Source organism: Acanthopagrus latus, chromosome 6 (genome assembly GCF_904848185.1).
Source record: "Acanthopagrus latus isolate v.2019 chromosome 6, fAcaLat1.1, whole genome shotgun sequence".
In the NCBI taxonomy this organism is placed as follows: Eukaryota; Metazoa; Chordata; class Actinopteri; order Spariformes; family Sparidae; genus Acanthopagrus; species Acanthopagrus latus.
In genome coordinates this window covers 12,204,618-12,313,114 of record NC_051044.1, presented here as the reverse complement: position 1 = coordinate 12,313,114, position 108,497 = coordinate 12,204,618, and the positions used below count along the sequence as shown (strand labels likewise).

Below are 108,497 nucleotides of genomic sequence, written 5' to 3'. Positions count from 1 at the left end.
CATGTGTACAGTGGAAGAACTACTGACTACTGAAAGAAACTACAAAGCACATGTTTTGTTTTTTTTTTTTAGTGTTCTTGTGTTCTGGGTGTCTGCGGTCCAACTTCATGTTTGAAGCCATTATTCAGATCATTCAGATGGATGTTCAGGTTCTGAGCTGGGCAATGTTTATACAATGAATTATCAAAATGTGTTTTAATTAGTAACTTAATGACATTGCAGAATTAAAAGAATAGTCTTTTTAAAATTATTATTAATGGGCTATATGTGAATATTTACACCCCTCTCCTGCCTCTCTGCTCACTGTAAGTCTTCAGCCAGCTTAGCTTAGCTTAGCATTAAGAGAGCAAAACAACAAGAATCTAAAGTCTAAACAGACATTCTGGTTTTCAGTTTCTGAACAGATTGAACAAATTCAATATTTTGTACTGAGTGGTCAGCATTAATGGGGTGTTGATAGATGGATTGTGTTGCCTTTGGACCTTTCTTGTTGTTTCTAGCCTTCAAGCTGGACTAACCTCTACTTTGTGGTATACTTGTACAATCTCTTGTAATTCAATTAAACAGATCTGCCAAAAATTCTACCTTTACAGAGTTTATCATGCTCAGTTTTTGCTGACGTGTAAAATCCAATTACATGTACAACATGTCACTAACTATGACCCTTGATACTGAAACATACAGCTGAGTGACACTGTCGATGCATGATGAGACATTAAAGGCGCCATAAGAGTCGACTTTAAGGCAGGGCTCTTACATTAAATCATGTTAGACTGCACAGATGCACCCTTATAGAGCACAAACTGAGTGTACGTTCCTGTTTTTAAAATAACTTCAGCTTCATCTTAAGCAGTGCAGGCTAAACATAAATGTTGTTTTTTATGTTCACGTCAGAGTGAGCCAATTAGATTTTTTCTGTAATCCAAAAGCATATGATCTTATTATAGTCATGAAAACTAATTCCCCTCTGACTCCTTCAGATGTCATCCGGGTTGCCATGGCAGTTAAGTTTGTGTGTGTGTGTGCGTGCGTGTGTGTGTGTGTGTTGCAGTTTAAGCGGATTGCCACCCATTAGGCCCTTCATGAGCTAAATCTGTTGACGCCCAATGCAGTATTGAGGGGAAAGTGACTAATTATTACACACTCACATACAAGCAGTTAGACACACACTAAACATGCACACACACACTAAGTCACAGACAAAGACAAAGTGAACACATGTTGGTTCTAATAAAACCAGCGTCACTCTCATAAATCAAACCCAAAGTTGCCTTCGTTTGAAATGAACTAAATGAGAGAAGCTGACATTTTAACAGATGAAGCGGTTTTCTGTCCCTTGGGAGAAGTTTCTTCCCGTAGATCTCTTCTTCAGCATGTTAAGAAGAACGCTAAGATGCTGGCATGGCACGGCACATCCAATAAACGTTACGCAATAACCCTTCTGTTTTCTCGTGATAATGAGTCAATTTATCCTGTTATCTCAGGATAACAACGTTTGTTTTCTAGTGGTCTCAAAAAAATGATCTCATTATCTTGGAAAAACATTTGTTATTCTGTGATAATGACATAGATAAGCTCTCAAGAAAGAGAAAAATTTAACTTTACTTTATATTGTAGGAAAATGGAAGCGGTTTGACCCGTGACATTAAGGGCGTCCATAGCAAACCAAGGATCTAACTTTACATCTCTTCATGTTGCAACTTGACGTGTAAACGTGATATGACACACATTGTACAAATGTCAATACACTACGTATGACACGTAGGGTCTGAAGGTATCCGTGGTTTGCAGAAACACAAGCTGCCAACATTTTATTCTGATGGCTGCACTGGAAATAAAAAAATTGTACGCTGTGGCTGGAATACGATCTTGAACAATTCGGTCCAGATTTGCAAATGGTTCCTTAAAATGAAAGAATATCCACAATAACATTAATATGAGACACCATTAAGAAACAAACTCTGAGGTTAATCCTTCCCTGATGAATGAACCAGCATTATCATAAACCCAGAAGTATTCTCTAGTTACCAAACATCAGCTCTGCGGCAGAAGATTAAAAAACTAATAAGCAGTAAACGTGTCATACTCCTCTTTCATTTCCATTGTGTTTGCTTTGTTTTACTGCTTAAAAACACCTTTTTTAGGTTCATTACTTTGTTTCCAAGGATCACCAGGGCTGTCAGGGCTAATCTGTTTAATATTGGCACATGATTAAGTGGGTGATGAGTGTTCTCACATATTGTTCGTCTCTACATGCGTTGCAGACAACTGGACAACTGGGACTGTTGGATCAGAGTCCATTTGCAGGGATTTATCTGTTTAATAACTGGGAGGGTTGTGTTGCACTACCCTCAGGGCCGCGTAATAATGCACTCCGGTTGCTCAGTCATCACTAATGCCCTGATTTTGCTAAATGGACCTGGTTAAGTCTCATATTAGTGGACGTCCCTTCCTCTGGCCTGTCCCCTGTTCCCCTTTGTAACAGTAGCATCTTTCTCCAGCTCTCCTGGGGGTTGCCAGCCAGTGACCGCGAGGTGTATAAAAGACCCAGCGAGGATGTTAGCACCACTGAAGTTAGCCAGGACGCCACACGAAGAGGACACTTAACCCCCGAGCAGGACGAGCCCTCCCTCTGTTCTCCAGGAGCTGGGGCTTAAAACTCAACAGGTGATATCGCACATCCGAGGTCTCCCTCTGCCTCTGTCATCTGATTCCACCTGACCTCCTCACAGCTTTGAGACCATGGACACAGCTGCGGTGGTGACTCTTCTGGCTCTGGTCATGGCGACGGCTGGCGTGAGCGGGGCTCTTCGTATCCAAGGCAGTCTGGACAAAAATGACATCCTGCCAGGCTCAGAAGAGAACATGGTCGACCACTTGCTGGGGCTGGTGAGACAACAAACCACTGAAACAAACCTGAATTGCAGATTTTTCATCTCCAGGCATCACACCATAGTTTCATGTATCTACAGCTGGAGATAGCAGATAAAGAAGAAGGAAAACAGATAAATGATTAGGATAACAGGATTTATGTGAGTTTTCTACTCTACAACTTCAATTTTGCCTACACAATTTTAGCTTTTAAAAAACAAAAAATCTAAATTTGCTCCATATCTCAGTCACTCACTTATCTGGTAAACATACTGTCTGTCTCTCGGCAGGATTTAAATATGGAGTGTCTGTGCCACATCACACTGAATGTGCACAACCAGAAGTCATGCCAACATTTTTCAGCAAAGTCTGTCGCTAAGAATGCTAATTGGATTGGAGCCCTCACCCTTGAGTGAGATGAGCTGAATCACACAATCCATTTAGATTTCAGATAGTGCTCCCCTTCATGCAAGAGTGTGAAATACACTGTAATATATTCTGGGGTCAACAGACAGTCACAGAAACAGCGGGAGGATTCAGATCACGAGGAAAAATGTAGCGTTTTCCCGACAGATTTGGGTTTTTAGTCTGCATAAAGATAAGCTTGGATGGATATTCGGCTGGGCACGAGGTACATGTCTTTGCCTTTGTTGCGCTGATAGCAACATCTCAAGGTCTCCTGCCACAGCGGGGGCGACTGTCTGGAGTTTCAACCCCCGGGGTTTGTGTTGCAACCCGAAATCGAATGCAGTTATGGCGCTTGTTAGTCCCGAGATATTTCCGTGTGGGGAGGATTTCATCCAAAAACAGAGTACAAGCCTTTTGATGCCTGGCTTTGCATTTGTTGGTGTGTGTACTGTTCTGCTCCAGGAGAGTGAAAACGTAGATAACAGCATTGACGATCGCCTGCTGACCGCGGTGCTGAGAGCTCTGCTGCTCGGGTCCCAGAGAGAAACCAGGAACTCTGTCCTCCATCAACCACAGAGGTCAGTGCTATTAAAGAGCCCATAACTCCACTACAACTGTTACCATTTCAACCTCCGATGTAGTTTTTTTTTTCCCCATCAGCAATCATGTAAACATGAATATTCAACAATTCTACTGCAGAACATGTGGCATTATGCAAATACTCACTCAGATTTGGGTAGAAGCAAGCACTTGCTGCATGGCTCAGTGCCATGTTTGCACAGCAACTAAATTAATAAATTATCAGTGGACTGCAAGAGTCATGCAGATAAAGCTGCAATGAAACATATTCTTTATTAATTATTTGGTCTCCAAAACATAAAAATGCCCTTTGTATTGTCATACAGCTCAAGGTCAAGACATCAAATGCCTCGCTTTGTCCGACCATTAGTCCAAAAGACAAAGTTTTACTTTTTCAATGTTGAAATCCAATATTTAGGGGGCATTTTGGCTTGAAAACTAACCAGTTTAACTAATTTTTTTCTGTCAACCAAATGCTCCAAATGCATGTATAATGAAAATGCATCTATCATACTGCAGGTATTTCCACACATCTGAATCTTAGAATGACACAGATTTTGTGTTTTCATTGGTGCCTCCATCCTGTTTCTCCTACCGCGCAGGTTTGGCCGCAACTCCAGAGCGCAGGTGCTGTCGGAGGATCAGATACAGTCCCGTGATTGGGAGGCCGCCCCAGGTCAGCTCTGGAGCATGGCTGTACCCCAGAGATTCGGCAAGAAATAATCTGGCTGGCAGATCCTTACATCAGTGTCGGGGCACGAGGCCGAGCAGCAGGCGACTGTGGAGAGCCAAAATTTGAATGAATAAATCTGAATTGTAAAAGCACATTTGTTATTTCGACACTGTCCCGGCCCATTAGGCCTTACTGACATCCAACGTTTAGTTAAAGATGACACGAGCTTACATTTTCTGTTGTTTTAGATTTCCAACACTATTAAAGCATGTCGACGAGTGCCTAACAAGGTTTTCTGAGCAGACCTCATTTGTCCTGACGGGAAAGTTATTCAGGACCAGAAGAGTTTGCTGTAAAATAATTGCTGCTTCTTTTTGTTATTCTTCTGTTCTCTGGTCAAATAAAAGAGCTTCGAAAAGATGACATTGTGTATGTATGTGTTGAATTACCAAATGTACAAAGATCAGGATTATAGTATCTACTTGAATTACAGTATTTCTTTCTACAAATAGTGTCACAGTCACATAAAACCTCTTGTCATCCAAATGTTACTTGAATAAATGTTAATTTTTAAATACCGATTAAGACTGTAACCAATAAGCATTTTAGTAATCAGTTCATATGTCGTGTTTTATTTGATCATCAATTGATCTATCTTAAAAACGTTTGGAAAAAATGAAAGTTTCTCAGAGCCAAACAGCAACTTACCTGGCTTTAAGATGATAGGAATGCGTAAGTGTCAAAAACTGCAATTCCTGAAATGACTACTTGAGGCTGGATCCAAACGCTAGCTTAAATAAAATTAAAAAAAGATTATCTGAAATATAACTAGACACTGAATGCAAAGATGGCGCCCATTCAGTCAAACCTCGGCTGTCGGTTATGTGGCCCACTGAATATGCCCATACACTTTACACTGTGATGACGGCTAGGATTTTTAAATTCCAATTCTTGGCTTGAGGGAAGTTTACAAATTAAAAACTTCCGCACCCTTCCATGCTGCCCTCTGGTGAAGCCTATGGGACCTTATTTAAAAATATATATATGTATGTATGGTAGTGAAATAATTTTTTGATCCTTTTTGAATTGTGCCATGAACTACAAAGACCACAACATAAGTTTTCAAGTCAAGAAAATCAGAAATCTATGAGTGACATTATGGAGACTACGTCCATGTTTTAGATAACTTTACATTTTAGAAGTTGTAACCTGGAAGTATTTACCCTTATCTTTCATATCATGAGCCACAGAGACAATACTGTACATTATTGTCAAAATAATTACTTTTCTGCAGTCGCTGTCTCGTCTTTTCTAGTTTATTTGTTTTTGCTTTGTGGACATCTTCTGTGGTTTGCAGCAGCTGTTCAGTTGTGATTGTATGTAATACTTGTCCCGAGCTATTTATTTAGAGGGCGTTTGAGGCACAGAGCTATTTTGATGGCTATGCATAAAACATGGAGATATAGCCACGAGAAATCGTATCGCCATTTAAACACTAATTGCCGTCAAATTCTACAGCATGAACATCTGCTAAACCACATACAAGCACATAATTAGACTGGCAATGCTTCCACTACATTTAGCGCGCCTTTAATGGCTCGATTTGAGGACTGTAAAGTGAAGGATGCACAAAAAAAAGATACGTACAGCAACACATATATCAAAAATAATACCAAAATGTATCACTGAACATCACGTCTCTATAACCCATAGTCATCTGTGGTACATGGATTATCTGGTTTTATCAATCTTGAGTTTAATGTAAAGCGATGCACAGCTCTGCCCTACAGACCAGTGGCGGATGGTGAGTTGAATGTGTGGTGAATTTACAGGCCACCTAGGGAAGCAGTGTGCAATAAGCCTCAGCACTAATTAAAACACAGCAACATGCAATTACTCTACGCTTTCACGGTAACCGCAGCCAATTACTGGGAGGGGAAGCACGTCAATCCCTCTTAGGAAGAGTCTTTTATTAGCCTGACCTCCAGTCCTCATTTATGAGCCCAGAAGACAAAATTAAGAATAAATATGCAACGTTTTGACAGGTGGCCCCTCGATTTTTATTTTCACTCAACTGCTAACGTATCAGCGCAGTCTGTTTTTCTGACTGTTAATGAAGTTGGAGTTGAAGTTGAAGTTGGTAGGCAGTTTAGAGTGAGCAAGATTTAAGCAATTAAGTTAACAATGATGATGATTTGGTCATTCAGTACTTGTGTATTGTGTGTTTTGGGATTCAATCTTCTCATTTTATGTTGCTTAACAACATTTGAAATATATGTTAGATATGTCGACCATTTTCTATCTATTTGTGTTTTCAGTTTTCAAATGTGTGTTTTCAAATTTCAGTTTAGTCGACAAGCTAACAATTTAGCTAATTTTGGATTTAGAGACAACTGCTCACCACCGGCTTCAGAGGTCTACTCGGCAATACTACCTGAAAACACCTGTGTGACAACGTAAATCTTGAATAAAATTCTGTTCAGTGCAACAGCTACCATAACTATAGACTAGAGTTGATGTAACACTGAACACAATTACCACCTTTAGCTGATAATCCTTGTTAGCCTGTTAGGAAGGCTAATGCTAATCACTGTAGGTAGCCAGGGTCAACTACACAAACACAGAAGCAAACATTTACGGGGGGGGGTCCAGTATAACATTCAAGCATTCAATAGATATAGCCTATTACCATAATGTTTTTATTATTGTTGTTATGGGTTGTTGTTGCATTAATGTTGCTAGACTAGAGCATTTCTGCGTGTGTAGCTACATCCTAGCTAACCAGTTCTTATTTATGCTAACAGTCACAGAAAATGCTGGCCGTGCTCCAACATGTGCGTGTAGACTCAGGTAAGATTTATGATTCATTCTTAATAGTTGTAAACAATATGATCAATATCTAGGGACTGAAAGTGAGTTGGCAAAGATTAAATAGTTCTTAGTCAGAGCTTGTCGACTAGCTAGTGGATTAAACCAGAGAGTGTTGCTAACATAACCCTTGCTAGTCAGTCTTTTATTAAATAAGCTACACATTTAAATGACCCTACATGCGCTGAGATCTTCCTGCTCAAATGCTGCTTTATGAAAAGCCATCGTCAGTTACTCATATTAACAGTGCCACGTAACTATTTCAGCTGTGCTTAAAACACAGTTTTGTTATTTTAAGAACATGGTTAATGGTTTAAAATGGGCCATATACTATAAGCAAATAACTTTTGGGACAGTCTTTCCCCATAAGTAAACTGCTGAATTTTGACTGTTTGCTGAGAATCGTTGATTAGGTGAACTTATGTTTAAATGTCAGGGAATAACTCACCAGGAAAATCCCTAGCTATTACCTATTCAAAAAGAGAGAGCCACCATCAGGATGTGAAACAATGTGATAAATTGTGATGCAACGAGTCCAATGACTAAGAAATATTAGAAAGAAATTGGGTTAAAAAACGAAACATATTTAGACAAAAAGATCAAACAAAGAGAGAGATCGGGCGTGGACGCTGCTGTCCACGCAGCTGTAGCCTCTGATCCGACAGCTGAGTTAAAGAAAGACTCATCTGAATTTCATGAGTCTGCAGGAGGGCTCAGGGAAAAAGTCTGTGTGTGCAGCAATTATAACAGTCACACAGACAGACAGAGAGATAAAGAGAGAGAGAGGGGGGTGAGACAGACTGATACAAATTTATAAATATTACTGTTATATTTGTTCTGCTGTATACAGTAACTTCACAGAAAAAAAAAGTGAACGGCAGTCATCAGATATCTTGTCCTTCTGTATCTATGGCTTGCTGACCTTTCCCTGACAGCCCTCACTGGTCATCATCTTGGAAGGCGGCCACCTTGAAAGGCGGAGCGGAAGGTCTCAGCCGTTACCGGCCGCGGACATGACACAGCACAATTTGTCACACACAACAAACCTTAATGGCTACCGGCTGGGTGAAGGATCTTGTTTAGAAAAAAACACTGTCAATGTCACGGGGGAAAGTGCAGCGGCGTGCTCTCCTGAAGTGTTACTTTACTCTACAGTTAACCAGTTGTGTACCATCCATTACAGTCTATTAAACTCCAGTCAGTGAACAAAACACAAATCTGGTGCTACCTTTTATTATTTGTATTGGTTTTTAAGGAAGAGACCTTTCTTGATACAGAGTGATTGGAATCATGTTTTTTCGTCACTTTGCAACCCTCAACATTGTTTTTCATCTCGTCTTATGTGCTGCCAAGAAGACTGCCACTGTTTGGGGAGGTGGTATTTTTCATATTCCTCAAAAGGACATTTTCTGAGCTGCTTTGTAACTAAAATGTCCACCTCTTGTGAGTGTGTGTGTGTGTGTGTGTGTGTGTGTGTGTGTGTGCACGAATGTGTGTTCCTACCTAGACTGCCAGACGCTGTTCAGCTCAGAATCAGCTGGCTTTTAAATGTGTAGTTCCAGGACAGCTTGCAGCGCATCAAACTGGGCCACCGAAATACACCTGGCAGCCATCGGAAGAATCCAACAGCTCCTTTATCAGCAGGTGAAACTCTCCTCTCTCGTGTCTGGTTTCAGGATTAGATAGATTTTGTGTTTTTGTTCAAAGTGTGAGAGGACCGTAAAATCATCTTCACTGCTTTAGGACTCTGTCTCTCATATTGTACATTTTTGCAACAAATCCGATGACAAATTTAAAAAATCTCAAATGAGAAAAAACAGATGTGGTGTGCAATGTGATAGATCTCAATTTTATGTTGTGACCACGTCAGACTTAAAGGTCCAGTTGTAAGAAAAGTTGATTTTAGAGTCTCATTCCAAACTCAAAATATACTGACCCTTAGGTTTCTGAACTCATCAAATACTGAAGCTTTTGGATTGTGTGATCGGGTTGGCTGCCCACACAAACTAACAAATAGGACCTTTGAGGTGTGGGTAGGTTCAGTTTTGTTAGGATAATGGCAAGATCATGATTTGGGGTAAAATACAAAGTTTTGTCACCAGAAAAATCACAATTTCCCAGCATCTCACTAAATATACTTGCTTATCAAAGACTTCTGTAGATGGTGACCTCGCCTGCCTCGCCACACCCCAACTCCTCTTCCTCCAAATACGAAGGTCAGCTCATTGAACTAATCACAACTACATCACTTTTTAACTTTTTGATATTATATTATGCATTAAAGGTAATCACTCATTGTAACCATTTCAGAAATGGCTGGACCAAGACTGTGATACATATTAGGGCTACCAACATTCAAGTTTCTGCACGTAGACGTTCCTACCGAACTGAAATAAATGGAAACCAATGACAGAAATTTCAATATTACATCATTAATTTGAAAAACAGCATAAAACATCATAAGCCTACACAATTGTAAACTCTGAATAAATACTGCCGTGGTCCTTCATTTGACCACAATGTCATACTATGCAGCACACTACCCTCTATTGTAAGCAATAATTGGCCTGATGAATTAAGGCAGTTGGTATTGAAGATGTCTGTGGGTGGTTCGGTTTGATGATTCCAAGTAGTATTCACGCCTGTTAGTGGCTTTTTCATTCAGTCTTCTTCACATGACTTGCAATGGATAATACTTTGTCATTTGATCACAAGGAATAACAGAAGACAGTGGAGTGGGTTCAAAATGAGCTTGAGTACCCTCGCTGCATGATATCTGATGAAAATCTTGTGGCAGGGACCATAAAAACACAAAATATTTTTTTAAAAAAATGCTGTATTTTATTGCTAATAAACAAAACCGTCACAAATCTGTGGGAGACTATACGCATGGCTGTGGGCTTTTTTTTTCTGTGAAGCTTTCTCAACCAGAGACACAAACACTTCGCTGGTATTAGGATATAAGACAGACTGTATAATTTGACTCTGGTTTTCACACTATAAACATCAGAGATTGTATAGCGGGAAAATATGCAGCCAGCTGTTCTCATCTCTTCTTCCTCACACACAGACACACACACTCACACAGAGCACATGGCCGTTATTAACACACATTCCTGCTTTGATGACAAAGACATTTGGGAAAAGCTCTTATTACAGCTGCAACATTTTATTATCACTCTCACTCTTTCTGTCAGCACCAAGAAAATGGTAATGTGTCTTTTATATGAGGACAGTTTGGGGTGTGTTTCTAGCAGAGCTACAGGCGTTAATGGCCGAGTTGAAAAGAGAAAAAAGGTTTCTGATGTTGTTTTATTAATTTATAAAATGGATATAGATGGAGCAGGTTCTTTAAGCCAGAGATTCACCTGGTGAGGGAAAATACTATCTTTATCCAGCTTACTGTAGGTCATTCCCATCCTACTGGGTTAGTTTTACAGAGTTATGGGCCACACATGGGCACTCTCCTGTAGTCTGGGGCTTGCGCCATATGGCAACAGTGAGCCTGGTTCAATTCCAGCTGGTGAGCTTTTATGATAGGACACCCCCAGCCCCCCTATCTCTTGGTCTGTCCTCATATTTCCTCTCTGTCTCAAATGGGCGCTAGCATGTAGAGCTGGGGTTGGTAAAATAGTAGAAACTAGCAAGAGCAAGCTTAAATCTGAATGTATATGCCCTGTTACAGCTGCATACTTGTTCTTTGGTTCAGGGCTGTGTGCTTTGTGCTAATGGGTTAGCTACTGTGTCACAGTCTGTTACAGCAGCACATCTGTTACTTGGTTCAGGGGCAGTGTGCTTTGTCCTGTTGTGTTATAGTAGCTGTTAAATGGCATGCTCAGGGGCTATGTACTGTAAGAGCAGTGCATTGTTGTCATTACTTACTGTATCGAACCATCTCAAAAAATGCTTCTAAAATAACTTAGCAACCCTAGCTTATGGACAAAATGTCTAAGAAAATGTTACTAATACAGACATCTCTAAATCATCTCTAAAGCAACCGTCAGTGTCCGGAGGAAACTGTGACTGTGTCTGTACATTAATTTCCAAGATAAGCCTTCAGCTTTGGAATGAAATGTTATGGATTCACAGTGTAATTTTCATGTGATTACCGGTGTCAATGTGAATGGGAAAGCTGGCACACAGTTAAAACGTAACTTAGACAATGAAAATTTTTCTAGGGGTTTAAATGCCTAGTTAACCCCCCCCAAAAAAAAAAAAATAAAAAAAAATACTGCAAATCTGTTACAACACAGCAGTCATATGCTGTCTGGCCAGTGTCGGGTATCAGGGCCCAGTAGACGTGTGATGTAGGGACACTCTGAGGCGATCAATAAAAACTGTGCTGGCCAGGCGACAGCGGGGACAGGCTTGGTCAGAACAAAGCTCAGATGACCATTTCACAGCTTATCTTCAATCCTGTTCATGTGGCCTTTTTTTATGAAACAAACTGCAGTGAGTAAAATAGAAGTAAAAATTTACAGTGCTAGTGGTATATATACCGCACATATATATAACATGTGTGAGATATGTGTGAGAGAGAGAGTCTCTATATGTGATTTAAGCATGTGTAGGAAGGGGATTTTCAAAAACACTTTTTCTCTTAAAGCAGAAGCGCCCAAAAGATAAAGAGAGAGAGGATGTGTTTGTCATCCTTGCTCTCCCGTCTGTGCAGGGGCTGCTGCAGAACAGCCCTGATCTCAGACATCCAATACAGATAGAAAGAAATGTGACAAGAGGGTGGGACTTTGGTGAAAGGGAGTCGGGCACAGCGAATGAGAGCGAAGGAGAGGTGTTCCTAGCCCAGAATGCCCTTGCCTCAGCGCTGAGAGCCGGGAGAGACGGAGAGGAAGGAGAGTGAGACACCAGCAGGTGCTGAGGATAGAAAGAAAAAGGGTGTAACTGAAATAAGGGTGTCAAGAACAGCTAGATAATTAGGGAAAAGTGTGTTAAATGATAAAAGAATATACTCAGACAGGAAGTGTAAAATAATCCTAATCTTTCCTAAGCTGGAGCCCACTTATTTTCTTTCTCAACCATCATCACTGAGCTCTTCATCCTCTTTTTCTCCAACGGATTCTCTTCGCTCGGATCATACCTCCTCTTCCTCCTCCTCCTCCTCCTCCTCCTCCTCCTGTTCGCCCTGTCCTCCTCTTTGACAGAAAGAGCCACCATGGAAACCGGGAGCCCCAGGAAGATACAGTTCACCGTCCCCCTACTGGACACCCACCTGGACCCAGAGGCAGCTGAACAGGTGAGGTGGAGGGGACAGTAGAAGGGGAGGATGTAGTTTAGGACTTCTAGGGTTTGAAGAGTTTTTTTTTTGTTCCATGCCTTGTGACATGACAGGACTTTTAGAGGAAATGTATGCTTCATAACTTGCAAAAGATGGAGCAAAAAAAAACAACAAAAAAGCTGAGAAACGTTTATTCCAGTCGTCAAAGCGAGCAGGTGCAGACGCAGCTGAGCAACTCGAGAGGAATAAAAAAGCTCGGTGAGCTGTGTACAAAAATGCCAGAGAACAGTCTGAGGAGAAACCGCTGCTTCACAGAAACCACATAATGAGTTTCTATTACTCCCCGGCACCTTATTAACAAGCTGTCTTTTCAATGCAGCGATCATGATGCATTTACGATTGATTTTTTTTTCCCCACCTCCACTCACAGCGTGGCTGGTTCTTAGAGACGCGGCGCCTCAGCAGTGTTAAGAAGGAGTGTTGCAGTGTATGGATCTGTCTCCGGGGGTTTGGTGTTGTTTTGGTTTTGAGTTACTGGCTGCGCAGTGAGATACTGACAGAAGTTAGCTGGTGTCACAAGATAAACTTGTTATAAATCAAATACAGTTTCTTCACATTAGTCTTAAACATGTTGTTAGATTGTCAGACTGGGGGAAGTATTTGAATCCCTTATCGTAGAATCATATAAACACAACATCACTTAAAAAAAAAAAAGACGCAAGAGCCAAGAGCTTCTGTTAGTGACAGAAAAAATCCCAGTGGGTGCAATTCCCGTGTCTTTAGAGAGTGTAGTGAAAAGACGTGTCCCATTTTCTCATTTTATAAATATAACATGAACAGGACAGGTCATTCATAATGAATGAGCCTCGAGTAAAAAAAACAGCAAAGATTCATGAGTCCATGCTCGTCACTCCCTCTCTCTGCTGTTCACTTCTCCAAACTGTAACTGTGAGGCTTTAGGTTTTCAGGAGGAGCGTCGTTCACGTGTGTGTTATGTGAGTTTGTCCTTGTGAGGACACTTAATTAGATGGTTTCGGGACACAGTGCAGTCTGGGTAAGTTCAAGGAGAGTTACAGCTACTGGCATGATTAAGTTTCATAACTTTGTGAGGCTCTGACATGAGAGACTGCTGATTTATTTGCATGATAGTGGGTTTGCACTTGCATTTGAGATAGAGCTTTGCGAGTGTGTGTTTCCAAGGTTTTTAAGGAATGAACGGCAGTGATATACGGCAAATGAGACTTTTCATAAAAGCTCCGCTCAGCTGGAGAAAATTACCTGTAAGTGAAGTCGCCTCCATCCACACAGGAAGGAAAACAGCTTTAATGCACTCGTCATTTCTACATTCTGTGTTGTTTGTGTTTGCAGTCCTTAAGTACAAAATGTCCTCCTGACGTGATTTCATTCTTATTTACTCTCGATACTTTTTAAAATGTTTTTTGGTAATGTCAGACTAGCTTTAATGCAGGTTTGTTGACACTGATGAATGACAACAAAAATTAAATGCCAAAGTGAAAACAGATCTGACTGATCAAAATTGATAACAGATATAAAAAAACAAAAACAAAAACGGGAACATCAGTATTTACTCCCTTTTCATAAACCTGAATTGTCATCGAAGATATTAGAGTACAGAAGCAACTCCGTCTCCCATTTACACCACTTTCAATCCCACAATTCATTTCTTTGCATCTAATTTACGTGAAAATTACTGTTTGTGAGTCTACAGCTGTCAGCGGTGACAGAAGATGATGATCGCCAGTGTCCAAAATCTCCTCCTGAGTCTAACATGTGCCGAAAATATATACGAACCAGAGAGAAACGATCAATGTGAAAAAGTATAGTCATTGATTATGGGGATGGTTCCGTGAAACCTAACAACACTCTAATTACCCGCCAGTCAAGCAGAAACACAGCAGCCTCTGCAACCGTCTTCAGCCCTTCAACAGATTATCAAAGGTTAACACCACTCCTGTCGATCTGATTGAAAATATATTCAGATCCGGCTGGATTGTATCTTCTGAGTGAGGTGGTTGCACATGGTTGTTTTTATTCTGAGTGGGCTGTTTTAGTGATCATTAGAGAACTATAAAGGTCCATGGAAATGCCTCTATGTTATGTATTTCTCAGAGACAGCTGACACGCTCACGGCATGATCGAAGAAACTATTTTTGGCCTGACTTCAAATCAATACAAAAAACAAATTCACATGCTGTTCTGATACATTTCTAACAAAGTGGCTCAAGAGAGTGTCTGCCTGTCTCCCTGCATTGCTGCTACCTGTAGCATCAAATCACACGTACTGTTACTAAGGTAACCACAAGTGTTGTCAAATCAGCTGAAGGGGCTGACATCTTCAGGTTTGTAGTGTTAATGGATCTCCTAGCAGAGAGCTCATTGTGTTGCTGTCTGAATGGAGAATCATTTCTATGTGCGTAATTGTCCTGAGTGATGTTGGAGACACAAATTGGTGCCTGTGGTACATCTGTTAAAACGAATTTTGTCAGTGCATCCTTTCACTACATTCGTCTCTTTTACATTTTCTTCCTTTCCGTTGCTCAGGACTCCCCGTCTGCCCTGTTTGCCCACTGTCTGTATTTATTTAGCCACATATCTGATCCCGGTCCACAACCATTCAATACAGAATCTTAAACACCTCCAGCCTGGTGTTTACCTACTTCTTCACCAGCGGACAGATCGCATCTAAGCTGTATACAAGTAAAATTCAGTTTACTTCTTCTGCAAAGACTCAAGAGAGTTCTTAGCTCACAGTCCTGATATGTATGGCTAAAGCTTGGCTGATTTCCATTGAGACTTCACCCTTCTAAGAGGCATTTTCTATTTACTCCGAGACCACTGTGAGTGGCCACTGATCCTGTATGGCCTGATGGGCCTTAAGTGTGTGGTTTTGTGTGTGTGTGTGTGTGAGATAGAGAGAGAGAGACAAAAGAGGGTTATGACCGATGACCGAGACAGACTGCCCGACAGCGAAACAGTCAGATGTAAAGTAAAAGAAAAAAAAAAACAACAACAAAAAGGAAATGTGTGTGTGTGTGTGTGTGTGTGCGCTTGTCTCTGTGTTTGCAAGCACACTTATGAATGTCACGCCAGGGGGGCTTCACCCATGGTTCAGTAATCCCTGCAACCTGACACCTCCCAGCGTGGTGAATCAGCCTCCGTGGAGAACCACACGTCAGTCAGAGCCGCCTCCCCGAGGTCTGACCCTCACAACAACAGCACACACTCATCCTCTTATCCACACACAGACACAGTGTGTGCCACCTTTATCTTAACCTTACACCAGAGCTCGCTGTGTGCTTACGAGCACATACTGACTGTACCTAACAGAGGCCAAGACCCAACGGAGTCAGTGGATGACGTAAAAGACAGTGACTTCTGAAAATATTTGGATATTCCTGTCACTTTTAGAAGTTGGTATTGCTTGTTTTTAAGTAGAAATACTGCAGTATTACAGTTTTACAGATTGATAGACTTGTTTGACATTTTTTGGAAATATGCTTATTGCAAAGGATTAGATGAGATGATCAATTCCACCCTCATATCCGGTCAATTAAATATGAAGATGGGGCCAGGGGGCATTTAGCTTAGCTTAGCATAACTGTAAACAGGGAAACAGGTAACCTGGCCTTTTCTTAAGGTAAGAAAAAGCCTGACAGAGACAACAAGACTGTGACACAACATAACATATCACAGTCTTGCTAGGAAGTGGTGAAATAGGCATATTATATATATATACACTAATGAATCCTTTATTAGGCTCTGAAACTGCTGCAGCAGATGATCTGTGAACCAATCATGTTAACACCAGGGTATTGTTTTTATACATAATTGACTCAGCTGGTTAATTAAACTCAATTTGCTCTTTCCTTGTTTAAAGCTTTCAGTGACAGTGTTGTTCTGAGAAAACGACGGTGGATATTGAGCTCATTCATTACCTGTGTCATTTAAATGAGGGGCACTTACTTGAAAAAACTACATTCAGAGATGAAAGCAGTATTGTGCCTGCTGAGATGATGAATCGTGACATTGTCGAGGTGATGGTCTTTTATTACGCGCGTTTCAGGGCCGACAATTTCCTCCCTAATATTCCCAACGCGACGCATCAGACCCTCTTTGTCCTTCACCGAGAACAAAACAATTACTCTGTATTGCCTCAGAAGGGCCATTTCCCTAAGAAGAGGTTTTGATAGTTGTGGATTAAATTTATTACCATCCTATGAATATCTCTTGCACATTGAGGCAATCAAGAACCACTGCACTGAAAATAAATGGCTTTAACCAGGAGATGTACTCATTACGGTCTCGTACAGTTAGAAATAGTACATTTTTTATTTGTACCTATTAGTGCTTTGTGGCCAAACCCCTCCCCAGAACAGTGATTGTATGTTTATAGATTTCATAGTAACTGTTACGAGTTACGGCAGGCCTGTCAGACTTTGGATTTCTTCACATGCTGAAGAAGCAGTGTGCCTGGGGCTACAGTGTTGAGATGTTTTTTTTATTTCTTTCTTGTGTTAGAAAAAAGGGTTAAAATGTCCAAAATAGACAATCTCAAATGTTTCCAACGATATTCAAACCAAGACAAATCCACGCGTTTACTCAGGGTAACAGTGCGTTTCATTTGGACACTTTGAATTTAATGCAAATAAAACTTTACCTCGTCAGTCAACATTTGAGTCATTTGAGTAACATCAGAATTTGTTCAGCAATGGTGACTGTCTAACGGTGTGTGTCTGTGTGTGTGAATTCTGGTCAGCCCTCACTAAACTCAGCACTCACCACTCACCAAAGACTCGGCTCCCCCTCAGAAAAAGCACATTTTCACATGTAAGCTGTTTTGCATCTGAGCTTTGTCAACTATATACAAACCTGCTTTTGTTAACTTCTGTGTGAGAAGACCCATGGATTAAAAAAATACCAAAAAAAATATAATAATTCCAGTGGAAAGTGACCTGAGTTGGAGGTGTTTTATGATAAAACTGCTACTATGGTAAGTACCTTTGTTATCCTTAGCAAAGATGAAAATGATTTTGGATCTGCTATAGCGATTAAATTACACCTTGTGCAGTGCATCTCCCCCCTGCTCCCCCCAGCGCAGTGCTTGGGATGATAATCATGAAGAGAGAGGATGATAAGAGGATAAGAGGACTGTTACAGGGAGACAAAAGACTGATAGAAAGTGAGAGGGAGCCAGTGAAGTAAAGAAAACTGAGATAAATGAAAGTAGAAGTCAATGATCTGGATTTTCAACATCCTTTTCTTCATTAATTCCCTTATTCAGAGCCAAATGGGAGAACAGTTGGAGAGAGTCTGTGAGGATTTATAATGGATGAGCACTGATTTTAGCCTGAACAATGCTAAGATCATATTTCAAATGATGAAGGATGTTGAGTCGCATGAATCTCTGGGCATTGTGCTGGATCTCTGACAGCTCAGCATTACGCAGGCCCACCCGATAACAAGGTGTTGGAAAAGGTTTTCTTCAACCTTTAGTTCTGCTGCAATTTGCAGGATGTGAGTGCCCTTTTTCTGAGCTGAGCCGAGCTGAGTGGGGGAAAAAACACATTGTGCTGGTGAAGGTCGCGGGGTAACTCTGATATGACAGGATTTCAAAAACTACCAGAGTTTCTCAAAGGCAGACCCAGGTTAGGAGGTAAAGGGCTTCATTTTGAACTGAAAACTTTTCTACCTTGTAGCCATCCCAGTGTGTGGCACTTGCTATCCATTGTATTTTGGCTGAATTTGAAAACCCCTCTGGATTGATTACAGTGGAGTCAGATCACCTGTGTGCTGGTTGAGGCGACTGGCTCCTAATTAAGGAGTGAAATCAGCTTGGGACATTCCCCCCCGAGCCAATCAGGGTGTGTCGGCGCACTTTTTTTGTGAGGGCTTAAGAGAGGTGCGGAGAGTATCGTTCCAGTCTGAGTCTGCCCCTGACATGCTGCAGACCTGATCCCCATAGACCCTCAGCCAGAAACTCTGGTCAGTTTGGGCCCCGCTGAGATTTCTTTGCTGCCCTGTTTTCTAGTTGAGAGAAATTGTGTGAAACCAGTTGAGTGACCAGCAATCTCCCTTCAACAAGGCTACCTGCACCCGAGCTGGGCTTATTTGTGCAAGTGTATTGCTTGCCTTTCAAATAACCCAGTGCCTGCAAGTTTTCTTTGGTTTGTTTATCATAACTGAACCTGTAATTTTCCCACTTTTCATATATATATCCAAGTATCCTGGATTCTGTGTAAATGTGTGCTTTTTGGTCATATTTTTAATTTGTGTTGGGGCTGATTTGTAAGATTTTTACTGGCAGTACCGCCACAACCTCTGTCACCTCAATTAGTCTTGAGATCCTAGGGTCTAATTTGTTTCCAAGCTATACAGTCTGTGCAATAGCTGGTACATAATTCACTTCCCTGGAAATTTAAATGCATTTGTGAGTTGGCATACTATACATTGACAAAATCTAAGAATATGTTAGATATCACCATAGAGACCACACAGTAACGCTAACCTCCAGTGTGTGCATTTTTTTTGTTTTGTTTTTTTCTTTTCTCAAATTGAAAAATAGATTTTTACATGTTGCCAATTGTCAAAAGTCCATGACAGAAGATGACACACTGACTCTGTTTGCTCTCTATCATTGATGTTGAGAATGGTACAATGAAACAACATTATCTCTCCTGAGCTCTAAGTGCATCCAGCTTTCTTTTGCTGGAGTTTTTTGTTCATATGAAGTCTGACATGGAGTCACACCAGACATAAGTTGAGTCACTTTAACGAACATGTCTTGGTTTATAAATTACTTTTCAGCAAACATAGGGAACACAGACCGAAACACTGTGAAGTCGTTACCGACATTTAGTTTGTGAGCACATCTGAGGTCTGTGAGACGTCATACATTAGAAAGTAAAACCAATATCAGCACAGCATCAGGGGTTAAATGATGAAATACTTTGACTCCACTGTCTCTCGGTGACCTAAATTTTCCAGCCAAGGGTATTTTGTCTGCTGCCCCCTCGCAGCAAGACTATCAGGCATGCACAGATTTTCCTGCCCACCCATCACTTTTTCTGAGGCTGTTTTTGTTCCTCGTTGCGAGAAGTGACAGAACTGCATTTTAAATGGACTGTGGGTTGAAAGGCAGGCGTGGCGGTTGGAGGGCTGAGCCTGTCCAGTAAGCGGTGGTATTTGTGCAAGCGAAGGATCAGGGAGTTCGCTCTGCCGCCGGGTGAGGAGAATAACAATGACTCTGGGCATAATCAGTTCTACACAGACATGGCTCGTTGTGTTTTCTAGGTGGGCTGGGCGTTGGAATTGCTTAATTGCTTACACAAGAATTCTGAAGAAAAAAATCAATACAACGCCTTTTAAAAAAAGCGGGACTTACAGTTTGATTTGACCTGACCCCTAGGTGGACACTCTTGGACTCAATTAGTACAATCATTTGTAATGTTAAGCTTTGACTGGCTGTTCGTTTGAACACCATCTCATATATTAAAATAACAGTCCACTATAATGTGTTTCTGAAACATTTTAGGTAAGAAATAAGCCCTGCTGCTGAATGTGTCTTCATTTTAACTCGACAAGGCTTAGTTTAGTTTAGTTTTCTGGAGTTTCCAGAGGCCTTGATTTGCATCAGTAGCCTAGACTTTAACACTACGTTAATGAGGAACAGGCAATGCAATGCCCCGTCTCTCAAAACTCTACCAAAATGCAAGGGTGCTTACATAGACAATAAATGGAAAGTGGGGGAGTGACTGATCCTGTTGACAGCCTTATGGAGTTGCATGAAGCCTTATCAATTTTAAGTTGACTTTGAACAAATGTTTCCTCTATCAAAGTGAGTGATGTATTTTCTGAACTTCCAGACCCTTTTTTTTTTCTTTAAAGCGTTAAGGAAACCAGGTTTGGGGAAAGATTTTGGATGGTTGTGGTCTTTACTTGAATCAAGTTTTTAATTATTGAGTCACTGATATGTTTATGCCAAAAAAACAAACAAACATGAAAGTATTATCAGTGCAACGGTAATTTTGTTCCATCCGTATATTGCATGGTTCAAATCAGTGTGTTCCAAGTCTAGATTAGTTGGCTGCAATCACACCTGGCATCGTGACTCGTATGCAACTGGAGTGATTGCTTGTTATTGGATTTAGCTTCCCCTGCGAGATTTATCACATTGTCTGTGCTCAGAGTGCGACTTGCTGGTGAGGCTGACCGCGGCTGCTCAGTGCCTCATCTTCGTTGGTTACTAAAGGCATGAGTCAGAAAGGCAGATGGGAATCATAGATATTTTTATGGATGGATCCGCGTCTTTAAATCACCAAATCTTGTTCCCGCCTGAATTTGTTTGTGGTTGATTACTGATGGATCGCTTTCCAATGATCCACCTGTACCTGTGTTTATGGCAGCCTAAGCATAGACGTGACTATCATGACAGTATCGTGATCAATGCAGAGAGGAAAAACGGCTAAATCGCAAGTGTATAAAGAAGGCAGCAGTGCTTCTGACAGGGAACACTGAATAGTAACACATACATCTCTGGATATGAGGTCAGTGATTTCCCTGAAAAAAGTGAAAAAAAAAAAGGAGGAAAAAAAAAACCAGCAAAACATTGTCAGCGTTGTAAAGAAAGGAAAAGCCGCTCAGGGCCTCGTGCTATTCACACTGCCTTCCTGTTCTCTGCGGCTGTGATTTTGAAAGGTAACAAAGATGATGAAGCCTCTTCAAGCTTGAATACCCAATTAAACTGTGATACTGAGCCACTCAGTTTTCATTACTGCCCATTATTTCTGCAGTTACATCTGTATTTCCACATCTTCTGTAAAGTAAAAGCTAATCAAACAAGGTCGAACAACATGCAGAGCTCAGGGAGATACTGTGTAAGGTCTAAGCGAAAAAGAAAAAAGAGCCACATTCTAGCTGAACTGAGTCTGAAGTGATGTTTTGTGCCTCGAAGTGCTTTTTTTATTTTTTTATTTAATACTTTACTCATGTGTTTTGTTCAGCACAGCAAAGCCTCAAAGCCAAAACTGTACCTTTTGGAATGGAAAACCAAGGGCACTGATTCAACTCCTCGCTTTAAATGTAACTTTGAGTGCACCTGTGAAAAAAAGATGCCCCGTCCTTTTCTTCCTCTCCATCCTAGACTCTCAGAGCAGCTACAACTTCAGCTTGTTGTTTTTGTTTTTTTTTTTGCACAATTTTGATCTTTAGTTTCCCGATAGAAAAGATTTCATTTGCCATAATACTTGACGCTGCCCTGTGTAGGCTGAGGTTAAGCTGCGTGGCTGACTGCACAGCCCTGTAAGTGCACAAGCAGCACTTAGAGAAGAAGATGCATGGAGGCCTGGAGCTCCAGTGACTTCCAGTATTAGTCAGCAACTGTGTCAGCAATGTGGTAGGTGTGTGCGTGTGTGTGTGTGTGTGTGTGAAAAGATGATTGTCTGTTTAAGTTCCTATATCACAGCCCTTTAGGTTTATGGAGCAGTAAAATGGTAATAACCTTATCCTGGAGGCGACTGAAAATTAATCACCCCAATCACTTCTGTAGGAGAGTTTTTTTGCAGACTTTATGTATTACTCCTCTGCCAAGGAGGTCATGTTTTCACCCACGTCTGCTGGTTGGTTCATCAGCAGGATTGCACAAAATCTACTCAACGGATTTCCATGAAAATTAGATGGAGGATGGATCTCAACCCAGGATAGAACCCATGAACTTTTGGTGCAGCTCAGGATAAAGGGACAGATCTATGGAGTTTATATACCATTATTCCTTGAAGATGCATTTTGTGAGAGTTGGGATTCCCCACAAAGGGGACTGGCGGAGCTCTCATGAGTGCCATTCTTTTATTTGATATCTGCAGAACCACGCAGTATATTTCACTTTTGAAGCTGTCCATCAGCCTGCGGTTAATTGTAAGCGTATTGATAAGACTGAAGTCCAGATAGGAGACGAGTGAAATGTGTGTTTGGTGTTGGTTGGTCACCAAAATCTGAAAACTTCTGGCATGGAACTGGATCAAAAGTGCTGATGAATGTATATTTTGCACAATTTGTACAAACTTGGTGGTTGCACATGTGAATTTACAGCACAGTCAAAGTGATGGAAAAGCAAGTTTCTGCAAAACCACATAAGCGGAAACTTTACGTTTCTTTTTGATTCAGGTTACAGTATTTATTTCCCTCTTCCATATGCCAAAGAACAGGCTTGAAATGCGGTCGCCTATGTGGCAGCCTTGTCACCTGTAACTACATCAACATCACCTCCACTTTCTGATTTGAAAGTCAGGTCATAAACATGTAGTGTGAAGCTGATATAACATGTTTTGTAAGAATGTAAATCTGGCATATAGCCTGTGACATGAATGTATTTATTTGTGGTTTAGCAGCTAACATTTTTGCCTGTTGCTACCAAGTATGTTATACTTATACCTGTCCAGTACCAGCATGTATCAGGCTCAATGGAAATCTCAAAGTGGTTTAAAAATAACAAAGGTTGCTCACATAAACGGCTATACTGTTGATGATTTGGAGTGAGATGTGCATTTACTTCCAGAAATTATCCCAGGCTCCACCATAGCTGCCTCACACTGCTAGTCATGAGCCTAGAGGCAAAGTATGTGGTTTGCAGGGTGTCCTGCTGACCTCACTGTCAGATTCAGCACCGCTCTCCATCAGCTCAGGCCTCGTCAAAGTGCACGACAACCAAGCCCAAAATATGCATCAGTCAGGCTGTGTCATTGGCTCTCAGACTGATGCTGAGTTGGCGTCTGATACTGAGACAGCAGACACTCCCTGACTGGCTGACTACACACACATGCAAATTTCAGTACACTGCTTAGCATTTCCATTGGTTGAGCCAATACAACCCATGAGAGATCCAAGCCTGTGTGAAATTAGAGCCTGAAGAAAGATCATTGAGTATCACACTTCAAACTTAAAGATCGAGATCAGCTGTTTAAGGTTTTGAGGTGGTTAATGTTGTGCCTTTTGAAACGCGACAAAGCATGTTTTTATTCTCACTTCTGAATGAAACTGTTCTTCTTTTTCAGATCAGAAGACGCAGACCAACACCTGCCACTTTAGTGGCATCCAGTGATCAATCTTCACCCGGTAAGACTTTTGCATCCTTTGTTGCTTTATTCATTTGAACGAGATGTTTTTCACTCAGGCAGGAGTCTGAGTGGGCCTTAGCCCAACATATGTCACGCTGAGAACATAAAAACATGGACCCAAATGCAAGAGCCGGAAAATCCGTTACGGATTATTCAAAATAAACCAGGAACAGGATAACTGAACAGCAGGATAAGGCAAACACAACAGATGACTCAACAAAGACTAAGTAACAAAGGAATGAGGTGCAGGTGGAGAGCGGTGGAGAAACACAGGTGAGGGGAGTGAGTGGAGGAAACAAGAGAGCAGGGAAGGAGCTGATAAGCTGGGAAGAACACTGGGAACATGGCTGGGCCATCGAAGGTGATGCAGCGCAGGTGTTTAGGGAAACTAGGGTGGGGTAGAGCACAGGAGGGAAACAACAAAAGACAGAACATAACACAAAACAGAACATTTTATTGTGGTGAGAGTTGCTCAGCTCATTGAAAATGCAACCCAAGTAAACCTCAACTTAAACCAAGGCTTTGGAAAAGTTACTTCCTGTCTGTCTTTTCTGAAACACTTTACCTTGATCTTAGTGGAAAACATCATGAAGTCAAGGAAAGATGTGAAGGAAACCAGAAAAGACAACTTTTTTAGGATGGTATTATCTACTTTTGTTCAGTGTATCTTCTGCTAAAGGACATAGGAAAGGGAGCAGTGGCACACCTCTCCGTCACATTTGTAGAAACTGACAAGCTGTTATCACAGCTGCCACTTAGATACTTCCAGGTCATTTCACTCAGTTATGAACAATTCTCAGCAAAAAAATAGTCTATGAAACTGCAGCCCAAATGTTAACCTTGTGGTGTTTTTGTCACCACATGGGTGATGAACCCCGACACTGTGATTAATGCAGGTACACAGGCCCACGCGCTAACGAGGCACCGGAGCCACAATATGCTTCATGATATTCCAGAGCATTTGTATTTCTTATTCTGATTGCTGTCATGTACAGCAGCGTCTCAACTCGATTATGCACCAAATGAATCTTCCTGCTGCAGCAGAGAGCTGCATAAACAGCCGTGTGTGTGTGTCCTCTCACGGGACCTTAATGATCAAACATAACGGAGCCCCTCGAGAGAGTTATCTCGTTCGATGACTCATCCACTCGCTCCCTGTTTCTCTCTCTGCCCCCACTGTGCTCCGGTGTGTGAGTGTGTAATGTGACCCAGTACAGAATTAAAAGAAGATCAGCTGGGAGTGTTGGGCGGCAAGAGTAATTCTCAAGGTGAGAAAACAGACGGCGGTATTCTCTGTCTTGGATGAATGAATAAATTAGAGGTGATGCCTCATTGAGGATACCAGCAGAGAACGATGTTGTGGTGTTTTTTAAATCACAGCATTTTATCACTGAGGGTTGAAGTTTAGTGTTTCGTTTTATCTTAAGAACAACTATCCTTCTAATTGGGTCTGATCAAAATCAGTGCCTGTGATCTTTTTGCTGGATGTGTGCGCAGGATTGCACGTGCATGTGCTTGTGTTTGATTCAGTAATTGGATGCCGAGCATGCAGAGGGTCTGAGTCAACCTTGATCTCTGAATAACAAGTGCAGCGAGAAACCCTCAACAATCCTCCTGCTCAGTACATCAGAGACAAGACGAGAGAAAAGAGAGAGGGAGAAACTTAAGAGGCCATCAAGTGGAGACATAATCTGTGAAGTGAAGGAATGTGGCACAAATTATTATAATAAAACCTTGATATACTGTATTGGACATACTGTGTTCTTTAACTCTCACATTCATTTTGCATGAATTTAAACTTATTGGGTTTGTGGTTCTGCCTCCATAAATTAAGTTCCAAGCATGAAAAGAAAGTTCTTTGAACTAAACTCTGATTTGAAAGGTTTGATTTTCGGTTAATGATCCACAGAAGAACAAAGACGAGAAGGTTGAAGATGCCTTCGGATAAAAGAGTCCCTGGATTATTTTCTGAGAAAACGTCAGATGGTTCTTAAACAAGTTACAGAACTTTTCTCAAATGTACTGTAATACTTTACAGCGGGTTTAAGTGTGGTTTTTAGCTGTGTTGCCTGGTCTTGTTTTTAGCTGCATCAGTTATAATTGGCCTCTTTTTTTATTATGTGGTTCTCTGTTTCTGTAATGCTGATTTTCCCAATTAAATTGTGATCTGAAATGTAATTTCCTGGATTATGTTCACAGACAACATTTTTAGCCATTCCAGGCTTCGTCGATGCCAGTATCAAGCAGTCCATCTGTTGTTCCACCACTTTGGTCCAGACTGAAATTTCTCAACTACAATTCGATGGATTTCCGGCCTTTTTCTTCCAGACAGTCATGGTTCCAAGGCAGTGAATCCTAATGACTCTGGTCGTTGACTTTACCGCTGGTGCAAGCAAATGGTTGACATGTTTGGTTTTGAAAGACATATCTCATCAACTATTCGATGGATTGCCAAAATCCAAAACAAAAGGCAGCCAGTAAGTCTGGCAACAAAACCAAAGTAGAGACCAAAAGCAAAGTACAAATCAGTAAAACATAGGCAGCAAACACAGGAACATAGAAACAGGATGAAAACAAATGAAATGTAACACAGATGAGCAGGAAGAAAGGGGGGGAAACAGACAAAGACAGGAAGTTGAGCGTAAAATATGACATATGCAAATAAAAACTGAGGACCATGATGTGTTGACTGCATGTGATGGCTTTGGATTAATGACACCTGATAGTTTCTTTATGAACTTCACTTTCACGTCGCTAACTTGACTGCCATCACACAGGAAACCTCCTGGGGAAATGAAGAACAACTTTATTATTTCATGACCATCTTTCTTTTCGTGGCCTTCATCTGGGTTATCTAAATGCGTCGGTGTCATAATGAAGTTGTTTTCTACACAATAAATGTCTAGACGAGATACTGAGACCATTTTCCTATTCTTCAGAATTACTTTTATGTCCGATCTAATCTAATCTGATCTATTTTCCATCATCAGGGGTGGTGACAGAGTTTGGCAAAAGAAGCGTCTCCAGTCGAGAGCTGTGTGACATGTTTAACATTGATTTGTATTTAATCTCACACTGGACTGCATCTTGCTGTGTGTGTCGTCCACAATGAAAAATTATTGACAGACAGCCGGGTCATGGAGAGACTACAGACAGGAAAAAAGAGAGGTTTGGACAGAGGGTTTGACAGCAGAGGCGAAGACAGACATTGAATCAGACACAGACACATTCAGAGACCAAGACATTTACTGTGAGTGTGTGTGTGTGTGTGTGAGTGTGTGTGTGTGTGTGTGTGTGTGTGTGTGTGTGTGTCACAAAGGAGGGGGGGGGGATGGGAAGGAACAGATATGATGATGGTGATGATGAGGGAGAGGAGCGGTGCTGGTGCAGTAATGGTGTGCCCCACATCAGACAGACAGAGCGTTGCATTATTTAATGCTCTGCAGATTTCCCCGCCCTGTGCACTGTGAACCCCGACAGCGCATCAGAGGAGCAGCCACAGATGTTGGGCCGACTGAGGTTCAGGCTGTAGGCTAAACGAAGAGGAAGCTGAAATTGGTATAAGAGCGTGCTCGGTTTGATTCCTCCCTGCAGAGGAGACTGACTCTTTTGAGGAGATTTGTGTCTTTATCTACCGATTCCTGGAGATAGACAAAGACAGAACTTGAGTGAGATAGAATAAAGCGTATCAAAAATGAAACAGTAAGATTCATCGTAGCATGTAAAACTTAGTCCACTATCTTTTATTTTGTGTTTCCCGATGAGCTGCTAGCATTTTAGCTGGAAATTTCAGCAGCAATGTATCGTTTTCAGTCTTCTGAAGGGAGAAAAAAAACTACATGACCACATAAAACATCAGGTTATGAAGCCCTTTAAGTGAGATTCTTCATCTCTACCAGCAGCAGCAGGTCCGTGGGTCAGTGGTGGAGTGTGATGTGCCACTCAAGACAGACATCAATGACTATTAAGCACATATTTCTTGCTATAAACATAAGCAGCTCAGTAGATTCAGTTACAATGATCAGTTTTTCCAAAGATACATTTATTTTTATTTTTTTAATTTCAATATTGTGCAGCCTGTATTCATCTGACTTTTTGTATTTTGGGGAACTTTTTTATTAGATACAATACAGTAAAACTGACAGCAAATGAAAGGAGAGAAAGAGATGGCATGCAACAAGGGTACAACAGTATGTCATAATGCTCAGTTCTGTGATACTTCCCATTGGGTTTCTGAGGCTGAAGAGAAGTGAGGCTGATAAAAGTGTCTGTGTTTTGGTGTTTTGTTCATTTCATGAAAAGAAATGGTTCAGCAATTTAGGAAATGAGCTAATATTTTGTCTTGCCTAGATTTCCATATAAAGACTGATGATGCTTGCTTAGTTTCGCAGAAACAGTGGAAACTTTACTTTTGTCATTTTAATGTCAGGCAAATTATACATATATTTAGATATGGCTAGAGGAGGATTCTACTTTGGATTACAGTAACTTGTGTAAGTAAGATAAGTGATGTAACTCATGTACCTGACACCACCCACGTATCATTATACATGTTACATCACTCGCGTAATGAACATGACATCAGTTATGTAATTCGTGTATGTTCACTTACTTACATAACAGGAATTATAACCAGAATACTCTTGACTCTAAATCTGAAACGGGATGCAAACCCTAGTCTCTGGACGAGAAGTCCTGTGAATGACCCACCCAGCCACCCTGGGCCACCGCCTGGATTGGACTCTCTTGCTCTTTATACACCACTAGACGGGTGCTTCAAGAACTGATGTGACAGGTGTATCTACAGCTTCACACTCTGGCCACTGATAGGCTACAGTATGTGAAGCGCTGGCAGTAAGAATGGGCTGGACATTTGGGTGCTTTTTTACAATGCTGCTGCTGGCATGACTGTCTTCACATTCCCTTTCCTCAACTGACAGATCTTTGCTTAATTCTAACACTCTGTACGCATGAAATAGATCCTTGTCCTCCTGCACTGGTACCACCGAGGTTAAAAAGAATCTTCAGGTTCATAGGTCTTTTTTGTAAGCAAACAAGCAAATTTGTGTTAGATTTGTGCGCAAGATATTGAGGAGATAATATCAGTTTGAGTGGAGTTAGTTGCCGGTTTGCTTAAACTGAAATATGTGGGTGGTTCAGAGGAGGAACAACGTTTTCCTTTGAAATTAAAATAAAGGAGCCACGTGTTTATTATTTGTACAGAAAGGGAGACAGGCAATCTCTTTTCCTCCCCCACTTTTCTCTCCCCTTTGTGTCGCAACAGTAAACAACTGCGAAAAGAACAAACATGAAACAGCCCGTTAAAATGCACGACAGGCCGCGTGCAGACTTCCATTTCTTTTCCATTTAAGCTCGCTACAGTTTTCTTGATTCGCTCGTTTTTCTTCACCGCGTGCAGCACAGAAACTATAAATCGACGTGAAGTTACAGTAGGCAGCTAAATGAGAGCGGCTGGGCTGATAAGGCGGAGTCAGAAGAGTCTTCTCTTTTTCTCATCTGGCTTCGTGTCAGACAGAGTCAGCAGGGAGTTGTGGTGATAGACTCATCACTGATGGAACGGCTTGTTCTCTTTTTCATTGCCCCTTTAGCTCATTCGGCGGCACAGATGGATTCAATGCACTGAGAAAACAATCTGAATATCAGCTAGGTGAAATCCATATTTATTTATTTTTTCTTAACAGGTTGATATTAAACCATGACGACTACTACTACTACTACTACTACTATTTTTACCATCACAACTTCTCACAATATAAAACCTTCTGTTCTGTGCAACATAAAATGAAATTACGGCTCCAATTTAATCCTATCTGTGCCGAATATATGTGTCTAATTATCATCTTGTTGTTACAGCCACTCTAAAACCACCTACATCTTCTGTAATTGCAGTGCCTTCTGATGTCACTGCAGGTGTTAAACTGTTTGCCATGTTTTATGTGGATGTCCAATCAGTGTCAAGGATAAAAGAAGTCAGCCGAAGCAAAAAAAGAAAAGAAATCCTCAGTATTTTCTATACAGACTGACAAAGCTGAGTTCTCTAGCTGCAAAATCTCAATCATCTTCTTCCAACACCAGTGGTGTAATTGTTTTTGCATGCAGTGCATTATGGTACTTGTCGGCTCTGCCAGCGTGGCTCCAGCAGCATAAGAAGTCAGCTTTCACAGTCGATATAGCACACACTGAGGAACTGCTGCTACAGTTGTCATTTACAATCATTCCTGATTGGACTCCCATGTAAAACACATGGGCAAATTATCAGTTTAAGAAGTATTAGTAATTCTGTAATTCTGCAGTTAAAACTACCAGTTATCATACATGTTTTAACTTCTACCTTAAATAGTTCTTTATCTTTCTTTCTGTCTTTAAAGCGGCAAGAGACGACTTTGTTCCCCTCACGTTTCCAAGTGGTGGTATTGTTGTTGAGAACTGAATAGCTCAGAGTCACAAATAACATCACAGGACAAAACGTGAGTTTGTTCGATTGCTCTTTAAAATATTCATGAAGAAAAGAAATTCCACTAAAATCCAATAAAACAAGTGTGTCTCATCCAACCAGTATAGGAAGTCATTTCTGCATTGATTTTGAGTCAATGGGTCAAATGTTCTGGAGGCTATTGAAAAACAAATGTGATAAATTCTTGAAAACTGATGATTTTTCTTTGAAGTAGGCATGAAATATCAAATATAAAGAGGTGAGTGTGATTCAACCAGAATATTAAGACATGACTGCATTGAATATATTAAATATAGGGAAGCAACTGAAACACTGATGGCTTGTTCAGTCAACTTTTAATTCATACTTTCATTCATTTGAGTAAAAAAAAAATATGTATAAACAAAATCAAATCTACAGTTTCACAGTCAATTTTCTGAAAATATCCCAGACATTAAAAAGAAAACAAACAACAGGTGAAGGGCAGTATTTTTCTCAGTGTGCTCCCTCCCTCCTTCTGTGATGCTAAGCAAAATCATATCATCTTTAGTGATCCTTATCAAAGGCAAAATGTAGAAAGACAGCGATAGTAGTGCTGCTGCAAATCAGCAACGCAGCCATCATGTGCTGCTAAGAGAGGCAATGTGTCTTTAACCTGAGCATTCAGGGTTAACATCTGCCTTCAGGTTCACATACAGATGAGAGAGAAGTAATTTGTTGTGTATATAATGTGACAGGATATCAAGTGAGTGTCTAGGTTCCCCCTTTTGACTGAAATCTATTTATCGTTTTTTATTAAATCCTCGCCCTAAATGTTTTTTGCAGACATGTTGACAACAGTTTTATTGCTGCAGAAATGTTTTTTTTTTTTTTTTTTAATATCAGGCTGATGCAGCTCACTGTCTGTCAGACATCAGTTCGTGAATACTAAGTTTTACCCTGTGACTTGAAGGATGGTACTGGCCCATTTCCTGGGTTTTTGATTTGAAACTAATCCATAATGGTTGTACGAACCATCGGAAATTCCCCGGAGATGCTAAAAATAAGATCAGTTTTCAAGCAGCTCTGTAAATGCGCGCAGCGTAAAGATGAATCCCCCCTGAAATGAAATGTAATGGCTTGTGTGCCAGGTTCTTACACACCTCTGAGTTCCTGTTTGGTGCAGAGAGAACGGGAGAGAGAGAGTGTGATGAATAAAGAAACAAGCACATCACTGGCATTTTGAGCAGCCTACTGCATACTTTTAAGTCGGAATAACATATGCACATGCTCACTGGCACGTGCACACACACACACACACACACGCACACACACACACATGCAGGAACACAAACACACAGTTCCTTCCAAGTGCCTAGGGAAGCTTAGGTTGCCAAGCAACAAGGTGGTGTCCTAGAAAAACTACGGGTGAATGCGGGAAACGCGGGTTCAACGGCCTCACTATTGATCACAGTTAATGGTTTTACTGTACTCCAGTAAACTGATTGTTTCTTTTCTATTTAATTCCTCTTGTGTAGTGACCGCAGAGTCCTGTTTCACTTATTGACAACTAATGATTAAGCTTTTTTTATCCAGCGGGAGTCACATGAGCTTCACGTGAGTGTAGTATCATGTTGGAATTTCCTTGTTCTCCTAAGTACACATACATTGTAGCTGCTTTTACTGTATACACTCATACATTCTTCCTTACAGCTGAACCCATTTGCCTGATTAAATGTTCGCACTGTATGTTTTGGCAAACTTTACGTTGCCTTTATGTTATCACTCTATATTGCTTTCGGTTAAAATCTTCAGTTTCATGTGGTGACCATCCTGTGCTTACTTTCTGGTTAGGTGAAAGCACAAAAAACACTTGGTTTCATGATCATGTCAAGATATACAATAGTACACAGAGTTGTGTTTTTTTTTCTTCCAAATATTAATACTCATTGAAAACTATTTCACAATGAGGCCAAGTGTTTTGAGATCATTGCCTTGAGTTATCCTAATAAATGGGTAAATGTCAGAATGTTTTGTGGATAATTCTATATGTTTGGTGCACAAAACCTAAAAGCAGATTCTCCATGTTCAGAACAGACCCACAGGGCTTGAAGCATAAGACAGCAGTTTCAAGCTAACAATAACTCATTCTCGTACTACGATCGCCTGCTCGGCAGCCTTTTGGCTTAAATTCAACATCGTCCACTCCAATTCCTGATATAGAACTCGGGGCATGTGATCTGAACGTGACATGGCATCCATCCATCCATCCATTATCCGTAGCCACTTACCCTTTACAGGGTCACTGGTGGCTGGAGCCGATGCCAGCTGACATTGGGTCGAGTGTACTGGAGATTTGTATGAGTATACGGGACACAGGGCTGATTCAAAGAGTCAAAGAACACACTCATTTTCACTCCTACCGGCAATTTAAAATTGACACATTACAGTGTTTTGCAGAAATTCCAACAATTTATTGTGGCGACTGGGCTCTTTAAACATAAACCACATTAGAACCTTTGTGCAGGGAGGATTTATTGCAGAGTTGTTGTATTAGATTACACCGTTTCAGCAAGGTGTACAACATTACAACTGTAAATTAACCCAGCTCCAGGCTACACCTCATTATTCTGCACCTTAGATCCCCCCCCAAGGGTTTTGGATAAACAGCGTTTTAATGTTAAATCTATCATCAGCGGTTGGCTGTGAATGCAGGGGTCTATTAGGAGGAGGAATGGATTACCATCACCTCTGTGGGCCGAAAATTCCTCCAGAGTCTGGTTTGAGAGTAACAACTAAAATAAATCCACCCACAATGCTTGATAGAAACACTTCATGCGTCGGCTTGTGATGTGTCAGATAACCATCTGGCTGGAGGTCACCTTCTATCCACTCCGCTCTGCTCTGTGGAAAACACAGCAGCGCTCCAGCTACAGTGCGCTGACTAACTGAACACGTCGGCTGTGCTGTTGTGAACAGAATCAGAGCTGCACAGTGTGGCGTATGTGTTTTATCTGTCATATTTAAACTTACGCTTGTTTGTTTTTCTTTGTTCACAGAAATAGATGAAGATCGTCTCCCAAACCAGCTGTACAAGGTAATCTTCTTCAAACAAAGTCAAATGCTACTGGATTAACGTCACAGAAAGGCAATTGTGAGATTTCTGTTTTTAAATGCCTGAAGACGATCTCCTCCATGTCTGTGCTCTCTGCTCCGGCTCACATGCCATGTTGATGTTTTACAGGCAGCCTTGTTGAACTCCCCTCGACAACGGCGAAAAGGGCAGAAAGGAACACCTACAATGAAAGGTAGCGCCGGAAATCTCTTCTTGTCATCAGCCGCTGTGTGATGTTGGCATTTTATGTGTCGGAGCCCACACGGCGGTCACTATGACAACAGTAAAAGTCATCAACGCCATTCTTTGCAAGTTTTTCTGCTTTCTGCAGTTTCTGTATGTACAATACGTGGTCATCACCGCCTACATATCCAATTTGCTCGCCTATTTAACTGATGTGTGGTTATCCATCATGATAAATTGACATAGACACAAACTCAGTCACACACATATTTCATATAGAGAGCTTCTGTCAGCACAACTACACATTTACAGTATCTTCTCATACAAGAACCCTCTTACAAGCCTAAATTGAGTCTCTTATGCCTCACCAGGGGCGGTTCTAGGGGGGGGCCTAACAGGGGCTAGTGCCCCTTTAACTCTGAGTCTGGACCCCCCTGTGGCCCCCCGACAGGGAGTCTGCATCAATAATACAATGACAAATTTCTTGCAATGATTTTGTATTGAAGGAAAAGGTGGAAATAAAATGTCTCAGCAGTTTACTACCCAATCAAAAAATTTTAAATTGTAAACACTCTTTTAAGTCCCATATCCCTTGTCTGAATGAAGGATTTGTCTTTTTTTCCCAGGTTGTGCCTGCCCCCTAACAAAAAAGCCTGTCCCAAACTGGCCCCCCTATTAAAACTGGTCTAGAACCGCCACTGTGCCCCAAAATGTTGTTTTGAGGTGTGAAGAAAGATGAAATATGAAAATTAGTTGGCAAAAGGCGCTGTTGTCATGATTCAGATCAATCAACTTTGAAGGAGCAGTGGGGCACCAGCGCTCATAGCTGGAGGGAGAACAAGGATATTGTGGTTGCAACAATTTGGGAGAAGTTATGGCACCAGTTTTCAGCCCAGGGAAGCTTTTTCCAACAATCCAACAAAAGCTCCAAAACAACATTGCTGCAGGAAAAAAAAAAAAAAAGGAAACCTGGCAGAGGCATTTCCAAAAATCCTGTGCGGCTCAAGACAGCAGATTTGAAAAAGGCACTTTCTAGGAATAAACAGAAAATTGCAGGCTTAATCCAAAACGATGTGATTTATCAAAAGTCAAATAACAATATATCAGACAAAATTAAAGTTTAGATTTATTACAGAACCTTGTGTCATGGTTTGGGTTGTTGGTTAGTTGTTCCCTGATTTTATTTTGCACATAACATCCTTGTGTGTCATGTTTTACTTTCCACATCATGTCTGTCTGTTTCCCCGGTCCCTTCTCTGTGCACACCTGTGTTCCGTTAGTTATTCCTGCGTATTTGAGCCGTCGTGTTCTCCCCTCACTGTTTGGTGGTGAATCTGTGTCCTCTGTGCTCATGCTTTTTTTTCTCTGATGTTTCTGGTTTGTCTGTTTTTTTTTTTTTGGTTTTTTTTTTATTTCTCTTGAGTTTTTTTCATTTTGTCGCTTGCTTTTTGTTCTCTTACCTTTCCGTACCTCTTTGTATCTTGCGTTTGCATCTCTCTTTGATAAACTCTGAATAACCTTTGCTTCAGCAGGTTCTAAGAATCCCATTTGTAACTCAGGCACCTTTTTTTAATCTCTCAATCTCAAATCAAATCTAATTGATGGCACCTGTCATGTGGTTTCTCCTTTGAATAATGCAGCACAAATGAGGGTTTAGTCAGGAATAGTCATGGACCAGAAGGGAAAAATCGAACTTTTTGGAAGCAGAGGTCAGAGTGACGGTAGAGGAAGATGAAACCAGGTAAAAACGTACAATTTTATTAACCAAATAGTGGGTCGACAACATTTTTTGACGCTCATACAAAGTTCCCCACAGGTTTGGATGCATTGGATGTGTCACCATCTGCAGCTCCCCTACATAACAAGCAGGAATGTCACTTACATCAAGTCTCAGCTTTGATTGGAGAGAAGATCATTTTCACATCAAAGTGAGGTTTCGTATAACTCTATCTTTGGAAAATACCCACTTGATTTGGCCGACTCAGACTGCTGACTATAAATATTAACTTCAGCTCTACTTGCATATTTGGATGCATCTTGTTCTGTCACTTCTGTCTCGTGTCTGAGGCTGTTTCAGTGTGCACAGGAGCATATGCTGTACAGTAAGGATAGTTTTCAGGGGGCAAAGTTAGGAGTGTTTTCAATATAGTCGAGGGTACTGACAGAAGTTTGTCCCGTCTTGAGTGTTGTTTTTCAACCTCGGAGCTAATCAGTCTGCACTTGCCTCGGAAAGGACTCATTATCCTCTGTATTCAGACCAGAATTTCCCCTGATTTCCATTTTTTTGTGCTGGAAAAAAGTGGGGCTATGTGAGATCAGGGCTCGCAGGTGGGATCCTGAGCCACTTAAAGAAAGAAAAATGCTCATGCAGAGAAGCCTTCCAGCACCTGGTGTTTGTGCAGGCTGTGTTTGTCTCTGCAATGCGACGCAAATCTTTTTCTAACTGTTGGGATTCGATTAAAGGCGAACACAGAATGTAAATGCTTTTTTATGCAGAGAAAACAGAGAATATGTTCCAATAAAGAAACCGGAGCGAGGGAACAAAAGCGGTAAGATAAATGAAACTGCTCCGGGATGTTTTCTCTTCATTTAGTTTCGCGGCTGAGCAGCTCTGAGTGTGATGAGTCACTTCTTAGAAGAAGCCCTGGTGATAATCAGTGTGCTGTAGTTTCCCTCTACAAGGAGATTAAGAGTAATAAAACCAGGGATGAAGGAGGTTGATGAAGGCGATTAACCGCATAATCTCCCAACAGTGATGTCCCTGTACCTGTCTCCCTCACACCACACACAGCTGAGTGTTAATTAAATCATCCTAGTTTATTAAAAATGCATAACCCACACATTTGCTTTTGAAGTGCCGGGTTTCTTGTTGTATCTCCACCTTCGCTGACTCTCTTTCCTGTGTACCTTTCTTCCCATTGGTTCCCTTCATCTCACACCACTCTCCTCTCCTGCTTGGCCTCCTTCTCCCAACATTTCCCCGGTGACTCTCGGCTTTTTACTTTTCAAAATTTGTTCCGATCCACTCGTTTTCCCTCTCATCTCCCCTCTCCTTCCTCTTAACCAACATTTCCTCTAACCCCTTCCTTTTCATCTTCTCTCTCCCCTGCTTCTCGTTCACCTCCCAGAGCTGCAGTTCCTGGTAGAGCACCACCTGTACAGGCAGCAGCAGGGAGGTGGGGACGAGTGCTCCTCGGAGAGCTGCCTGTCGGACCGCCCCAGCCCCGACTCTGTTCCCACCGGGGAGGAGCTCCCACACGATGATGAGGCCACTGCGGAGGCCTTTGAGAAACTGCGCTGCCAAATGGAGGGTATGTCTGAAGACTGTTGAAAGGAGGATTTTTACTGAGATGCTTGCAGCATTGCAGCTGCCTGTTCAGCAGCAAAAACCTGGATATTAATTTTTAGGATGCTGCGTGTGGTTAGAGCTTTGCGGGCCAATGAACTGTTGTTACAAGAGAAGGGGAGAACACAATGAAAAGGGAATTCTGCTGAGGTCAATAAAGCCCCCCACAAGAGTGTGCGACAAACGGTTAATGAGTCATGAAAAGGGACGTGGCAAAAGGCTGCGTGTGTATGTGTGTTTCTAGGTTAGGAAATCACACCAGTCCAGTCTCCCGCCAAAGCATGTAATAGACCTGCCGATCCACTTGAAGATAGCGTGTGCTTAGCTGTGAAATGACACGTTTGTATGATGGTGCAGTACCAGCAGGGGGCGAAAATGATGGAACCGACGACTGAACACAATTCAAAGAGCTTGAGAGTCCCCACTGGGAGGAGGCTGATTATGGATGAGTGGATTATTTATAGGACAGTGAGGTTTGAGTTTCCTGTGTGAGGCCAGTGGCGACTGTTAGGAAGTATTTATTGTAAACAAAACTATGATCTTTTCCTAAACCTAACCAAGTAATCTTGGTGCTTTTATTTTGAGAATGTCGTAGCATGTTTGTTATTGCTAACTTAAACCACAGAAGAGACTGTATTGTTTTCACAGAAAGACAAGGCCACACAGGACACTGACACATTGGCCGGTCAATTCAGTGATTTGTGTGACAGACACGCAAACTCAATGCCAGATTTCAGCCTTTCGAGGCAAACTGTGAGGCCACCAAATGGTGCGGAAGTTTTCATAGACCAACCAACCGATAGTGACCTATAGAGCTGATGGTCGCACCTTATAAAAGTACGCTCAAATTGTCAACAAAATGCACATACAAGTTACGAAAGTTAACGCTCAGCGTTCCAAACCTAGAGTTCAGGTCCCTCTGACCACCCACTCAGTTGTGAGCAATGCATTTCATTTCATTAGGATGTCAAATGCTTTTTTTTAATTTTTTTTTTGCCCTAATCTGAAAAGCACTATAGCTGTAAAATAAGTAAAAGTAAGAAGTACAACATGTCCGTTTGAAACATAGTGTAGCTGGACTATCAATGTAAAATACTATGAAGTACGAGCGCCTCAAAATTTGACCATGATATGCACTAATTTCTGCATTTCCATCAGCGTAAGCTAATAATAGTCATAAGGAACGTGAATGAGTGTATGAAAGAGACCAAAACATGTCAAAAAAAGGTGTTAAGAATAATAAAGTGATGAACATGAGGGGGTGTGAAGATGTCAGAGTTGAAGGAAGGACATGTGACAGATAAGGTCACTGCTGTGAGCAATAATTGTTGTGGTACCACTGAGAGAGGGAGAGTGTGGAATGAAGCTGGGATGAAGCTAAACACAGCCTAAAAACATGAGGGAAGCATGTGCAGAGGAAAGAGGGAAAGGGAGAAAAGCTAAGCACAGGATGAGGTGGGAAGCATAGAAAATGGCTGGAAGGGGTGTATGCAAATGCAAGATGGGGTTATGAAGACTGAGAAGAATTAAAAGAAGTGAAACAAAGGGACGGGGGGGCGAAGGGGGAAATGAAGAGGAAGACTTCAAGGAATAGATTTACATTTTGAGAATACTCACATTTGCTTTCATGCCAAGGATAGATGGGAAAGATGAGATACAAGCTCGTGTGTGTGTGTGTGTGTGTGTGTGTGTGTGTGTGTGCTCTGACAAATACTGAATATATTTTAGCGCGAAGACTAGAAATCCACCTGCCAGCCCCTGAAAAGCTCTCGATTAACTCAAGGCCCTCATTTGCTTGAACCCTAGTGACACCTCTTTCTACTAAGCCAAGCTAAGCTAACCGGCTGCTGCGCTGTAGCTTCACAGAGGTAATGGTAGAATCGACCTTCTTATTTCACTCTCGGAAAGACGGTGAACAATTCCTGTAATGAAAACGCTCACATGGCCCAAAGCGCCACCTCGGCAGAAACCGTGTCCCTCCTGTGCCAAACACTTCACATCTGATTACAGAAAACAGAGGTCAGCTTTTCAGCTCAGGCCAGATAATTCACTGTAATGGCAGGTGAGTAGATGCTCGGGCACAGCACATACCGCACACACATTCAGTAATGGCCGAGCGCTAATGCATCGTGTGTGGACAGAGCGGCTTGCTGTGATCTACTAAAACATATTTTATAATCCAGTGGGACTCGTGTTGTTTGTGGTATAAAAGCTTGAAAAACATACTTGGACGAGCAGGGTTTTTTTTCATGGATCGCACACATGTTGTGGAGGAGCCGTGAATTGAGTCCTCTGTCCAGATGAAAGAGGGAAAGAGGAAGCAAATCTATACAAATCAATGCTCATTAACGCCAGTCATCAAGCTTGTGGCTTCACTGCCATTTGAACTCTCTCAGCAGGGCTAAATAACATGCAACAGCAAACTTCAGTGGACAGTGACCGATGAGACGAGGTGGTCGAGTTCTGTACTCACTATGAATTTAGTACCACGACATTTTGCACACTGCTGAAGGATGGAAAAAAATGTCATTCTCTGTCCGTCAGTGCTGGGATTTAACTCAGTACATTTAATCAAGTGACAACAGACAGACCTTTCCCTCTGTAGCATTGCCAGTTCATTTACGTTCCTCTCAAAGTCGCAAATGACAACAACACAGGATAAAAACATAAATCATTTAGTCCGTGATACACATGGATCACCAGTTAACCTTCCTTTTCCCAAGTGACCGTGTGTCCAGTGGCGGACAAAACTGAATAGTGATAGCGAGGCTTTCAGGGTACCAAGGTAAACATTGGTGGTTTCGTTGTTCTATATCCATTACATTGCACAGTCAGCACTGACTTCATAATGAGAAGGTGAAGCTGAAAACTTCTCTATTGCCAGTTCAAGTCCAAATTTGGGGTACTTGTACTTTACTTGAGTATTTTCTTCTCATGCCACTTTAGCGCTTTAACTCCAGCAAAGTGCTCACGCTCTCTCCACCACACCTGTCTGGTTCGTTACACATCTCCCTTCACTTCTCTTCTCCACCCTCATGTTGTCCTCTACTCGTCTCTCCGCCCCCCTGCAGAGTTCTCCAGGGAAAGTCTATTAGAAGCTGCCGGTGGACTCGAGTGCCCCCTCTCCAAGGAGAAAGAGGACTGTCCCAGCCTTGCCAACGTAGCAGATCCCGCATCATCGCAACAAAACAGTGCACAAGCAGGTACACGAGAGTCCCAAAGAGAGTCCTAGGTTACGCAGGAGTCATTTCGCCCCCAAGGGGGACCCTTCATCATCCGTTCTCCGGGCCGGGTTTATTTAGTAATGTTAAATAGTTCAATGGGCTTGGCTCTGTAATCATGGCTTGTCAACAAACATCTGTGAACTGGCTTTGATCCACACTTCAGAGAGCAGAGGCACCCTGGGAGGCAGCGACATATGACGGGGAAAATGTGTTTGGACGGCCGATGGGGTTGAGCGGAGAGTTCCGTCTTAAGATTTTATTTTGTCATTAAAAATTCCCTCATATATTTCCTCCTTTTCTCTCAGCCATCGATCTATATGGATGTATCCATCGAGAAAATGTTATTTTGTGCACCAAATTACTGCTGACGGTTTATTTAAAGCCAGTAAAATTGTGTGTGAAACATAAAACACGGCAAAACTCTGTAAAATGTTATGAATTGGGATCACTTACATCGAAAGAAAACCCTAAATTTAGCAGCATACAAACTTAAAGGGAAGACCATACGCATGTTTCAGTGTGATCTCTGAGAAATGTTAGTGAACGTTTATTCATTGTTTAGCTGCAAGAGTCCATTAAAATCCCAGGAGTCAGCATCCCCTCAGTCTTTTATGTCTCTGTCTATATTTTGCAGACACAAAAGCATCAGCATCCAGCGTGAGTCAGCCCGCGGAGGAGAAGACAAAGAAAAGCAGCCTGGAGAAAGAGAAGTAGATCGGTCGCCTGTGCAACGCAACGCTGCTCGGCCTGCTCAGCCGGCCCAACACAATGACAGAAGATTGTGTCTGCAGATTTTTAGATACATCAGGGCATCGATGTTCGTCGACAGTCAGGCCTTAGTTACCAACACAAGAGCAAGAGCAAAAGATTTCTATAAGGAAAAAAATCCTCTGTAAAGGGACAATTATTTAATTATAATATATTTGTTTTCTATAGCTTTCCCCCTACATTAAACTAAAACTAGCTGTATGTATGTATGTATGAACCAGACCGGGACTTAGTGAATATGAAAGAGAGAGTCCTCTCCAGTCTCAGTCACATAATCATCGAACCACCATGACTCACATGCATTATATGTTCCCTTCAAATCTTCAAAGGCAACAAATATCATATTTGCAATCGTTTCAGGCAGTTCCGATCTATGTGCCATGATTTCCGCAAATTGTTGTTCCATCTCAAAGCAATAAACATGTATTTGTACCTCACAAGCAACTGGGGCCGAAAACCATCACTTTTAAAATCTGAATGCCGTCGTTTAGTCGCAATGAGTTCAGCGCCGCTACTTAAATCAGTCCACAGCACATCTGGGTCACTTTGAATGAAAAACTAAATGTACGTATGTTTACAGTTGTTTGATTGGACACACTGGCAAATATGTTCAAAGATTTCCAACTGAAATAAAATGGCATGTTTTCCTTTCATCTACGAGGTATAACAGCGTACATACGTGCTGTGTAAATCACTTTAGTGTTCTTGTGCTGTGCTTTGAGAAGAAAAAAAATACAAAAGTGAGAAATTTATGTTAAATATATATTTTGTTTTCATGATGGTGAACCCCTAGTTTTACATAGATGGAAACATTCATTCATTCATTCGTACATTCATTCATTCATTCATTCATACATACATTCATTCATTCATTCAATCCACCAGCTATACAAGAGTCACAGCATTTAAACAGCCCACATTGGCTCTCCTGCTACAGTCTCCTTCTTATCTAACTTACTAACACAAACACACGTCTCGTCCTGAACCTTAGCTTGTTGAACAAGCGACCAAACAAACTGCTGACGTCAGCAGTTGCCTCAGCCGCTCGGCTGCAGCACATTAAACGTCATGTAAACACTCCCAGAGATGCTGCTGTGTTCCTTATTATGTGATACTGCCGACAACACACTGTGTGCCATATGACATACAGGCAGCAAACAGAGGTCAGTCTGCTGGCAGCGGTCAGTCAAACACAGACATGCCTCTAGATGCTGAAATGAAAAGGAGCATTTCTGATTTTTTTTCTCCTCTTTTTTTAGTCATAATCAACAACTAACAATACATTTTAACGAAAGTAAAGTACCAGTGTGAAGTATTTAGTGACATCATGTGGTGAGGTTGTAGTTTGCGACCAACTGAATACACCTCACCTCACAACTAATGATGTAATAATTAACTGGTTAATCACTAATTACATCGTTTTCTTCCAAATCTCATCATTTTAGGCCTCTTGTGATAGTTTAAAGCTGCTGTAAGTTATATATTTCTATTAGAATAAATGTTAAATAGCTCAATCCTCCAACAGTAGTCACTGTTACTGTGTGTTGGGTTCGTAAACCATTTCTCTCCTCCCCCTGCTCATGTAGTAAAAGGAAAAAAGACATATTCTGGTATTCCTGCCCACTTTATCCAATCAGGCAGAGAGACAGCTCCTGGTAACAGATATACAATCAAAAAGGCCAAGCAATGAAAAAGGCTTGAAGCTGTAGAAATGTGGGGATTCAAGAGGAAGGAGGGGAGAGGAAGTTAGCTAAAATAACAGCACCTACAGCAGCTTTAACATTTTCCATCTGGCAATGCTAGTTCTGGGTTACTGTACAAACATGTTGGACTGAACATGGACTGAGGAAGCACTTCTGTAGATAGACAAGGCTCATTCTGAGGTCAAGAAAACAATGATTTTTAGTTTCAGGTGATTACACACCAATGAAAACCTAATTATAAGTATTATATTCCATTTGTGCCAATAGATTCCCCCCAATCTTAGACACTGGGCCTCTAACAACAATGATATTGTGTATTTTTACAGTAATATACGTATAACAAGACTTTCACCAGCTGATTGTGTGGTTGTAAATCTGTAGTTAAGAAGCAGGGTACATGTCTGCAGATGCATTTACATATTTCCATTTAACAAGAGAAGAACCCGTCTCCAATGAGCAAACTTCACCCTCATAGCTGACACTTGAATGCTTTCTTGGGATCTAAACCCTTGTTCATAAAACAACTCCTTGCATGGCACTGAATGTTCAGCGACTTCTTTTCCAAGCCCTGGGTCTTTAATTGCACTTCATGATGTACGGGAACTAATTTAAACCAGACATTAAATACTGGGCACAAATTGTAATCAATGGCATTTCCGTTTTTAGCTCTAGTTTTGTATGAAACAAAGACATAAAAACCATCACTACACTCTTAAATGTTTTGTCATTTCATCCATCATTCATATCACTGAAGTGGCATTATTCTGTAGATTACGTGACAATCCTCCAATTACCTTAAATTTCACATAATACTCACATTAAAAACAGAAAACTAAAGCCGCCCTGTAGTGTCGGCGTCACTTGACCAAATTAATCAGCCACGAAAAAGAGCAGTTTATTTCCCAGCTGCCAACTATGACCACTACGTCCACAATGAACAAGAAAGACGGTAAAACATTCCTGTGCAAGCTTTTGTTTTTTCCTCTGCGATGTATTTATGGACAATGTAATGTTTCTTCTGTTTTTGAATGGTAATAGTGTACTTTTCATGAATTAAACATGGGGATTCTTTTGTTCCAATCTTACTTGAATTGATTGACTGATGATTACATCTGTAATCCAAATTTGTTTGATACAATAAAATGTTTAAATTGGTGATTTTCCTCCCTTTTTTTCTCTCTTTCACCCTCCTCCAGGCACAGTCTATGAATTTTGCACTCGCTCAAGTTAAAAGCATGTTTGACAATCAGAGTCAGCCTGATGTCCGCTCTCAACTATTTTTAGCACGTAAACCAGGATCTGCTTCCCCATTAAAATGTCAGAAAAGAGGCATGTGAGGGTAGCGTCCCAAAAAACTTCATTGCACCACTGGTCATGTGTCTAGTAGATGTTGACTTTGACTACATCCTAAAAATAGGCTCACTGTCTATAAATAATTCAATGTACTCAGAGCAGCGAGCATAAAACACATACATTTTTCATACACAGGACTGGTTCTCACAAATATATTTTGTACCACTGCAGCAGTTTAAGCTACATGTGACATCAATACGGACACTTCCAGTTATCCTTTTTACTGTAAAACAGCCTGTGTGAGGTTGATCTGTAAATTATTAGCATGTTGCAGTGATCACAGGTCAGGAGTCCCTGAGAGTAAAAACCCAAAGGAGCGGTTTTGATTGATCATGGCGAGAGACACTGATCATAACTTTTAGATTAGTTTGAGGAATAAATATACACCGTAAGAAATGTATGATATCAATGTGTAAATATATGGTTGTTTTGCTTTTGATGTTGCAAATGTGTGAAATGACGAAGGTCTAATATTTCTTTTACTGATTTATTTCACTCATAGCTATTTCAGATCATGCACCTCTAACAAAGACATCAAGCTGAGTTGAATTTGTCCTCACTGTCCTGAGATGAATTGAAGATGCTCTTGCAAACTGCTTGATAGAAAGCTGTTAAAATATGAAACTGGGGTTTGAAGCTGAATCCTCTGGGCAACCCTGGGGACAACTCTTTCCCTTTGCTCTACAGCTCCCCCAGCTGGGAGAGCAGAGAACTAAAATAACTGGTTTCAGTTTTCGCCAGCCATGATATTAAACGTCTAGTCACTTTTAAAGTTGAATTGTGGGAAGTGGCAAGGGATCACGTTATTAAAGATTTAACATGCAGGAATTCTGCATTAAAATGTCTTAAAATAACTAGACCTTTGTTCTATATTTTGTTGAGTTGTGTCATTACATTATTGCATTGATGTTCCCATCAATGTTCAGGTGCAGAGAAATCCACAAATTTGCTCGAGGTAACCCTGTCTCTGCTTCCAGGATAAGGAAATTGGCAAATTAATCTTAAGTTAAATGTTACTTTAATTATATTCTGAGTCTTTTAATACCTTTGTGAGACAGGACAGCTGAAGAGTGACAGGGAATAGGATGAGAGAGGGGGGGTGACATGCGGTAACTTGCCGGATTAAGGATTCAAACCCTGGGCTCTGCTGTGAGGATAGTCTCTGAACGCAGAGCACAAACTGTACCAACTGAGCTACCACGGTCCCCTGCAATAGTAGTTTAATGATGTATTCGCCACAAGCAAAGCAAGCCTGACTGCAGAATAATTTGTGTTTATTCGTGTTACTTGCACCCATCTGCCCTAGACAGCCAGATTAGTTTACCGGATGCTAGCCTTGAGCTAACATTAGTGAGCAACATGTCTGTGAACGTAATGTTACAGAGAGGAGAGGGAAATGAAAAAGACAGACTGGAGTCTCCTAAATGTATACACACAAGGTAAAGCACATGTCCTCTCCAGCTTTAGTCAGCAGTCAACAGTACAGGACGTACACACCTGACAATGGATGTCGCCTCTGTGGATCACTGCTGCCGTCAGGTTGATAAACAAGGGTGAAGGTAAATCCACTTTTAATCCCCAGAGTTCAAAAGTAATCTCTGAGCTCTCATCCAACTCGTAAACGGTTTCCAATCAGATACTCAGATTTGCCATAAAAGCTCATTAATAATCAGCAGTATAATGAATCAGCACACCACAAACAGTGACATATTCACAATGTTTATTGCGTGGTTAAATGACTTTGTATACAGTTCAAACTATTAAGGGTAAAATGTTTCTTACAAGTGCGGAGGTGGCAATTTAAATTAATAACATGCACTATACTGTATAACATGACCAGCATGTACACTCTGCATTTAAATTATCATAGAACACTACACTTAAAATAAGACATGAGGACGTTTCTGTGAATATGCTGCATCTTACCTTGGGAAGATGATGTTAATATTAAACCCCTCCTCCTCCTCCTCCTCCTCCTCCTCCTCCTCCTCCCGTTCCTCCCCCAACCCCTCCTCCTCTGACTCCCTCAGTCATTGTATAAGAAGTGACTCAACAATAACCTCAGTAAACCCTTGTAGATATTCTATGAAAGAAAGCACATAAATTAAGTCCCATCTACTGTTCTTTAGCCATGGAGGGGTCTTGCAGGGATTTCTCTGACGGATCGTCTTGTCTGGATCTCTGCTCTTTTGTCACAGCCGGGTCTGAAAATCCTGGAGGATATAGGGGGTTTGGATGAGACATTGGAAAATTTTGGTAAGCTGAAAGGGAAACAATATCTGTATCTGTTGATCTCCTCATGAGATCACCGCAAAATGAATGTAGATAACAAATCAAATCAGGGAGGCTGAGCACATTTATGGAGCAAAGTGGCTTCATCCCTGCCAGAAAGGTCAGTCACAAATCTGGAAAAAAGATGTTGCATTCTGAGTTTGCAGAGCCTGCCAAACTTTCCACAGGTGATGATTTAGATTCTGAATAGTTGCAGAATATTACAGTAGGTAGTAAAGCCATTTATCACGATTGTTATGTGGTGATCCGTGAATTTGTAGAAAATTGAGACCATAAACACAATTAAGTATCAAATTAAGATCCAACTTTTATTTTTAATTTCATCAGTATTTTACTACAACACACTCTGCACTGTGGATACAGTTCATTCATAACAGCAAAGACTGAGTGAATATACAACGTACCATTGGAGCCACTTTCCTTCCATTTGAGCTTGTTGTCTTCAGTGTGTCGTGTCCAAGTGGAACGAAAGCTCACCAGCTCAGCTGTGATGTGGGCGAGACTCCACTGCAGACCTCTTGAGCTCTCCTTCCACAGATTACTGTTGAGATATAACAGTCATAGGAATACTTCTGTCTCTGTTTAACTCTTAGTCACCTTTCTTTCTTTCTTTCTTTCTTTCTTTCTTTCTTTCTTTCTTTCTTTCTTTCTTTCTTTCTTCTATTCGTGTCTTTATTTAAAGAAGAAAGAAAGGTTGATACAACATTTGTGTGATCATTCATACTACTTAGATTAGATGATCGATGCCATCCTCATGTCTTTAAATAAAAAGACAACAGTCGGTTAAGCTTCACTGGTAGGCTGGAAGGACGGGGCACAAAGCCAGACCAGCTAAATGTAGTGAAGCGTTAAAAATGATCCAATTGGTTTCCTACAAGACCGGCCCTACTCCATCTCCACCTGGTTGGTTGCAATAGTTGCGTTCTCTACGCTCCACTCAAACTGTGTAGCTATAGCTATGTCTGTTTTTGTTACGGCTCAGATACGGTGGTTTATGAGCTGTAGTTTGCCCCAGTAAACACACCAACCTATTCGGCCTTCATCCCGGTCTTCTGCTGCTAGGCAGTTGGTTAGGTTTATTTAGGCAGTGCAAGGTGACAATGCTGATTTGCCACCGGGGCAGGCAAGGCTGAGTGGCAGCAGCATATCCAGCTCCAGCTGCTGTAATTCATGGCTTCCAGTCTTTATGCTAAAGAAAACGCACCGGTCTTCTTGTCCACATTGTACAAGCCTCGTCTGTTTAATACCTGTGTCTGTTGCAGGGGTCTGGTGGACCTGGGTTCTCCTCCACCAAAGGAATAACAATCTTTTCAGCCATGTCTGTCAGCAGGGAGAATGTAGGATACACAATGAAGTCTATGAAACCTGCAAAGAGAAGGAAGATGCTGTATCAACATGTGAAAATGGATGATTTCTGAGCTGCACAAATGGCCTTGTTTTCTTGTTTATATTCTACACTGGTAAAGAAATGTGACTGTAATTCAGCCATAAGAGAAGAGGAGTATAGAAGAGATTAATTTGCTGTTATGAGGGAAGATTTTTAGCTGGTGTGTATTCATAACACTCTTCATCAATGCACGTTTTCACCTTTTATATTTGTAGTTTTACAGCAATTTCTTGACTTCCCCAACCAGCATTGTTAGACCTCTTTCATAGAATATCAGTGAAAATAGGGCTGAGAGAAAGAAACAGGTTTTTGGAAAAAGTTTTGAGAGACATACCGATCTGGGACTCGGCTACCAGGGTGCTTTTTCGATCACACAGAGGAGAGAAGGGCAGGCCGAGCTCCGCCTCTCTATCACCCTCACAAAGATAGAAAGAGAGCGAGAAGATATCTTAAAGGGCATCCCACACATCGCCTGGAAATAACTTTTTAAAGGTTATTTGACTCCAACACTCGCCACCTGAGGCTTTAACATCGTTCAAAAAAAAGACCAAACAAAAGCTCTGTTTCTGAAGAAGCACAACAAACATTTAAGAAGCATTGCAGGGAGATTTCTCACATTTTACTCTCAAAGAGAACACGGCTGACCCAACACCTCTGTTCTGTTTCCTCCACAAGTCCAGGCAGTGAAAACAGAGGAAAGAGGATGACAGAGAGCACATAAATCCACTCACAGTACCAACCCCGCAGTATCAGCCAATTCTGTCATTGGCATCTGGCAAAGCTCAGGAAGCACTCGCTTGAAAATAAGGGCGTAGGCTGTGAGAGCGTGATTGACAGTTTTCTTCTCAGAAACTCAAGCATAAACATAAGCCCTTCCTACACCTGAAGCAATGATTGGATCTTATGCTGAGCTTTCATTAGTCTTAATAAGGGTCTTAATAAGCTGTCAAACAACCTCTCCTAGAGGTCAGTTTAGTAGTCGTTCAGCAGCTTTTAGCTTTTAATCATATCTCAGGATCTTTATCGGTAGATTTTCCTCTAAGATATGTTGGCTTAACAAAAACATCCATTTGCACGATCCCACTCCATCCGCTAACAATGACTATATTTGACTACAAAAGCATGAAAACAGCACAACAGAACCCCAAAGCTCTTGTTTGCAAAATCCTCAAAGACACAGACATATTATTCCCTGAAAATTCCAAGGTATCAGTTATACATGATGAGTGATACTCTCCGATCATGAGAGCCGCAGATGTCATGTTCAGGGAATATCCAACTCCCAGTATAAGACCATTTTTAGCTAGTGACGTGAATCTAGAGTTCACGTCATCCCAGATTCTGTAGAAATAACAAACATGACAAAAATGAGACGTATCTGGCATGTCAGTATACGTAGTCATGAAGTGCGCGGAGTCTATATTCGACCTTGTATGGTGCATAAAAGCAAATCTCCAATGCACATCAGAAATGGTCCAGATTCTCCAGAGAGTCTAGGAGATATTTGATCAGAATATTTCTAGATTCAAGCTCTCATTATTTGATGGTCTTATTATGTTAAATGGTCAAAAAGCTGTTTTGTTCAAAAGTAAATGACTTATTAAAGTTGGTAAGATAGCCTGCAGTTTCACTATTGTAGTGCTGCAGGTTACTTACTTTAAATGCTCAGGAACAAGAAGTCAGTGTACCAGACACTAAGAACATGAGCACACTATCCAGACACCACATGAATACTTTCCACTAACAACAAACAATTATCATAGTAATTGAATTACTTGTCCTTGTTCACAAGATGCACAGAACAAATTCATCTCTATTACTCATAATCATTTTTGGCTTGTAGAGTGAGGAGGTTAAACCAAATGAAAGTTAAGCTTTCACAATCTTCTTTTAGCTTTAATTATGTTATTACAAATATTGGATCAAAAGGTCAAGAATGAACTTCTAGCCTCATGTTTTTCATCAGGTTTGGGAAAGGCATTGAAAGGCAACATCACCATTTCAGCAAGATTAAATGGTTCGCTTCAATCGATTCTTAAGGAATTTTGTTCCCACAATTGAATCATTTGAGTCTCAAATATTTGAGCTTGTAAGCTCCAGTGTGGCAACAAAGAACATGTTCAAAGAAATGTCTGAAAGAGATTTTCCTCTCTTTTCCCCTCTCTGACTTGTCTCTGCTTCATACCCCAGGTGCTATTTATGTTGTTTGCCTTAGCTTTGACGTAGAAAACCTCTTTGAAGGTTTCCCACTCGCACTCTCAGACTGATGATGAGTCATTTACAAAAAACTGTTGAGCTGTTCTTAGGAGTCCAACCTTTTGACTCATCAATCAAGCAAAGATAACAGATCAAACCGGTCAGATGCGAGTAGAGGAGGCGAAACATGAAAGAGCAGCAGAGACAGAGAAGAAACGATCTGAGAACAGATGAAGGTAATTCTTCTCGTTCTGATACGTCCGTGGAAATGTTACACACAGGATTTGTACGCACCATGAGACTTTGCAACACAAACTAAAACTGCAGATAAGAAACAAAACAAAAAATAAATATAACCAACCATATGAATATAAATATAAATGAATAAATTCAGTTTATGTCTCTCCTGTAGAACTGAAAGAGTCAATAAAAGTAATGTAATTGTAATTTTGTCTTTTGTTTTAAAGCAAAAAGTATTGAATCATTAACTTGTACTAGATCCTATTTTGCAATATTGCGTTTCTTTGAGTTCGGTTTTAAATTCATCACACCCATGTTTTCTCTTTTGATCTATCAGTGCAACATCATGTTAGATATATTATGTAACAGGGGGTTATTATCCAAACTATTTCTCGGCTTTCACTGGGTTTTGTCACCCTTGGCGTATAGGCTAGCTGCTTCTCTGGCCTCAGAGATGAACCGAAGCTGCTGTCTCCAGCTACATACAAACCTTTCAAACACCTCAGAAAGAAACCAAATAAATATTTTCACCGAAATATAGAACAATTCCATCAACCAAGGCGAGAAATTACGCATTTTAGCCTTCTATGTTATTTTATGCTTGTATCGCTGTTATGGGAATGACGGTTCATGAAGATGCTGTGACAGTATCCCCTTAAAATTTTGCTACACCCTTCGTCTTTGTCGCTGAAATAAATTCAGCAGATTTGAAGAAGAAAGTGCTGTTTTTGGATTAAAACGGGGGACTCTGAGAAGATCACTGCCAATGTCATCTTTGGATCATCCAGCCTGACCAGTTGGACCGCCCCAGGGAGGAGAGGATGAGAGTCGGGATAAGACTCATGCTAATCCAGGTTGGATTTAAGGCTATATCCGGCTAATGCAGGGAATTGGAATGGATGAATTTGGACTCAGCTGGCCAAACGACGGGGAAATCAGTGACTGTTGTTCCCACATCTTTACAGAGACTCCGGAGGTAGGAACTTTAATGTCATTATGCAGCCCTGTGTTGTATAATGACAAATAAATTACCTTGTTACTGCACAATAATCAACGCATGACAAGACTGACGCCAGCGCTAAGAAGAGATACAGAGACACAGTCGCACTGTCAGTTCAGATCTATTAGAGTTCCTACCTGCCTGAAAAACTCCTCCATCAGCGCTTTGGTCCAGCGAGAGTGCAGTGCCCAGGGCTTGGATGGATGGCTTATGTCAGCAGTGTGTAGTAACAGAGATAGAGCTTTGGGCTTGTCGATCCTGTAAGAGAAAGCATGATGCACTTTGTTGTTCTGTTACTCTGTTGTGCATCTCAGACATGCCTAAAAAGCAGACTCGACAGCGGCCAGCGTGACACTAATTTGCCTGCCTGCCCGTCTGCCTCTGTGTGCAGGAGGTTTTACTCAGCCGCTCCTCCGAACACTCGTCTGATGACCTCTCGATTATGCGGCACGGCGCGAGTGGCAGTCTATTAGCGTTACCGTTCTTGTTGTTGTAGACAGGCCTTCATCGCTTTGACTTGGAGTAGGTGGGAGGACATATCTGTGGACAACACCATCTCTATAACAAGCGACCGCAGCTCCCTGTAAACAAACACACACAGACACACAGTTGACCTTGGATTAGGGGAAGGAGCAGTATGAAGTGAAAATGGCAAACAGGACTCAATGGGGTTGTAGGTTTCCAGATGGATTTTCTTGTTCCCATGGTAACTGACAGCTATAAAAGCCTATTACAGCATGCTGCTGGTGTTTATCTTTGGTGTTATCTGCAGAGCTCCACTATGAATAACAGTCACATACAGTATCTATGATAAGTGAAGCCTGCATGAGAATAAAAAACTGATTTCCTCTCTTTACAAACTGTAAAGCATCGCAGAAACCAACTAAATACAGGGAGAAAATGAACTTGAGAAGTTTTACATCTCGGTTAGTATTCATTAACCATAGTTCAGTGATTTTGTTTGTTATCTTCATATGAACGTTACATGTGACATTGATAAAGAAAATGGAAAAAATACAATGATTCTAGCTCCCTGACAACACCTCTGAATCACAGGAAGCACATAGTGACTCATTCGTATCTCATTGCTGTTCATAAATGAGTCACCAAACATGAATAGTAATGTGATCCTTTATTGATTCCTGAAGGAGAATTCATACTTACGAGATCAGAGGTCAGCAGAGGAGCAGCTGTGGAGCTGGTGAGGACTCAAAGCCTCATTTAAGGACAGTGCAAGCTGAGCAGATGATTATCATCAGGGGTCTCTGTCCCCCACTGTCAATGTGTCACCCTGTTGCACCAAGCCCTTTCAAGTCCATCAACACAATACCCCGTTAATTTATATTTTTGATGATAAAGCTGCATTATTCTATATTTTGTGTGTTTTTATGTTTGTTTTGACTTTTCGTCCCTCATACCCATTGTTTTCTTCATTAGTTGTCAATCTTTAAAAACAGGGAACACTTTGGTTTTTTTTTTTGTTGTAACTTAACTAAAACAGTCAGGCACTGCAGATTTAAGAAACAGTTACTTAAACATGACTATATAGTTAATTTGTTGGGAACTATTTTCACCTGCTGATTAATACACATTTGGTGCCCTTGCAGCACCATATTCACCCTCTGTTTAAGCTCCTGTCTCTTTAAGGCCCCCTCCTACCCAGTCTCCTCTGATTGGTCAGCTCACACACACCTAAACCAGCACTGCTCACTACAACAACAGAGCAGCTGTGCTGAATTAATTCTTAGTGCCAAACTAGCTGCTGGGCATAAATTATGCAAATGTGTGACATGGTGACATTGTGTGATGTCACAAAGTCACAGGCAGGACTACTGACGAGGCGTTTCAGGTTTCTGCAGGAGAGAGGAGCTTCTGTCGGTGAAGAGTTTGACAGTTTTGACTTTCAAGATCTTTTACATGCAGAAGATCTTTTATTAAACCCTGAAGGAAAGTAAACACAAAAACAAAACAGTCCTCCTTTGACAGCGCAGCAGCAGGATGGTGTATCTGGGATTGACTCAAAATAAACTACAGTACCCATGTTCATTGTAATTACAGAGCTCAGTGTAACACTGAGGCTCATTAATGTGCTCTGTTTTTGGATAATGGAGTACAATGGCACAAAGAAGTAGGCTATATTTGGCTTTGGCTATACACATGCTAATACTTGTTAAGAGGATCAGTTCATTGTTGTTTTTTGTCTTTTCGTTGGCCTTGTTGACAACAAGAAACACAGAATATTGCTTGATCCTTTGGAAATGCTGTGTGGTCTTGGATTTTTTTTTTCCAAATATAGCTAGCTCAGTGCAGAATGTGTTTTCTCTAAACCTTGACAGTTTGTTGCCCAACATTTCTAATTTCTATTTCAGTGAATTTTCACAAAGACCTCTGTGGCATTCAGCTGTGTAGTTACGTAGGTGGACAGCAGTTCTGTGGTACCACAGAAAAAGAGCACTTCATGTATTTTGTTCAGAGTGGGCTGGGTCTAATATTGGTTTACTGAGTTAACTATAGCAACTTTCCCTCATCTATGAGAGATTTTTCTGTCTGTAACCTTTGACAGCTCTTTGGTGTTAAAAAACATGGTCGTCTTACATCCATTCCTCTCTTGTCAAATTAGTGAAGATGTTCATTTGGTCGTCTTGCAGCAGGCGAAACGCTGCGCTCAGGTGATGACTTTCTTGTACCGACCGGTCATTGTAGATCAAAGCAAACTCTGACCTGGCAGACAGAACAAAAAACAGAGAAAGAGTGTGAGGAAAGAGTAGCTGTTCAATTCTGAAAAGGTTCAGAGAAGAGGATGAGATAATATGATAAAGTCCTCAGGGAGCAATTCAAGCACAAGGACTGAAGGTCTGTAATGATGAATTTAAGAGCGGTGAGGAGGGAATGGGATGTGATAAAAACTGGCACCATGTGGGTATTAATGACTCAGAACAGCAAGTTGATTAACTCATTTCTAAATCAGGCATCTTGTGTCCACACATTTGCATAATATACATAACTTTTTGAGAGCGTTATAAAAGGAAAGGACAGAAAAAAAGAATTCAAATCAGTGCGCCAACCGATCCCAGAAACACCAAACATAAAATAAAACACCATCAGCGTCTCAAAGACAACAATCATATGTTTGTTAAAATGTTTTTTTGGGCCAATAAAAAGTGAGTAGTTTCATCATTTACAGAGAAAGCGGTCACAACGGTTTTCAGCAATGAAAACAGTAACACTGTATTTTTTGGATCCCTATATTCCAAATACAATAATTTCCACTGGACAGTAGCGTCCTGGTTAAACTTAATTATGTAGTAATAATAGTGAAATTACATTGTTTTTATCATTGCTATCAGATATTTGAGTTGTTGATTACTTAAAACTAAATCCGTCTGGATTCAAACGTAACACGTGTCATATCACTTAACAAGCAACATCACATGTGTATGACCTTTTTAGGGTCATATCTGGAGGTCATATCTGCCAAGCCAGTAACCACAGTTCAAGACTGTGTTTCGACATTTCTAAATGTGAAGCCACTGGATAATTCCAAGGAGACACCGGGGACCCTTGGTTTAAGTGGAAACATGATCCATTGCTGACGCCAACCAAGTGGTTCTGGGGCTTAACCTAACCAGACCAGCACAGTGCCACGAGACTGAACCGAACCCAAAGAAATGCAATATTGCAAAATATCTGTGGTTTGCAGAAATGTACTTAGCCCACAGTTATTCTTGTGATTGGGTTGCTTGTCCTTGATATTCCTATGAGTTTTTTCTCAAAGGTACAATGTGTTTTTCAAATTATATATTCTGTGGTAATATGATTCAGTGTAAGTGACCCCCAGAATCTGCTCCTCTTTGACAGCTATAAGCCAGGCTGCAGGCAGTTTAAACACCTACACTTCCACTGCCGCTTCCTGCTCTGATAAAGACAAAACCATTATTCTCTATAAAAAACTCTTAGTACAACAGTGGGGTCCAGATCTCTTCCTAACTGGTCAGTGCTTTTGTGTGGAGTTCATAGGAAGTCATTGATGTCCAGAGGAATTTATTTGAAAGAGCGACCCAATTTAAAGTAAAGCAAACACGTAGTCATAGTTCATCTGTTTCTGGAAACTTTCCTCTTTCTTTTTGAGAATGTTTGCCTGTTGCTGGTTCATCTGAGCTCTGGTGCTTTGGCTAAAGGATTAAACTCAGTGATTCATTGTAATTAATGAGTTCTTTGGAAAATGATCACAGTTTCATTTTAACTTATAATTGCAAGGAAATTATATATTCATGAGGAATGTTCATATGAATCGAGAATAACTTCATCCATCTCTTTTATAGAAATATTTAGAAAAATCTAATTACCTTCTCTTTATAGAAAATTTGAATGCAGTACCTTCCTCCAGATTCATGCAAAGCTTCTGTCCGACCAGCAAAGCTTTGAGGAGCCCCCACACTGCATAACATGAAGCTATTTATCGAGTCAAATTTTGGCTAAATGGTGAGGGTTTGGGTAACAGGCTGACAGTGGAGATGTGCCTTCTGCTGCAGGAGAAAACTTGGATCAGATAGCACTAACATGAATTGAAGATGATCCACAGCCAGCGTTCTTTATTAAGTAAAAAAAACAACAAAGCCTGGGCCAGGGTGGGTGGAGTTACCCACTGGGGTACAACTTTAAGGTAAATGCAGTGTTTAGATTCTGTAACTAAGACATGTTCTCTTACTGTGGACAGTAATAATTCCCAGAATAAATCATGATGATGATGATGATGGGTGCCAAGAGACTGCGTTCTTCAGCCCTCCTATGTGGAAAATCAACATCTAAAAATACTGTGTTCCCTCCATGAAGATGTGTTTGCTTTAGAGCTCTCTCTCTCTCTCTCTCTCTCTCTCTCTCTCTCTCTCTCACAAAGGCCTGAAGAAACACCGTCCTGCTATTTCTATGTTCTCTGACATCTATTTTACACTCTCACAACAGGATGTATCCAGTACAGGGTTAATAAAACATGAATCAGAAAAAGACCTCACTTTGTGTGGATGTGAAAGTTGTTTGTGGTTCCCGTGTGTTCGTAGTCATGGATGGCTGCAGCGAACAGTGACGCCATCACCTCTAGCTCTGTCAGCCAGTGCTTGATAGACAGATAAGACAAAACAAATGGTTATGAAAACACAACGCATGTGTAGCAGGGTGCACACACGGTACCGTGAGAAGAACAGCTTGTAACGTCAAAAAAATGTCGCTATTGCTACTTGAGAATCGACAGTTTTGCAAACCACAGATTAGTTTTGCAGGTTTGCAGATCGGATGATTAAAAGTCAGGAGATTAAAAGTTGGGAGACTGTTCATCCTGAGGGGAACGTGAATGTGTCTACCACTTTTCGTGGAAATCCATCCAATCGCTGTTAAAATCATGGTGGCACTAGAAGGATTCACCAAAGTCATTAGGCTGAATCCTCTGGGGACCATAAATGTCTGCACAAAGTTTTTAGTTTTCACGACAATACATTAAAAAACGATTTAAAAACATTAAATAAGCCACATCTTTGCACTGGTTATGTTCTTTAGTTGTTGTCATGGCAATGGAGGTGCATGCCGATGCAGAGCCGATGACATCACTGATGCATGGTCCTCAGATCCAGGCAATTGATGCACAGACTTCAAACCCGATATTAATCTTTAAATGTTGAGAATGCCAATAATGTTATCATTGCTTCATCCTTCTGAAGAAGCGTACTGGCAGCCTAACGCATAGTTGTTATCAACCTTTCATCGGGTTTGTTGTCAATCAGGACAACAACAACAAAAAAAAAACACCAGCCTTTTTTGGCATGACTCATTTCACCACAAATATGATTAATGAAGTGAGCCCAGTTTACCACGAGTCCAGATCGCAGCAGCAGGCAGTGCAGAGTCTGAGTCACATCGGCAGCATGGACGTGGCTGTGGTAGGGGTTGCTGTGTTTGCAGTATCCTCTCTCCAGTGCAGACAGGAACTCAGTCAGGCACGAGATGGGGATCTGCAAAGTGTATTACATAATCATCATAGAGCCACGGTTCACAACGTTTGAGTCAACACTAAAAGCTACAACAGCTTGTCATAGCCAAGAGTGCGATGCGTGTGACTTCTGCACACATAATTAGGCGTCCCGCTGTTCTTCCAAACGCCACAGATTGATAATAAAACCCATATGCCTGATTACATCTGCACATTACAACACACACTTCCCACAGAAGTAAAGTCAAGGGTAGTAATAATCACATTAAAGTCCAAATTTTTATCTGACATTCTTGTATTTCTATGACAACATATTACACAGAGGGTACACTCTGTATGATGTGCAATGAAATCTAAGAAATCAAACACCTTAAAGCGGCTGTTGAGCCCGTATCTGGTGATCAGCTCAAAGAACAGAGTTCGCAGCGCGTGGTCGGAGCTGGCTGCGTTCAGGGCGAACACATCAAAGCTCCAGCGGTCGACATCCTGAGGAGGAGGAGAGGACTATGTTATTGATGCATATTTGCGGTGTGTGTATACGATCCCTTGTTTTGTGATGTCCGATTTATTGCACAAACATGCGGCGCATGGTGAGATTTATGATCAGTGGAGGCTTACCCTGAGGCAGTTTACGACCGCCGCAGGTTGGTCTGGCATGGCTGCCGTGTAGGCCCTCTTGAACATCCTGGAATAATGAAATGTTTATGTTGAGTTCAGTTAAAGTTCAGATGTTGACACTGTGCAGCGAACTCGTCTCAGGAGCTGTTTATATAAATCCTCCGAAGTCCCCGTCCCCTTTGGAAGGATGTTTTAAAGACAAAAGGAGGGTAATGTTTCACGGCCCAGTGCAGCTGTCTGTGTTTTCTGTGGCTGTGATTCTAACAACAATCTGTGAGCTTTTAACAGAGTTATAGGTTGGTAGGTGGAATCAGTCATTTACGTGACAATTTTATAGCATTAGATGATTGTTTCCTAATTTTATTGTGTTTAGGTCTCATATAAAAAAAACCATATAGCTGCGTGACTGGTGCTGTTTCTCTTCCGCAGTATCAAACATTCTCATCCTGAGCTCCACTGAATGTCCGACCTAATGCTGACATAGAGATGAAATTTAACATATGGTAAGGTGGTTCACCTCTCCACAAATATCCCAGCCTGCACCGCGTGCACAATGCTGCGGAACTTGGGCTTCTCGTCCGAGCGTCGCACAGGCCGCCGGACCCTCTGGGTAAAGGTGGACGCCAGCCAATCGGTGACCTCCGCGGGCACGCCGTCTGACTGCAGCTGCTGGAGGTCGTCCTCAGACTCCAGACACTGCCTGAGAGGAGACAAAGTGCGGTATGAGTAACGCGCCATTTTTATGCTTGAATGTCATAGAATCTATGACTCGGCAAAAAAAAAAAAGTGAGGTGACGCAGTATTAAGAACAAAACAGTCCCAGTGGGCAGGAGGTGGATGGATGGGTCAGACGCAGGACTTTAACTGAGGACACCGCTCTTTTTGTCCCGTGTGAAAGAAAGAGTCAAAACAAACTTCTTTTAAATTTGTGTTCATAGGTTATTAAAACAGACACTAACAACTTTTCCACTTCTGCAATCTGAGTGCCATGAAAAGCTCGAGTTGAACACAGTCTTGTGTCCCAGTGGCTAGAGGAAAACACATGTCAAACACACTTCGACCCGACAGCGGAGAGCTCCCCATCGGGTCGGTGCCCATCTGTTCGCTCTTGTTTTACATCAGTTTCTATCGCCTTCCCCGCCTTCTTTGCATCCTCCTTGAGACCGAGGTAAAGGATGCCTCTTCCTGTTTAGGCTGCGTAATGGCCTTCCTTGTGCTGTAATTTGGCTTTTGTTTTTATGGTAAGATCAAGCCCGGTGGCAGGCTGAGTGAAAGCAAGGCTTTAGGGAACTGTTCCAGATGAGGATGGTGTTATTTTTCTACAGCCATCACACCATGAAGTCAGTATTTACTTTAGAATGATAAATAAAAAACAAAAAATTGCCATTGAAGCAGCTGAGTAATGAAAGCTCATACAGGCTTTAAATTCATATTCCTGGTGACCTTGTTGTTTGTAGGTTGAGAAAAAAAAAAGATTCAGATTTGTTAACTTTTCATTGGCATCTTGGCACCTCATAATCAGCCTGGCTGGCATTGCTAGTGGTTTGCGATGAAGAAAAGCCCATTTAGATTAAATAAAAAGAAAGATCAGTTTGTTCTGGTGCCTCGCCTTCCTCTGAGTGCACCGCTGACCTCCCTCTGTCCACAAACAGGTTAACTAGTGACTCCATATTGGACGTGGGTGAGAATATGAGTGTGAATGGTCTACAAGTATTAATCCTGTGACCTGTGAGTGAACTGGGATGCGCTTCAGTCCTCTGCTTATTTACCACCCTGCAAGCGATAAGTAAGGATATTTATGGATTTATATTATGCCAAAAAAGGTGAAGATGGCAACAAAATAGCTTTTTAGAATCGCATATTTCCGCTGTGCTCTACCTTGTTCCATCGAGGTAAACTGCCTCCAGTAAGGACGCCGTGAAATCCAGGCTCTTTTTGATTTCCTCGAAGTCGACATCTTTCTCCTCCAGCTGCTTGAGCATGCTCCTGAGCCTGGCAGGGAACAAAAATTTAATTTTATGTGACCAGAACAAACTCAACAAAAATCAAGTTTTTGGGAAGCACTGAAAATGTAATGTGTGAAAATGTTTGGAGGTTGCAGCAGTTTGGCATTGAAGTCTTCACATGAAATCACACGGGGGTACAGCAGAAAAAAAAGTTACAACTCCAGACTAAAAGGTCATTTTGAATGTAATGGGAACTTTTTGATCTTTGTAAGGGCAGATTGCCGGAGCTTGTCATTGTCTTGACTGAGTGAAACAAGGTGCCTTGACAACAGGTTGAGTAAGAGGAAAGAGTTTGGAAGTGATTTAAGTACCAGGCTGCCAAAAAAGCGAGCCAGTGGCAGGAGGGCATCGTTAGTGCCAAATTTTCCATGGGAGGAAAACTTCCCATGGCTGAGGTCTTACGTAATCCACATTTCGACGAAGTGTCCGTGAAAACAAGTGTTAGCGTCATTCTGATCCTGTCTGAGAAACATGTTGCTCATTCCTGGTTTTGAAACTTTTAATCGAATTATGGTAGAGGACCGGAGAAAAATGCGTTTTATCTCCCGCAGCGTAATAACAAGCACATTCTCCCAGCTTGTGTCACCTACAGTGCAAAACCATCTGCAGCGTGTTAATGTAATCTCATCTCAATGATAAATCCAAGAGCTTTCATCGCATGTTAAAGTTGTGATATAATTTTCAACTTTCGATTATGCTTAATTTTTCTCTCTGTGGCCGTGAGAAAGGTGGATTCATCTGATACCGTGACATGTTTGGGCTACGGGGGGATTTCACTGAAACGTCTTGGCCTGTATGGTGCAGTGACCAGAACAATTGTGTTCAGACCCAACTCCTGGGGCTGAGACGCTCACAGCTTTTCAAGTGTTTATCACGCTGGCGAGGGGCTTTCAAAAGCTGTCGAGTCACAAAAATAGCTCGCATCTGAATGCCACTGCTCACATTCGATCTCAAGCAATCTTGTCGCGATAACGCTGTCTTTTTTTGCTTCGTGTGCATGCGAGCAGAGGGGCTCCTGTCGGGACGTTTACAGGAAATTACTCGTCAAGTGAACTCGTGAAACTTCTTGTTTATAGAAAGAAATGACAAAGCCTCCTTTGGTTCGGACTGTGTTGAATCTACACACCGCATAGTGTCGTCCTTAGTGGCATGGCAAGGGTGGGAAAGTTTGGATCTGTCAGCAAAAAAATAAATAAAAATCTGTAAAAACATTTCTGTTTCCACATTTTATTGAGAAAAAAAGAAGAAAACATGAACATCAGACCAAATGTTACATCGCAGGACAAGTGAAAAGACTTGTCACCTGCAGGAATTTGCTCAAATTTGCACATTTCCATTAAAAAAAAAACTCCACCAAGACCTCTGCAGCACTGACCCCTGCAGACGCTGGTGCAGCAATGTGTTAACCAAAACAAAACCACATGACCCATCACCTCTGCAGCACTTTTTCCTCCCACAGCTTGTGTGCATGAGTAAGATGTGTGTTCGCACCGAGCACTTCGGAGTGGCAAGTGTTTTCTCTCGCATGCTGCTAAGTTTAGTCCGGAGGGATAATCTTGATGAGCGCACGAAATATTTAAAATGCAAAATAGAAAATAAAGAGGAAGAACCAACTCTCAGAGGGGGCGCGCTTCAAGGTATGGATTCACTTCTCGTTCTTTTGCAGTGCAGAGATCAAGACTGCAGATATAAAATGTGTGAAACAATCCACTGAGGGCTGCGGTGTTATCTCTCATCATTGTGCAGGGTGTAGTTTTGACTCGCATATTTCCACTGCTGCAGAACAAGTCAGCTCCTACAGCAGAATATGATCCAGACACCTTCACTGAACCAAAAGGTGATTAATCAAGTTCCATTAAAAGCACCTTTTAATAATGCCCCTGAGCCTAATTTCAAGGCTAAACAGGCAGGTAACTAACTGTGATATAAACTGTTCTAATCTTACCTAGAGATGGGGATCTGCAGCCGTTTCTTACGGATTCGCACCAGTTCAGCCATTCCACGCTCAAGCTGTGAACTAATGGACCCCAGAGTTCAATAAAAAAAAAAAGAAAAAAAAACAATAACAGGATAAAAAAAAAGGAAAATTATTGCTGAGAGGTAGTAATCAGAAAAGTTCTCCAGACGACCAACGTGAAAACTTTGTGTGTCCTGAGACAGACTTCTGCTTCAACAGCTCTCCCACCCACTTCTGGGGGGACCTACTACACTTCACTCTGATTGGCCGGGCAGGACTAAACTGTGTCAGTGTGTGTGTGTGTGTGTGTGTGTGTGTGTGTGTGTGTGTGTGTGTGTGTGTGTGCATTTGAGTGAGTGAGTGGGTGTTTGTGTATATGTGTACACCCGTTGTGTGAAGTGTGACAGAGTTGACCTCACTCGCTGATGAAGTGTTGACTGCGAGGCTTTCAAGCCGCGTGTACTCAAATCCCAAATGAGAATTTTCCACCGCAGCCACAAATTAGGGGGGACAACACAGAGAGTCTTTCACCGAAACCCACCAGAGTCACCCGGAGCAAAAAAAAAACAAAAAACACACACATAAACCAAGCTTGTCCTCGAAAACCACCCACAACAGCCCCGTAGGTTAACTGCTGTTCTTGATACAGAAAAGAGTGTGTGAGGCAGAAACACACAGGGGCACTCTGAGATAAATTAATATTTCTTGGACTGCTGTGACAGGTCTCCTCTTATATTTCTTTTACTGCCCACTACTGCTGAAGATGATTCGCCACAAAATCCAAACCACACAAAAAGGAAAATAATTGCATTCACAAACACAAATACCGTTGCGGCACTGGTGGCAGCTTCCAATCATAACAAAGGGTCAAAATGTTTTCACTGAAAATGCCACATCAATAAATGTCAGCTGAGTGTTTCCTGAGCACTTCTGGCCCCCCAAAATAGAAAAGAGAGGTTTTGTGTATATCCAGACACCCAAAAGGCAAAATAAAAGGACACCTACAAGATCAGAGGAGACAATGAAAGTCATCTGAGGTCCTAAAAAAAAAAATCATTTACAAGTCTTTATAGAGTGTTCATTGTGAGAGCAGTGTGACAACGTGGCTTGGGAAAACCCCTGCCTGCAGTCCGCCTCCCTCCTCGCTCGTCCTGCTGTGTCAGACTGACTCTCATGCTCCCATGCTCTTTGACATGGCAGGGCATATGGTGAAAGAGAAGTAACATAACGACATGCGATTCTCCGTCTCCTGTGTCACTTTGAGCCGCTTGCTCTCCACCAGAGGAAGATCTCTGGTGCCGCGGAGGAACGAGCGACGCCTCATATTCACACTGTGATGAATCTAGTGTCGCTTACAGTCCTTAAAAACCTCTGACCTAATTTCCTTTTGTGTGCTCGCCAGCCTCTTGCTTTTACGCTCCTTTATATTTTCCGCCACTCATCCGTCATCCTCTCGGCCTCCCTCTGATGATGACGAACGTACACCCTCTGATCTCGATCCGTCCGCTCGCAGAACCTGAGCCCATTATTACTCACAAGCTCTTCACTTCAGAGGGAGAAAACTGACTTTGTGGCACCATCAATCACGTCTAAATGCCGCGTGCGTCTGCATGGGAACTGGATGTTCGAGGCTCTCGGGGTGCTGAGGGGCACAGAGAGCATCATATTTTTTGTTTTTACAACAGTTTCTGTTTTACAAGTCAAAGGATTTCTGACTAAATAAAATGGTCAAAAGGTTCCAGCATTTATTATCTCCAGTCGCTCCGGTCTCTGGGATGAACCTCACACCCAGCCGTCTGGGTTTGATTCGAGGGGTCGGTTCATCCCAGTTCTGAAAAGCATGGACAGCAGAAACACTTGCTCGTGCCCAGGACAAGACGATCTCCTCTCATGACCCCAGGCCTGGACAGTCGACCCCGTGTCCCTACCCGCTGACAGCAGCGCTGCTCCTAAAGTATTTGGCTGGGCAAATATTTTTGGTTTATTTTGTTTATTTGAGTTTTTTACTACCAGCCGAGTGCAAAGTATGTGGATGGAATCTTGTTTTTGGTGCTCATAGCAACGGGAAAACGACATCTATTGGGGGGAACTTCTCTTTCTAGGTTTTGTGACTGCATCTGCTGTCACGTTGACAAAATACGTCCACGGGCCGACGGGCTTATAAACACCAGGGGCGTGAAGTGGAGGGGCTGTTTCCCTCCTTCTGGCCCATCTTCCAACTGGAGCTTCATTTCAATCTCAACTAGACATCTACAAAGATTTGTGAGTGTATTTTGTACATGTGTGACACCATCAAGCTAACAAAGATCCGTCCACAGGCCGACACCGACACTTGTACTGACAGTCACCACTGTGTTAGTTAGTGCTAAACTTAGGGCCATCACTCAGATAACTCAACCACTGTTGGACTTATTGCCATGAACTTTGTATAAATGGACCCCAGGGGATGGGCTACATTCAGGCTGCAGCGCAAGTCTCACAATCCAAACATCTTTTGCCAATATATGACAGTGTGATCAGCACAAATCAACCGAAATCTGATTTAGAACTCTTTTATGTGTGGACCGAAATCAGAAACAGATAAGGTTTTTGCAATATGAACTCACATCAGAATACATCTGACATCTCTCACCTGCCTGAAACACGAGAGTCCTGTTGCAGTGAATACAGAAGTAGTCTTTGACCTGCATAGAGAAGTAGCAACCATTGCTCCATAAAAAGCCATAATTTTTAAAAAAATGGCTCAATTTCTCTCATCCTTGTCCTTGATATCATTTACTCGCTTCTACTGCACATTGACTCACAACTTAAGTGGCCTCTGTCCTTACCTCTGTACAACAGCGTGATGTCATGTCGCCCTCAGTATGAATAATCTCTTAACCTTTAAGTTCACACAATCATCGAGTCAGAATGTCGCTTCTTTCCAACACTCGAGTTTATGACAAAACCCCTGCAAAATAGCTTAAGTTGTATTTCTGTTTGGGTTTTTATGCTAATTAGCATGTGTATGCTAACATGCTGCACTAAGATAGTGGCCACACAGAACATTTCACCCACTAGGTGATGGTCAGTGTCATTGTTGTCATTCTAAACATGATAGCATCCTGACATTAGCATATGCAGCCGACTCTGTCGACTCTGAGCGTTTTAGTTTTTAAGATTGTCAAAATTTGAATTTGTTCTTTTGATATTTCTAAATTTGTGCTAAACTGGTTTCATGAACATTTCCTGCAAACTATCCATGCATTAGCATTGCAATGCTAACATTAGCGTCTAAGTATGCGTGTTCATTCACATCCTCAGTTACGGTGATGCCTCACCGCACAACACACCACCCAATCCAACAAACAAATGTAAACTTTCTGCATCTTTAAGAAAACTTTCCTGTAATCACATGTACAGAAATGCTGAATGGTTTATTAATCTATCTATCTATCTGGTGAATAAATGCAAGAAGTGTAGATTAGGAAAAACAAACTATAAGAGGCCTTCTTACCGTTCCAGTGTGGTGCCCCATGTCACCAGACTGAGATGTCTGTCAGCTGCTCTGCGCTTCTTGCAGGTTGGTGTCATGACCTCTGACAATGAGTGTGTGTGTGTATATGTGTGTTACTTTAAATCCAGCGTGCGTGAGTGCCTCCTGTTTGAACATGAGTGTATATAGCACTGTAGTTTATGTTAATCCGCGCAGCTCTGTGTTTACACTCGGGTACATCTAGTGTTGTACGTACAGCGTGTGTGAGCTTGTGTGTGTGTAATCCTCCGTGTCAGCAGGAGAGGAGCGCTGTGTGCCCAACACAATCAGCAGAGAGTCTTTATATCAGGAACAAGAGTTTCCACCATTAAGAGTCCTCGGTGTCTCGGGACAGGATGCACTGTGGAGGGAATAGTTTGTGTTGCATGCAAACAAGCTGAATTAAAACACAGAGTAGACACATATAAATCTATTCTACCTATAATAACATTTCATAGCTAATGGTACTTTTGGTTTTATGGCATGTTATAATGTAGTGTGATGTATATGCTGTTTAAGGACCTCTTATAAGTGTTTATAATTGCGCAGTATTTGTCAATAGTATTTGTCACAGGATGACTATTGCATCATTTATTATCTGTTTATACACCATCCTCCACTTAGGGATTGTCACAAGAGAAGTTTAAACACTTAAAGGTGTGATTCATAACAATCAGCCACTAAATAAGAGTCACTCCATCTCCCCCCTTCCATTACATTCACACCACACCGCTGTTGTTCGAAAAATCGGCACCCACAAGTGTTAACAGTTTGTTGCACCAGCTAATACTGCCAAAGTCATCTAGCTAACATTAACTTTCTTAACATTATCTAACATTAATATTTTTAAGGCTAGCAAATGTAAACTTTTCTAATGCTAGCCAAAATTAATGTTGCTAATGCTCGCTAATGTTAACCTTTGTAAAACTAGCTAACACAAATATCGCTAATACTAGCTAATGTTTCCTTTTCAAATGTTAGCTAACATTAATATTGCTAACGCTAATGCTCACTCTCTGACGCCAGCTAATATTGACGTTTCTAAAGCTAGCTAATGTAAAGATTTATAATGCTAAAGTTAGCTAATGTAAACCTTGCAAACTCTTTATCGATAAGGAAACACAGACACCACGTGATACCAACAGTGTCATACTATTGGTACAAAATAAACATTTTGGACCCAACAAAATTTGGGGAATTATAAATTCACGATCTTATTTCTGCCAGCTCTGTAGATGTATTACAAAAAAAGAGATTTGTCTACATACATTTTTTTTTTATCTATATGACCTTTAAATCTATTCACAACTGCATTATAGTGTGTTATAAACACGTATTCATTGTTTATATAGTGCTTATAAATTTTAAATAGTGAGCAGGCAAAGGAAAAACTCCCATAAAATCTTTAACAGTAAAAAGCATTAAGTATCTGACACTCCAGAATACAAGTCTGGTTGGTGCCTAATGGGATGCATGATGAAATAACAATGAGCAAACCTCCCACCTGATATCCTTCTGTTCCCTCTGCACGTAACCAGAAATATAACTAAAAGAAAAATGTAAGTGTTTTGTTTTTGATGTTTAGTTTATTTTTACAAAATGAATCTAATTTTTGTTGTTTTAAACATTATTGCATGTAAATATTTATTTTTATGTATTTATTATGTTTTGAACTATCTGAGGGTGGCGAAGTTCTTTTGGTTTGTTTGACTTTTTTATAAACAAACACTCAAGCATGAAGTATAATTTTGTTGTTTGCATTTAATGATGTACTGTTTTTAGCATCCGTCATTTGTTTATGTATAAAAGCTCATCTGAGTATTCACGTAAGTGTTGGCCGTGGAGGGAATTGAGGTGCTTGTGCTCTCATGTGAGAAGGTCCCATCATGCACACACATACTGTGCGCAAACGGATGTGATCATCCATATCTCCAGTGTGGCAACCACACATTTTAGCTGCAGAGTAGAACAAGGTGAGAATGGAGGAGGAGGCTGAAGAAAATGGAAAATAAAGGAAGAGCAGAAGGACAGTGGTGGTTGCAAACTAAAAATCACTAAAGGGGCGTCTTCTAAAATTAGCAAAGGAGCACTTTCGGTTCTGCAAAACTGGAGTGCATCATTTAAATTGTACATGAAAAATGAAGAGGACTCTCATCCAGGGAGGAAGACTGGGAGGGTATCGAGGGTGGAGGATGAACTGCAAATAGACGAGGGGGCACTCGCTGGATATAGAGCAATAAGAAAACAAGCAGCATATTGTTATCATCTTTATTCATAGAACATGTTAAACACCAACTATTAATACACAAATCTATTAAAAACCTTCATACATGTGGTTTGATTCTAAACATGTCACGGCAGAGACATACTGTCTCACACAGCACAGTAAAAATACAAAAGGGGATGTTAGAGAATATGCCTGACTTGCATTTGAACAACTTTTAGTAATAATACTGAAGTCAAATCTACACAGTGATACCGCCAGATTAAAGCAAGTCTACTTTTCATAAAATGTAATGGTGAGACAATGAGGGCTGACTCACAGGAAGCATTATCAACTCTAAGTAGGACAGGAAAGTCTCTTAGGCTGCGGTTAACCAGGTGTGAATGACCTGTATGAATAAGACACTGAGTGGTTATGAAAGCAAAAAACATGCTTGCACATTAAAATAAAGTCCCTTGGATAAATAAAGGTTAAAGGTTTGAAGTGATTGACTGAGCCTTCAGCCCAGAGTGATGACGAAGGACTTGTACACCTCTCTGTAGGCGTTTCGGAGCAGAACATATGGGAAGCAGCTCTCCAGCATGTCCTGACTCAAGAACGGAGATTCCTCCACAATCTGAGAGAAGTGAGGTGAAAGGGTTAAAACATAGAAACTAGAGTAAATCAATGTTTGTTTTATTGTTAAATGTGCAAATATAAGAAGAAATTAATTAAAATTATGAACAGAATGTGAAGAAATAACAGTGTTGACATCTATGTACTGTTTTGCAGGTCTGATGAAGTTAGCATGCTAACCAGCTAGCTGTGGGCTGGACGCCTCTTTCTCCCAGAGGTCCAAAGCTCCTGTGTTAGCAGTGCAAACAACAAGACTCACTGCTAACTGATTCAACAAGCTAATGGCAGCTTTCGCTACCGGAAGTTTAGCTGTTATGCAGATGATACGCTTATTTGTTAGGAGTATAAATTCAGGTGACCACTTTTTAGATATTGAACCTTTTACAAATCCCACTAAGAGACAAAAAACAGGCACGTTTTCATAAGAAACAGGAACAGGAAACAGGAAAGGAATTTAGCATTTTTGGGGGACTATTTTCAGCTGTGGATTAATACACATTTGGTGTGCTACTGAGTATTTAGCGCAGCAGGATGGTGTATGTGGTACTCAGACTTAAACTGCAGTGAACATGTAATTCAGGACCATGTCATCCACAGCAACAGCAAAAGTCATTAATGCGTTTAATTGTTTTTGGACACAAAACAGAGGAATACCTAATATCAGTCTTGTTCTAACATCAAGTCATTCCTAGTTTTGGTATTTTAATGAGATTTATTAGTGAGACTTTTTCTTTTTTAATATGTTTACATTTATAATTGCATGATAAACATTTTCCACAACACAAATGACTATTATATGTTGAGGATTTGATCCGGTTGTTGATTCAAACCTTTAATTCTGCACTGACTTTAATGTGGGCTCTCATGGTAAAGACCTCTTCATTCGTTTGAACATTTCAGTTCCACTTCAAAGTATGCACACTTATTATGAAGGATTTATAAGATGCCCTTAATGACTTTATTGTTAATGATTAATTCAGTGGTGCTTTAAGATAAGGAATAAGCCGTTACAGAAGACACCGCAGGCTTATTGTAAAGAGAAAAACCTCAATTAATGAAGGGTCACAGGTTTTTTTTTTTCTCCATTTGTCAGTTTATAAACTCACTTATGTCTTAAAACACATGATTAATGGCACCGCTCACCATGTGTAGGAGCAGGTAGACGGACTCTCGGTTTTTCAAGTCCACTCTCTCCGTGTTCTGTCCCAGATGAAGCAGAGCATTGGAGGCCATCTGTGGAGCAACACAACGTTAAGAAGATCAAACAACTGGAGCGTTTTTTTTTGTTTGTTTTTTTTTTTTTACAGAGGAGGACTCGACCTCAGCTGAGGCAAAGGTTGGCAGACTCTTGAGAAAAAGCTCTTTAGCTGAAATACTGTCAGACTTGTAGGCCTGAGAAAACCATTTACCCCTTGTGTATTACATGTATGGCTTTTCTCTGATTATGTCGCACAATGCCGAGATCATCTTTGTCTTTCTGTGAAACTATTTAGTAAATCTGTCCTTCTCAACTTTTCTGCTGGCCCACAATAAGAAGCACTGTCAACTTCTGAACAGTCATTGCAGGCAGAGTTCAACGGAAGAAGAAATGTCTGAACACAACAGATTTTTAGCCTATAGATTTTCTTGATCCCTGGTATTGATTAGCCTTGACTAGAGGTAACTCACCAGGAGAAACTCTTTGAGGTGCTGCTCGATGTTCTTTCCCTGAACGGTGAACATGGCAGCAGCCACCTGGTTGATGGCCACAGCTAAACAGTGGACGTTATTGTTGTGGCCTGAGAGAACAAAACACAAAAAAAAAACAGGAAAGAAATTAATAGCATGTCCTGTAATTTTAGCCAGAGAGAGGATGTTTCCATGGTCCAGGCGATTAGAAAAAAATTACTTAATGATCCGTAAACGCTCACGGGTCAAACCTATTTCAAAACATGCCAATGGAAAATAGAGAAAAGAAAATAATCAGAGACAAACGCCACCCCGTGCTTTGATAGAAATCTCGGGCAATTTGCTCGCTGCTCTTAATGCTTCGGTCCAGGCCCGGAGCCAAGCGGTTAGGGTCAACAGGGCCACATGCCAAGAGTAACTGTATCAATGCACGTCAGCCGAAGTTATCTGTAAACAAAGGTCTCTCTACAGAAACGTGTTTCTCATTAACCAGCATACTTTGCTTCAGACCACGTCAGTCAGACTGGAAAGTATGATACACGGGGATGCTAATGCGCCTCCTGTTTCAGGGCGGGGAACCGACTTTTAGACACTATCAGCAGCTGGGAAGTAATGACTGGAAGAAGTACTGATTAGTATTTGGTCCAGGGGTTGTCTTGAGATTAATTACTGTCAAGCAGTCTGCAGCAGCTGGAAATGAATGAATGAATGAATATGCACCGCCATGCTCTCGGCTGTAGAAGGAGTTGGGGTCCAAGGCCAGGGTGGGCAGGGACACGGCGATGAAGACGAGCAGCAGACAGGACAGCTTGTACTCCTCGTCCACTGACGTGTTATCTAAAAAGGAGAAACATTAAGAGATGAAAGAACTCTCCTGTGATGATAACCAACAGTTGGCACTAACAGTGTCGGTGTTACCTGTCTGCATGCTGCTGATAGCTGCGATGAGGGCCGGATCAATATCGCATGCCAACCCTGCAGCAGACGCCAGCTCGTAGACGCTTAGAGTCACCTGTAAAGTCATAAAGCATTAAAGGAGAACAGTTGCATAATGCGGACATGAAGTGCAATTCAAATTTAATGCACCATTTAATGTTTCATCATTTTGTTGCAGTGTTTTGCCCCTTGCAGAGAAACACCACAAAACCCAGCCAGTAGGATGGCTGATCTGGGTTTTGCATTTTATGCAGCGGCCGTGAAAAAGTGACATAGTCTCTGAGGAGTGACACTAAATCAGTGGCGGTGGTTGTCTTTGTCTCGACACACAGGTTTTGATCTCGCTCTATTTCTGGTTTCATGCATGGTCGGCCTGTCTGGGCAGAATGTTTCCACTGATGTGGTCTAGAGTGCAGAGCTGCAGCAGTGATCAGACTCTCTCTCACGGAGGCATGAGTGGGCTGCTGACGTCTTTGGGGTTATCCTGGCCCCGGCTGTGGCACGGCTGTCATGCCTCACTCAGAGGCCAGACGTAAGTAAGGGAGGGGGGCAGTTCATGAGTCACATGGATTGCTCCGGAGGGAGATAAGGAATTTAATTTGGTTGGTACTGGAGAATATGAGAAACTGTGTTCCTCTGCAAGCCTCCCGCTCAGATCTGCTGCACACTCTCTGTTTGCTAAACAGATGAAATTCTGCCGCACATTGTACTCCAGCACATTCTGCTTTCCTAAACTCGGATCAGTCAATTCCCCAAAGTCTCAGACGTTGAAACAAATTGATGAATGTAAATATGATCGTATGCCTTCGACCTACATTCTCCCACAATATTGGCTCTGGGAAAATAAACTGTTACTATGCTGTTGATAAACTGTGACGGGATGATTCATGAACACTGAAAGCCTGATTTTTGTGCTCCAGATCCTCTGTGGGATCTCGACATACTGATGCCTTCTTTTTACAGTGCAGCTGCCATAAAGTGGAGTAAAAGCTGTGGTTTACCTTGATGTCATCTTCCGGGACAATGAAGTCTCTCAGGCACTCGAGGGGCCCCATCAGGTACGGGCAGTGCTTCAGCAGGATCTAAATTGCAGGATCATATAACACAATGTTAGAGAGGGAAGACCTTTATATGTCAAGTCGTCAGTTTCCTTCAAGATTGGTTCTGCTGATACTGTATCAATACTGAATCGGCAGTAGAGCTGATTGGACAATAACCTGTCAAATCTTTATTTCTGGGTCAAGTCCAGTTCCCAGGATAAAATGTTGCAGATTAGTGTTTCTGCAAACCACTGATACGTTCACGTTTGTACATATCACGTTCACATTACATGTTTATGCCCTGACTTTCATATTGGCATGTGGTGCCAACAGTGCTGGGGTTACAGCCACGAAGGCGGCCGAGCTAGCGACTGTAGTTCAGCACTGCATTTCAACAGTTGTAACCGCGAAACCACTGGATATTTCAAAGGAGCCCTTAGGGACAGTCCCAGCTGTGTTTGAATATGTTATGTCCGGTCGAGTTTTTGGCGACCAAAAGCATTTAAAGCCAAAGTATCTTAACCGACTGGTTTATGTGCCTAAACCTAACCTAACCTGAGCAAAGCATTGTCAAAACATCACATTCAAAATTGAACTTAACGGAACATAAAGTTGCAACATATCTGTGGTTTGCAGAAACGTACATTCCCAACATTTATTCTGACAACCAGATTAAAGTAAAAGTAGTTTTAAAATCAGCTTAAAAGACAACAAAGAAAAGGGAAAAAAAGAAACCTGTAAGTCAAGGTCCACTCACTAGCTTTCTTCCAGAACGTTCAACTGCATTTAATGGACTTCGCTAATTTGTTATCACATGACATCATATGGTATTGAACTTAAGTTACCTGACAGCAGGAGGTGATATACATCGAATATTAGTCATTTAACTAGCACAGGACAACTCCAACTGCTGATGAAGACTGTGAGATGCAGTTTAAAGCTTCAGAAATGCTTGTAAGACAACCTTGTCTTCATCAATCCCCAAAAATGAATTTCACTCTTCATTTTCACTCTCCATATTCCAAACAGTTTCATCATCACTGTCACCACATCTTGCCGGACATTACATGTTTCAGACAGTCCTGCGCCATCGCTCTGAAGGACAGGATCACCCCGATGATGGTCATCCTCTTCAGCACGTTCTCTCCACCTACAGGTGTGGAAAGGAAACAGATCAGAGGCTCACTGCTGTGAAGTGCTGGATCTGTGCTCTGGTACAAATCAAGGTCTGTGAATGTGTGACAAGCTGGCAATCACTTGGCAAGTAAAATCCTCATTCTGAAGTATCTCGCCTGGTTATTTGCACTTAGATTACTTTCTGATACTGTCGGTTTCTAAGAAAATGAGAATGCTAATCTAGAAACAGTGGAAACACAAGAGCCTGTGCAATATATTTATGTTGATTTACTGAAGATATGTATTCTTGTGCTCGTCAGTCAGTGTTGAAATTATCTATATTAGGCGTACTCATTCCTGTTGCTTGTTCTCTCTGCCGTAGCTCTTCCCTCTCTACGGCTTTTATCATTTTCCCTTTCTTTTCAGCCCTCCTCTCCCACGTTCCCCTCTCCACTTCTCACCTGTCAGCCTCCTTTTCAGATTGGCCATTTCCTCTGGCTTATCAAAGTTGTTTTTCATCTGTACCAGGATGTCCATATTCTCAATCACTAGTTTCTGATGGAAGAGACAGGAGAGAAATAAGTGATAAAAACCACCTTCAGGTGGGAGTTGCAGTATATGGAGACGGGTCACGGCCATGACAGAGCTGTCTGTCAGCAAGTTCAGAGCCTCGGTGCTGCAAAACCTCACTTCAATCATAGGTGTCAAAGTGGGGAGTCTGACGTGACAGCAGCACGAGCAAGTTTCTTGAGTATCAACTGTTTCAAAGGAGTTTGACAAGATAAAAGATAAGTCTGAGGCACAAAAATGATCTTTTTCCCGGCAAAGTGAGAAATGGTGTCATTTCTTTATCATTCATTTTCTGCACTAGATTGAATTTGAAGTTGTGTTCACAATGCAAAATTAAAATTATTTTAAACATATTTTTTTTTTCTTAAACAAGCTAGTGAAGATCAGTGCGGAAGCTGAAATAATTTGGTAGATAATTGATTTGAAATGAGTTGAAAACTATCCATTAAATGTGAAATATGTTAGCCTCTTTTGATGTTTTAGGTTTTATGTGGGTTGGTTTACATGGCAATGATTTAAGGGAGTGTAAGATAATTAGGGCAAAAAATGAAGGGGTTACAACTTATTGTGCCTTTGTGGGGCTAAAATTAAAACTCAGTTCTCATCAAAGTAACCTGGGAAATTCATTTCATCCGTTGCATCATACTGTACCTTCAGCTCACTGACTTGAGAGGTGATGTGCCACATCAGGTTCTCGCTCATAAACTTCAGGCCATATGGACCAATTAGCTCAGCCAGGGCCTGTAACTCTGTTCAAAAAGGTGACATGAATAATTTAAGGATGACGATTGGAGGGGGGCTGAGGGGATCAACAGAAGCTTAAACTGATGGTGACGCTGAGCAGCCAGACATGCTTACAAGAAATACACAACAGGAAGCAGGCGCGAGTGGAGATGTGTGTGCTTGTTTCCACGGAGGTGTTTTTTATGTGAATCAAAGCACGACTTTCTGCGGCCGACGCAAATAAAAAGGACACGGAATAAATTTGACTTGTGTGTGTGTGTGTGTGTGCGGCTGAATCAATAAAAGAGAGAGGCCACTCCAGCTGTAAGACCTTTCACTCAGTGAAACATCGCTTCCTCAGTATGGATGGATAAGGATGTGTGTGGTTAAAACTGGAGGTGGTTAATGGATGGGCGAGTGAGTCACTGTCAGGCAGGCAGATACCTCAGCACGGAGTAAATATAGACAATAATGATGACGTTGTGAGGGGGCATCTGTTGAAGTGCGCTAGTCTCCAGGGCGCTGTCTTATGAATGCATCTTCTCGGCGTAGGTGTCCATACTGTTCATGTGTGCATCAGCTTAGATCTATAGTGGACTGGATATGGCATTAATACAGTCACAAGGAGGTGCTCCCACAAGGAAGCGTGGAGTCGTGAAAGGGAGGATGTGTGGAGGAGAGACAAGTGATGCTGGAACAGCTACGAGGCAGGGACAGACGAGCGGGGGAGACGATAAGCAATACCGAGCTTTACATTAGCCAGGCAGCGTCAGAATAAACTGCGAGACAGGCAGCGTGAAAGAAAAACACCACACACCACCACAGTAACAAGCTCCACATCCTCTTGAGCAACAGCTCTCCCTCCGCATGTGGTGTCAGAGGAGCGAGAGAGATCTGCAAGTTGTGCTTTTTTTTTTTTTTGAACAGAGCAAGTCATCTTTTGGATCTGTGGGACTGTGATCATTAAAACTTTAGAGTACAGGGGAACTTTAGGATTCTGTCAGTAGGAAGACCACGTGTCCGCAAGAAGTAGAAAAAAACTTCTCGTTGACGCCTTCTTGAAGTTGTCATGGAAACATTCTAGTGGAAAAAATTATGTCGGTAAACTTTTTTTTCAATTTACACCCACACGTCTTTACAGGGGCTCAAATACATGTAATAAGTAACCAAATCGCCGGAATAAAAGTTGGCAGTGTATGCTTTTTGCCAACTATTCTGTTTTGTTTTCAGTTAATGTTTGCTTTCAATAGCCCAACACTCATTTACTTAATCATTAAGAAAAAAAGCTTATGGTCTGGTTGTATTTAGGCAAAAGAATAAAATGAAACTAAAACACTATGGTAAAAGTGAGAAAAAGCTTTCACACGTTTTCACTTAAAATAAAGGGTTTGTCATTGCAAAAACAACTGGAAAATGTCCCAACATCTCGTCAAAGAATATCTTGTGGTTTTCACGCTTACAAATTTTACAAAAACCCCATCTCAAACAGTGGTCTCTGGCTTCGCAGCCATCTTGCCCAGCTGTAAACGCTACCAGTTTCTACTCCACCCCCCCGGCATGATAGCCAGCTCATATACATGTGAGCATGAAATGACGTGATCAAATTTAAACATACGTGTGCTTTCCAGTAACGTAAGATGCCAACATTTTATTTTGGCAACTGGGTTGAATTTAGTGTCAAAAATTGTACAATTTGAAGGTGAACCTCTCCCAAAAGTTAGAGATGTTGCTCTGGATACTAAGCTTTGCAGTCTTTCTCTCCTTTTTTAGGGGAAATGTGCAAAAAGCAGCACCCCTGACTTAATTGTGAGAAATGTTCCTTGAGGTTCTTACTGACATATTCACTCACGCTGCAGGTAAAATGGCTCAAATTAAGCTCTGGGGCTGACCTGACACATCTGAAAACTCCTCTGCTCTGAAATTTGGGTCGTTTTCTGTCGTCTGGTTTACAAAGCAGTGCATCGCGGGACAGTGAATGATGAGGGAGTTGCTGGCCTGACGCAAGAGACTCTCCAGGAACCTGAGGTGAATAAAAAACGAGAAATTTGTAACCAGCTTTTACACAACTGATATGAGTGTGTAAGAGAAAGAAACTGAGAGACAAAGACAGGAAATGACAGAGACACAGAAACCAAGAGGATGTTCTTGTGTGTGCAACTTGCTCTGCTGTCTGCATGCATGACTCATGAGGGTTACCTCTTGCTGTATGGCATCGGTGCGGTATACATTTGGATGTATGCGTTTTAAAGGATACGATTCACACACGCACCAGTTTGTATAGAGTGTCGTTATGGTCTGCACTCCACGGGAGTCCAGCGGCTGCGTCTGCTGCAGCAGGACATTCTTCACCAGCCGAGTGACATCCACGTTGATGTAGCTGGAGAGGCTTTGCACGCTGGCCGTGTAGGCTCTTAATCCTGCCAGGAGGTCCGAGGGACGGGCTATCTCCTGGGTGGTCTGGTTGTAATTGGCCATTCTCACGATGATCCTGGAGAAACATGTTTAACCAACGGCAGTTATCACCAGGCCAGACTGGACCGAGGGTGGACAGATGGGACCTTAAAACTGGTTAAACGAGCCATGGCTGAATGGTACTATACTCTCATTAGGTCAGCACATTCACTGCTCCAGGGCTTCCCTCCAAATCTATTTATTTCTTGTCAGGGCCCGGGCACCATCTCTCTTCCTGTCCCTGACTAGTCTGTATTTACAATGTTGGCCACGGAAGAACCAATCGCTGCGAGTGTGTCGCTACCCAAAGGGTGCTAATTCTGGGGTGACAAGGGAGATAATCATCAGCTGAGACATGGAGACTAAGCAGGGAATATACACAGAAAACATCAGGTTGCCCTGGTACCAATCGCTAATCTAAATAACAGTTAGCTCTGAAATGACACAGAGCAAGGGAGTAACATGATGGATCTCTTCTTTGGTTTCAAGTGGGTGCAACGCAGCCTGACACAGAGGAATCAGATAGTAAAAGCAATGTTCATCATAGTGATGGAGGAGACATTTAGGGAGAGACAAGTGCCAAATGATTCCGTAATCACCAGGAGGAGTGTGTACAAAAGTGGGAGTGAGTGACAACTTGGAGAAAATGCAGCTTGTTTGTGCGTGATCGTTCAATTGGGGATAAAGTCGGCAGTGTAAAACGGAGAAATGGTGGCATTATGTCAGCACACTAACACACGCGACTAGAGGAAACAATACAACATGAACAAAATGTTCCTTACACAATGAATGTCAGTAATTATCCGATTTCTGACAGTAATTGTGGAGCTGCTGAAATGATGTGCAAAAAAACCAAAAAACCCTCTGGTGCACGAGTTTCTGGTGAGAGCAGAAGTCTTTGCACATGTCACCCCAGGGGCTGTTACCTGCACCTTCAGGACTCATGACACAATTTATTAAGACAAAGATATCCCAGTGAAGCATACTCAGAGAGGCGCGTCTCCAGATGAGAAATGAGGAACTCTGTGGGGACGACGATGTGGTCGAAGACGATGAAGTCAGTGCAGAGGCTGTAGCAGGAGCAGAGCTCTGTCAGCATCAGATGCATCTTGTCCACACTAGGAGATAAAGGGAGTAAAGAGAGACAGAGAAGGGAGGATGCTCCTCTTTAGGATCTCAGGGCAAATATTTTGACAGTGAGTATGGATGTGCTTTTCTCAGACAAATAAGGTAATAAACATGTTGGAGGATTGTCAAACATCTCCAGAGTGAGGCTGCAGGGAGGAAAACTGAGAGGAGAGAGAGGGAGAGACTTCTTCAGATTTAATTACCAAGCTTTCTGGCTGTGGCTTTAAACAAGCGTACGATCAGAATGATAAAAAAAAAACGGCGACATATATTGTGCCTTCCAGTAAAACTGATTCGTTCAAGACACTGAGGCGTTTTGTTTCCTTATTTTGAATAGCTTGATTTAATACCTGTCAACTCTGGCTGATTCAACTTGAAGGGTAATAACGTTAGGAATAAATAACGCCTTTGTCGGCGAGAAGAGTGGAATCCTGTCAGACTGATCGCTTAAGGCAGGTGTCGTGGGGTGACGGAAATCATTTAAAAAATGTCAGCTGATATTAAAATATTCCTACCGACATGAACTGCATTAACTAATTCTCACCTCTGCAAATCAGAATTTGCCGCTGAATGTTTATTCAACTGTCCTTTTGACCTGAACGAGCGCTCTTCATAATGCTGAATGTCTCCAGAAATCAGGGATGCACTGACTGAGCTCACTTTTCAAACCCTTTGCCAGGCCTGTATAATCACTGATGGGTGCAGCGGAGTGAGATAAGGAGAGAAAGTTATGGTAATAATCAGGAGAAAACAAAAAGAACAAGGCTGACTTGGTGACGACGCTCCGGTCTTTCCTCAGGCTTTCAGCGCCCGGCTTCTCTTTCAGGACCTCTCCCTTCTTTGGCACTTGCTTCTTTTGTTTCCTGTGGCGAGCGGCGCTGATGGCCTCGGCACAGTGTTTGGGCTGCAGCTGCGGGGTTATCAAGTGGAAAGAGGTGGACGCAGAGACGGACAGGGGAACAAAGAGGGGAGAAGAATTCAGCCCAGCAGATATTGGGTGACGTGCTCAAAGACAGACATGGGAGACTGCATTTGCATTAGAGGCACTCAAAAAGTAAACACGTTTGTCATATTCCCCTTAAGGAATTGGAGAAACCGCACCACATTAATCAACCCCAGAGTTTCAGACCTGTCTTATCGTTTTACCCAAATTCTCAAGTCCTGTCTCTCTCCGCCTCCGGCTAAATCCAGTGACGGCAAACCGTGACTGGTGTGATTATATTTAGAGATGGAGTTTGGTGGAATCCATCTGCAGTAGATAATTTGTTTTTTTGAAACCCTGAAATAGACTCGGGCATCACCTGGTCATTGAGGTTGCACTGCTCAGCACATATCTCCAACACAACAGTGCTGGTCTGCTTGGCTATCTGCTCCAGGAAGGTCACACACAGGCGCAGACTCCTCTTCTCCATTGCCTCTATCTACACACACACAGAACAAAGTGCAGTCGGTGTGAGTGTGCACATACGGACAGGTTAAGTGTGTACGAAGGCACAGAACAAATGCATCTCATGTCATCAACGTGCATGCACATATTTTCTCTCATAGCTCCCTTACTTACATTTAATTTACTGTGTACTATGTAACTGGTAGTTTCAATCAGCGGGTATAACTTGGATATTGTTTAAAATCACAGAATTCCTTAGTGTATCAGGGTGTAAAATCAAAAAGGTTGTCATGAATGAAGAAAATGTTTTGCTGCTAGTGACATCAAACTGCCAGACAACAAACTTCATCTAGACTGTAACACACTGGTTGTGGCGATTAACACTCTGGTCAGCAAATGACTGAACACTGACCTCTTCTGGGCAGAGAGGGTGCCCACACAGGCTGAACTGAGAGCACACAGAGGGGAAGGCCATGAGGTAACGCTTCATGGTCATCTCTTCACTGCTCTGGCTGAACATCTTCTCGAAGACACGCGGGTAGAAGCTGGGAATGAAAAGGAAAGCGTCTGAGAATTCAAACTCAACCTCAAAGAGGAGAGGAGAGGAGAGGAGAGGAGAGGAGAGGAGAGGAGAGGAGAGGAGGGGAGGGGAGAGACTGACCTGAGAATGGACAACTCAGACGTCTCATACAGGAGTTCGTCCAAACTGTCCACCATCCTGGTGTGAAACTGAATCATGTTCATCACTTTCGGCAAATCCACGTAGTCCTTTATTGGCAGAGGGGCTTTGTTCACGCTGGTGTAGGCCTGAAACAGAAGACAACCACAACCTCAGGGTGGTATTTGCATAATCTGACAATGACAACTTGGGCAATATCAACGGCCCTGCTGCCACAGTAAAATATTTGCATGGTACACTGCTGCAAACCACAGATACGTTTGTATGTTGATACGACAAGTATCATATCAACATTTCTATAATATGTGTCATATTACGTTCAAATTCAGCTGTCATGCTGGGATAAGATGGCTGTAGAGCCAGAGACCACTGTTTGAGACAACATTTTCAACATAGAAGGTGTGAAACCGTATTTTAAGAAATCTTTGCCTAATCCCAACCAAGTGGTATTTATGCCTATTGCTAACCAAATCATGAACTAAGGGTTGTCACGTAACATAACGTAAGACTGAAAACTGAACCTCAATAGACAAAGCTACAAAAAAAAATGAAAGTTTCAACATATCTGTGGTTTGCAGGAAGGCACACTGGCTACATTTATTCACTTCATTACAGTTATTACTGATATTTAATACAATGAGACAATTTTCACCCACCTGCAACCTCATCCAGTCCAGTCTCAGCGCTCTCAAGTCAAACTCCTCTTTGTTTTCCACTGATAGAGTAGAATTGAATCCATCATTGTTCAAATCAAACTTCTTTTGTTCAGTTTTAAATAGAGGCAAATTACATACAAACAAACTCTACCGCAGCCTTGATTTGTGATTACCTTGTTTGATTGACAGAGCAGACAGGGTGGAGACGAACGAGCTCATCAGGACCGACTCCTCTTCTGGACACACATATATGTTCTGCAGAGGACAGGAAGGAGGATAAGAGATGTATTCAGTAATAAAAAACACTGCTGGTTTCCGTCTTTCTGACACATGCAGCATGTCAGTTAATGAAAGCACAAGGCAACAGGATTTTATGTTGCATGTGTACCTATGCTCATGTCATCTACAGGTACCTGTATGGTGTCGTTAAGGACCAAGGCGTCAAACTGCGCCAGGTACTGGACATGGTAGCGCTGAACCACATAGCTGCACTTTCTCATCAGACCTCGTAACTTCTCTATGTAGAACAGCAGCTCTGCCATCTGACTAGAAAAAAAAAAACAGAAATAAACTTGCTGCCAGATTATTACACATCATCATGGCACGGTGGTTTATATTCTCTGCACCTATGACCTACTTGTCAATGTAGTCCTCGGGCGTCTTTATCTTCGGCATGTTCTCAGAGTGCCGGACGAGCCACAGGACCTCGTCACGGGAAAACGACAGAGCCATGAAGACAAACAGGGCCTTGGGGGTTTGGTCGACACACAGAGCAGAGAAGAAGAACCGGAAATGTTAGGAGAGACTCTCAGCTATCATCGGCAAAAGTCCTGATCACTATGAAATGAAGGGTCATTCAAAGGAATGCCCTCCTGCTGTGAAAAGTCCAGTGATTAGAATTTAATTTTGAACTTGCAGGAAAAAAAAAATGATTTGAATTCTTCAGACGCAGCTGTGTCACGCTCATTACTCCACTTCTACCTTTGGTCCCAGGAGTCCGGGTTCATCCTCCAGGACATTGAATAATTCCTTCAGCGCTCCTCTCAGAAACTGCCTCCGCTCTCTGTGCATCACTCCACTGGTAACAACACAGGAAATGTTTATTTAGTTTCATTTTCGCAGCTCAATTCCAAGTCGTACATTAATATTTGTGACACAAAAGTGTTAAAAAAACTGTTTAGTTTTCTGCCAGTCTCACCAGTTAACTATCACATGCTCACGACACTCTTTGATGTCTGCAATCCTCTTGCTATATCTGAAAAAAATAAATAAACAATTAGAAGGTTATTAACAATTTTTTTTTAAAAAAAGCAGTCATTGATCCCAGTGCTCAGGGATATAATCTCACACTGTAATCAGTAATTGCTTTACTGTGATCTCTCGTTTGTTCTGCATTATATCACCATCACATTTCCTATCCAACCTCGAGTCTGTAATCAACGTTCCTCATCTTCAAATATAATTACACTGAGACACTAACAACTGTTATTACTTTTTACATTTGCTTCTTTGAAATGTTGACATTGCTGAAGAATGATTAAGCTAATTTTATTATTACATTCATTTGAAGCTCATGCAGCCTCAGCAGTTCATATGGCGGTTTTTGGAATCAATACTGACTACCAACTATATATGCATATGTATGAAATTTACTTTAAAATATTAAAAAGTTTGATAAAAGTTAACAACAGTAAGTGACGGCATAACAGTTTCAACGATATGTGTCATGTTGCAGAGATGTCTGCTAAACTTAGCAAGCTAACCAGCTAGCCTTGGCGGTCCAAAGCTCCTGTGCCAGCAGTGTAAACACCAGCGTGCCCTCATTGCTCAGAGTTCCCAGCATCCCCACGCTCTGCACCGCCCTCTGAGCTAACTAGCTACTGGCAGCTAAAGTTAGAAGCAGTTACCTGGTGATATGCTGTCCCCTGAATTCTTACATATTTTCACTATTGTTGCAACGTTATGCTATACGTACATGGATAACAGTAACATTTTTTTTTAATGAAATGGTTTTATTTTGTTGTTATTGTATCTGTATCTTAGAGTCAGTCCTTTATATCTAGAATAAATGAGCAATAAAGATGAGAGGTGTGCAACAGTATAGGATCCCTTTAATCCATTGCTATAATATGATCTCCTTTTTTACTGAAATAAGAGGGCGCTTTATTTTACACCCATTGCTTTTTAATCTTTTTTTTTTTTTTTTCCACCAACTGGGACTATTTCTCCCACCGTGGAGAGAGTGGACCGTAGTGGTGCAGCTCACATACCCTTTAATGCCGTCGAAGAGGTCCTCGGAGACCTTGTGTATATTGAGCACCTCATCTCTGGTGAGGGTGAGGTACAGGCCGCTTCGCAGGGCCATCTTCCACAGCTCCTGGGACGCCTGGTTTGTATTCAGGCTGGTGTGGCACAACAGGAAGCCGACTACGAGGGGCACAGTCAGCGACATTCATGAGAACACACCACTGTGCTGTGTGGGTTAATACAGTCAATGATCGGATTACACATCTATTTTTTCCTCTCACGTGTCAGAGTTTTCAAGTCAATGTGAAATGTTAAATTAACTTAACCAAAATTCAACTGGGTTAAAATCAGATAACACAGTGCTCCCGTCATGCCCACAGTCATTTGTGAACATTTTGTACTGGCAGCGCCTCTGAAGGTAGATTCTTTCATGAGTAATAATACCCCCTTCTAGACTGTTGTGTGTAGTTCTGCTTTTCCATGCATGATGTCAGTGTGTCTGAAATGTGCTTAAGCTAGAACAGCAAATGCAGCAGGTACTGGCATTTCCATTAAATGAACAGAGGTAGACATTGTTCAGGATGAATAATACTCACTGATGATCCACCGCTCCATCACCTCCATAGACAGATATTCACATGCCATCTGCGGTGAACAACATGCGTATTAACTGCCAGCACAGACACATTCACTACAACCTTACATGTGAACCTATGTCGGCGTAAAAAATCATCCTTTCAGTTGAACTATATTGAGGCCGTCAGGATCTTCAGCGCTGCTTTAATCTTGTCCCACGTTTTAAAAAGAAGAAAAAAAAATAGTTTTGGTTATAAACATTATTATTTCTTCATGGAAAATATCAATTATCCTCTCTAAATATGCAAACAATGAATAAGTGCGTGTAATAACTCAGCTTTGGAGGCCTTCTTCTCTGTGGACTTCAAATAAGTAGCTGTGATTTCCCTTCAAATATATAATATATCTTTTCATGAGAAAAATAGCCTGGGGGTCCCTTTCTTCGCCGGACTAGTGTTTCTTTTATGAGGAAGCCATGGGCAAGGGATCGTAACATTTCATCAAGGGGCGGTAATGGTCGTGTTCGAAGACTGCACACTGGACTGAACTGTGCACAAACAGGAGATGTCTCGAAATAAAAGATCCCGGAGGAGCGGCAAGGTCAAAACATAATAAAATAAATCTCTTTCTAAATGATAGTGCTATAATGGGTGGGCAGGGAAAATGGGACACAGAGCTACTAATGTTAAGAGTGCTGTCTCTGACCTTCATGACAGTACATACACTGTTATTGCATCTTTTGGCTGAGACCTCTTCTCTCATTTCTGTGCCTGACCTCACTGGAAAAAAAAGCATATTGTAGATGCCACCACCCTTCTTCCCTCTTTCTCCCCTCTGAGACAGCTATGGGGGGCAGAGGTGATGGGAGGGCGGACTCACGGTGTTGCAGCAGGCTGGGTCCATCATGGCAGCTGGAGCGCTGAGCAGGCTGAGGAGCTGGGCGCTCCGCCACTGCTCTGCTGGCAGGTTCCTGCGTGGGTAGACCATCCTCAGAGACAGCAGCGCAGACGTCACCGACTACATGAAGGCACAGAGAAAAGGGAGGAAAAAAAACAGTGAGGAAGACGCAAAGATGCAGAGACGGAAGAGGAGGCAAAATGAAAGAGACACAGAGAGATGGCATCACTTCAAAAGCTGGAACGGGCATATTTTATGATCCACCACACAGACCGGTGTATCTGCCAGTGTTAAAGACCTGAATAAAAGTCATTTATATAAAACAGTATTAGTGTTTAATTGTATGTCATTTTATTCTGTTATGTTTAATTGTCATGGTTTGTTGTAGACCCTTTAGTTCCAGTTAGGGGATGTCTTAATTCTGCAGTACATATATTTTAGACAATAGTGTGTAATGTCTTAATCCATCTTAATCTGTGCATATTCTTCTAACATATTTTTATTTCTGCACTACTTTTACTGTTTACCACATACAGAACAGCTGACTTGTATAGAGACTGTCACAGTCTATCCTTTAACTTAAACCTTTGATGCTTTTTCTGTTTTCCTACAGTGTTTTATATACAGTATGTTCTTGTGCATGTAAAACATCTTGAAAATTAGAAAGGTCTATGTCGGCAGCAGAAGCTCATCCCTCCCTCAGAAAAAACTACTCATTAGTTGTCCCACATTTGATTCTGTGATTTCATGACATCACAATAAATGTCAGGTTTGGTTTTTGGTTTTTTTAAATGTAAGAATTGATTTAGCACCGCTGCTCTGAGGTTGTAAGCAGTGCTGGGTAAGGCATTTGTGAGCTGACCAATCAAAGCTGACTGGGTACTGGCAGCTAAAACAAAGAGAGCTTGACGGTATGAGAAAACGTGGCCAACAAAGCCCCTGGTGATTCTGATGATAAGGTCTTTTAGCTAAATGGGAGAAAATCCCAGCAGCCAGGTTATAAAATTGTGCTGAAAGCCTTCATAAACAGTGGAGGCCATTACAGCCACAAATCAATAATAATAATAGTTTTGGAATGAAATGTTCAACAAGCACATGGTGCTTCCACAAGACCAAAGAGAAGAGTGTATTATTTAGTATTTATGTTCTGTTTTTAAATATGTGAACATGAACAAAAAATATCAAAATGTTGCTGCTGTAAGTTAATTTGAGCCTAACATTTATTTTACTTTGTTTCATTGTTCACCTTGGCAGCTGTAGCTCAGGAAGAAGAGCAGGTTGTCTGATATTCAAAAGGTCATTGGTTTGAATCCCTGGCTCCCCCTAGCTGCAAGTCGAAGTGTCCATGAGCAGGATACTGAACTCCAAATTACTCCTGATGAGCAGCTGGCACCTTGCATGGCGGCCTCAGCCATCAGTGTATGAATGTGACAAGTGCTGTAAAGCACTCTGAGCAGTCTGTAGACTGGAAACACCATTCACCATTTTACCTTTCAATTAAAAGATATCAACTTTTTATGTACCTTTGTCCTTTATATAAAGGGTACTTTTTGCAGAAACGGTTATTCCATTATAATTTATTTTTTTACTAATTCATGATTTTCAATTGTGCATTCCAGGGACTGTCAGTCAAACTGATGTTGGGTTGTTTTAAGTCTTTTATTTTATTTCATTTTATTTTTATTTTTTCTTTCTTACTTTTCCTAAATCCAATTTATTCAATTTAAGAAATATCCGTCAAACTGGAGGTTTATCAGTTTGCAGAATTTATCAGTTCTTCAAATTAACTCACAAGTAAACAGTAACATGCTGAGCTTACCCTTGTGTGAGGGCCAAACTCCTCCGTGAGCTTCTTCCAAGTATGCTCGTACTCCACGAACATCTGGCCGAGTCGTGGGTAGGAGGGGTCACTGCAGGATTCATTACAACGTTGGATTAATCAGTGCAGGGATACGAAGATAGAGAAGAAGCAAGGCACTATAAATAATACTCCATGGCCAGCACTGTGTCAGTCCAGCTGACTGTGTCAGTAGGGGTTTTTATGATGAATAAAAGTATTTCATTTTATGAATGTTTGTTTTTTGGTGGCTGACATAATGATGAGCGGAGACTGTTTACCTCTCGAGGGGCTAAACTGTGTGTGCTGTGAAAGTCAAATGTGACATTAAAATGGATGCGTTTGTGTTCCCTGCTCACGTCTCAGATTGAGACAAGCATCCTGCATTTTTAGGAGAGAGTATAAATAAATATCATGCAAAGTCGGTGGACTCAAAATGTCAGGACACCTCTTGGCAGTCAGAAAAGGTTAGTGGTGATCTTTCAATGTGTGTAGCAAAATAAAATTAATTATGAGGGTCAAAGAAATAACGGTAGTGGTGGATGTGGAAACTCATTTAATTAAAGCATTTAAATGAAGTGTTTGTCGAGGCTGGAAAGCTGCTCTTAGCAAAAACAGCCCTTTGTTGACTGAACGACAGGTGAGTAGATGGAAAACCTGGAAATCCTTCATCCTTCATCCTTCCGTCTTCAATTTCACTTCAGCACACATTAAGCAAAGGCTTCATGTTTTCTCACCTGCTTCCGTTGGTCATCTCATGGGCGCAGTTGAACATGCCCACCAGTGCCTTCTTGTCGTCGATGCGAGAGAGCATGATGATAACAGAAGTGTAGGTGATGATCAGATCCAGGTAGTTCTTGGTGAAGTCAAAGTTGATTGACTGAAATGAAAATGTCAGTTAAAGTCAGTTGTTCCAGAACAAGTTACTAGCCTCATCAAACAAAGAACATGCTGTCGATTCAGTAGAGCTATACAGACACCTTAAAGAAAGACATTGCTATCGCAGTATAATACAGTATCTTAATCAGGAGAACCTTAAATTTCAGACAGGATACTTCAATGTCCAAATTTTAAGTTTTCTTTGTCTGGGAATGGACGCAATTTCCAGACAGAAACAGGTGTCATCCTATACCTCATCTACGGACCAAAAGTTCATAATGACTGTATCAAAAGCAAATGTGCCGCTTGCTAGAGAAAGACATCATCCGTTGAACACAAACAACAAAAATAGCTCGGCTTTAACCGTCGGCCCAGAGAAATAAACTACTGGGTTTCTTGGAAGCATCAATGCTGATGCCACTGCAGAGCTAAGAAACCCAGCTTCAAGTGAGTTTTGCAGATGAATAGGATTAGTGGTTCAAAATATATTCAGTATTTTAGAACAATGGCTATTTTTTTGGGGAGACATTTGTGACAAACGTGTCCTGCGCTGAGAGACGCTCTCTCTCCAAATATATCCGAATAGTGTGAGATTGAGCTGGCCTGCATTAACTGTGCAGATTGCTGCGATAATACACAGCAGGATATACATATTGCAGAAGGCAGGAGGTGCCACTTTAATTATCATAATAAAAAAAAAAAAAAAAAACCTGACAAAGTGAACAGAAGGAGAGAGGAGGCGGGGGTGAGGACGCGGCATATCCTGCAGTATGTAGCAGGAGGGAGTAAACAGCATAGTAGCAGCAGCGGCGTCAGGATGATCAAAAAGTGGAGGAATGAGTGAGAGCTTGTCAGATTTTCAGCGGACGTTGATGTCTCTCCCTGACTTAAAACAATTACACACCCCGCAGTGAATACTTACAATATCAAAGAAGCACTGACAGGCATCTATGGTGTTCAGCAGCTCGTAAACGTGGTCCTGAGCAGAAGGGGGATTAGATTAGAAACATACAGGCCTGCACGACAACACAGCGACATTCAAATTGTGTTAACCTTCTACTCTGATTTCCTCAGATGTTTTGAGTTTCATCAGTTCCTGAAGCCTGATAATCACCCCACATTTGCATATTTCTATAACATCATGACTGTGTTATTCTCAATCTAACCAACACAGATGATGCACCGGCCTGGCCGCGACCTCCATCGCAGAAATATGCAAATGTAAAGGGAGGTGTAACAAACTGCGGTGAGCTAACTGTCTGAACCAGTTATTCTCCTGTACCAGAATAAACCGCTCTATATGGAAATGGATTCTGTAAAATCCGTATAATAGGAGATCAGATGCAAACTGAAAGAGAGAAGGGAGAGTAAACAATGCAAATATCTATTTTTATATTTAGAATAATGTATATTTATTCTTCATCTTCGTTGTTCTTTCACTGTTGGTTAATGTCGACACTTCTCTTGCTGTGCTTCTGTTTTTCCTCTGCTGTTGCTGAAGGTCCTCGCACATACAATGTAACGCTGACAAAACAAATCTGACATTCAAAAACATGAGCAAAAAGAAAGAGAGAAAAAGAGAGAATCACCCTGAACTCGATGACATCCATGAAAGAGTCATAGTAGCTTGACATGGCCGCCAACACTTCAGATTTCTTTCGCTGTATGCTGGTCAGATGTTGCTGCAAAATAAAAAGTAAAGAGAACTTTTCAGAGCTGGTCAGGTATACAAGGGGGCAGGTAGATGAAGAAGCTGCTTGAAATCTAGTCAGTTGCCTCCAGTGATGTCACTCAGTGGCTCAGTTGCATTGTGGGTGATGTAGGAGCTATGTTTTGAAGAGGAAGAAGAATGTGTGGAATGAAGAAGACGATATATCTGCTTCTGCTGTATCAGTGTTGAGCATTTGTTTTTAAATTCTCCATAATGACTCTCCATAGGTGGACCCACATTACCCACAATGCAATTTACTGGAGGTGGATAATAAGTGGATAATAAGTAAGTGCCCCTTCCTCTGGCTTTATACCGCTTTTCACTTTGCACGTAGTCCTCCGCAAGACCTGTAAACACACTTTAATGTGTAAAATTGATGGACTTACTCGTTAAATGAAGCAAATAAATAAATATAATATGGAGATATCAGAGTTTGTCTTCAAAGAGCAGCAGTTTTACAATCTCACCATAACACATTTGTTTTTTGGACATCAGAAGATATTCGTCAGTTACAACAACAAAGTAAATATCATTTCTTTTTCAACACAACTGTCATAACAGATTTTTCTTACGAGAACAGAAAAGTGAAAACATTTTTTTGTCATAATATTTTCAGTGGATCAAACAAAACAAACCTTTTTGTGTCAACATCCTAAATTGATAATTTGACGATCATAACAAAACAGATCGTGAAAGCAAAAAATAAATAAATAAAGCCTGTTCAAACGTTGTGGTCATACTCACAATGTTTCCTCTGAAGTCGATGCTGGGGAATTTCTTGTTGATGTACTTGATGGCGGGCTCCATGGTTTTATCTGCCAGGAAGGACGGCCGTGTTTTCGGGTCTGTACAGGTCTGTAACAGAGGAGATGAGAAAGATGAAGCGATCGGTTTTCACTAGTCTGACTCGGGGATTTTGGCAATTAAATCCTGGATTTTTAACATATTTTCATGCCTTGCCACCGCTGTGAGGATTCCTCTGACAGAGTTTGGTTGAGTTTTTTTCTTTTGTTGTTTGTTTTTCAGTTTTTTAATTGTAAAAACAAGCTTGGCAGAAGAAAATCACTGGATCCTCAGACTAAGAGACAAAACTGTGAGCAGAGTGAGTAATTCTGCTCCCCACATCCCTCAACAACCACCCTCAGGGTGACCTTGGGCAAGATAGTTAACACCAAATTCATCCAGCGGGGCTGTTTGGAAGCTGACAGCTGAAGACTGAAGCAGCTCCCAAGTGAGAAGTCTGACTGCTGAATAAAAATGCATGCATGCTCAGCAGATCCTCACTGGACCAGGGTTTAAAATACAACGCTTCTCTCACTTCTCCTCCTGATAAATGCATTCATAATGTGCGTGCATACTCAGTGCTCATGTTGAGTTACAGAAAGGGGCGCAGTACATGAAACCTATTCTGTTTTCTCACGAGGAGAGCGTCATTTCCTGCATGGCACATTCAGAACTGTCAAAACAAACCAATCATAGTCTCTCTGGAGTCGCCCTTAAACAGCTAATTACATTCCCTGACTTATTAATTTTTTTATTTTACCCATCTTGTTTGCTTTTATTCTGCTGTCTGAGTTTCACAGCATTCCGTTCTATAACTTTAATTTGAGGTGACGGATAGCTCAGACTGACTTCCTGTTTGCACTTCCTCTTTGGAGAAACAAGCTCAGTTGCAGTTGGGCGACAGTACTGCCTTTTTCCAGCATGGCAGAATACACATAGAGCATTTTTGTATACAGCACACAGTTGGTACAGTTATCACACAAGTCATTGTTGCTGTTTACGTTACAGATCCTGGACACTTTCTAGACTTCGAGAAACATTACAGGGTCATTTTTGCTGACTTGCATCAATTTAAGACTATAAGCGAATAAGAGATGAAGTTCTTTAATATGTTTGGTTTTGCCCAATCATTACACTTTGTACTGATGAGTGCTATTATGCAGACTGTTATCTGTACAATGCAGTTCTCACTTCTTTTTTATCAGTTCTATGAAACCTGAAAATAGAAACTGAATATGATTCAACTTTAGTTTATTCCTTATCATAGAATAACTATGTACTTATGTTTATGTTTGGTTGAAACTGTCTGTACAGACAAACTCTGAGACAATTAACACACGCAGTAGATGAAATTCAAGTTCCTTATTTGTAGTTTCTGTTACACAGACAACTCGTCTCTATAAATAGGGATGGGGTTACTCCTCACCTTCTTGATGTAGTTCATCCGTATCAGCACCCCGTTCCCTCTCTCATTGAGGATGCTGAGCTTTTCAGCCAGTTTCTGCTGGTAGTCCATGGCTCCAGAAAATGCTGCACCCCTCCCTCCGGTCGAGCCTCGGCCTCCAGGACCCGTGTAGCAGTTGAACCCTCGGAAACAAGTGCACCCAGGGCCTCACCCTGACACCATGTCACATGGGACTCATGGGTGGAGGTGGAGCCAAGGGTCGAGTGTGATCATCCACATACTGTCACTGAATGTCAGCGAGTGAATCATCGTCAAAAAGAAACCAAAATCTAAAAACTATAAAACCTGTTTTAGAATTACAGAAAGTTGGTGGAAATACTTTTTTAATTTTCAGTCACATCTTAAGAAAGTACAGTCTTCAAAATTCATATAATTGTACAATTTGATTACAATTTGAAAACACATAAAACATATAACTTTAACATGTTATTATATAAAATGAGTGGCAATGTCAGTGTTCCTGTCTGTTAAACTGTCACTGGCTCTATTGTGTGTGGTTTCAGCCACTTCCTCATGCTCTGTAAAAAAAAAAGACTCCTGTGAACAGCGATAACAGAAGAGTACAAATTATATTTATGTTCATAAAGCAGAATGCATTTATGTACTAATACCGTCACAAAGGCCGTGTTTTAAAAGGCCAGTTGTACATGGATTTGCATGTATGTTTTATACTGAAAACTATGGGCCTGTATGATAATTTAATCCAATCAGCATGTTTCTGATTATCGTTAAAAAAAAGGTTTAGCTTCGAAATGTGGTAGTTTGGCTCCGATGTAGCATGCAAAGTAAGTAGTAGTGACGTAAAGTCATCACATGTAAACAATAAATGTTAAAAGGATATAATTGAATTTTCAGACGTGTCCAAAATGGTCTCTATGTCACCACAAGATGGCACTGTTTACTAACTGAAAGTATTTCTTGGTGAATGAATGGGGGATCAATTATGCAACAGATGGTGTGTGTGTGTGTGTGTTTGTGTGTGTAAATGAATGATAGGATACACTAGGATAGGATAGGTGTGAATGTGCACATAGATGTTGGTTTTGAAGGTGGCATGATGGATAAAATGTGATAATTATATCATACATAGTAATAATCTTGTGAAAATATAATAATAATGGTAGATTATAGATATGCAGAGTTCTACAAGAGACCATTTTCATTGATTCAGGGAAAATTCAGCTCATAATTGTCAAACAACTCATCCCGACCACTCACTTCCAACACATAACTTGATGTACACTTGGCTAAGATACGTTTAACTGTCGACTATAATAAGCATACACAGTGGTGTAGATACAAGGTTCGCATTCACAAAAGCTTTAGCACCCGATTTTGTTACTTCAGGGGATCATAAGACTTGTTTTCATTGTATAATCTGCTCCGTGCTCTTGGCTGCCTGTGTACACAGATGGATTTAAAAGGCTTGTAAATCTCAGAGTCCAGACTTTGTCTCAAAGTGCAATTTGGCACCGGAGAAATAACAAAATAAGAATGTGAGAAAGAAAATCTGAAATAAGGTTTTGTGTTTTTTGGGTGTAAAGAGTCACAGAAGCCTCTATTACGTCTGAAGCAGCCGGGTAGTCATATTACTTCCACTTAAAGCTGTTCTCACATTCGGCATAATTACTGAGACTGAAGACTTTGTCATGTAAACTAGAAAGGCCCCCCCGAGTTATTCAGCAACCAAGTGTTGTTTTCTGTTTTTTCCGCAAGACCTCAATAACTCCTCTTGGAATTCAGTAACGGGTTCAGTAAAGTGTGAATTGAGCAGAGCTTTCAGAGAGTAATTTTCTTAATGAGAGTCACGAAAGTCAACCACAGCAAGAGCCACGCTAAGGACAGCGGTGATTGATGCTAAGTGGACTCGAAGAAATAATCTGTTTATTATTTCCCAACTGGCAGAAGCTCAGAGAGCGGCAGACATGTTAACAAGGCTGTCTGGGAAAGCAGACGGGAGGATGTGGATGTGGGAGGAGGAAGGTGTGTGTGTGTGTGTGTGTGTGTGGCGGGGGCTGGAGTGGCAGGGGATGGGGCTTGGTGGTCAGGTGGTACACATTTTTATAAACCTCTTACCCTCTGTGAACCAAGTAAAACATCTGGATTCTTACCTGGCTCATTATAAAAGAGAGAGGCGCATCAAGTTTGGTTTCCAAAACTCATAATTTTTGAATCCATGAACTTGTTCCAGATGCACAACCAGCATCTGAGGCAACATCTGAAACAGGTTTATGGACACAAATACAGCTTTAAGAGTAAGAATGGAGCTACTACTGTAAGTACTAAAAAACCACTGAATGGACCATTTGGTTGATCCAGGTTACTTTAGGTTAGATGACTCGAGTCTGAGGTATAAGGGTGGGTATTTGCCTCACTAGCGCAGTACATCTATCTGATGTGTTACCAAGTCAATTTGCATCAAGGTGGACATACATACATTACACATACATTAAACTAGTGAGTGTGGACTGATAAAACTGCCGTTGACAGTGGAGGCAACAGGGTTTTCCTTGCAGTCGGTGAGCAGAGCTGCAGGAGGAGGTAATGAGAGAGGAAGGATTTGAGGAAGCGCTCGCAGCTCCGGCTGCAGCCCAGATGTTTGGAAAAGGGATGGCAAAACATATGTGCCTATCTAATAAATATAATATAGGCAAATATAATATAGGGTGCTAGGGTGGTATGAGTGTTCTTATTATGTAGGCATACCAGAGGAACTATTTGAATATCTGCTTGAATGTATTTTCAAATATTTGACACACTTTAATTGCCTTGATTTACTCTGTTACAAGCTTAAAAGTAATCTATATTATACAGTTTTAATCTGCACTTCCCTTTAGTTCACTTTGCTGTGGTATTTTTTGGCACATTTATATGGTTTTGGTTCACTTTGGTTCATCACTTTTGGGCAGGAAACTTTAAACCTATCAGTCTGGCCCTGTACAGTAGACAGAGTTATGACTTGTCATTGAACATAGCGTGGTGTTTAGCACCTAAACAGCCAGATATTTAACTCAGGAGTCGGTGGAAACCAAAACAGAGCTAAAAGGAAAATAAATATTAGGCTTACCTACATTTGTCAGATTGCCACGCAGAAACATGACTCCAAATAATGCTGCCCTGTATCCCCCAAATGTTTAAATACCGGTAAGCAACAGTTTGCTAACAAGCCTAGCATAGTGTGGTTGTGCTGTGTTCACAGCCCCCTTCTGCTGCCAAAGTGGTTCAACAAACTGCAGGTGTAACACAAGGCGACTACTGTTACATCTTTGATCACCTAAATGACTCATCATAAGTACCGCCAGTTTTCCCTCTTTGCTCCAATAACAGGCTAACAAGCGTGGTGCTAGATGAACCTCTGTCAACTTTCCCCTTTCCTGTTAAACTTATATGTGCGATGTGTTGGCTTCATCTGCACAGTACAGAAAAACACCAAAGACACCTATGTTTGCTGAAAGGTTACAGTACAGCATAAAGTCACGTATTGATGCCACAATCTTCGCAAAACACAATAGTAACATTTTAAATGAGATAATATTAGCTAAACGCTAGCTATCTAGCCAGCTAATGTATAATGGTAAGCTTTAGCTACATCAGGACGAGTTGTGTTGGGCCTAATGTTCATAAAAGTTAACATCGTGAATATATCCCTCCACCACATACTATAGTCAGCCTCTTGAAGCTGTATTAGGCTACCTATAGATCAGTTTGTAGAGATTCCAAGTGTTGGTGATGTTGAGGTCATACAAACACAGTGTAGTCTGTTTATAGCCAATCATTAGCTTTTTACCTCCAGCAATTTAATATACGCTTCAAAAGTCACAAACGTGGTGTTCATCTGTGAGAATTAACTCGCTGGACAAAATGTGTAAATATCATAAACTTGTGAGTTTATTCCAAACTCTAATGTGACTGAAGTAAAATATCATATAGTTTTCTGTCAAACTGGTCAGTGAACTACGTCATCTCCCTCAACACACGTCACCGACACCAGAGACAGACACAAGTGCTCCAACGGTAACAAGAAAAAAGTCATAGGTTCTCATAGATTTGACAAAACGGTGCATGTAATTAGTAAGGTCAGTTAGGTTGCTGAGGAACTGTGGGGGTTGCTACCAGAAACAGACTGTGAAACCGACTTCTGGTGGCAGAAAACATAACTGCTGTCATGAATGTTATCAAATACACCGTATGTGACAGTTTACATGGCCGCCGTCCCCAACTGTTTGATACGAGAACAAATACTTTAGCGGGCCTCTAACTACGACTTTCTCAGCCTGTGGTCTTTCTGCCTTATCAAAGGATGTGGCATTTCTCTTTCAAGAAAATTGGAGTAAATTCAGCCCCCAGCTATGACATCCTGCTCAGCATGTAATTACACATCTAAAATGGTATAGGGGAGTTAAAAGAGACGGCATTCTTCCTTGGCACGTCGGGACACGGCGCGGAGACAGAAAGGAAAACAAGACTCTGAGGATAATGTACAGCCCTGATGAGAAGACTTAAATGTTAATGGCAGGCAGCAACAACATGTTAAATCACTTTTACTGCTCGAAGGCGGGATGGATGTATGTGATGAGTGAGGCTACATGCATACACGTTCAAATATTCATGACAGATGATAATCTGTTAGAATCAGACTCACTTTATTTGCTTGGTATGTAAATAACACAGGAAAAAAAGCCTTTTTTTTCCTGCATGTTGGCTGGATTTCTGCTGCACTTATTCTCCCATTCCCCAGAGGACTGGAGTGTGTGGTCTTTTCAGCTGGAAGGAGTTAAAATGGTTTAGTCTGGTACTTAATGTGGATAAAAACACAATAGCGGTTTGTATTAGTACTAATTCAAGACACAGTGACGAACTTTTAGAAACATATGCATCAATTGAGAGTAATAGAAGCTGCACTTGGAGCCCTTACTGGTGTACTCTAACATTGTTTTCACATCATGTCTGTCCTGTTTGACATTAAAGAGTCTGTATTGGAGTGCAACAATTGTACACTGAGGTACAGCACCTGAGTAAAGGTGCTTTCATGCAATCTATTAAAGCCAAGTATTTCTTTACTTTATGTTGTGACGACCCCTGAGCTCTCTCACCTGGAGCTTGGTAGGCGGAGCTGGCTCATCAGCGGGATTCAGCTCACCTGTTCTGGCTGCCGGAGTATATAAGTCAGCCCTTCATTCTCTCCCTCTTCACAGCTGGCATCCTTCCCGTGGCTTTGTGTTTTGGTTGTCTTATCATCTGCGTCCACCTTGTTTAATAAATGACTCCTGTTTCCTTTAAAACATCTCTTGCACGTGCTCCCACCCTGTCGCAACCCTGTCCATCACTGTCCATCATGAGCTATTTCAAGGTTTGAGTCGGTAGTTTTCGCCTTTCCGGATTTCATGTCAGGCTGACAGCGGTATGCGGTAGCTTACCGATGCCTGAGAAGGTCGGATGACAGCAGAGTGAGAAACATAGATACTAGATACCCTACAGCTGGAAGAGAGAAGCGGAGAAGGAAAAAGTGACCAAATGACCTCAAACTCAGGAGGAGTGTAACTGCAGGACACCTGACCTGCCCTCCTCCGTCTGATAATTACATGGTGACCTGAAGGAAGGTGGAGGGACCTGATGAATTATGACGAGGACTAATGTGTGTGCCGTTATACACACACTGATGGACACCACAGGGTGTGCCAGTGGGCAGCTCCAGTAAATGCATGGCAGAGTGACATTCACAGACTTGTAAATCCAACAACCTGGCAAGAGTTCACACAGACAGCTGAGGGGAGAGAGACAGAGAGAGAGGGGGGGGGGACAGAAAGACATCAGAGCTGGAAATGCAGGTCAGGGCACTGAAATGAAGGGAGGGAGAGGCGGCGGCGCCCTTTTGAAGGATGGAGTTAGACAGTAATCCTCTCGCCGGGCCAGAGGCTCAGCTACCAACTGTTTGTTTCAGAGTCTGTCTGGTAAAGTGACCTGTAAAGTCTGGTGAAAACTCAGGGAGAAAGGATGATATTAGAAACGATGGTGGAAGAGACGGTCATTTATGCAGCAAACGACTCACAAATCGGGATTTTGACAAGGATAATTCAAAGCAGAAGCTGTGAAATGTGCTCAGCTGTGAAACTTTAAGCAATATTTAACAGAATGCAGCAAAGCAGTCGTTTGATAGCTACATTTGTTGGTCATGTGAAGACCTCCTGGTGACGGAGCATAATGAAGCACAACAGTAGAATGCAAGGATCATGATTAGCATAACATTTAAAGGAAAAGTTTGCCCAAAAATGGAAATTCAAACAATATTTCTTGCATTCTCCTGACAAACTGAAGCAGACGGGAGCTTTTTTTAAAATATAACAACTGTAATAAAATATAAAATGACTCTGTGAAGCTCATCCAGCGAAATCAAAGTCCGAGTGGAATCCCTGAAATCCAAAACTGACTTGAAAATGTGTCACTTAAACCCTTTTTAAAGCTGAAGTCTTCACTGTAATTGCTGATCTGAAACCTTAGCACACAACTCATCTGAAGTGGGTGCACAAGCTCAAAAGTGCGACGACTGTGTTTTCAGATCAGTTTGGGATTGACTTGAATTACACTAGACGACGCTGTTTTGCTGTGAAGCTGCAGAAATGTTTTGTGGGCTAAATAACTTTCCCCCACTTTCAGTCATCGGCATAAGGGCGAGTAGATGATGATAATGATGAAAGTTATCCTTTCTGAGTGAGCTTTTTCCTTTGAACAAACATTTTACACGCCCCATTACCAGTGCAAGAACACAACTCTATTAACACTTGACTTACAAAAGCACACAAATGTGCCTAAAATCTGTAAAAACCTCTGCGCTGCTCTGGGTAAAAAAAAATCTCAAGATTAGTTTTCTGTTTCCCCTCATGACTGTGTTTTTGTCCTGTAGCAGTGCTTAGCTCTGGCATCTCTGAGAGCCTGTCAGGGCTCATTTAGCCGGGGTGTGTCCCTTCACTGCACATTGCACTTTTCAAAGGCAAATTGGAGCTGTATTAATGGACCGGTTTTCTCCCACTCAGAACAATCCCCACCTCTTTTTATTTTCCACCTACTTTGTCTCAGTTTAGTGACCAAGATGATGTCTCAGGCAAGTGTACAATAGCTCAAGCTTACTCTCAGAGGAAAAAGCAACAGTCCCATGCTTAAAAAAGTACAAGGATTTCACTGACTGTAAATAAAGAAAAAGGTCCACTTTTGTAACTGCCAGTCAACTTGCAAATCCTTTGGCCCCACTGTTATTGTCGAGGGGCTTCGAGGCTGATGTATTTTCTGCTATTATACTAACAAGGTGGCCAAAAATTGTCAAACTGTCAGTGAAAAGAATGCAAATTGCTCACAGACGGCCTGGCCCCGGACCGGAAACAGGTCAGCTGTCTGCCAGCCGCTCAGCTGGTAACCCAGATTAAATAACAGGTGGTTTCATTTGTACAATTTTTCTCCCTTACTTTAAGCACTGCAGTGACCAGCACTCTGACTCATGACGGCTGGAGGATGAAAAAAGAAACGCTTTTGTGGCTAGATGCTTGGAGCAGAAAGTGCTGGGGTCATGATTTACGATTTGTGTGTGTCTATAAAAGAAAGCACGACGGAGTTGCGTAATGTTTGTGGTTCCTCTGGCAAAGTCTTTTGTGGGAGTGTTATTATCAGTAAAATATCTTCTTCTCTGACTACGCTGACCACAAACTTGACCTTGGAGAGCACACACACGTTTTTACAGCCCATTCTTTTTGCTAATGAAGTGTCTTATGGTGAATATAGGCTGCATTCGTAGGCTTTTGATTTATGTTGAAGAAAGTAAAGTTGCTGCAAACTTTCTTCCCCCCTGTGCGACTGCGTGCTCAATCAGCTGATATCTGGCTTCTTGTGAAAGAAAATGATCAGAGTGGGAGGAGTTGACAAGATAAAAATAAAGAGAGTGAGGAACGGCTAGGCCAGGGGTGGGCGAGAAAGAAAAAAGATGGAATGCGAAGACTGAGAGGGGGGGAAGGAGGGGGAAAGACTAGGTGACAGGGAGGAGGCAATCGTGAAATAGAGGAGGGCAAGAAATGTATTCACCGTTGTGGGGGTATTCTTACTTTCCTTAAATCCCTCAATCTAGAAAGTGTCTTACGGTGTACTGTAGATGCTTGTACCTGCCTGCATGTTTTACGACACCTTGCATTTGTACATCTCGCTAAAAGCCAAATGTTCCGTTCTGCCCTCGACTTTATTCTCATCTTCCCGCCCCGAATGTCTCGTCATGAAAAGAGAGGGAGCTGAGGTATGCCAAGAGGAAATAGCTCTAGCAGTCATGCATCCAAACCTACTAAGAGCTGCTGCTGCAGTGAGGCTCCTTTTCTTTCAAAAAGAAAAGAAATAAATCAGACGGTGTTGTGCTAAACGGCAGACAAGCCATTTCTAAAAGGATGATGTGAGTGTTTGTAATGGAAAGACTTTTGCTGACTTTCTCTTTCAGATTTCCTGACACTTTCTTGTGAGAGGATTCTGATCGTGTTATCTGCATATGTAGTCTTCTTTCACATCTTTCATGAACATATTCTGCCCCACGCCTTCCAACATGTTAGACTTACAACCCCTTCAAAGGTTAAGTCCGAAAACACCAAACCAAGCAATGACTTGATCTTACTAACACATTCTCTGTTAATCCAACATCCGATACAGTCTAGTCCTCTCCACCTTTGAGCACAAAAAAAAAACCAAACATAAAATGGTCTTTACACAGAGCTTGGAAGTTTATTTTGAGATAAGTAGAAAAGTAGAAAACATAGCAGCCTGTTCTTTTAAAACAAAGTCATGTCTTTGCGGGATCACTTGTAATAACATCTAGTGATTTTCTTCCTTCTTCCTTTCATCATCCATTTGAAGAGCAATCCATTGATTCACGATACAAGTATTAGTAGTGAGGTATGAAATCATTGAATCAACCTCCATCTGCTCATACAGACTGGTTTCATACAACTTGTCTTGACCTCCAGCGTCTCACTCCCTGTCAGCACCTGTAGGTGGCGCACTCTTCCTGGCAGTGCAGCTAAGCGGTGAGGCTCAGTGTGGAGACCTGTCCCTCTGGCCCACTGTCCGCTGTCTATGAGGCCATTGTATCTATGAGGTAAAGATAGCATCTCTCAGCAGACATCACCTCCATGGACACAGAGTGGCCAGTGTTCCCGTCCAACCGCCCATGAATGAGAGCCCAGCGGCTGGCTGAAAACTCCGCTCTCTCCCCCCCGACGAGTCTCTTTCTTCTATTTCTGTTTTTTCTTCTCCCTCTCCCTCTTCTCCCCTTTCTCCCTTTGCTGTTTTACTGTCTCCATCCTAATTACACCAAACACTGACCACAGCAGACTTATATCCCCATTTTCAACTACCCCACTGATTTACTGCCTGTAATGTACAAACATATACAAATTGTGACCCTTTCAATAATGCTAAACAATCTTGCAAAAATAAAAAGGATATTAACTCACAGGAACGGTGTCAAGGTGACACAATCACAGCAGAGTGGAAGGACTGTCCTGATGAAAAATACCTGCTTTATTCTCAGACAGTCACTACACCAAGTATTTGGTCTTCTCCCCCCATATAATGAACAGCTGACGAGGCTGTCCATCTGTTTCCATGGCGACTCCCTCCCCTGACATTCAACAGGGCAGCCAGCGAGCTTAGGGTCAGGCCAGGTGTGTATTAATCTGTCATCACACGGGGACGGCGGCTGATGAGGCCACTGAGGAGGGAGGTGACGACCGACAAGGTAATTGTGTCTGTCAGACGGGGGGGAGATCTACTCCTCCGCTGTGACGCCCAGAGAGGCACATTACACAGGCAGTCATCCAGATGAGCCCTGCCCCAAAACAATGTCTGTTTTACCTGAGAATTACAGCAGTCACTCTCACACATCTTTGTAAGATCAGTGTATAATTTCTACAGAGTTCGGGTTCAAATTTAAGTCTATAGCATAAAGAAAACCATCATGTTCCCCTCATAGAAACGTGGGGCTGCTGAAATGATTTTGTGTACCTACCCAAGGGTCCTTGTCATGCTTTCATCAAGTGAAAGTCTCAGAGAAGCTTTAAATGTTTAAAAATCAACCCCTAAATCCTGTTCATACTATGTATGTGCTACTTATGTGTAAATACGTGTTAGAAGAAATATTTTCCTTTACAGAGAAACAGTTCTAAATAAAAATCAATAAAAGTCGAAAAATGACGAGACCTTTGTTATCTATTTTGTTGAGTTGTGTGCTTAAACTATCCCGAACGTGTCCAACAACGTGGTGCATTTTCTTTGGTCACCTGTTGATATTACTGCCAGGAAAACATCAAATGATGCAATCATTTTAAAAAGCTTACTTTGATTTAAAGCATGAGTCAGGGAAAAATTTTCAATATTTGAACAAAATCATAATCTATATTCCCTATACAGTAAACCCCTATAATCCTGTACTGTACCACTTTCACCAAGGACTCAGGTGTCACAGTCTTGCCTCACAAACTGCCTCACTTTGACTTGTGTGAGACTTTTCCTCAGCTGAAAAAATGTTATGAGAGACTCTATTTGCAGGGAGTAATTAGATTTCCTTGATGTGAAAACAAGGAAAAACAAATAGGTAGTATTTAAATGTAGTTCCTGACAACGTCTTTCTTTGTTTTTAGTATATATGCTTATCTTGTACTCCTCTATCTTTTCCCATCCTACAAACTCAGTCGGCGTTTTCCCCGACCTGGACCGCTGCTCCTGTGACAGTCTGTAGAACAACCTCTGTCAGCGCTGGACTGCACAACTATGTTCTGTCATTCCTCAGGTAATTCCCTCAGACCCAGCCCAGCTGCACTTTCCCCCTCCATCCTCACCACCACCAACTCAAATTACCACATTCCTTTCCACCCTAACCTGCTCTTTAGAGTCTAAAAAGCGAAGGAAAAGGATGCCTGAGGAGTCACTGTGCGCAGAAAAATACCTGTGCAGGGGAGAGACACACAGCGCTGCCTGTTTCAGAGGAGGTTCAGTACAGTTCAAAGCTGCAGTAGACTATGAAAGTCTGTTGCTAATGAGGTTCAGGAGGTCATATCACTGTGTTGTGGACAGAGTGCTTTTTCTTATGTCAGGAATATCAGCATAAAAATGAAAAAAAAAAAAAAACAGCTTTATACACATTTTCAGATTCTATTACTGCCCTATTTTATTCTCCTTTCCATCACAGTAATCTGGTTGGCTCTTGTATGTATGCATGTAGTGTAGTCTTGTGTACACTGTCATCTGGAATATCAATATATAGTGTATTTATACACATAATGGATTCTTAATGTTTTGATTTTAAACGGTTTGCTTTGGCCAGTGTTCTTATCAGTACTAATATTATTGTACTCACAGTGTAAAACCTGCATTCATTTACTGGGCACTAGGGGGCAGCGCAACAAGCTGTAAACACAACAATAACTTTCGTTTAAATCTGCTGTCAGCACTATTTAAATATTAAAACGCATGTTATATAGTTATATATATTCCCCCAGTAATCACACTGAGCGTGATCAAATCGGGACAGAGAAAAGACGGTCCTGTCTGTTCACGAACATCCAGAGAGCAGGAACTTCCTGTTCTGATACCTGCACCGGTGTTGGCAGGACAGTGCTCCCAGTAACGGATTATGCAAATAAAAAAGCTAAATGATGAGGATCGTTTAAAGAAAAGAAAGAGGCTGCCTCGGAAAAAAAGTATTGATTTGTTCAAGTGTGGTAAGGTAGGGAGGAGGGAGGGGACAACAACACTTTAATTATCATAAATGTTTGGTTTTGAGTTATAGGAAAAGGATTACCGTCAAGCAGAGATGCGATAGAAAGCATTAATAACACAAATACTTTGGATACAGTCCCTTACAAGCAGCAATTAATCATTTCTGATCAACTCTGAATGATGTGCCTACTACGATTATGCAGGATTACTTCAGATTCGCGGCTTTAGTGCAGATTATTGTTGACAGAAGTGCAGATTAAACCAAACTTTAATATACATTCTGTGCAAAACTGGGGGATAAAGATTCCATTTCTCTGTCTTATGAGTACATAGAAGAGATGGACACCAGCAGAAATGAGGCACTCTTGATGTCTGATTATCAGACTGATTGCAGGACGTTTAAAATGTACATATTTTTTCTTATCAAAGCACAGTCTCTCTTCATCTTGTGAATGACTTTGCAGAAAAGCCTGTTTAACTTGGAAGCAGGTTGAAAAAAGGTTGAAACAGCTTTGGGTGGCCACCAAAGCTTCCAATTGCCCCATATTGTGTTTTGGGAAAACGCTATTTTGTTTAGGGATCTGATTCTGCTCGGGGCATGAGTGAGTCGGGACATCCTGTTTCCTGAGGGGAAGATGTTTCTCTCATTTCTCGTCTGTCCTGGGGTGCTGCCTACAGCGCTGGAGAAACTTGAAGGCCACGACTGTTGATGTTTTCATTGAAAAAAAAAGCCTGTGTGCTTTAATTGGATGTGAGATCAAAGTGCCCAACTCAGAGGAACTAATTAGGTCAATATAACTCAGAGTTGCTGTCAGTGTGTGTGAAATCCCGGGATTATAAAGATGATGAGATATTTCCCTTGAACTTTTTCACCCCTTCATGATACTACTGCACAATAACACATGTATTTGAGGCCAGATACTACACAGACAAGAACAGTGCTTTGCTGATTCATGGCTATTTTGCTTCAAATTTCCATTCTGGACATTACTGCATACAGATAGTTCAGGAGTTAGTAGAGACCAAACAGAACTGCTAGAAGAGTAATGCCAAGTGAAATGCCAACATTAAAGGTGCAACAGGTTAGAAATATCACTGTTGACATTATGTCAAAGATGTATATGTATTGTGTTGCAGAGATGTCTACAGAAGTTAGCATGCTAACCAGCTATTCCCTTATCACTTTGCACCTGATGAGGTACCCTCAGGTCTCTGAGTTCCCATTCTAGACAGAGTCAGCTGATACGGCTTCTAACTGCACAGCTAGCTGAGCTAACTTGCTAACAGCAGCTGTAATTGACAGCAGTTAGCTAGTTACTCAGGTGATATGTTGCTCCCTAGTTGTTTGGAGTATGAATTCAACAGGTGGCCAGTTCTTATGTATTGCACCTTTTAATATCAATGATAATTATTTTAGGTAATTTTAATTACTTAAAACTAAAAACAAATAATCATTCCCCTTGTCTGCCTTCCTTCCACATGACATTCACAGGAGGATTTGTACTTGTTGACAAATGCATTAATAAACACTTAACACTTAGATCTACTGACCACTTTATTATCATGTGTTATAAGCTGATTATGAAATGTTAAAATGTTGCTTACAAATGCTAAATAGCCAACAGCTCTTTATTCAGTTTCTGAATACTTCCTACCTTGTTCATTGGTTGCTACTGAAGAATATCACCTTATTCTTGAATGTTACCTCAAGTAAAGGATTAAGACCATACATACACCAGATTTAAAGGTGGATGAAGTAAAGCAGTTATTCAGTGGGCAGGCTGAGCAGACCCAGGATCCAGAGCAGGTCCCCCTGGCCTCCAAGGCCATATGATCCCTCTACCCACGGAGGAATAAGATCGGGCCTTTCATTTCCTCTGCGCTCTGCGCTCTGCACTGCAGATGCCTGGTTCCTTTCGCCCGTGTGGAGATCTGAACGTGGCTCTTGCAGCAAGCAGATCCTAATCCACAGCGGCAGAGACCTCTCCCTGTCTGTTGTCTTTACAGATTTGCCCCTTGCTCTGTTTTCAGCGTCAGGGGGGAAACGTTTTCCATTACTGAGTGAAGGACATGAATGGTTGCTTTGTTGGTGGGTCTTCATGTTGGGTCGGTCAGGTCTGTGAGTCCAAACGCCCAAAACCCAAGACTGCCACTATCCATCGCTCTCTTACCATGTTGTTGTCATGTGTTCTCTCAATACAATAGGTGTGTAAATATTAATATCTATTTCTATTTCTTTTCTACCCACCTCTGATTGTTTGTCTCTCGTGTTTTGATAACAGGAAGTAAGAAGTACAGGGCAGTTCTGGTGGAGCTTTGATCCAGATGGGGCCGTCTGAGAGCATGAGTAAGACCCAGGAGCAGGGGCTCAACAAAGGATGCTCAGTGCTGCAGGCGTGACCAACTTTATATGATGAAGGAAAGGAGAGAGTCTCTGTTTTCATCTTTCATATTTCAACTTCAGCACATTCTTTTCCAACAAGCTCCCATCTGATTTCACGCAGCTCACACTGATATCTAATCAGAGTCTTACGGGGATTCAAATTAAATGCAGGGTCTACAAAAAAATCACTCAAATGATCCCAAACCTCTCAGTGGCCAAATCTTTTAGCTTAGCTCGGCATTATTAGTGGCATTTTAGCCACTTTGGTTGAGACTGAAATCTCTCAAGAACTCTTGGAAGGGTTGCCTTTCAATTTTGTGCAGGAATTGATAGCACCTAGAGAAAGAGTCTTTCGACATCGGTGATCCCTTGACGTTTCCATCAGCACCACCACTGGCATGTGGTTTGAGTTAAATGTCTCAACAACAGTTGAATAGATTGCCATGAATTCTGCCACACACTCCCGGCAGGATGAAATGCAAAATCAATGGTGATCATCGATTCATCCACCGTCATCAGGTCAAATTCCAGTTTTTTCCTCTTTGGTTTATGTCCAAATACCAGGAAAACGAATGCTGATGGCATGATAATGACATAAATGTGTGTGGAAAGACATTAGGTAATTTCTCTTTAATATTGGTGAGGCAACACATTGGAATATTCACATTAACTCTCTACAGGTTTCACAGAGCAGATATGCTTTTGTGAGAGCAAGAATATCAAAGGTGTTGTATTATATACTGCTTTAGATTTGTCTGAGGGAACAAATTTGAAAGAAAGTTAAAATTACATAAAACAGGTGGGAATAGTGTAAAAACATTCCACTGTTTTAAGGTTTTTAAAAGGTGCAATTTATAGAATATGGCCAATATTCAAAGGTAGCTCCAAACACATAGACAGAAGCATTTCAAAAGAGTGACTGGGATATATAAAAATCCCAGATATGTAAAATTGACTTGACTGCTGCTGTTCTTTACAAGCTATCATCACCTGTAGCTAGCTTACGTTAGCTAATTAGCCAAGCCCTGGGGAACAGCACCAGGCGTTGACGCTTATTTTCGTAGTGGCCAAATCGTGTAATTACAAAGCCACATGACGCACTGAGGCCCATACAGACTTTTGCCCATGAGCTTGTAGATGTAAAATGGTGTTTACATTTTTTTGCGCATCACAAACACCATCAAAGCAACATATTCCCAACAAAGTCAAACTATTCCTTTAGTAGAGATGATTTAATTCCACTTAAAAAGCATATTTAAGGACATGGAATTGTTAAAAGAAAGAAAGAAAGAAAGAAAACATCACAGACAGAGTTCTGATGCAACAGCACAAAAAAAGAAACAGATGTCTCACAAGTCATTCAGCACCAGCTACACCTAAGCGGCTTTGTAACGACATCAGCGGTCAGAGAGGTCAGCGAGGCCGACCCATGTTTGTGGGAGGGCCGCTGGTATCCGGGGATATTGCTTGGAGAAACACGACGGATGCGGAGAGAAGTTAGAGGGAGACAAACAGAGCTGATGGTCAGTTTGTTTGGGATTCTTGAGGGGAGATAGCAGTTCACAAAGCCTTTCTAATGGGAACCAGCTGACCGCTAATAAAGCTATAGCCAGGCTGGGGCTATTTGCTTTTGTTGTGGACCTTTGGAGGGGGGCTTCTGTTTATTGTGCCTTATTCTCCCAAGCCCCTCAAAAGGAGGCAAGAGAAAATTATACAGGGTTGAGTTTACTTTGAGTGCGCCGGACTTTATCGAACGACTCTATGAGTTTTCCCAGAGTGTGAGATTTGCTGATACACCATGAAGTTAAAGCAGACAAATCCTCTTGATTTGCTGACCTCGTTCTACACTTTGAGTTTCTGATTTTCTTTGGATGATGTCTGTCAAGACATACTTTTACAGCATATTGAGTTTATTAGTGCCGCAACCTCTACATTGTGTTTTGTCAGTTAGTTATGAAGCCTTGAATCTCGGTGGCTAGGTGTACAGAAAGAGGAATGCATTTATATATAGTTTGTTTAAATAAACATGCTCTAAGTTGTCTATTAGGTACAGCTAGCTCAAAGGTATTGAAAAAGAACACAACAGTCATGGAAAAATCCCACTTTCATGAATGTTATGTTCAGTTGAAACAAAAAGGTTGAATCATTGCTCTTAGAGAGACAAAAAAAAACTTACTTTCTAACCTCAAAGGTAGGATTTCTTACATCACTTTTACAGAGAGTGCCACAAGAATGAGTCAGAAATAAGTCAGCATTCTTGCACTTCCTGTTTCCTTGTCTCAAAGTGAATGGGATTTTTGAATCAGTTAGCCTGAAATGAGGTTTGTGTTTAACCCAAGCTTAAGAGATATTCCCATTTTGCTCTCCATAACATACATCAGTAAATATCTTGGAAATTTAAAGCGCTAACGCATCTTTAAAAAGGAGGTTGCTAACAAGCGGCTAAATGAGACTACAGGGGTTATCGGGGACATTAAACATCATTATGCTGGACACAGAGACTCATCTAGCCAACTGACGAGTCCTTCTTTATCAAGGTTGTTCACTATCAGACTATCACCTCATCAGGTACAGAAGTGATTAGGGAACAGCTGATTAGCATGCTAACCTCTGTTTTCCTGGGGTGTACTTAGCCTGTTTTGTATGTAGTTAGCTTTTGCCTTTGTTCTTGCTTCTTCTGCTTTAGGATTTTATATGATCATGCAGTTAGCGTATATCAAACCAAGCAAACAGTGTGTTGCACTAGATGCTAGCATACATCAGCGTGTAAACATGGTCACAATGACGATGCTAACATGCTGATGTTAGGCAAATGTTGACTATGTTTGCCATTTTAGTTAGCATGCTAACTGTTGCTGATAAGCACTCAACACATAGTACTGTTGAGGTGGGTTAGTCAAACTCTGGTGATGGCACTATATGACAAGTCACAGGATTAATGAAGTCACTCAGACCGGACTGAAATTTCATGACAATCCATCCAGTAATTGTTGAGAAATTTCTGTCCAGAAGGACAAAAAAAGCAACTGGCGTTGCCATCCATAGAGCCGTGGTGCAATAGCTAATAAAAATAAATACAACACTGTTAAAGTACTTACTGTAGTCTAGAATTCTGCTGCTGGCATCATAAGAAATATGAACCAGGGATTTGTGGGGATCTGATATTGTAATAGTGTGTCCAAGAGAATATGATTATATTAGCTCCCTATTGCCCATGCCCCCTCTTTCTGCATTATGGGACATGTCTGGTTTCCCGCATAAGAACTTTTCTGCTGCTCATCCAAAACCAACACAGAGAGTGTGCTCCGTTTAGGCGGAGAGGCGACGGATGAAGGGGAATTTGTTTCGTTTTGTTTTGCTCAGTGTCTTTGAATTTCTCCTTCAAAGAGAAATGTTTTGTTTTGGCCGAGCTTCTGTTGTGCTATAGAGCATGTACGTATTTCTTTCAGAGGACGCTTGATTAGATGTTGGAAACCTTCCAATGCTGTGGGTGTCAGACTAGAAAGGCTTAACGTCTTCTCCAAACAAAAGATATTATATGGAAGACTTTGTTAAGGCTTGTAATCACTGTGCAGACCAGGCAGCAGCACACAGACATGATAAACATACTTAAATATTTAGTAACTCAGAAGAACAATAGTGCTCAAACACAAATACAGCCAATCTTCAGTATGGACAGGATTTAGTCTCAGTCTTGGGATGAACTGTGTG

The 108,497-nt window shown here is 41.5% G+C and overlaps 4 protein-coding genes and 3 long non-coding RNA genes across 15 annotated transcripts; 4 read left to right on the top strand and 3 right to left on the bottom strand.

Moving 5' to 3' along the window:
- The first annotated feature begins 2,046 nt into the window (after positions 1-2,046).
- npffl (neuropeptide FF-amide peptide precursor like) lies at positions 2,047-4,945 on the top strand. Its single transcript, XM_037101664.1, has 3 exons — positions 2,047-2,889; positions 3,742-3,857; positions 4,461-4,945. Exons 1-3 carry the CDS (start codon positions 2,743-2,745, stop codon positions 4,579-4,581), a joined length of 384 nt encoding a protein of 127 aa, XP_036957559.1. The 5' UTR covers positions 2,047-2,742; the 3' UTR covers positions 4,582-4,945.
- A 1,684-nt stretch (positions 4,946-6,629) lies between these two features.
- On the top strand, positions 6,630-43,243 carry LOC119021857 (protein phosphatase 1 regulatory subunit 1A-like). Of its 4 annotated transcripts, XM_037102395.1 has the most exons (11): positions 6,630-6,671; positions 7,336-7,381; positions 8,756-8,820; positions 8,956-9,043; positions 12,559-12,650; positions 23,699-23,759; positions 33,254-33,291; positions 33,439-33,502; positions 36,621-36,803; positions 39,910-40,041; positions 40,697-43,243. In XM_037102395.1, exons 1-11 carry the CDS (start codon positions 6,645-6,647, stop codon positions 40,774-40,776), a joined length of 876 nt encoding a protein of 291 aa, XP_036958290.1. In that variant the 5' UTR covers positions 6,630-6,644; the 3' UTR covers positions 40,777-43,243. The 4 variants fall into 4 exon arrangements, with proteins under 4 accessions (XP_036958290.1, XP_036958292.1, XP_036958293.1 ...); XM_037102397.1 differs by lacking the exon at positions 8,756-8,820 and having other exon boundaries at positions 6,653-6,671; positions 8,907-9,043; XM_037102398.1 differs by lacking the exons at positions 6,630-6,671; positions 8,756-8,820 and having other exon boundaries at positions 7,171-7,381.
- A 2,636-nt stretch (positions 43,244-45,879) lies between these two features.
- LOC119021161 (calcium/calmodulin-dependent 3',5'-cyclic nucleotide phosphodiesterase 1B-like) lies at positions 45,880-66,720 on the bottom strand. Of its 6 annotated transcripts, XM_037101220.1 has the most exons (18): positions 66,581-66,720; positions 65,059-65,437; positions 64,195-64,246; positions 61,551-61,622; positions 61,370-61,430; positions 59,478-59,591; positions 58,117-58,299; positions 57,600-57,666; positions 57,351-57,467; positions 56,863-57,003; positions 56,014-56,114; positions 53,597-53,722; positions 51,481-51,582; positions 51,139-51,259; positions 47,900-47,981; positions 47,426-47,543; positions 46,583-46,719; positions 45,880-46,099 (listed from the first exon to the last, which is right to left on the bottom strand). In XM_037101220.1, the coding sequence occupies exons 2-18, from the start codon at positions 65,077-65,079 to the stop codon at positions 46,002-46,004; spliced, it is 1,713 nt and encodes a 570-aa protein (XP_036957115.1). In that variant the 5' UTR covers positions 65,080-65,437; positions 66,581-66,720; the 3' UTR covers positions 45,880-46,001. The 6 variants fall into 6 exon arrangements, with proteins under 6 accessions (XP_036957115.1, XP_036957116.1, XP_036957118.1 ...); XM_037101221.1 differs by lacking the exons at positions 61,370-61,430; positions 64,195-64,246; XM_037101223.1 differs by lacking the exons at positions 61,370-61,430; positions 64,195-64,246 and having other exon boundaries at positions 65,294-65,437.
- Positions 66,721-67,330: 610 nt separating this feature from the next.
- Positions 67,331-90,672, bottom strand: nckap1l (NCK associated protein 1 like). The gene is made up of 31 exons (XM_037101219.1): positions 90,626-90,672; positions 89,161-89,271; positions 88,295-88,387; positions 87,628-87,684; positions 86,564-86,706; positions 85,809-85,899; positions 83,972-84,109; positions 83,113-83,161; positions 82,540-82,696; positions 81,468-81,524; positions 81,251-81,347; positions 80,907-81,016; positions 80,683-80,815; positions 80,443-80,524; positions 80,270-80,328; positions 79,596-79,741; positions 79,347-79,479; positions 78,849-78,968; positions 78,318-78,457; positions 77,406-77,537; positions 76,238-76,456; positions 75,858-75,988; positions 73,897-73,994; positions 73,137-73,230; positions 72,627-72,709; positions 71,521-71,601; positions 70,502-70,595; positions 70,304-70,420; positions 69,584-69,693; positions 69,059-69,148; positions 67,331-67,916 (listed from the first exon to the last, which is right to left on the bottom strand). Exons 1-31 carry the CDS (start codon positions 90,641-90,643, stop codon positions 67,800-67,802), a joined length of 3,300 nt encoding a protein of 1,099 aa, XP_036957114.1. The 5' UTR covers positions 90,644-90,672; the 3' UTR covers positions 67,331-67,799.
- Positions 69,130-71,577, top strand: LOC119021163. The gene is made up of 3 exons (XR_005075496.1): positions 69,130-69,251; positions 70,852-71,051; positions 71,483-71,577. It is a non-coding gene; the product is annotated as an uncharacterized LOC119021163 (long non-coding RNA).
- Positions 90,673-99,384: 8,712 nt separating the features above from the next.
- LOC119021563 lies at positions 99,385-100,390 on the bottom strand. Its single transcript, XR_005075645.1, has 2 exons — positions 100,141-100,390; positions 99,385-99,775 (listed from the first exon to the last, which is right to left on the bottom strand). It is a non-coding gene; the product is annotated as an uncharacterized LOC119021563 (long non-coding RNA).
- A 989-nt stretch (positions 100,391-101,379) lies between these two features.
- On the top strand, positions 101,380-104,983 carry LOC119021564. The gene is made up of 2 exons (XR_005075646.1): positions 101,380-101,474; positions 104,686-104,983. It is a non-coding gene; the product is annotated as an uncharacterized LOC119021564 (long non-coding RNA).
- Positions 104,984-108,497: the final 3,514 nt, after the last annotated feature.

Excerpts from the sequence above, each read along its gene's own strand:
- LOC119021857 (XM_037102395.1), top strand. The coding sequence starts at position 6,645 with ATGAAGTTGGAGTTGAAGTTGAAGTTG. Across the intron at positions 6,672-7,335 it reads TGGAGTTGAAGTTGAAGTTG|TCACAGAAAATGCTGGCCGT; the intron begins GTAGGCAGTTTA and ends TTATGCTAACAG. Across the intron at positions 23,760-33,253 it reads CAGTGATCAATCTTCACCCG|AAATAGATGAAGATCGTCTC; the intron begins GTAAGACTTTTG and ends CTTTGTTCACAG.
- LOC119021161 (XM_037101220.1), bottom strand. The coding sequence starts at position 65,079 with ATGGGGCACCACACTGGAACG. Across the intron at positions 59,592-61,369 it reads TTCTGCAGCAGTGGAAATAT|GCTCAGGAGCATGCTCAAGC; the intron begins GCGAGTCAAAAC and ends GTTCCCTGCCAG. Across the intron at positions 53,723-56,013 it reads AACTTTCACATCCACACAAA|GTCAGAGTTTGCTTTGATCT; the intron begins GTGAGGTCTTTT and ends TCTGTCTGCCAG.
- nckap1l (XM_037101219.1), bottom strand. Across the intron at positions 78,969-79,346 it reads ACCCTCTCTGCCCAGAAGAG|ATAGAGGCAATGGAGAAGAG; the intron begins GTCAGTGTTCAG and ends GTGTGTGTGTAG. Across the intron at positions 73,231-73,896 it reads CTCAAGTCAGTGAGCTGAAG|AAACTAGTGATTGAGAATAT; the intron begins GTACAGTATGAT and ends CTCTTCCATCAG.
- npffl (XM_037101664.1), top strand. The coding sequence starts at position 2,743 with ATGGACACAGCTGCGGTGGTGACTCTTCTGGCTCTGGTCATGGCGACG. Across the intron at positions 2,890-3,741 it reads TCGACCACTTGCTGGGGCTG|GAGAGTGAAAACGTAGATAA; the intron begins GTGAGACAACAA and ends GTTCTGCTCCAG. Across the intron at positions 3,858-4,460 it reads GTCCTCCATCAACCACAGAG|GTTTGGCCGCAACTCCAGAG; the intron begins GTCAGTGCTATT and ends CCTACCGCGCAG.